This window comes from Oculina patagonica, chromosome 9 (genome assembly GCF_052425735.1).
Source record: "Oculina patagonica isolate OP01 chromosome 9, crgOcupat, whole genome shotgun sequence".
Classification (NCBI taxonomy): Eukaryota; Metazoa; Cnidaria; class Anthozoa; order Scleractinia; family Oculinidae; genus Oculina; species Oculina patagonica.
This window is the reverse complement of record NC_135766.1, coordinates 1,198,512-1,301,131: the sequence shown is the minus strand read 5'-3', so window position 1 is coordinate 1,301,131 and position 102,620 is coordinate 1,198,512. Positions and strand designations below refer to the sequence as shown.

The window sequence follows — 102,620 nt, the reverse complement described above, 5'->3', positions numbered from 1 at the left end:
TGAAGGGAACTAGGCTGTTCCTAAAGTTGTTTATAAAATTCAAACTAAATGTAATAAGATTTGAAGCTAGCGATATCAGATAAACACTAGCTTGCTTTTTTTATGCCCGAGAAAAAATTTCCTTGTACGCAAATTCATATGTTAAAAGCAATATTGGCGATGTAAAGACTTTCGCCAAAATTTCTTGCAAATTTTAAGCAATTATTCCACGAGGTCGAAAAACAATATCCTTATTTTCTTGATGCGACCAAATAATTATTTGTCGATTGCAAAAAGGCTGCAACTCTTATGTGGGTAGTCCTGTGAACTCATTACATTGTGCGATAGCCGAGTTCGATAATTTGTTTGTTATCAGTGGGAATGTTTTTGTTTCACAGGTTTTTCTAAACTCATGGCGAAGTGGAAAACGCGCATCATATTATTACAATCGAACTCGCTGCCAAAAGAAGCACAGAGTTCCTGTCTAAATCATCTTAACTTTAAATCCTAGCTCGAGTAATTTAACGCCTATCTCGGTAACCGCTTCGTGCAACTAACAGAGAAAACCCTTGAACTGATTTTGCAGCCATCAATACAGCAACCCATGCAATAAAGTCCTTAGAAAAAAACAACAACAACAAAACAGAATTCAGATCCATGTTTGGTGTATTTATCGGCAGGTTTCTCTGAAGGCATCTTCCCTCTTAATAGTTGTTATTAACAAACGGAGACGAAAACTACAAGACAAAAAAAATAATTTTCGAATGAAGGAATCAATGATTCATGCATCAGTTATTCAATTTTCGTCACTAATGTATTTTTAGTCTTTTTTACTACAGGCTAAGAAATTTTTGAAATGTGATTGCCTAAGACCAGCAGTTTTTCAGCCAAATTTGAAATTCTTACATTTAAACAATACAGTTTCCTTGGCAACCTAAAAGAACCAAACAAGATGCCGGAAATATTTCCGAAATGCAATAAGAAAAAACTACAAGAACTAAAGGAAACAACAAAAAAATACGAACAGCAAAGAACATACTAAGACCTTGGTGACTGCTTGTTCGATTTAAAGCAGAAAGCAATGGATACAGACCTGATATTTTGAGCTGCAACGCCAAACAGCAGCGAACAACCCAATTGATGAAATTTTGCGCCGAGCGCTCTTTAAGCACACACTTGGACATAATCTTTACAGTCATTCAAGAACTGTTTCATCGCAGTTGAAATCACTTGTGTGACCTTTGCGCGATCACATGTTGATCACGTGTTGTAGTGAAGCCAATCACGGCGTGACTGATCGAATAAAATGCGTTACAAAAATGTTAAATTCCTTTGTCTTGTAGTATAAACAAGACATAGCAATGTCTCTACGGGGATATTTGGGATAAATACTGGCTCGTGATATTTCAAAACTCACCAAACATCACTCAACGCTTAATGGCTCGTAAAATTTTGGTGAATTTTGAAATATCACAAACCCGTATTTATCCCAAAAACCCCTAGAAACCATGATATTTCCTATACAAACCACAATAAAGCATTTCAACTTCCAATAAAAGATTTTATTTTTTAATAATTTTAAATTTTGAAAAAAAAAACAGAATTCAGATTCATGTTTGTTGTATTATCATCGGCAGATTTTTCTGCAGGCATATTCTTAATACTTGCTATATATCATCACACGAAGTTTAAAACTACAAGACAAGAAATATTTGCCGAATTAAGGAATTCGAATCAGTGATTCATGCATCAGTTGTTTAATTTTCGTCACTAAAGTATTTTTAGTCTTTTAACCGGAATACAATTAAAGATTTTAATATTTAATTGTTTTGAATTTTTAATTACACTGAATTGCTTTTTCTTTTGTTTAAAGGAGCTACGTCCCGGCGATTTCGCAGATATTTGTTTTTAATTGTTTTGAAATTACTGATAGGCAACTTAATCCCTGGAAAACCTTTGAACATCTTAAGGAAGGCATAACCTTAATTTGCTTAGAGAAATCAAACCACGGCTTAACATATCGATATCTTTAAAGTTTAGCGATAGTTATTGAAATTGCAATCCATTTCCATTCTAGCCATCCACAGCTAAAGACACCTGTTAATAGTTCCAGTGCTCTAATATAGCAATTGTTAATGACGCGCTACTATTTTTAGGTTGCGTACGACAGAAATATCAATTTTGGCTGTTCAAAAATATGTTAAAATTCGTGAAAAAAGCTCCTTTATTAACATACACCAATTGACTTTTAATTAAAATATTGTATACTGCAGAATTGTTATTCAAATAATTGACAAGTACATCTTCATGTTACGCTGAAACTCTCTCTTCCATTGATAACTGTGTATGTTTTGTAGCAAGCGATCTAGGGGGCGGGTAACAACATATTCATTTCTAGAAAAATTCGCAGCATAAGGGAAAATTCTACTTTTTGTAACTCAATTTTAGCGCTGACTGTGTTTGCTATATATTTCGAATTATTTAAGTTCTTGCAGGAAAGTTTTTTTCAAGAATTAGCTTTTCAGATGAAAGAAAGTCTGGCTTGCACTCTTCTATTTGTGCGTGAACTAGTACAAAAGTATAAGCAGAGAATTTTCAAAGAAAAATTAACCATCATTTTGTGCAGCGAGCTGTACGGTCATGATTGTGATTGAATTTGCCGACAAAAAACTTGAAAGCTCTAAAGCTTATTTCACAAAGGTAGGAAAAACTGTTATCAAATTTCAAAATTATTGGCATCACTAACATGGTTACTCGCACAAAAGCAAACAGCTATAATGTGCCACCAAAAAGCGCTACTCAGCTGAAGAAATAGCTTTCGGCTACCTTTTTAAGCTTGCGTTATCCCGTCAAGTTTTTCAAAGTACTCTAAGAGCTTCAGAAAGAAAAAATCTTTGTGATTTTTAACTTATCTTATATTGTTTTACGCGCTATACTGCAAAATTAATGACGTGGTATTTCTTACCTTGAAGTAATAGTGCAGATGTTTGTAGAAGCACCACGAAAGTGGTAGTGGACATAAGCAAGAACGTCGTTCGACCCATTTTGAAAGCCAGAGGTGAAGTATAAAGAAAGAAAATAATGTTCAATCCTGAATAAACTTATGCTTCCTCTTTTTAACGTACATTTAACTTGCGTTTACCCCTCGCTCGATATATAATTCATGATGAAATTCATGACAAATTTGGTTGTCATAGTTAATAATTTAAAGCTCGGCGATTCTATGCCATTCAAACGAAATGTTGTGTTGTTGATTCCAGTCATCAAATAATTATTTTGTAAGAACTGATGTTTTTAACTTTGTTTAAATCAAGAATATATACTACCATTGTTTAGAGCGGGTCGGCGAAAATGAAAACATGCAGGGATAACACATGCGGGAATCACATGGTTCTAAAAAGTAACACTTGTTCAAATCCGTGTAAATATTTTCATTTTGCCTCAGTTTTTCTCTTTGTTTAAAGTTTAAACAAACTGGATGAAACATCTCTAATTTTCTGAAGGATATGACTGGTCACGTGACCATTCTTAAAAATAAAATAAAAAATTCCCATACGGGGAAAAGTAACTGAGGATAAAAGTTAGCCCGGTGAGTAACAACTTTGTCATGATAGTGATATTCATCATATTTATTTTCTATTATCTGAAATTGTCGGCTTGTCCTGGAAAAGGAAATGTTAATGAAGATTTCCTATTTGAGAGTTAATAGAAACTGGGATAAATGCTAAAATTGCAGTCAAGGATCGACATGAATATTAAAAATAAAAAAAATTCCTTGCTTGTCACTGACTTCTGTAAAACGTTAGTAACAACGTTTATGAAACTTGCAAAGACGTTTCGGCCAAGCAACTTCGGCCTTCGTCAGTTTTTAGAAAGCGAACTCAACGACAACATATTAACGGTTCACAATTCTGCGCGTACTAGACCGGGAAAAGATAACGTACGACCGCTGCGCGAGATTACGCGAGGACTGATCATGAGGAAAAGCCTCCGCGTGAAAATTAAGAGCTTTGTCTACAATTGTCACGTGACCGCAGTCTATGCTATGGACAAACTGGTTTGCGTGATGTGCAATGTTGGAGTTGTTGTCTCCAACTCGAACTGCCCTTCTATGTTCTTTTAACCTTGTTTCCAAGGCTCTATCTGTCCGTCTATGGTACACGAAATTGCAATCAAGGCAACTGATTTTGTAATCAACACCTCTCGACTGTAACTGAAGGCAGAACGTTAGTCATTTGGCCTCGGAAGTGCGCTCAAAATACATTTAAGGGTTTATAACCCACTTAGACGCAAACATCACGGATGACACGCTGAGCAGTAGGCAGGGATGGCGAAGTGGTGAGAGCGCCCGCCCCCCAATGTGGCCCGGGTTAGTTAGTGTTTTAAGCAATCAACAGTTGGGTGATCGGTAGACAATGTTTTCATACTAATGGGGTCATTTTATATTGATTCAAATTATGCTTTCTCTGCCAATGTTGACACTGACAGACCATCTGTGTTGCTTTTTCAAGAAATATAAATTCAGTTATGACAAGTCGAATGGACAAAATTTCTTAGTATTCGATTTAAATGGATGAACAATGGACGACTCATTTTAATCACTTCATAGCTCATAAGATATCAAATTTTTAAGCACTGTCGACCTAAATTACAACACCAAAATGATATACCTCACGTATTTTACATAATTATTGTACATTGTATAAGGAAGAAACTACACACCTACATTGAATAAAACTACTGAACAGTGGACTCCCAATTTCTCAAACTCTCAAAGGAAAAGAAAGTTCGTTCAAGAAATAACAGGCTCGAGAAACCGGGATAAAATTGCAGTGTTAGACTGAGTGAAGCAAATTAAAAAGAAAAACAACTTTTGGTTCGAGTTAAATATAGGGAGATTCGAGAAATCGGGACACCACTGTATTATAATAAGCCTTATAAATTCTAATAAGTCTGGTATATTAGTAAGTCTAATAAAGAATCTGGATCTTGTCTTGTTATTAGTAATGTACAGTAGAAAATACAAATATGAAAGAAGATCTCTTTGGAAACGTTTTAGAAAAATCGTTGGGATTTCCCGACAGTAATTTCGACATAAGAGTAGGAAATGTGGCGAACAATAAATTGATACCTGCCAATAAAACACACTCCCTCCAATCGGAACATCCTATTTCATAAAACCAAACGCACATATTGTGAGATCTCTCAAGTCCCCTGCCTCTTAGTCCCTTTTTATAAGCCCAAAAAATATAAGCCCAAACCCCTTCTAGAGTCTTATGATCGGTTTTCAATAAGAAACTCTCTCAATGAAGCCCATCCCTTCCCAAGACGTCAAACAAAGACAATTTATGAAATCGAGAAAAACGTTAAATATATGCAACTATTTTTTTTTCATTTTTTCGCCCACAAAAAAATTTCACTTAGTTCTTAATGTTATTAATTTTGGATATGTACAGAAATAAACAGAATATATTGAACATTAAACAGTATCCCCTATGTTTTCTTACGTGCTTTACCTGATTTATGATTTAAAACAAGGTTTCCCCTGTACTGTCGTGAATTGTAATAACGTCGTAAATTGTAATAGCTGTCGTAAATTGTAATAACAGTTGTCGTGAATTGTAATAGCTGTCGTAAATTGTAATAACAGTCGTCGTGAATTGTAATAACACACCTATCGCAAATTGTAATAACATGCTGCCGTGATTTGTAATACTCCGAGCTGTCGTAAATTGTAATAGCACATTGCCGTGTTTTGTAATAACTAGTATTATCATATTCTATTCTGTCATTTAACTCTGGAAATCTGTTAAACATGTCTCATTAATCGGAGGCATCGTACAGCGAAGGGAATAAGTGATAGTTTCCGGCAAATCAAGGTATTTTTATACCTTGATAAAAGAAAGAAAAAAGTTTGATAAAAGAAAGAAAAAACAACACAAAATGCAGGCTCACACTTGGTTGTTTTTCTACATAAAAGGGTATATATGTACTTAATTACTTAATTGCATTGCCCAGCCTCTCACTCTTAGAAAGGTTGGCACGGAATGTGATAGGTTAAGTTCGCTGTTTCTAATTTGTGCCTTTTTAACATTTACTTAAAAGTTATCTAGCTTCAACCTTTCTCCGCCGATAATAATATTACAAAAGGAGATGTTCACCGGACAATTATTCCAGCCAAACTAGTAAGATAAAAAAAATAATTAATAAATAAAATAAAATAAAAAAGCCATTCAAACAAAATTATTTAATTGAACATCACTGTGGAAATAGGAGGGGTTTGGAATGACAATTGGTGCCCGATACCCCAGCATCATTACGCGAAGCCTGGAAAAAACAAGAACTCGTTACTGAATCAATATGACGCCAATGGATATTGAGAAAGACAAGGTCGATGTGGTTGTAAAAATCAAACGAAAACATAGAGAAAAAATACTAGTTAGCGTTAAGAAATGCCGTTAATGGAATGACTTCTGTTGAATTCGTCACTTTACCTTCCTCACAATTCGTTTTACTTGTTTGACGCGAAAATTTAAAACGACACCGAAGACAGATAAAAGGGGAGTGGCTTTACACTTTATAGACGAGCTAAAAATCATGGAAATATGTTCATACCGAAAAAAGGAGATGAAATTTGAAATTGGACCGTTTTACCCTTACAAAAATAAAGACCAATGACTTATTAAGGACCGACTAGAGGAATCACAGTGTATCCTCACGTTTCCTTTTAACGTGCTTTGCTGAAAATTTGGGCTGTTCCGAAAACGCGGAGTGCGGAGTGCGGAGTGCGGAGTGCGGAGTGCGGAGTGCGGAGTGCGGAGTGCGGAGTGCGGAGTCCGAAAATGCGGAGTCTGTAAAAAAATAAAAATAAAAAATAAAAATAAAAATAAAATAAAAAAAGTGTGATAAAAAAATTAAAATAAAATGAAAAATATATAAATATTAAACTAAATATTAAAAAAATAATACACATTTTTGCACAGCTTCGCCCGAAGCAGTGAAGCGGATCGTTCAGACCGCGGCCATTTCTTTCTTCAAAAATGACTGCAGTTCACGTTTCACGAAATATTAACAAACAGTATTTCCAATTTTTTGGAATCACTACTCGTAAACTTCAAATAACTTTAGTTTCTTTTTTACCAAAGAGCCTAAAGCCATGTTGCTTCGCCTGGCTTTCCACGAATACACAGTAAACTCTCTAAAAGAACAATCAGCAACGTGGCACTTTTCAACTCCGCCTTTTATGCTAGACGAAGTTCAAATTAAAGAAAAATGTACAACAACGATACGCTACTCCGCAGCACTTAATAAAAAAGCAAAAACTAAATTAATAAAAATTTCCCCAAAAGTCATTTAACCGCCTTTGTGCCGTGGATATCTACATCCATCTGTGGACATGTCATTTTTGGTTGAAATCATGTTTTCAGTGCAAGAATACTAATTCTTTTGATTGTAAGTTCTTTTCGCTGGGAACTCGGAACCTGGGAACCGTTTATTTCAGGTGTCATGGAAACACGTCTGTGTCAAGGACAATCGTGATAACTGGTAATGGTTATGTGAAGCTTGCAATAGCTTTTGCTTTTCACTACAAATGACACATCTGTTGCTGAAAAGTAACATTGTATATTTTGATACAGGTTTTTCCTTAAAAAGACTATAAGAAAAATAAAACAGTACACTAAACTCAATGGCTGCTGGTGCTAGGCCTCTACCATCATTTTTATGTTGATTCAAAGAAATTGAAGTTTGTTGGTTTGTAATCATGATTAATTTTAGATGTGCCCAGTAGCTCCGTTTTTGGTTTTGCTGGTCTAGGAATACAGGGCGTAAGAAAGCGCGCGAAGACGCGAGTAACGGGTGCGACACGCGAGAACTCACGCATGGCCCACAAGAATTTTTTCAATCACAGGCTCTCGCCAACGCGTGGCTCACATTCAGTTCTTCACGTTCGTTCTCACTCTTGTTGTTGCCGATTGCTTTATTACTTGTTTTTTGCTGTTCTTTGATGTTTAGGTCATTAGCTCAATTTCTGGTTTTGCAAGACTACAAACACAGGTACTAAGAAAGCCCGAAAAAATTCAAGTAACGGGCGCGACACGCGAGCTTCAAGCATGGCCCCAATAATTTTGCATTCGCAAACGCGTCAGGGGCAGCCAACGAGAAAATTTTACTATAGGTGTCGGAACACCGTTTTTACGTTATGTGCGTTTTACGTTTGTGCGTTTTAAAGCCTTATTTTTAAACGCTAAGAAAAGTGTATCTTTTCGGATACGCAAGCTGAACTTTCAAACTTCAGAAAGTTTTAGGTAACGAAATATTATTACCCGAATTTACGAGCCGCTGTTGCCTTCTCGAAAAACGTGGCTGGTCCTTTTTCGTGCCCAAAACGACATTTTTCTCTGTCCGAAAACAGCAGGCATTACTTTCCCCATGTCACGAAAGTTTGAGCTGTAGAAACCTCAAGTTTTTCATCACACTTTAACCCGAAAATCGTAGGCGATTATAGGTCTTCCGAACAGATATTCACCGAAACGGACTGTTGGATGCCCATGACGCGTGATTCGCACTCAGTTCGTTTCATTTTGTCGTTGCGGATTCCTTGTTTTATACTGTTCTTTGATGTTTAGCCTCTATTTATTAAACGTCTTGATATCATATAAATTGTTCGCTTGTTCTTAAAACATGGAACTCTGAGAACTCAATGGTACCTTTCATTCGCTGATAATTCTATACTGCTTCTGTCTTTATACCACGAGGAGAAATCACCAAATCAACATCTAACTCCTTGGAACTAGATCGGGAAGAAAAAAACAAACGGAATTACCAAGAGTATAAAGTACTGTTTGTCATATTTAAGTGATTTAATTCTCGTGTACAACGTCAAGTTAGAAAAAGTACCCAACTTCATTCAACTGAATATACAAACTTACGATTTCTCGTTGGCTTTGTCGCTGTCAGAGCTCTCATTGTCGCTACTAATCACCAGTGGATGTTCCTTATCTGAGAAGAAGTTCAAAACTGAACGTAAGCATAACATCTTTGAAAATTTCAACCAAACCAATCAAAAAAATACACATTTCTTGCAAAGAAATCGATTTACTAACCTTGTCCTCTGACCGACATGGCTACACGACGCGCAAGGCGTGCATCTCTCTGTGACAGATCGATCCAAGACGGGCGAGATGAATGGAAGTTTTGACAAGCAGAGCAGTGCGGTTGAATGGCTTTTTTGGCACTCTTTGAAAAGTTTTATTTTTTGCTTTTTTATTGGCCAATCTCTTTTTTTTTACTTCACTATAACTATAAGTCTGCGTAACGTATCGTTGTCACACATTTTTTTTTTTAAAAAAAATGAACTTCGTCAATTAGAATGCGAAAAGTTTAGAAGGCGGAGTTGACAAGTGCCACGTAGCTGATGGATCTTCAGTTTAGAGGGTTTCCTGTGTATCATGATCTTGGAAAGCCAGGCGTATTTTATTTTTTACGAGGCAACATGGCTTTAGGCTCTTTGGTAAAAAAGAAACTAAAGTTATTTGAAGTTTACGAGTAGTGATTCCAAAAAATTGGAAATACTGTTTGTTAATATTTCGTGAAACGTGAACTGCAGTCATTTTTGAAGAAAGAAATGGCCGCGGTCTGAACGATCCGCTTCACTGCTTCGGGCGAAGCTGTGCAAAAATGTGTATTATTTTTTTAATATTTAGTTTAATATTTATATATTTTTCATTTTATTTTAATTTTTTTATTACACTTTTTTATTTTATTTTTATTTTTATTTTATTTTTATTTTTTTACAGACTCCGCATTTTCGGACTCCGCACTCCGCACTCCGCACTCCGCACTCCGCGTTTTCGGAACAGCCGAAAATTTGTCGCAGTTCCAGTGAAAAGGTTGTTTAATAATGCTGAATAACCCTCATGACGATACCAAGCAGTAAAATAAATTTACGCTACGAGATCTTTAACTGTTTTTCTAATATTAAACAAAAACGAGATTTCTGTATGATTGCTAATTCTCATTTTTTAGGATTATTACAAAACACGGCAATGTGTTATTACAATTTACGACAGCTCGGAGTATTACAAATCACGGCAGCATGTTATTACAATTTGCGATGGGTGCGTTATTACAAATCACGACAACTGTTATTACAATTTACAACAGCTATTACAATTCACGACAACTGTTATTACAATTTACGACAGGTATTACAATTCACGTCATTTATTACAATTCACGACAGTACATTCCCCTGCTATATTAAGCTCCCCTGGAACATGAAGAGCCGGTTTACAATAACAACTACGACAGCAGCGGCGAAATACGTCGCCTTCGATTTCACAAATTTACATTACTTGTGCAAAGAAGTTTAAACTTAGAGAATGTGTGACCGTTTGAGTGTCAAACAACTAAGGTATTCAGTTGACATGTTAATTTGTGTTAACGAAGTTACAAAGTGCAAATTCTAAAACAACTGTTGTGTTATTCTCGGGAGGCAAGTGAAATATTTAATTAATATCAATTAGAAATTGATAAAATGTGAATTGAACGCCGTAGCGAATTTCGTTGTCTATTTACAGACCCTCGATTTTCTCTAAGTTCGTCGAGAGCATTAATTCTAAGCCGCGAATGATTTGAACGACGGGAACGTATGGGCTCTGGCACACTCGCTCCCATTCCCTCGCTATCACTGACTTAGAAAAAAAACGTATAGGCTAGATAGACTACGTATAGCCTACGAGTTTGGAAAAGTCAGTAAACAGTTTGTGTAACAACTGTGTAAGCGGTTTGTACGGGTGAAGCAAATTGCAATCAAATAAATTAGACGTGCTGCCTTCTAGTCTTAGTCTTAGTGACCAAAGTTAAAAATGCCTACAGCAAAATTTCCCAGCCACCTTATAAGTAACAAGCCGTGCTCAAAAATGACTTACTTGATTATTCAACAAATTCTCCGTACATAATGAAAAACCTTGTGATATGGGTTGGTTACCAACATTCGTCCGAAGTGTATAAGCCGTAAAATATTTTCGTTGACAATTTGTTAAATAATAACGTAATTATCCTGCTCAATCTTGCGAAAAAGGTCTGATTTTAGCGAACCCGGCCTACGGCTTCGTCGGCTAAGTATCAGGTGATATTCCGTGATATTTCGCAAAATAATTGCTAAGAAGAATTCTGATTGCAAGGTTGCGGTTCACGAGAAGCAATGTAACTAATAGCACATTTGCACGATGTCGTCATTTGACTACAACTACCAGAATTCATTTCGCTTTTCTTTTGTTATTTAAATTTTTAATCCGCCGTGGGGTTTAAAAAACAATTGCTCTAACTAGAATGATAAAAAGAAAAAGCGAAGGATTCTGGTAGTTGTAGGCAAATGATGTCATCATGCAAATCGCCTATTCACTTATCGTACGAAAATCTGCCATATGTCACCAATGGACATGGCAAGGTCATCCGTATTGTCGTCACAGGAGAGGTTGTCACCACTAAATGAAAAGTAGCGTTTGTATGCCCACAAAATTGGTCTTGTATAGAGGCGTTTATCATTAAGGTTACTCGGGTGTCCCCATCGGTTTGTAGGCTGCCAACCCCAGTCACAACATTTGTTGGCCAGAGCTGAGTTGTCATCTGGGAGGCGTGTAAAAGAGTCACAAGCTTGAGGCATCGTGTCCGAAGTTGTGAAAAACTTCACCGCGTTTGTTCCTTTGGCATCCTTGTTGGTCATGATGTGAAACACTTTGCCTCTCTTCTTTTTAAAACAGTAAAATCGGATCTGAGTGAAGCCCATGTCACTTTTTAACTGATTGAAGCCATTTCGCAACAAGAACTGATAATTGGAATTGTAGTTAGGAAGAATCTCTCTATAAGATTCCGAATTGACAGTCGCATCTTGTATAGAATTTGCATCCCTCATCAGAAAACGACCGATCAGTGTCCATCCACCTGAAAGAGAAATTTAGCAAGTTTAAGATCAAGTCTGCTTCACCAGGCCAAAGGGACCCCTAGGCGCCACTGTTTACCCGGTTAAAGTTTCTAAGAGTATTTTCACTTCTTCCTGGATGGAATTCTAGTCCATCGTAGGGTAACCTCGTGTATTAAATTCGTCGGCCCCCACTTACACGCTTAGGTTTAGCAAGGCAACGTACGAATACAGTGTGTTGCCTAAGAATAACACTTAGTGACCCCGGTAAGGGCTTGAACCCGAACCGCTCGATCCGGAGTCCAGCGCGTTAACTGCTTATCATTGGGTCACTGCGACTCACACGAAATGGTAATGTAGGAGGAGTTAACATGAATCCTAGAGCAGTTAACTTGCATTATCTGTTCACATATGTACTCTTTTTGTTTGATTATGACACCTTCACCGGGCCTACATCAATAGGCCATTTTACAGTTGTCTGCTCAGTGACCTGGCCTTTGAATGGAAGTGAGGCTGAAGGTGACCTTGTTTTGATACAGACCTCACTGCTTTTGTTTTGTTAATCATGTTGTTATGATGCTTATAAGTTTGTATTTACATAAAAATGCAGAGAGGTTTGTATCAATGCAAGGTCACCTCCAGCCTCACTACCATTCAAAGGCCAGGTCACTTGGCAGCCAACTGTAAAATGGACTATTGAAAATAAAACATACATTAACGTAAGCGAGCCGGAAAGGAAATAGTTTCATTCTTTCTGCAGAGTGAATTTAGAGTGATTGAACTAAATGACTCTTTATATTATTTAAACGCACCTTTATCAGTACTCATGTCACAAAACACCGTAAAGAGGTTCCCAGAGTCGGTAGGGTTGATCCAGTACTCGCCATCTCCCTCAGATGCACCGCTTATCAAAATATCTTCGCACGAAGAGCCTGGGACGGAGGATTTTGATCCTTTCTTTGCTGCAAAGAAGTAACGAAATAATTATTTATACATCAGGAATGTTGAGGTGTCTTTGGTTTCTTTAATCCATTATTTACTTACTGTATTAAGAGCAACTCACGTGATTCGTTCCGGCAAAAGGTTAAGGTAGTTGGCATCCCAAAAGCTTAGTGGTTAACCAGTAATTACACTACGCGCTCTATTGATCTATTGATCCGCGTGGCACTTGCCAAAAAAAAAAAAATGAAGGCTGCGGCTCTTCTGTGCAAAGTTCTCAGACGAGCGTATTGGACGCGGGAAGGGAGAGATTTTTGCTAATGTACGGTCTCGTCTCAATCTCAGCTTTTCTATTTCTTCTTAACGCTTTCTGTTTCTTCTCAGGTGATTAACACAAAGTAAAAGTAATACACAGGCAGCAACCGCCTACGCCGGTGCCATTGCACTACGGCGGCCATGTTGGATAATGGCGTGTGTTTTGATTGGGTGCGAGTTTGACTTGTGTAGGCATGAGTTTGCCTACGTTTTGGAGTTTGCCAACACGAGTTGCCAATGTTAGTTTATCCATAGAAGGCCGCTTAACAATTCACCAGTACCAGTCGTGTTTCAGCGTCGATATATTGCCGTTGAAACAAAATAGGCTCACCTGTGTCACAATACGTTCCATTGAAACCAGGCGCGCAGCTGCAGTTGAATCCATTTACGCGATTGACGCAGGTTCCATTGTTCAGACAAGGATTGCTGGTGCACTCGTCGACATCTATTTAAAGCAAGCGTTCAGTTAGTGTGAATGCTTTATTTTGCTCCTGGTTAAAAGTTAACTATCAACGGACCAGACTTATAACATCATCGACTGACAGCAACTTTTCACTTGACTCTGAAGATGACTTCCGCTTTGGTTGTCGAAACATCAGTCACCAACAACAGTTCTTCTCAGAACTACTCTCACCCGGATGATCACACTATACGACCTAGTATGTCATGTCACGAAAATACCAGGCCTTGTAAAATATGGTTGTATATCTCCTTCGCTGAGACGTCAACTGCATTTCGGGGATTGGTGAGATTATTATTAACAATTTTTCGATCTCGGTGGAATTTCTGGGCATTCGAAAGTTTTATAGCGAAAGGTTAAGTACACTGCATTCTAGGATTTTCATGGCTATACGGTTACCATTTCTTTTTAATCTTCCGGATATCTGATTTCGTGGAGGTGGACAATTGCAACTTACGTCAGTCTATAAATTCTTATTGTTGCACAATAATTACTGTCACTCTGCATTATTTAAAGCATTTTACCGATCTCGCAGTGACTGCCATTGAATCCTGGTTGGCAACTGCAGTTGAATCCGTTGACTTTGTCAATGCAGCATCCTCCATTCTGACAGCGAACACTGGCACAGTCATCAACATCTGCAAATAACGAATGTTTGCAGTTGTCTCCATAGATGCAAAAAAAACTACACTCATTAAAAGCAAACTTATTTGCCTATCTCACACTGAGTTCCACTGAATCCTGGTTGGCAACTACAGTTGAATCCGTTCACTTTATCACTGCACGATGCTCCATTCTGACAAGGGCCACTGGCACAGTCATCAATATCTGTGAATACATGGGGTTTATTTGTCTCTATAGATATTTAACAAATACACAAAAATATACTTACAGATCACAAAATGGCATTGATTGAATATTAGTTAGCAACTGCTTTGGTTAAATGCGATACGTAACGGGCTCTTGGACTTCTTTTTATAGGAGCCATATTGAGAATTAAACTTTTTTCGTTGAATTTTATATGCAGGGAACTTTGTTTTTCTACTCTCTGGTTTACCACTTTTCCATTGTTGCCTAACCTGTAGGCAAGTTAGTAAATAATCAAAGTCTCTTCGAGATATCGACGTTTTTGCATGAAGTATGAGTCGAAGGTTTATCCTGTGCATTGTTCTTCGAACTTATCATTACAGTTTCTTTGTAGTTTAGTTTAACAATTTCCTATCTTCGCGGAGGAAATGCAGCCATATAATTTTGTCAAAAATGGCTCGTCCGCGCTGGGTATTTATACACATATTCCTTAACATTACACAAATAAACAGTGCAAATTTTACCGAGATCTGACAATTCTATACTTTACAATTGCAAGGACCTTTCGAGGCAGTCGATTACGGCAGCGAAATTAGCAAATGAAACAGCAAAATATGCGCTCGACGCTTTGTTTTTGCGACGCCATATTTGAATTGTTATAGGTAGACCGCTGTTCAATGTGTTCAAGGCCGTATCGTTATGTACAATTGCTCCACGAAAAAGCACGAAAAAAATACGGATATTTCCGACTACTGTCAGAGAAAACATTGCGCATATAATTGCGGCGTAAACAAATTGTTTCACTCAAGCTGCGCTTTGTCTAGGCTCTGCGAGGGTCGGATATCAAGACTCAGGATTAAACAAAAGCCATATATACAGTAAATGCTTTCGAATTATATTTGAAGATGAAATACGAAAGCATTTTGCTGTCTTTGACTGAAATTCCACTTGAATTGCGTAGATACGATCGCATGTTGTAAAGCCGATTCATGCACATTTCTGTCAACGCGAGGTCTCGTCCCTAACGACCTAGGCTGATGTAGCGACCAAATTTGGCCTAATTTTTAACCGCTCCTAAGCTAAAAGAAGCCCCCATCTCTTGCATTTGTTTTAACTTCAATAATATCTTTGAAAAGAGCGAGTTTTTTGGTATGATTTATTTTTGACTTTTGTAATTTTTAAACGATGTAAGTGCTAGTGATTATTTATTCGTGTTTTAGTTACGCAATCCATTGTTTGTGCGACGCTTTTTATAGATCGCCTTTCAGACACACGTGCGTTGAGATAAGAAAGCTGACATGTCACTTTTAAAATTGTTATATAACGTTTGTAAATGTGACAAGTCACGTTTTTTCCATGAGATCGCAAGTGATCACCCACAGCGGAAAGTAATCCCTTGAGAAATTAAAACAGTCCCTTGAGAAATTAAAAAAGTCCCTTGAGAGTTTACAAATATGTGGTTCCAAATTTTGTTCACATAACCCCTATTCTACGTTTTTAGCTTGTAAACAAGCAAAAACGTCGAAAAAAGGAAATTGTCCTTCTATATATGCTTTTTCTATATAAATCTGATTTATGGACCACAAGCAATCTGAAACGAGCAAAATGTTGCTTGAGAAGCGATCTTGGATACTTTTGCTTAAACTAGTATTTTGAACGTATCCTTCCATTTCAAGGCAATGCCTTGCATCGCAAAAAAATTACGATTCATAGCGTCATAGTTGTAAGGAACCAGCAGTATGTTTAAGTCACCTTTTTCACACAATTCTCCTTCAAAGCCATCTGAACACAAGCAACGGTACGTCTTGTCTGTGAATCCATACTGACACTTGCCATTGTTTAAACAAGGAGTTGATTTACAAGCGTTCTAAAAACAAAAAGCGAGAACACCAATGAATAAAAACACAAAAGAGTGACCACATATTACAACTACTACAAAAGTCACACCACGACTGTCGCGACTGCAATTACATTGACTACTGCAGACTTTAAGTCGTACCTACTTTGTTTCGCATTGACTTGTACGTGTTGCGTACTTATAGTGTATAATTGTTGACAAAAATAAGTTTTTGCAGACCTTTTGGTTTGGTTTGGCCGCCATGTTGAAATTAAGTTTTGTGTTTATGCGAATTCAGACCCTATCCGCGTTGAGATTATTGTGGTGATCGCTTTACTGCCGCTGACAGCTTACCTCTGTCTCTACGTATGTGTACATCGCTTTAGGTTTCAGTCTGTTGCGGTCCGTGGAGTTGTTGAGTTGGCATATATTACTATTATCATTCGTGTCACTTGGTCCAAAGTTGTAGGAAACACAATCATGGTTAAGGAAGCACTGCACGTCACAAACGTCGATTCTTGTCGCTCTCATGGATTCAATCACATGGCCATCCAAGGCGCTTCCATCAATTGTATTTACAAATTTGATGACTCGACAATTTTCTAAGAAATATGGGGATGAAAACTGGTTAATACGGCAAAGGAGATGCGACAGTATACAAAAAATGCTCGCTGGCACAAACAATAAATTGACTAACTTAGTCAAGGGGGCATAATAGGGTAAAATTGAAACTGGGATTCATTTTTTTCACTGCGAAAATTGGATTTGGGTAACTGAGACTAGGAATAAAAAATGGGACTGCGATTAAAAAAAAACAAACAGAAAAACATAAGCTGTAAACTGGGAATTAGGAAAAATTTGGGCTGGGAAAAAGGATTCAACGGCAGGGTTTTCTGCAGGCATGTTCTTAATAATTGTTATCTACGCACAAATATGACAAATGCAAGGCAAGGAATATTTGCCGAATATAATTAAAGAATTCGAATCGATGATTCATGCTTCAGTTATTTAATTTTCGCGAATGACGAGTTTTTAGTCTTTAAGCCGGAATAGTGCATTTCACTCCGCTATTCAAGAAGGGTGATCGAACTGATCCAAGCAACATCCGTCCTATCTCGATTCTCCCAGTCTTGTCCAAGGTCATTGAGCGGCACATGCACGATTCTTTGTATACTTATCTGAATGACAACAACCTTCTCTACTCCAGGCAATCTGGCTTCCGGAAACATCATAGTACTGAAATAGCTCTGATCAAGATAGTGGATGAACTACTATTCAATCTCGACAATGATAAGGTGTCGGGTATGGTACTTGTGGACTATACCAAGGCATTTGACATGGTGGACCATGAACTGCTACTACGGAAGTTAGAGGTGTATGGGGTTATTAACAAAGAGCTAGTGTGGTGCCATTCATATCTCTCAAATAGGCAACAGGTGGTACAAGTGGGCGGTGAAGTTTCTTCGGAAATGCATATGGCTTACGGGGTTCCACAAGGATCTATACTAGGACCGCTATTCTTCCTATTGTTCATAAACGATTTGCCACTACACGTTTCAACTCAAGTAGACCTATATGCTGATGACACCACTGTCTGTGCCGCAGCTGACGTCGCCAATCTGCATCTTCTCAATGACTCTCTCAATACGTCGGTAGGGGAGATTGAGTCCTGGGCGAACGCGAACAAGCTTTTGTTAAACGAGAAGAAGACGAAGGTCTTGATGATCACTGGCAATCGCCTTGCTCCTAAGACAGGTGTTGAACTGTGCGTTAAGGCGGGAAACGGCGCCACAGCATTAGATAATGTATCAAGTGCAACATTACTTGGACTTGACATAGATAGCAAACTTTCGTTTAACGAATATGTAGAAAAGACGTGTAAAAAAGTGGCCTCCCGTATTGCAATTCTTAGAAAAATAAGATCGTTTTTGCCGTTAGCACAACGCAAACAATACTATAACGCCTTAATACAACCTATTATAAATTATGGTAGCATAGTATGGTCGGTGTGCAACAAAGAATGTCTAAACAGAATTCTTAAACTACAGAAGCGCGCAGCCAGAGTCATTCTCTTTGCAGAACCGCGTGCATCATCTGTGGAACTTTTTAATAGACTGGGATGGATCCCAGTACACGAACAATGTAATATAAACAAATGCGCGCTAGTCCACAAACGGATCTATGGAAACGTCCCTACCTTTTTAAGCGACCAACTTGTGTTAAATAGCCAAGCAAACAAAAGAAGCACTCGCTACGCTTATTTTAACTTGCGCTGCCCGAAATTCAGAAGGGAGACAGAAGGCGGGCGCACTTTTTTTGTTTCTGCCACCCGCCTTTGGAATGCTCTCCCTATCTCAAAAAGGCGAATCGAACAGCCGAAGCCCTTTAAAGAATCTCTCAGACATCGGGTGTTTTCGGAGCAGCAGCTTTTACATCATTTTATTGTATAGTTTTAGCTTTTTAGCTTCATATATCGTTTACTATTATGCATATTCGTATTCAATTTTCAATGTATATAGTGTTTTTATAATATTCTAGTGTAATTTTTAGGGAGGGCCACAGGTTTGTTAGCTTTGCTATTTAGTGTTACCCTCATTTTAAATAAAGTCTTTATTATTATTATTATCAACTTCAAATTAAAGACTTTAATAAAAATGGTTTTGAATTTAAAATTACACTTGTGTTTCTTTGTTTAAAGAAGCTACGTCACTGCGAATTCGCCGATATTTGATTTAAATTAGTGATAGGAAACTTAACCCATGGAAAACCTCTATCTTTGAACATCTTGAGAGAAATCAAAACAAGGCTATAAATATTCTTGGTTTTCACCTGACGTCATCAAAATTCTAAAACCCAGAACCACAAAACCCCTGAGTTTTTCTCCTTTACTGGCTATTCGACGTCTTAAATGTATATCTTGTTGAAGTTTTTTAGCTTGATAACATTCGCCGTCTTTAAGATAGAGCATTTTGAATTTCGGAGTTTCACGCCACACGAGATCAAAGATGGGTTTTTGAAATACCGTATTTATTCAAATAAACGCCGCGGCGTTTATTAAATTTTTCGCTATTCCTGTGCGGCGTTTATTCGAGGGCGGCGTTTATTTAAAATTCGATTTACTTCTTGCAAACAACTGAACATTTGAACATTTGAACTTTGAACATTTGAACATTTGAACTTTGAAAACAGGAACATGTTGTAGTACTTGTCTAAAAACTCATTTTCAATATCTTAAAACATTGTTACCATCAAGGAAAATAATTATTTTACGCTTGCTCAAACTTGATAGTTACTGTATACTGTATTTGCTTTTGAGTCTATAATACGAATAAACGCCGCATCATGATGCGGCGTTTATTCGAGGGCGGCGTTTATTAATATTTCTGCTCTAAAATGCGGCGTTTATTCAAGGGCGGCGTTTAATCGAATAAATAAGGTATTGTTGAGCTGAACAGTGTTCAAAGTTAGTCACGTTTGCTTGTAACTTTACATTATGGCGCTCGGGGGACACATTTGGTTGCCATGCAGCTATGGTTTTGTCATTTGGATACATAGGAGTAATTTCTTTGCAAACATTAACTTTCATAGGAAGTATTTGGCAAAACTTAAAACAATTAAAAATTAACTCAGCCGTGACACAGTCCCTTTACGTAAGATGATTAAGTAATTTCCCGGACGAGTGTCCATAAATTGTGGGATAATAGTACTGAATAAAGTTAGTTGTTGTTTTGGTGATGTTGAGAAAAGTGCGAACTCCTTAATATAAACGATCCCTAAATGCTGGTGTGCATCCCGTCAAGCATACTTTTGTTTAAAATACTGTATACTACAGAATCGTTTATTTCAAATAATTGACAAGTACACCTTCATGTTACGCTAAAATTCTTTTTTAACTCTACATGTTTTGTACCTACGCGTAGCGAGCATCTAGAAGGCGCGAAATAACTACCAAAGAGTGTGCCATAATCGGTACCTGACCGTTCTTGTTTATTGCGAATATCTTTTATCAGGCATCGTCACACCTTACCTTTTACTGCACGATGTTGACAACTTGATATAAAAATTACGCCGCTACACCTATATCTTAGGTGGCCTGATCCTATTTATTTGCACGCTGGTAACATTTTTGAGTCGCGCTTTTAAGCAGGAAAGTTATGACAATTTCTCTGTGTTTTGATTTCCTTAATGACTAATGTGTGGATTTTTAAGAAACAATATTTCCATATTTTTAACAAGGAACATGTTTACTAAAATAGGCATGGTTTTGAAATCCGACGCTGGGTTTTTTAACCTCACTGATAAGCTTTAGAGGTCTGTATCTGCAAGTTTTATGACAATCATGACCATGCAACTCGCTGCACAAAAATAAGGCTAAGTTAAGACTGCAAATGCTCTGCAAATGCATTTGCTAGTCGCTTTTCAACTTCATTTTGGTAAAGTGGCAAATTGCCCGTTTGGAAGGTGACACACCAAAGCCAGAGATCTTAAATATTTTATCAAGCAAAAAGTTTCATTCCAGTTGTAGAAGAGGTGGTGATTAGAAATGCTCGACTCGGCGGCTCTTTTCCTGGTATTTGTAAAGCGAGTTGTACGGCCATGATTGTAATTAAACCTGCAGACAAATATCTTGAGAGCTCTAAGGCTTATTTCACAAATTTAGGAAAAAATGTTATCAAATATCAAAATTATAGGCACATTGTTAGAAAGAGCAGTGTTTAAGTATGCCGATAACATGTTTACTCCTACAGAATCAATCAAGTAATATGTGCCAACCAAAAATCGCTACTCGACTGAATAAATAGTTTTGGGCTAGCTTGCATTATCCCAACACCTTCTTCTGAGAACTCTAAGAGCTTCAGAAAGAAAACAATATTTGTGATTTCTAACTTATGTAACTTATCTCCAACCCTGATGATGGCAAACAGCCAAAAACGTTTGGTTTTATCATTTTAATTTTAACATTTTTAACTCTTTTTAGCCTTGTATATAGTATATATTTTATCTTATAGCGTTTTACTTCTTTTCATTTTTCACAGCTATACTGCAAAATTAATCACGCGGTATTACTTACCTTGAAGTGATTGTGCAGATGTTTGTAGAAGCACCACGAAAGTGGTAGTGCACATAAGTAAGAACACCGTTCGATCCATTTTGAAAGCCAGAGGAGATGAATGGAAATAATGTTCCATTCTGAATAAACTTATGTCGCCTCTCTTTATATTGATATCTAACTAGCGTTTACCACTCGCTCGATATATAATTAATGACAAATTTGGTTTGTCATAGTAAATAATTTAGAGCTTCGCGGTTCCATGCCATTCAAACAAAAGATTGTGTTGTTGACTCCAGTCAACAAATAATTATTTTGTTTGGCTTGATGCTTTCACTTTGTTTAAATGGAGATTATATACTACCATTGTTCAAAGCGGATCGACGACAAGGAAAACATGCAGGAATGAAACAGCGTTTTGTTCTTTTGCCATGTGAGTTGGCACCTGTTAATGATTTCAAAAAGTAACACTTGTCTAAATCCGTGTAAATATTTTCATTTTGGTTCAGTTTTTCTCTTTGTTGAAAGTTTCTACAAACTGGATAAAATATAATTTTTTGAAGGACATGCCAGGTCAGGTTACTATGTTGTAAAAAGGAGAAATTCCCGTACGGGGAAAAGTAACTGAGGATAAAAGTAAACTCGAAAATTGACAACTTTGTCATAGTGATATTCATCATACTTATCCTCTGCTTTCTGAAATTTTCGGCTTGCCCTGGGAATGGGAAATTAATGTTCATAAAGATTTCCTATTTGAGAGTTAATAGTAACTGGAACATAAGGTGTTTGCTGCAAAACTGGAAAGTGAAGCACAGCCGACGACAGAAAGAAATGTACCGACTAAAGGGCTTTACGACGACATAGAAGAACTCTTCCCTATGAGAACGTGTCTTTAACCAGTGAGTCGCTAATACCGAGTCATTGTATTTGTTCGATTTCTTTTTTAGAGATCGTGTCGAACAGTGTAGAATAATTCTAGACAGGATACTCTTTCTGTAAGATTAACTCTAGCCACATCAGGCCCAAACGCTGGGAACAATAACGTCACAATACCAGAAGCCAACAAATGCATCGGGCGAGCATAATATATTCACAGAGTAACGTTTCTTTGGTCACGCGCACGGACCTCGCGATACGTTTTTTTTTTTAAAGTAGCGTGTAACACCGATCTCGCCAAAGCGTCTAACAAGCAATAAACATAAGTCTGTGATAAACCATTTTAATGTCAATATTTCAACAATATGTCAACGGTGCATGTACAGGTGTTTGGTCACGCTGTTAATTATGTTACATACAAACTGGTTTAAAGTGGCTTGGCCACGGTATTTGAGGTGATTATGTGACATACAAACTGGATTAAAGGTGCTGGGTCACACAACGCTATTTGATGTGATTGTGTTACATACAAACTGGCCTAAAGCGGTTGGGTCACGCTTTTAAAGGTGATTGTGTTGTACAAACAAACTGGTTTTAAAAGGCTTAGTCATGCCTCTGAGGTGATTACGCTACATACAAACTGGCCTAAAGCGACTGGGCTACGCTGTTTGAGGTGATTATGTTACACACAAACTGTTTTAAAGGGGCTTCGTCACTCTATATGACGTGATTTTGTGACATACAAACTATACTAAATTAAAATTGAAAATTGAAATTCATTTATATAGCGCCGTACTCCACAAGCTGTCCATGGCGCTTTACAATAATGATTAAAATTTACAAGGGAATAGAATGTAAAAAGTACAAGTCAAATACATCCTTAAACAGTCTTCAGCTTAATTTTAGCGGCTTAATCAGCTAGTTTAGGTGGTTATTTTACATACAAACTCGTTTAAAGGGATAGGTAACGAGTTTTTTGGTGATTATGTGACATACAAACTGGTTTAAAGACACGTTAGATGAATTGATTATGTTACACACAGACTTGTTTAAAGAGGCTTGGTCACCCTATTTGAGGTGAGCGCATGATTATTTGCCGTATAAACAGGATGAAAGGCACTGAGTCACGATATTTTGGGTGATTATGTGACATTCAAACTGGATTAAAGGTGTTGAGTTTCGCTATTTGACCTGACTGTGTTACACACAAACCAGGCCTCGATATTTAAGGCGATACTCTGTTATATAAAAACCGTTCTTTAGTTGTATGGTCGCGCAGTTTTAGGTGATTCTGTAACTTATTTGATTAATAGGGTTTAAAAATTGAGTAATTATAGTCATAATCTAACTGAAGTGCTTATTTACAATGGTCTAAATATGATAGGTAACGCTATTTTAGGCGATTTAAGTACATGTAAACTGATCTAAAAAGGGCGAGGTTCCGTCACATACACACGGTTCGTAGAGCGATTGCCATGCAAAAGTCTAATTGACGTTATGTAACTCGTATTTCCTTGGCAATTAAAATGTTATGGTTTCTTGTAGCTTAATATGTTAAAGAAGACGAGCAAGAATTGTGCTCTAAGATCTACGGTAGTTTGGCAACTTATGTTACTTCCTTTGCTAAATCAGCCAACAGTAATAAAACGCTACAGATTATTCACCAAATTGTCACGATGCCCATATACGGTCAGGAAGTCCGTATTATCCCTACATATCAGATATCCTGCGATATACGTAGGCTGCCAATATTTGTGCGAAGTGTTGCAAAGCTGTGCATATATTTTTAGCAGTATTTTCAGCACTTAAATAGCTCTCGTTGACAATTTGTTGAATAAGAAAAAAATTACCCTGCTCAATCTTGCGAAAAAAACGTCTGATTTTGGCCAACTCAGACTACGGCTAAGTATCAGGCGATATACCGAGCGATTTCGCAGGATAAATGTTCAGTACATGTAAAGGATGTCATATGATCTCCGTTTTAAGACGTCGTTTCGTAAAACACTTCAATATCTGTCGGTGTGAAATAATTGCCTCCAGCAAAAAATGGACATAGACCAGCTGAATATCCCGGGGAAGAGAGTAGGTTGAGCCACAGTAGGTGAATGCATCTTGATTGTTGGCTGCATTGTCCGGTATGTATATGTCGTGATGACCAACTAAGTCGCTTCCAAAGACGGGTCCGTAACTGGAGCAGCTAAACATAGCTCTGTCTGGGTACTGGTACTGCGACAGTTTGACAGGATCGTATCCGTTGATGTTGTACAAGGAGAAAATGAATGCCTTGGCTGCCGAGGAGTAGCTGCAAGAGCCTGACAAAAAGAGAGAGATGCAAAGTGAGACAAAGAAGCTTAAAATACAACTGCAAACAGTTGGATGACACGTTCGTTTTTCAAAGTCCCTCCTCCTCCCCTTGTCCTGTCCACTTTGTTTCCTGTGGTATTGTTAGTTTGGTTTTCTCGGCGTTTTTGTGCCCTCACCTTTACTGGGCTCAACACAATTTATAGAACCAATTGTTTTTGTAATTTATTCAAGAATGTTTTAATCATTAAATCGGCTTTGGGTCTTTGCCCTTAGCCATTTTACTCCATGTGAAATTGTCTGTCTTTAGTCGAGTGTCCAGTAAACGAGCGCGGGTATGCAGCCCATTAGTTTGTGAATCCCTAGCCCGGGGAGGGGTAAAAAAGGTAAAGTCTGTGTCCGAGCCATGAGGCTCATACAGCCGGAGCTTATCCCGGTTTCCGTAGCATTAAGCGGCTAGGAGTATTGCTACTCCCCCCTGGATGGGATGCTAGTCCATCGCAGGGTTACCCCCCAGCAGTAAATTCGCCGGTACCCATTTGTACACCTGGGTGGAGAGAGGCACTGTGAGAGTAAAGTGTCTTGCCCAAGAACACAACGCAGCGCCCCGGCCAGGCCTCGAACCCGGGCCGTTCGACTCGGAAGCGAACGCGCTAACCATTAGGCCACCGCGCCTCCTTCCTCCGCGCCCGGGGAGGGGAGAAAGGCATAAATGCACTTTTCAGAATTGAGAAGGGAAGAATTATTGATGACAATAAAGGTGAAGAGAAGGAAGAGAATGTGATGATGAATGTGGCGGTAATGGTGGTGATGGTAATGATAATTTCGATGATTATCAAGAGGCTTATGACTGAGGCCCTTAATTGACGAAATACTGTGTCAATGAAGTTCAATGGTTGATTATTTGTAATTACTTACTATGCCAAGACACGTCGGTGTATCCACCGAATACGTAGTCCTCGGCTTTAATAATAGTGACTGTTGGACCCTTTCCATCACACTTGGAGTGAAACGTTGTGGTGTCCCAACCATCAGTCTTTCCATGATAACACTTCACGAACTTGCTAGAGTTCGTCAGGACAGGGTCTAAATAAAGTATCAACGTCTCCAAATATTTGTCGTGCTCGAGCGGACTGCCAAGAATAATGGACGTACCAAGGCCACCTAGTCAAACGAAGCAAAAGGTGCAGGGAAATTATGCTTAAAAACACATACCCATAGTTGTGTCCTCAGTCTAAAGGATCGAGTGACATGGCAGATACCTATTCCCTAAATCAACTTACAAGAAAATACGAGTATTTTTTTGCTGAGTCGTCCGTCTTATGCTCTAACTCAAAGGGATTTTAAAAGTTGAACAACCTGATACTTCCCAGAATGTTAGACTGCAAAACAGTCGTTTTCTGTCAAAAGTCGTTGGAAAACGCGCTCTAAAGCCGTTGGAAAAAGCGCTTATAGAAGGCGTTAAGCGCCGACCGTCTCGCGAGCCTCGCACGCTCTCCAGTCTTTCTCTCGCCCTCGTTCGAAGACCGAGCGCGTTCGCAAAAGATACGACTGTTTTGCAGTCTACAGAATGTCGTCAGCAAAGGTGCACAAATCCGTTTTAGGGTTTTCCGTTTTAAAGTTATGTAGTAACGAGAGAAAAGTAGTGGGAATTACTAGTATTGAAATGAAAATACTGGAAATTATACAATCTGAGACTCACGGTGACTTTTGCAAGTGTAAGATCCCACATTATTGGTGCAGTAGCTACTGTCGTCACAAGCATGCAAGTCTTCGACGCATTCGTCTACATCTGCAATTGAAACATGCATAACGTCAGAACTCAACGTCAATGCACTTATCACACAGGTTCGCAAAGCGCTCATTTATTAAGTGTTACAACCATTGATAAATTGACAAAATAATTTTTCGCCCTATAATTCCAGAAATTGTTACGAAGCTCATCCATGGGCACAACGTCATCAAATATCTGTCATCCGTACATAACAGACCTTCTGCGATATATACGTTGCTTGTCAAGATTCGCTGCAAAGCGCTGTATAATTACAATCGTGGTTTTAGCTGTAAACTATTTTTCGTTGACAATTTGTTCAATACTGAAACAATACTGAAAAAATTGTTCTGCCCAATCTTGCGGAATATCGCCGTGTTAGGTACCTTCTGTTTGCCCCATTTAGTTTAGTTAAAGGCAATAGGTTAAAAAAATGAAAAATATAGATACCTTTTTCGCATCGATCCCCGGAGAATCCCGGTGGGCAACTGCAGTTGAATCCATTGATCAGGTCAGTACAGGTTCCGTTGTTAACACAAGGACTGCTCTCACACTCGTTGATATCTGTCACAGTAATAAACACACACTGTTAAAAACTGAGCTCTCCCTCGCTCATACATCTTTTTGTTTTTGACGGAACCACATGATATAATATTATAGCTGCAAGCATATGCAGCTGTACGGAAGGGAGAAGGGGCTATAAATAGGTAAAAAAATGAAAAATATAGACCTTTTTCGCATCGATTCCCGGAGAATCCCGGTGGGCAACTGCAGTTGAAACCATTGATCAGATCAGTACAGGTTCCGTTGTTAACACAAGGACTGCTCTCACACTCGTTGATATCTGTCACTGTAATAAACACACACTGTTAAAAACTGAGCTCTCCCTCGCTCATACATCTTTTTGTTTTTGACGGAACCACATGATATATAGTTGCAAGCGTACTCAACTGCACGGAAGGGGGGAAGAGGCTATGAATCCAATTCACCAGTCCAAATTTTATCCAAATCCCATTTGCCTACCTATTATTCTCCCAAATGCTCCCAAATGCCAGTCCCAGTTACATTAATGTTTGTTTGTGATTCCCAGTTCCAGTGACCCAAATTCTATTTTTCCAGTGAAGATTTGCCTAAATCCCATGCAGTTTCAATTTTACCCCTTCAGGCGCCTTATGTAGTACGGAACAGGCATATAACGTGATCAATATTCCTCGAGGTCTTTTCTGCAATTAAATTGTACTTTGCAATGGTAAGGCGTGTCAAGCTGCACTAAACAGTACATAACTATGAATTCGGTCCGACCTCTTTGGAAAGTTTTGCATGGCATTTTTCTTATTTTGTTTTATCGCCTATTAGAAAAGACATCTTATTTGGTTCAGAAGTTTTTTTTTTCGACCGACCTATCTCGATGGGCACGATTCCGTTGTTTTAAACTTTTACCATGGCATTAAGTTTCCTTCGATACTCATTTCTGCATAATATTAACTATAACAGCAGAAAACTTCATTACCTGTTTGGCAATGTTTCCCTGTGAATCCCTTCACACAATGGCACGCATAGCTTTTCTTCTCGTACTGTGATATGCACGATCCATTGTTCTTGCAAGGCCAACTGCTACATGGGGACTGAAAGACAAAACGAGAAGTTAGGACGGAGCAGCAAAATTGGACACTCGAACCTTCAGGGAATAGTGCCGCTGCGCTCTAGAACTGAATTTGGAATACAAAGGCGATCACCCTCCAATATGAAACTAGGTTCTGAAGTTCAGTGCTACACTGGCAGTCTCAACAAAATCAATATCGTCAAAGGGAAAAATGTACACACACGCACATCCAAATTTATAAACAAATTCCTATCTCAAAAACGTGTTCAGAGGATATCGTCTTCTCGGCGTTTACGTCTTCTTTGCCCAGCATGTTTATATATTTTCTCCCAAGTGCCCTTAACAACGGCCGGTAATAAACTATATATATATATATATATATATATACAAATGTATACAATGTGCCCTCCCGGTTATTACCATAATGGCTTTATGGCAACTCCTGAACTTGGGCACAGGATGTACGGTTACACATTGTTGGATTGCATTGTGGAGTCACGAGAGTGCTCAAACTGCAAGCAGTGAGCGAAGCAAAATGCCAATAGTGAACACAACCTACATTAAGCAGGCTGGTGGTGATATATATATATATATATATATATATATATATATATATATATATATATATATATATATATATATAATATCACCACCAGCCTGCTTAATGTAGGTTGTTACTTGTTGTATATATAATGCACATTTAGAAAGTCGCGTTACATTATTCTTACTAATTTTCGCGAGTACTAATTTTCGAGATTTTCGCGATTTCAAAATAATCGCCAAATTTAGTAGGCGCGAAGAAAACATTGCGCAAAATTTAAACACGCGAAAACTATTACCATAATTATTATACCCAACAAAAGGGAAAAATGTTTAGAACTGCAACTAGTCACTCTTGAAAATATTTTTCCGTCTTGATTTTGACTAGCACCCTTCCTCTGATTACTGTTTCGCTCTTGTAAATTGGCCAAAACCTCTTAAGTACAGTCACCAAAGTTTTCGTTTGCAGGCTCCTTGTAGTGACATTGAACCAGACCTTTGTACACTTCCAGTAGTTCCTCAGTCTTTGCTCCATAAAAAAACTGACAAAATCGCCAAATTTTATACACTTTTTGCTCTTGTTATTCTTGCAATCGCAAAAAAATAATACTCGCGAAATTCGGCTCTTGAACTTTCGCGAAATTAAGTAGGCGCGAATATTCGTAAGAATAAGGTACTTACCGGGATACTGTAGTGATGAAACAGTGGGCTGACGACAAACTTGTCCGAGTTGTTGTACTTGTCAGATTGAAGCAGTTCACACAGCAGTTTTTCGCTGATATCAGCAAATGCAGCCAGGTTGTAAGAGAAACACGTTGGGATTTCTAGACAGGCAAACCCACATTCGATGCTGTCCGTGATAAGATCTGAACCAATGCTGGTGATGTTCAGATATGAAAACTCGTCTTTCTTGAAGTTGATAAAAGATGCTCCCTCGAAAGAACCCTCACTGCGACCTTAGTTAAAAGAAGATAATTGAAGGTGTTTTTAGTAGCTATTCAAAACGACGCCTTTCCAGCTGCCTTGATAAATTTTTTAATTTCGCCCAAAGTTGTCTAGAAAAACGAAGATGAGCCTAAGAAGGGAAAACTAAAGCACGCTTACCTTTCGCAGAATGAAAGAAAGAGGCAACGATCGTCATGATAAGCAGAAAGTTGCTTAATTTTTGCAGACCGAGTTTCATTTTTGCCGAGGTGTTAACTCCTTAGACTTGGGCATAAAGTCTGATTGAAGTTTGTCCTTAGCACGTCTATAATGTGAAATAAGAAGGCTTTTAAAAATTACACCTGTTATGGTCATCTGAGTGGGAGGAAAAGAAAACAAATAAAATTATGATAATACAAAGCTGGTAAATCATTCCTCTATGTTTTCGTTGAATAAGAGGATAGCATAAATAACGAGTACGGGAAGTCTTCTAAAACAAAATAAAGCTCACCTAAATAAGGTAACGGTCGCACTAGGTTGAAAAAAATTGTTTGACTCTACTAGAAGTCCCGACAAATTTTGTTTGTACCAAAGTTTGAATTTGGTAATCGTGGACGTATTAAGCCCGGTCTGAATATGGTTAAAGTCTTTCTGAATAGCATAATTTGAATAAATTGTGTATTTTAACGTTATGATTTACATAGTAAATTAAAGCAACGAAGGTAAACAAAACTAGTAAAACTTCTACCTAAATAAATAATAAGAACCCGCCTTGGGTGGATTGCAAAATGTGTCCGTAAAGAAGGCATCTCGGTCGAAATTGAGAGCTTTATCTTTCTATAATCATTTCCAGATTTGACACAGAGGGAAAGACACATTTGTAAATAACAAAGAAGTTGTCTATACAACCCCTACGCTTTCCAGTTTAAAATGTATATCCAAATAGTATCCACGTACTATGAAAATATTAGAATATTTCACGGGATGAAATTGAAAAAAATCGCACTTAAAGTCACACAAGCACTTAAGGACGTAACTGTTTGGGTTAAACCTATTATTTTAACAGAGATGGTCGTGTAACACTATGTTATCGCTGCTTATTATACTTGATAGGTTGATCGCACAACGAGTTAAAAAAGGATTCGAAGAGAAGATTTCAAACTATAACACTAGCGCGCACCACATCAAATGAGATTACCCTCAGGAGCCACCTTAAATAGGAGTGTACAGTGAATGTCTCGCTTTCTTAAATGCTCGATGGCAAACTGATGCAGTCACAAATCCCCTGCATAATTAGCTTGCAGAGCAATTTTAAGCTATAAAGTCGAAAAGTGGATAAATGCAGTCAGTCAAAAACTTTCCTGCTTTGTCCTACATACATGAATTTTTCTACAAAGAGTACAATAAAAACGATCCTCACTCGTTATCGCTGTGGCTCATTAAGACGTTATAACTTCAATAAAAGCATAGTTAGCAGAAACAACTTACATAATGAGGGTTTGCTTTAAATATATATTCTATTTATCCCAGCAAGGGCGGTAAGACATATAAGGCTAGAATGTCATTCCAGCCGAGTGAGATGAAAACCCACCTTTGATAAATGACGATGAATGCTTGAAACATCGGGCGACAGCCAAAAAACAATGACTCGATTATGTGGAAAATTCGGTGGAGAAATATTTTTAGCGATCGAGAACTTTTGGTCGGTTGAGAACTTATTTTGTCAGTTGAGAAATTTCCGTCAGTTGGGAATTAAAAAGTTAAAAAAATAGTTAAAAAATTAGTCACGTCGTTTTTTTTTTTGATCTATCAAAAAGTTAATTAATTTTAATGGCTCTTTTAAAATTTACGAGAAACTTCTGCTCTATGTACCTGGTTCAGAATCATGCCGTTTTTAATTGGTCAAACAATTAAAAACACTGAAAAATTTACTGCCATATTTAAGTGCCCAAGAAACTCCTGCTCTGTGAACCTAATTTACTTGGCGTCGTTTATAATTGATAGGCCTAATCCGGGACCTTAAGTGGATAAATGCAGTCAGTCAAAAACTTTCCTGCTTTGTCCTACATACTGGTATTTCGCTACAAAGGGTACGATGTGAAAGATCCTCACTGGTTATCGCTGTGGCTCATCAAGACGTTATAACTTCAATAAAAGTATAGTTAAAAAAAAACCGCTTACATAATGAGGGTTTGCATTAAATGCATATTCTATTCATCCCTTCAAGGGCGGTAGTATTGCTGCTCTAATCTACAAACCAACTAACGTACTACTTTCAGATTAAGCACAGCAAGGTATAAGAAAATAAGAGAAATAAGGCTAGAATGTCGTTCCAGCCGAGCGAAATAAAAACCCTCCTTTGATAAAATGACGATGAATGCTTGAAACAGCAGGCAGCAGCCAAAAAATAATGACTGGATTAAGTCGAGAATGCGGTGGAGAAATATTTTAAGCGATCGAGAACTTTTGGTCGGTTGAGAACTTATTTTGTCAGTCGTCAAATTTCCGTCAGTTAGGAATTAAAACAGTTGTGACTCCTTTATGAAATATTCGAAAAAAATCCTGCTCTAGTATACCAAAGTTAGTCACGGTCGTTTTTTTTTTGATCTGTCAAAAAGTTAATTAATTTTAATTGCTCTTTTAAAATTCACGAGAAACTTCTGCTCTATGTACCTGGTTTATAATCATGGCGTTTTTAATTGGTCAAACAATTAAAAACACTGCCAAATTTACTGCCACACTTAAGTGCCCGGGAAACTCCTACTCTGAAAGAACACATCTTAACAGGTGTATTCTGATGAAGATTTAAATTCACATTATGCCATGCGAGGCGACTGGTCATTGTTATTTATACGATACTTTACCAACTCGTGCGTAAATACCATACGCGCATACTTAAATATATACGTAAATTTGAATCCTCTGGTTTTATATATACACATATCAGTTTTCGTAATTCTCGTTGAATGGTATTAACGGTTGTTACTCCTTCAAAGCCAAGCGTATCCGTGCTTAAATGTCACTTCAATAAACCTAGTTTGAGCGAAACGAAGAAAAGTTTAAAAATATGTATTTTAAAATTCCATGCGAAAATTTATCTCATTTTAAAAACACTTTTTTCGCTTGCAAACAACATGAGAAAGGGTCCATATAAAACAAAAAGCTTTCATCAGATAGTTGAACAGGTAAAAGGAGTCGTAAGGCACTAAGAGTCAGGATTTAGTGTTATGAAACTTGCAGACAAATAATTGATATATTTCAAATAATTGACAAGTAAACTTTCATGCTAAGCCGAAAGTCTCTTTTCTCTTCTTAATCGTGCATATTTTGTGCCTACTTGTAGCAAGCGATTTAGAAGGCTTTTTACATGAAGCTAGCTATTTCTAAGTGACTGTGCTCTGTTTTTTATTGTCATAATTTCAAATTGCTTGTATTTATTTTTATTGTAAAAATTCTTTGGGCACGAAATAAAGATTGTTGTTGTTGTGTTGTACAAGTAGGTGATACGTCGGTCGCAGAATAATGAAAAATTCTGCTTCTTGTAGCTCAGTTGTAGCGCTGACTGTGTTTGCCAGGTGGAAAATAGTGTGGCTTGCACTCTTCTTGTGCGTAAGCTAATACAGAAATAGTATGAACGTAGCAGTTACAAATAAAATTAAGAAGCAATTTGTAAAGTCAGGATTCAGTGTTATGAAACTTGCAGACAAAAATCTTGAAAGCTCAAAAGCTTATTTGATAAAGTAAAGAAGAATTGCTATCGATTTTCAAAAAAGTGCGCACTTTTCTGTAGAAGAAGAGGTTTTGAAAGCTAGAGGAGGATTATAATGAAAAGAAGCAATCGTACTTACTGCAGAAGCGTTATTCCTCCTGTTTTTCTACGTACGCTCAAATTATATAATTAATGCCGGAGATAATGATGAAACCTGTTTAAAAAAGATCGGTTTGTCATAGTTAATTATTCAAAACTAGGCGGTTCCATACTTTTCAAATGAAAGGTTACGTTGTTGATCATAGCGTGAATTAAGCCATTAAATAATAAATATTTTGTAAGGCCTTACGGCTGATGTTTTAACTTTGAAATGTAGAATTTATATTTTCTACCCTTGTTTAGAGTGACTCTAGGAATTTGAAAATATGCAGGAATCAAAAACCTTGTTGCTGCTTTTCCGTGTGAATTCCTCAGTGTCGTGGACTAATAAATTGTGTTCATGTCTTACAGCAAATAGCAGGTGTTTAAAGTTAGAAAAAATGTAGTTTTCGTAAACCCAATTGTTGAAGATCGCAGTAGTCGAAAGTAAACTTTTTTTTAAATTTCCAATATATATATTCTACAGATGTCTATATCAGGTCGAGGTATCTGAAAATATGCAAAAATCAAATAGCTTGTTTCTTCTCCATGTGAATTCATCAGTGTTGTGGACTTATAGCAAATAGTCAGAACAGATAACCTCAAAAAAAAAATGTAAATTTAAGGACCAGATTCATTTAAAAAAAAAATACAAAAACTTTACTCTGACAAGTAATTACCTCGTAAAAAATGTGTTAGTTTAAGAACTGCCTTCATTTAAAAATCGCATAGGAGGTTCTGTAAAAACGACAGAAATCAGCGTTGAAAAAGCTAACATACCTTTTTTTCTACTCGCATCGAGGAAACATCTTCCGATTGCGCGCCTTAAATGTTGGCAACTATATTAAGCTATATTATGAAAACATTTTTTTATGACGACCACGTCCTAATTAACGTATTTTTTTAAAGAGCATAAAGAAGCTTACCCCGTGTCAGCATAATTTGAATAAATTGTGTATTTTAACATTATGATTTACATAGTAAATTAAAGCGACGAAGGTAAACAAAACTGGTAAAATGTCGACACAAAATAAATTATAAGAACCGGCCTTGGGTGGATTTCAATTTTTGTCGGTAAAGAAAGCATCTCGATCGAAATTGAGAGCTGTATATTTGCATAATCATTTCCAGATTTGACAGAGAGGGAAAACTGACACAAGTTTGTAAATAACAAAGACGTTTTCTTTAAAACCCCTACGTTTTCCAGTTTAAATTTATATCCAGGTAGTATCCACGTACTATAAAAATATTGAAAGATTTCACTAAAGGAAATTAAAAAAAACGCACTTAAAGTCACAAAGGCACTTAAGGACGTACCTATTATTTTAATAGAGATGGTTGTGCAACAATATTTTATCGCTGCTTATTATACTTGATAGGTCTCAGCGTACAACGAGTGAAAAAGAATTCGAAGAGAAGATTTCAAACTACAACACTAGCGCGCGCCACATCGTATGAGATTACCCTAAGGCGCCACCTTAAATAGGATAGTACAGTGTATCTCTCGGTTTCTTAAATGTTCGACGGCAAACTGATGTAGTAGCAAATCCCCTGTATAATTAGCATGCGAAGCCTGATTTTAAGTCCCGCAGATTTAAGCTATATATAAGCTATAAAGTCGAAAAGTGGATAAATGCAGTCAGTCAAAAACTTTCGTGCTTTGTCCTAAATACTGGTATACTGCTATAAAGGGTGCAATATGAAAGATCCTCACTTGTTATAGAAGTGGCTCATCAAGACGTTATAACTTCAATATAAGCATAGTTAGAAGAAAACAGCTTACATAATGAGGGTCTGCTTTCAAATATAGCAAAGTATAAGCAAATGAGACAAAAAAGGCTAGAATTTCACTCCAGCCAAGCGAGATGAAAACCCACCTCTGATAAAATGACGATGAATGCTTGAAACAGCGAGCAGCAGCCAAAAAATAATAACTCAGTTAGGTCGAACTGTACACTGTACTATCCTGTTCCCTGTGTGTGTGTGTGTGTGAATGGAAATCGTGCCCCGTTTTTTTTTTATACTGTGTAAACTTAATTGCAATATTTTTTTCCGCTTGACCCAGCCACTTAGCTCGATTAGCCTTAGCTATTTCTAAGTGGCTGTGCTCTTTTTTTATTGTAAATTTTCCCTCTTGCTTGTATTTATTTATTGTAACTTTTCTGGGCACAAATAAAGATTGTTGTTGTTGTTGTTGTTGTTGTTGTCGAAAAATCGGTGGAAAAATATTTTTTAGCGATCGAAAACTTTTGGTCAGTTGAGAACTTATTTTGTTAGTGGAGAAATTTCCGTCAGTCAAGAATTAAATCAGTTTTGACTTCCTTTATGAAATGTCCGAGAAACTCCTGCTCTAGCTTATTAAAGTTAGTCACGTCATTTTTTTATCCGTCAAAAAATTAACTAATTTTAATGGCTCTTTTAAAATTCTCGAGAAACTTCTGCTCTATGTACCTAGTTCAGAGTCATATCGTTTTTTAATTGGTCGAACAATTTTAAACACTGCCAAATTTACTGCCACATTTAAGTGGCTCCTGCTTTGTGAACCTAAGCTACTTGGCGTCGTTTATAATTGATAGGCTTAATCCTTGACCTTAAGTGGATAAATGCAGTCAGTCAAAAACTTTCCTACTTTGTTCTACATACTGGTATTTTGCAAGACGTTATAACTTCAATAAAAGCATAGTAAGAACAAAACCGCTTACATAATGAGGGTTTGCTGTAAATATATATTCTATTTATCCCAGCAAGGGCGGTTGTATTACTGCTCTAATCTGGAAACCAACTAACGTACTACATTCAGATTTAGCATAACAAGGTATAAGTAAATAAGACAAAATATGCTACAAGGTTATTACAGCCGAGCGAGATGAAAACCCACATTTGATAAAATGACAATGAATGCTTGAAACAGCGGGCGGCAGCCAAAAAAATAATGATTCGCTTAGGTCGAAAAATTGGTGGACAAATATTTTTAGCCAATGTCCGAGAAACTCCTGCTCTAGTGTACTAAAGTTAGTCACGACGTTTTTTTATCCGTCAAAAAATAATGTATTGGCTCTTTAAAATTCACGAGTAACGTCTGCTCTATGTACCTAGTTCAGAGTTATGTCATTTTTAATTGGTCGAACAATTTAAAACACTGCAAAATTTACGGCCACATTTAAGTGCCCGAGAAACTCCTGCTTTGTGAGCCTAAGCTACTTGGCGTCGTTTATAATTGATAGGCCTAATCCGGGACCTTAAGTGTATAAATGCAGTCAGTCAAAAACTTTCCTGCTTTGTCCTACATACTGGTAATTTGCTACAAAGGGTACGATGTGAAAGATCCTCACTCGTTACCGCTGTGGCTCATCAAGACGTTATAACTTCAATAAAAGTATAATTAGAAGAAAACCGCTTACATAATGAAGGTTTGCATTAAATGCATATTCTATTTATCCCAGCAAGGGCGGTAGTATTCCTGCTGGTATCTGCAAAACATCTAACGTACTACTTTCAGATTAAGCACAGCAAGCTATAAGCAAATAAGAGAAATAAGGCTAGAATGTCGTTCCAGCCGAGCGAAATAAAAACCCTCCTTTGATAAAATGACGATGAATGCTTGAAACAGTTGGCAGCAGCCAAAAAATAATGACTCGATTAAGTCGAGAATGCGGTGGAGAAATATTTTAAGCGATCGAGAACTTTTGGTCGGTTGTGAACTTATTTTGTCAGTCGTCAAATTTCCGTCAGTTAGGAATTAAAACAGTTGTGATTCCTTTATGAAATATTGGAAAAAAATTCTGCTCCAGTAGACCAAAGTTAGTCTCGTTGTTTTTTTTTTTGGATCTGTCAAAAAAATTAATTAATTTTAATTGCTCTTTTAAAATTCACGAGAAACTTCTGCTCTATGTACCCGGTTTAGAATCATGTCGTTTTTAATTGGTCGAACAATTAAAAACACTGCCAAATTTACTGCCACACTTAAGTGCCTGGGAAACTCCTACTCTGAAAGAGCACATCTTAACAGGTGTATTCTGATGAAGATTTAAATTCACATTATGCCATGCGAGGCGACTGGTCATTGTTATTCATACGATACTTTACCAACTCGTGCGTAAATACCGTACGCGCGTACTTTCCATGAAGTATTCTATATTTTCTCAGCGAGAGAAATCCTAAAAAAGTAATATTTAGAGCTATTTCTTTGACGATGAAGTTGGATTTCTGGTAAAATTTAAAGCTAGATAATTGTTATGGCTAAAACAACAACAACACAAAACAAGAAAATATACACTTCTTGCTTTCTTTTAGGTATTTTTTATTGCTAGTTTTCTGTAAATATCGATTGATATTTATTTACACATTTATCACTTTCAACCTTAACTGAAACATAACACATTTACAGAGCTGTACCATCACGTTCAAGGGGTACCTTTACTTTGGGCAAATGATGATTTTTGTTTTTGTAGTCCCCGCTGTTGGAAGGAGGGAACATGGGTAAATGAACATGCAGCTAAGAGGAATAAGGTTGTCCCACATCGTCGATTTCATTTAAGGACCACTCAGCTTTATCATTCTATTGTTAATTGACCACGGATAGCAAGTAATAAATAAAATAAATCACTTTATTTAAGTATCAATGTATTTAGCACGGCTGTGCTAATTGAGGACACTGTAAATAGTGGAAGAAATATAAATCGAACCGAAACTCTTTTGAAAACCCCAACTAGCAGGCTATATACAAAGCGTGGATTCGGGACTACCGAAAACAAATCCATCTAGTGACACATAGGAGGATTTAACCAGAGACATCCGGATTACAAGTCCAGCGCCCTAGCCATTAGGCCACGTTGCCTCCGCAGCGTGTAGCACATTCAGGGACTCTCAAAGATTTTTAATAAACATACAGTTTAGCCGGACTTCTCCTTTTTAAGGCGCAAAGTATATTCTTAGAATACCTTGAATGAAGCTAGGTTTTTTTTGGAAGTCGTGCTTTTTCCACAATTTTTATAACATACACAAAATTATTGAAAATTTGTATTCCTCGCAATGTATTGCGATATCAGCAAATTTAAGCTGACGTTATGTTAATTGTACTTATCATTAGATGTAACGTGAAATGACCACTTGCTCGGCTAAGAAAGCCCGAAAAACTGTATGTATAACTCTAATGACAGGTGCAGTGTCTTAATTGTTGGTTAATTATTGCGTTGTTCTTTGGATCCTAATATATCCGGGTTCGAACCCTAACAGGGAACTCGTTCAGAATCGTGTTCCTGCAAAAGGCACTTGTGCCCCTATCTACCAGTACTAAGCTCGACCGAGACAATTCTTAGTGAGTACTAAATTTAGCGATTTTCGCCCTACTTGCTAAAATTGCTAAAAATTATTAGCCGCTATCAATAGTAACCTAAAGGTATATAAAAAAGGAAATATTAAGAAAGTGTAAAATGACCATTACAATATCAATCAGCAATTCTTAAACGCTGATGGAATTTTTAACTACTCCCGAAGCACAAACAGTAGTTCTTTGCAAATTCGTCAGGTTTCTTTTACTGCACAAATACCTCGACCCTCATGCAAGGGAAGTTAGACTTGGTGACAGGGTAGAATCGAACATATCTTGCTTGGGCAGCATTTTGCAATGTATGCTGTACAATGGTGTTCAAATCTGTATTTGCCTGAAAAATCTGTAAAATGAATCAATGCAATTAGTTATGGTGCAAATTATTAAACGTAAATTATCCCTCATATAATAACGCAGCAGAAAAACTCTCGAATACTCTGTCTGTCAAGTCTGTTGTCGGTATCCATCCCTGTTGTTTATATCAAAACAAAACAAATTTATACAAGAATTTCAGATTGACAGAGTGTTCTGGTTATAGATGAAAAGCCTTTACTGTTTGCATTCCAAGGCAGATTTGTTCAAAATAATGCACGATTGTGTGATCTTTTCACTCAGACAACGTCAAAAAACAAGAATTAAAAAAATATAGGAATTGTGCCAGTGGAGTCGAAACCCCGCGCCAAAGCGGACGCCCTTGGGATCAGAAGACTTGTTCGTGAAGAAGTGGTGTCCGCCTCTGGAAGTTTAAAACTGTAGGATTTTAATCATGGGGATGGGGTGCTAGCCTACGTAAGGTGTCTGTTGGCTAGATGTCGGAGCTTTAACTGTACGTGGCTTAATGCATTATACGTAACTTCATTCATGAGTGGAGACAAACTCAATTCATTTGAAGAACAAAATAAAATTGTTTTATAATCAAAACGGCGATGTGGATATAAGAACTGCTTATTGTTGTCAACTGTTTTATTAAAACATGACCATTGCAAAGAAAAATGCATAAATAAAACTCGGCAACCCTCATGTTTTAATACCTTGTCCGCGTTTCCTTCTCGGTATGTATTCCAGCTGACACCATCGGTAGAAAGGGACAGCTTGTAGCTTGTGACGTATGATCCGTTCTTCTTTCCTTGCGTTGCGACTGCGCACACCGTACGAACGGCTCCCATATCAACCTGAATGTAATCATTTGAGATTGTTGAAGTCCCTTGGCACCAACCGGTTTCTCCATTGAGCCGACCTTTGTATGCGTAATAACTACTGTAAACTGAGCTTGCAGTCATTTTGGCGTCAGATATTTGGTTTGAGTCTTCTACCCCCACAGCTGCGCAGACAGCTAAACAAAACACAACAATTAAAACGTTAGGGTGCGTTCTTTTGTGATGATCAGAAGCAGGATCAGTGATCCAGGATCACTCGGGTTTCGTTGAAGAAACCGACGAATCCTTGATATAATAATAATAATATAATAAAATAATATTTTAAGAGGAGGCCTCCAATCACCTAGGGGGGGGGGGGGTTTTCAGGAGGGTCCTTTGAGAAAATAAATGTTAAACATTAAAATACATTAAAATCTAAAATACAATAAAAAGACAAAACTCATGTTGTATGCTAACTAAGATTAAAAACTAGGACAAGAATTAAGATACTACTAACTAAGGTTAAAAATGGGAAATAAAAAAGTATTAAAATCTAAAAGGAAGTACAAATGTCACAGATCTAAAATATAAAATAACTACCTACTGTCCTTCTACCCCATATGCGTGGATTTATCGGTTTCTTTGATACACCATTAGTTATTTATAAGTGATGCTGGGTCATTGACCAGATTTGGAATCATCCCAAAGAAATGCTGCCTTACATTTGTTTCGTTATTAAAAAAAAAACCTACGACCCGTGTTCCCGCAGTAGTCTGTGTTGTCACGAACTTCCAATTTGTTTCTTTAGGTCAATACAAACACATAAACTGTATCCTGCTATTCAATTGGGAGATCATTTAAACCGGATTCACAGGCCTGCCTAAGTTGCCAATTTGCAAGTCCCAGTGTTTTGCTTAATACGTGTCCCTTAATTCGGTGCCATACATTTGTATATACCGGGTTCCACTGTAATGCTAGTGATAAAGGGAGGGACAGAACAATATGTAGGATGAATAAAAGGTTGCCACTACCGTCATTAGCAGAACAACTGGTGTTATACCATAACCGAGAGAATTCTCGCGCGCTGATTCGTCCAAAGTTATGGTCGATGAGAATTTATAAAATAACTCAGATATTACGCGCGTTCTGACTGGTCAAATTGTTAAAAAAACCTATGTACTATTGTACCGGTGAACTCCCGCTTCCGTCCCGACTTGGTAGCACTGCGCTCGATATTACGCATAAGGACCAATAATTAACGTTAGTTTAATTTCTTCTTTTGGTCTATCTGATTGTTAAAACGGAGAATATGGTTCTCAATGTGAAAATTTACTGAGGGTGGATCACAAAAACAAATTTTCCCACTCACCACAGTTGAAGCGAAGTAACTAGAGAATAAAACGAAAATGCAGAGAAAAACATATGAGAAGGAACACAATAAACAGGTCGGCATTCATCGGACTGGAAAAATATTAAAAACATGGATATCGTTCCATTCAACATTTACTCGGAAATGTTATTTGAAAGGAATTAAAACTGCATCAAATTGGTCGCAATGAAAGTTTATACTTGAATTATTTTGATGGCAGAAACTTACGCTGAGTCCTAGCGCTTGAATTATAATTTTAGTTTTATATGCTTTCAGTGCTTTCTGCTAAGTCTGTTATTCGGCGAAAACGAAAGAATACGGTATAAATAATATCATAACAAATTTCTAAAGCAGAGTTTGTGGAACTAACCTTTATTCTCAATACCTTCGTCAGTCTACGAAGTTTGTAAACTTGCAAAGTTTTCGTGCAGTCTCTCGCTTTCGCGATGAATGACTCCGGCCACGATTTGCTAGTTTTCCACGTCAAAGAACTTTAAACTCGTTGAATACATTTCGTACTATGTCAGTTTGTATTTTTCCTTTCTTTTCTTAAGACTTTTATAGCTTTAAGACAACTTTTGAACGTTTTTGCTCGTCGATCCGTGAATTTTGTGTGCGGAGCTGAACCTGTGTTTTATTCTTTCAGCCGCTGTGATTGGTTTACGGCGCCATCCGATGAACTTGTTGAGAATAAGACATTTGATCACAAAAAATAAAATAGATTCCTATGTCTTTGACGAAAGTGTTCTATAGTAATTTCATAAAAGCAATAAACCGCACTTTCTAGGGCTTTACTGGCGTAATAAAACCACTTGGGATGTTGGGAGAACACTCGAAAAGCTTGTAAATCACTCGCCTGCGGCTCGAGATTTACAAGCTTTTCTCGTGTTCTCCCAACATCCCGCATGGTTTTATTACGCCAGTAAAGCCCTAGCAAGCGCGGTCTATTGCTTAAATAGACTATGAATGTGACGTCAGATCACGCCACGCACACGCGCGGGCTAGAAATGTGTAAGGTTTGGTTTCCGGCATGAATGAAAGCGAATTTCATCTTGTTTTGTTTGAACCAAGACGCATTTGTTGTTGGTTCTCGTTCCTGCTCCGAGGGTTTTTCTCCGGGTTTTCCGGTTTTCCTCCCTCCACAAAAACCAACACTCCAAATTCCAATTCGATCTCGGATGCACGTACACGTCTTTACGAGCTCCTGAGCTCTTCCGTGTCACGTGGGTAAATAAATTACATTACATTACATTTGTTTACGGAATTCAGGATTGGACTTCTACTCAGGTGATATGTCGTAAGAAAATTTACCAGGCTTTTGAGTTGTTTGTCTAACTGAGAAGAACGGTTGTGCTAGCGAAGCGGCAGCGGACTCGGCGAACTGTCGACGTTCAGCAATTCAGTGAACGAGCGCTAACAAGATCTTCGGAAAGAAAAATCATCTTGCTCGCTTCTAGCGATTGGCACACACTCAACGAGAGAATAAAAAGTTAATTAAAATTGTTATTATTTGAATTCTTGTTCATCTTCTTTTGTATCATTGTCGTTTTGAAGTGCCGGGAATCTTTTCGTCCCCCGGCAAAGTTTCTTCACGGTCAGGCAACGCTTTTGATAAATACTTGTTTGAGTTTGTTATGGTATAAAACAAATTGACCAAACAAATTTGTCCATGGTCTACACTCTTATAGACCATAGAAATGACGCCATAAAAAGTCCAAAACTTTGCAGTGAAACCACTCGCCTACGGCTCTTGGTTCCACTTGAGTTTTGAAAATTTTCTGACGTCATTGCAATGTTCTATAAGAGTGTATAACATGGAAAAATGTGGTCGATTTGTTAAACGATATGATTATTGAACACGTATGGAATAGAGAAGACAAACCTGCTTGGCGGGTAAAGCACCAAATAGTGTTGCTAATGCTGTCATCAAAGCAGCAGCCATTCGATTCACATTCTTCTCTGGTGATTCCTCCATAAGCAGCTGGACATCTAACGCGATCAACAGGCTCTACAGAGCAGGCGGTATCTGTCGACAGAACCATAAGGATAATAAAGAATAAGGCTTGAAAAGTTTAGACGGTTGGAAAATACACAAGGACAGTTTCGTAGCAAACGAGCTTCCGGTTATTGATTATGTGCAGACCTGGAAGTATTAAGGCTTCATAGCTTAGTTGGTAGAGCAATACACCGGTATCATAGAAGTCACGGGCTCGAATCCCGTTGTAATCTTGGATTTTTTTTTCAGGCTAAAAAAGTAATTAGTTAAATCGATCGCACACTGCTAAGATCAACTAAGTTTATTTCACGTTTTCTACCATAATTACATAATTACTCACCACATAAGCTCACTACATTGTACTTCAAAACAAAGTTGACACGCAAGGTCCTTGAGCACCAAAACTATCACAATCTATGTTAACTATTTAAAACAAATAGCTGATTGTAACAGTAATCATCCTAAGTATTTACAATAGTCGAGCAACAAAAGTTTTAGCCAGAAGCTATCACATTACCGGTACATGCTTTTCCATCTCCAGCAAATCCAGGTTTGCAGGAACAACTATAAGATCTTTCGGTATTCTGACAGTCGGCATTGGCGTCACAGACCCCGTCAGCAGCACCACACTCGTCCAAATCTATTAAGAAATTCACTTTGCCTTTTGATAACGCTCGAAATCTGAAGTTGCGATAGGTTACTCACAGCCGGTTGCTTTTTTTGCAGTGCCGTCAATTACCTTAGCGAACGTTACGGGAAACACAGAAGTTTACTTCAACGGATTTAGAAGTTCGGTTTCCTGGGTGAAGTTGGTGGATTTCGATTCATTTCGTTTGTAGCAGTTTTGGTGACGACAGTGTTAAAATGAGATCGTTATATGGTGAGTGCGTGAAAAGAACAAAAAGTAGAATCAGACATGAGTTGCTTTATTTTAGGGTGGACCATTAAAAATCATTGGAAGAAGGGCAACGTGGTATTTTTTGTACCTTAGTTCTCTGAAGTACTGTTTAAAGATGTAGAAACTCTGCAAAATTTTCATTGTTAAAGAAAAATTAAAAAGCATGACTGTTGCTGCAGAATTTTTGCTCAACAACTGCTTGTAGGAGTTCTTTGTGAGTATTTTGTACAACGTGTCACCTGCCCCATCTCTTGCTGCAAGAGATAAGTTTTGTTCCTTTAAAAAAGCCACAGGATTAACCAAAGACTACTCGTGGTCAGTCTTTTCTATCAGGGACGGCGAGCGATTTTTATATTTTCAGTCCTACCGGTGCATGTTTTCCCATCTCCAGTAAATCCAGGTTTGCAGGAACAACCATAAGATCCATCGGTATTCTGACAGTTAGCATTGGCATCACAGACCCCAGCTGCAGCACTGCACTCGTCAACATCTATCAACGAAACCAAAATCTTCTTACTGTGCATTTCAATGACACCCGAACTCTGAAATTGCAATAGGTTACTAACGGTTGCTCTTTACGTTGCCGTCAAGTAACAGGGAAAACAGAACCTTACTTCAAGAGATTAGTTTATTTCCATCATTAATATATTGTTTCTCTCTTCGTCCTATGTCCTAAGTATGAGGAAGGCAGAATGTCTTTTCTACATTTTTTTAACCGTGACAGTTTGCATCCAGAAAGCCAAACGAAAATCACTGAATTAATCAAAGCGTTTTTCAACTTCCCTCGGCTCGCCGAGTCTCTGGTCTGCTCTAAAACTGTTTAGCGTTCAAACTGCTCAGAAATAGAAACCATCAATAGGTTTTATATCTTTCTCGACAAGCTTGAATTTTTTGGCCGTGTTAACTTTGTATGTTTAATATTCGAGGGTTGATTGGTCAAAACTACAATTTTACTGCCATTCAGGGTATTATAGCACATTGCAAGTGGCCAAGGATTTATTATTTTTATTTTTAATGATTTTAGATTCAAGTATCTGCACGAAAATTAAAAACGGTTCGCATCGACCATAAAGCAGGAAAGAGGGTCTGAAAGGGGGGGGGTGCTGGAAACTCAGTTTTCAGTAAAGTTCCAGGCGTTTCTCGCCAATCAGTTAAAATTTCAGCCTAAGGAACGCGTCATTTTTTCAGCTGACAGTTAAAATTGTTAACACCTTTTAGCTAGTTTCCCTCAAGGTAAAGGTCTGAAAAAAGCATGGTCACAACTTTGTATTATCCCATGCACAAAACAGAACGTCGTGACACCAACCAGGGCTCGAACCCAGACCACTCGATCCAGAGTGCAGCGCACTAACCATCGTCTCCCAAACATCCAACATTTATCTCATTTTAGTAGAAACGCAGCTGTGTTTTATTGAAAATCCGTGAATCTGATTAGTTTTCCCACTGTTTACTATTCGCCGATAGAAAACAGTCGCGCGTGCGTAGCACTTTAAGCGGTAAATTTTCTTGATTTTTGCCTTCAAAGTGCACAATATTGTAGTAGGTTTTGGACTGCAATCCTTAGAGGTTCTACTAAAACAATTAGACTACTCGACCTCGTTTTCTATGAGCGATAGGCACATCGGCTGCGCCTCGTTGACTATTCGCTCATAGAAAACTCGGGCTCGTAGTCTAATTGTTAATTATATTACGTCCATCTTACCGTTGCACGTTTTCCCGTCCCCAGTAAATCCAACTTTGCAGGAACAAACATATGACCTGTAAGTATTCTGACAGTTTGCATTTACGTCACACACCGGGTTAACGGCATTACATTCATCGAAATCTGTGTGAAAAAGAAACAGCAAAAATTAGTAAATAACATATTCACTTTACGTCTATTCTGAGCGAGTACATTACTTATAGTGTGTCCCTTCTCATGTTTGATTGCTAATCTTATGGCTTGGAATCCCGTGACAACATTTTTTTGCTGTGTATACACACCTTTACTAGTTTTCTTTTTTTATTATACGTATGATTACAGACGCAAAAAAAAACAAACATAACTGATATAAATCTCTCGTTCAAACTAATTTGTGACTTCTTTTTTCCGATGTAACATGCCTATTATGTATTTTGAATTAAAAGCTTTTTTTTTTCTTTTAGAATGTTTGAATCAGGCAGGGTTAATTGCATTCGTCTTTTGTTTCAAATCATAGACTACAAAAGGAGGGGAAATAAAAGTCGATTTAATTGAAAAGACTATATCCGATACGAATATTTTTTTTGAACCACAACATAAGATTGCACAACACTCTTACCATAACACGTTTTTCCATTTCCAGTAAGTCCGGATTCACAAATACAAAGATAAGACCTGAGAGTATTCTGACAGGTGGCATTGACGTCACAGACAGGAAGAGAAGCACTGCACTCGTCGGCATCTTGAAAATAACCATATTTGGACCACAATTTAATAATTTACACTTAGCTGAAGTCACGGATTTTAAAGAGATAGTTTCAAGTCTCTGTGCATGTGTACGCAATTATGTGGTTCCCTCAATCCCGTTGTCTATAAACCAATCGAATACGAGTACAAAACTCGGGTATGTGCCCAGAAAATTCCTACGGGTCGATAATAGTTCGATGCTTTACACTAAGTTCGGCCTTTTTTTGTCTAAATCTGTTGGCAATCATTCCTTCTGGTTGTACACAAAAGAACGTAAACATTGGGTTGATAATAACGTGAAAAGAGTTGTTAAAGTGTCGGAGTTGTGAACTCTTATCAGAACTAACCCCTCTATTGCCGCGTTTTTCGCGAATGACCGCGAATTTTAAAAGGCAAATTTCCTGCAAGAGCCATATATACGCTTTCGGCTGTTTTTTAAACAATGGAATCGATTGGGCTAACGTCATACCTTGCACATGCACCTATACAAACAAAGATAGACGCCTTGATTCCTATACAGTAGAACCCCAGTAACTCGAATTCGGATAACTTGAATACCCCGCTTACTCGAACTAACTTCCATTTCTCTGGGATTTGACTCCACTTTTCAGTCATTTTTTCTCGGTTAACTCGAACTCGATGAACTCAAAAACACTGCTAACTCGAACTAAATTTCGTTTCCCTTGATCTAAATTTGGGTCAAATTTACCTCGATAACTCTAATTCCAATTTTTGCAACTCGCCACGTGCGCCCATTGATTAGAGCAACAAAAAACAGATCACGTATTTGACAGCTACTTTCCACTCTTATGATACGAATGCATGGTGGTGTAAGAGTTTCTGACGAGATACGGTCAATTTGCACTGTACTGTATACTGAACTGCTGAAAAATCAGTCAATTATCAATTATTAACTTGGCAAATGAAATATTTAATCGACCCCGATAACTCGAAACCCCCGCTAACTCGAACTGTTCTTCGTTTCTCTTCAGAGTTCGAGTTACCGGGATTCTATTGTGTAAATGTTTTTTTTTACACATTTCACCTTCTGTTTCCATGTTGCAGGGAACGAGAATTGTCTTTCCAGGTATTATAGAATCAAACCAGTATTTGCCGCTGACCGCTTGTCCTTCTTCACTCGCCTTGATTTCTCTGCACGTTTCAGCGGGAAACTCGGGAATGGAACCAATAGGAACTGTGGAGGCAAAGTAGCTTTTCTCAGCAAGGAATTGTTCCTGGTGATCAAAAGTTTCCCGGATCGGAAGTGATAAATAATAGTAAGGAATAAGTTTGAAAGTTGACGAAGATGATAGGTTTTAGCTTGTATCGCCTAACTGCAGAAAAGGTAGATTATTATGAACCTATTTTCAGCTCTTTAAAGCATGCTTTTGACACTTCTTTTTCTTGATCGGATTTAATTTTAATTATAGAATTAATAATATTTATTTAAATACAACGTTGACTATAATATCTAAACATTATAAAATGCTTATTGCAATCTATAGCCAAAACACTTTCTTTGCTTTTTGACAAATTAATATTTAGTTCACCATTTACTTCTTCATCGTGTTATGTCAAAGTAGCTAACAGAGGTAGCTTCCTTAGCATCCGGCGCGATTATAAGAAGATTTCAAGCAGAGACAAACTTACGACATCTGATGTTGTAACAGTATATTTTTCCCGTTTGGGGAAAGGGGGTGGTGGTGGGGGGGGGGGGGGGTGGGTGGTGGCTTAAACATGACTCCCAATGTGACGACAAAATTCCCAGGTTGTGGGTGGATGGAAATATTTTCCTATACATCATTATTTCCGCCAACAGAATTGGTCAGATTTTGAATATTTGAGCGAAGGTTAACAATCACTTGCGCCTTTTAGATGGAATTTAAATTTTAATAAGTTTTATCGAAACTTACCTGTTTTCTTGTTTGGTCTAAAATAATATCTCTCAGAGTTAGGAATGAAATTCTCAGGTCTAGCTTCCTTGGTGCGGTTGTTTAACTCACAAACACGTCGAGAAATGACGTAATGGAAGCTGTGGCATCTGAAATCGTCGTTGCATGCCTGAAGACACTCAAAAGAGATCGATGTATTCAACTTCTTGAAGGTGTGACCCTGCAGCATCATGCCCAAGATGGAATAGTCACTTTGTTTGCATTCTTCACTAATGACCTCACAGAACATCTTACACAATGTAAAAAAAGCTATGATGCTGAAGCGCATTGTTGAGATCATTAGTCACTTTGGTTCTGAAAAAGAAAATAAAAGAAAATAAAAAATAAATAAAATAAAACAATGTCATAAGTTTTCTGCCGCAATCGAGGTATTTCATCATGATGAGTTTACATGTGACCTAGAGTGGAAGTTAGTTTTCACATCTTATCAATGATTCACGAATAAAAAAATCAAAAAAATCACACTCTTTAAATGAATGTTTTAATACCTCGTAACAGTTCTGACTGACAAAAACATTGCTACTTCAGTTCGAGTTTACTGATTAATTGCTGCAAATTGCTTTATTTATAAGCTAAAAATACCATGCAATTGAAGCGTATTTATCCATGTGTTTTAAACACCAAATTATAATGTTCCCCGCTAAAAGGTTGTAGCTACGGTAACAACAATTTTCAGCATAATATCTGGCTTTTTTGTTTCTTTTAAGGGACTTTTATACAGTTTAGGGTCGCTCGCAATAGCTAAGACCATTCCGTCGTTTCCATGCATCATATTATAGCTAGTCCGATGGTGTGACTAAAAAAGCCGTTTACTGTAAACCAGTAAAGCTTTTTTTTACAGTGTAAGGAGAGGAAAATTGATTATTTGGTTTAATTTTATTTATTCGAATAAATAAAATTTAACCAAATAATCAATTTTCCTCTCCTTACAACAGAGTTTATCGAAATAACCTTAATTTGTTGCCATTGTAACGTAAAGATAGGTAAAATTGCAAATTTGGACCGTTGGAGGCTAATAACTTAAGAAACGTAATCGTTAAAAGTTCTGTTGTTGATATATTTTTGTTTAATCGGCAAAATACACATTTTATTAACATCTCTCAGTTTGTGTCTTAGCCACATTAAATTCATGCAAAAATAACAATGCTGTGACTTCTCACGCGAAAACGTTCCTTTGGACTTGCCGTTTTGACACGGATAGCCGCGCGTTTGCCGTTCAGTAGCCGTGTGCACGGAAAGGGATGCCGTTTAAACCGTGTAAGCTATCCGTGTAACATAAATAAAGGGCCGTTTGAGCCGCGTGGTCGTTCCGTGTAAAAAAATTTGTCAGCCGTTCGAGCTGTGTGACCGTTCCGTGTGAAGAAATTGACTAGCCGTTCAAGCCGTGCAGCTGTTCCGTGTGAAGAAATTTACTAGCTTCAAAAACACTTCAACTGTTCCATACAAAGAAAACTTTTAGCCGCTCGAGCAGCAAAAGCTATCCGTTTAAAGTTTCGTCAGCCCTTGAAGCGGCTCAAGCTACACGCTACACATACAAGAAAGTTGACAGACGTTCAAATGGCATGAGCTAAAAACTGCACCTTAGTAAATGTGATGTTTACAAACACCTCGTTTTAAACGGACACGGTTTTTTTCTTTTTTCTGCTCTTGAAATATCTCCGCTTTTATAACATTAACTGACATTCGATAATCGATAAAAGTTTCATTTAAGACTAAAAACTAAGTTCAATTCAACTAGTTACGAGAAAATGTTTCGTTGCTTGACGGAATGCAAATTTCGAGCGCTTCTGATTTGAGATCTAAGATAAATATTACCTTGTGTTAAGTTGGAATACACTGTCGACCCGTTGCCGCGAACACGCTCTCTCGCTCAAAAATGCGAACAGCTTGGCTTTTTCAGTTTGTCAACCCCCGTCACCATCCGACCTTTTTCTTATTCGAATGAAAACTTTTAATTTACAGGTTTGAAAAGAATGCTTTGACTTTGCGTAGAAGCATAAAAACGAAAAAATAAGAGAAAAAAATCTGCTTGGATGCTTTGACTTTGAAATGATTTCGCAGCGTAGGACAGTTAAACAATGGCGGCCTTCATTTACTTAATTTTCTGACGCGCGTAGAACCGTAAAAACGAAAAACTAAGAGAAAAAAACTGCTTGGATGCTTTGACTTTGAAATGATTTTGCAGCGCAGGACAGTTAAACAATGGCGGTCTTCTTTCACTTAATTTTCTGACGCGCGTAGAAGCATAAAAACGAAAAACTAAGAGACAAAAACGGCTTGAATGCTTTGATTTTGAAATGATTTCGCAGCGCAGGACAGTTAAACAATGGCGGCGTTCTTTTACTTAATTTTCTGACGCGCGTAGAAGCATAAAAACGAAAAACTTTGAAATAAAAATATGCTTCAATGCTTTGACTTTGAAATGATTTTGCAGCGTGGGACAGTTAAACAATGGCGGCCTTCTTTTACTTAATTTTGTGACGTGCGTAGAAGCATAAAAACGAAAAAATAAGAGAAAAAATCTGCTTGGATGCTTTGACTTTGAAATGATTTCGCAGCGTAGGACAGTTAAACAATGGCGGCCTTCTTTTACTTAATTTTCTGACGCGCGTAGAACCGTAAAAACGAAAAACTAAGAGAAAAAAACTGCTTGGATGCTTTGACTTTGAAATGATTTCGCAGCGCGGGACATTTAAACAATGGCGGCCTTCTTTTACTAAATTTTGTGACGCGCGTAGAAGCATAAAACGAAAAACTAAGAGAAAAAAAATCTGCTTGGATGCTTTGACTTTGAAAAAATTTCACAGCGTGGGAAAATTTATCAATGGCGGCCTTCTTTTGCTAAAGTTTGAAAGATTAATTTATCTAGATCATAACAATCAACAAGGCCGACATTCTGGTGCCCGCTTCCTGTTTACTGTGTAATGAAAGAGACTCATCACATCGAAATTTTCAGCGCAACAAATAAATATTGTGCAATTAATTTTTATAGTTCCGAAGAAACTTGTACAGCTATGGACGGCAAAGAGGAAGTGTGGCACTGTTGCGTCGAGCGAGATGTTTATCTAGTCATTGCGTTACGCATTTGCCGAAAGGTTGTTATGTAATTATGGGTTAGAGACTGTAGTGAGTGTTTTGTTGACAAATACACGCACGCGCTGGCCGCACAATGAACGAGAAATGTTCAATACTGCACGAGGCGTAGCCGAGTGCAGTATTAAAAATTTCGAGTTCATTGTGAGGCCTGCAAGTGCGTGTATTTGTCAACAAAACACGAACGAACAGACTCTAACCCTTTTAATATACAATCTGAGTACACTGCATCGAACTGCAAGCGATCATCGACTTTATAACGAACTTCAAACAACAAACTTAATGTTTAAAAATAAGAAGTGTAGAAGTACATAATTACACGGGATGTACATCAATAATAAAAAAATCACAAATTAGCCGTACAGAAATAAAGCTTAAAATGGTTCATAAAATCGTTCATCAGCTGTGGTTGCCATAAATACAGTCAGCGAAAAGCTTGTTCAATGCAAGTCGATGGCTTTCACAATCAAGCAACTACAAGCAAGTCAATCGCACACAAAAATATATTTATTGAGCTGCAGTTTACCTTTTAACATGAAAGCGCTTCAAGTTGTTATCCTCTTCGGTTTTGTTTGGTATTGGATCGTTGATAATTTGAGGAATATATTTTTTTCCACTTCTACAAGCCTTGAAGCTGAAGACACCTTCAATAATGCACGATTTCTGTGCATTATTGTCAATACTGCACTGTCTGAGTTTGCTGACGACAGGTAAAGCAAAATCACGTGATCTATTTTAACCAATTGCGCGCGTGGATTTTGGACAGTGAACGAAGATTGTATATTAATCAGTGTTATAGTATAACGATTGTTTTGCGATAATATTATTCGGAGCCGTTCGAAAGAGGAGTTATGTTATTTTGTTATGGATGAAGCCGTTTAAACTTTTTTTCATCCTCGCGGCCGTTCGACATCATCCGTGTGAAGAATATTTAAATCCGTTTAGGCGTTTGACTTCATCCGTGTGAAGAATATTTAAATCCGTGTAGCCGTTCGACTTCATCCGTGCGAAAAAAAAATTACATCCGTGTAGCCGTTCAACTTTATTCGTGTAACAAAAAATTACATCCGTGTAGCTGTTCTCGGTATCCGTATAGAACACCTCATCGAGCCGTTTTTCATCCGTTCGCTTGCTGCGCGTTTCGCCGACCACACGAATTCCGTAAGGAACGTTTTCGCGTGAGAGGGCACAGCTCTGAACCCTATCGACAGATGTTTTTTTTTTTTGAAAATTTACCAAAATGTTTCTTATGCTGATTACACAAACTATTAAAATAAAATAAAAACTTGAGTTATTAGCTGAAAAATGTTCAATATAAGGGTTTAAATCTTTGAAATCTTTTAAAGCTGCCATTTAAAGTTGCCATGGGAACATTTTTTTAATGTACCTGCAATCTCAATTTGTTCATTGGTAAACTATGTAAAATTATGTGCCAAAACGTCTTTTTAAACATTTTTGGTGAGACAGCGATCGAATGCCAATAAGGGGAATGTTTTAACCACCATTTCAAGCCACCTTGATTTCCTTATGCCATTCACCTTAATTCCGTTCCGTTACTCAAAAACTAGTTACCAATCCTTCAGCATCAATGAATTACATACATTGCCAAAAATCAGTTCCAGGTGAAAATAAAATAATAATAAAGTAAAAATAAAAATAAAGTAAGTAAAGGACAGATTATATATAAGGAATGTTTGTATTTTGAGCTCGGGGCTAAACGTTTTTAACGTAGTTCAGTCGTGAAGAACCTTAAAATTGAAAGTTTTCTTTTTTGGCCATGGAAGTCGAGAGCTAACATGATGAGGTTTGCAACTTGGCTAAACACCATGTCTTTCTTTGTTTATGATTAAGGTATTGTTGACCCATGAAAGGCATAAACAATGAAAGATGCGACCCAAATAGTTTACTAAAAATCGGAGAAAGTACTCTTTCTTCTGTGACTGACTAAACGAAATAATAAGACAAGTTGCATAAATCATTCTCTTAAGGCTCTGAAAGAAAGACATAATCTTGATTATCATAACTAAACGTAGCAACGTTGTTTAGCAACGTTGTTTACCCATAATCTTATTTGGTCGTTTTGTCCATGGTTTATACTTTTCACAGGGTAAACGTTTGTCCAATTAGCTGAATTTCATGTCTCCTAGCTAAGAACATCAAATAATGAATCTCGGATTCGCGTATATTGTTGAAACGCGTACACATTTATTGCGATTTCCTGTTAGTTTAAATTTAGATAAACATTATTTGCTGCAAGTCGTTTGGCAAAACAAAAAAGTATCTTTTACTTAAAATTGTTACAAAGAATATCATGGTAGTTGCATATAATTGGCGATTCGTAAACCGAACCAAACGTTGACGAGTACAGCCACATTTTTCTTGTGATATAGACTTTGCCATTATTTATGATACCGAACGTGATAAGCAACGACAACATTCCAACAAATTGTTTCTGAAAAACAGGGATAGTCAATCAATTCCCTAACACCTAATAGTCCTTACCTTAATTTTTTGGAAGCTGTCTTCAATTGCCAGAGTAAGGCTCTGTTTCTACCAAGACTGTTTCACTATTATAAACCAAGCGAAAAGATGTTTATATTTTGAACTGTTGTTTGCAACTTAGTGCAATAAGCTTGAGGAGAATATAAGGTAATCGGGCAACATTTGTTCATAATTCAGTTCTTTGTGTACTCGAAGCAGGTGCTTAAATAAAAGTGCATGATTTGTTTAAACTGCTCAAAGCAAAGGATGTTAGAAGAAAAAAAAATACATTTCTCATCAAAGCACGTACTTCTTGCATTTTCTTTTGTAAAAAATGAAACTCAGTATTCCCAACAAAATCAAAAAAATAGGTCACCAAGGGTGACATGAGTCTAATGCCGTATGGCATAGTGATACAGATTGCGCGGTTTTCGTAAGCCGGTTAAAATTGGTTAGAGGTTTGTGTTCGGGAGTTTAATTTAAAATGCTTATAGCAAGCTAGGGGCATCGTGGATGATTATGGATGAAAACGAAACAGTCATAAATGTTATATGCTTCACAAAATTTAAAGTATGAACAGGAGTTGATGTTACTTCTTCCGTATTGTCCGTAAAAGCAGAAACGATTAAACATTTGGACAAGATTGCGTGACGATTTACAAAAAGCATGTTCATTACAACAAGGGTTGAAGAACTTCACATCGTTTTCTTTCACATTTTTCACCATTTTGATGATGACTCTTGAAACAGATTTTGCAATAAAAGCACTTGAAATAGTGACTGTTACTCCATTGTACTGTAAGCACTTAGTGACAGATTTTCCTAAAAACGGGTGTAAATGCTCACGTCAATATAATGATGACCTTTTGAACGCTGGAAACTAGGCAATTATTATCGAGCTACCATACACAGGAGCGAAGACTGTTTATCATGATGTACAAATTTCGCGAATCATCACTTCCATATCAATGTAACCATGATTTTTCTAGCTGTAAGAAGAACTTAAGATCTCTGAGAGTCGTAAAAGCATGAAATTCGATTTCAGTGTATGGCAAAGGCCGGGACAGTGTAATACTGCAAAGCGGCCAAACAAACGCATTTTGATTTAGTCGCGTAACTTGATTTACATTTATCCATGTACATCTTTTATTTTTGAAGGTTTTTGTTTGCACTGTAAAGAAAAAATTGGTCAAAATTTGAATGACTTAAATACAAAATACGAGGTAAAGTTTTCTATTTTTTAAAACAAAATAAACATTTGGTCGCATTGTGTAAATAAACGCGAGTCGCCGTCGAAATATTTTTTCTCAAAGACGTCTTGCTTTTTAAGCAAGACGAAAACACAAGTGCTTAACTGAACTGAAAACGAAGATTTATTTTCACAAAAAGCTTACAAATGTCTTAACTGGAAAATTATTTCGTCCTGTTCAAGTGTTGAATAATCGTGACTTGAGAAAGAACTTTTAATTATGCGTGGGAACACGTGTCGCTGATTGGCTGTTTTTAATTGAAACTAATCGTGCGTGTCCGTACGGAGTCCGTTCTTGCAGCTGATCATTGTTTTCTACATTACAGCGAACGATTATCGATCCCGAACCATTCCCTTGGGATTGCTAACAGCTTTTTTCATATAACAAGGAGTCTAATGCGCATGCGCAAAGCGCACGCAAGCATTAGACTCAAAAATAACATTCCGTAGGTCAGTTAACTAATGGAATAATTACATTTTGCCGCGATAATTTAATATTCTCAGAAGAATTATTGATGGACACAAACCTATTCACGCATAATTGCTCTAGTAAGGTTCAACGGCTTATCCCATGGGGATACAAAGACTACAATGAAGTTCTACTCTGTGCTATTTGGCTAAAAAAAAAATCAACTAAGCTTAATCATGCAAAATACATCAAAGGCAAAAGTATTTAACTTATTTTTATGTTCGCGTTTGTGAGCTGTAAATACGGTAATAGGACAGAATTGAATCCAGTTTGGTCTTAACAAACTTGAACAACTGCGATGCGGGAGTCGACCGATTTGGTAATCACTAGTAACACCACCTGCCGTGATGTATTGTTAGTGTTTATGACTCGGTTATCATAGCCAATACCTTTTGAAGTAAAAATGGTAACAGCAAGAGCGTTAAGCTTTTCGATGAACTGAAATTTGCAATTTCACTGCGAGAATCACTTTACTTCTCTCAGCACTTCAAATATGGATTTTTTTATTCTATCTTTATAATGATGGCAGTGAGTTTAAACGCAAACTTTCGCTCGTCTAACTTCGAACACAACAAAGCGAATGCCATCACGATAAGGGTATTTCTTCCAGCGATTGTTACGCTACATTATAATGTTTATCCATTGCAAATATGTATGTCACGGTAGTCAACCGGTACTTTCTTATATGTATGTGCAACGACAAAGGCTATTGTTGTTAAATTGATTTCGTTCCAAACTCCACTTTCGTTCCATGACTCCTGATTATCTGAGATCAAGATTCGTATATCGTGACGATGTTAGTGCTTATCGTTAAAGGAATACCGAAAACAAATTAGTTCTTCCACAACCTCGAACTGATTATCCAGGCCCGTAGGGAGGGAGGGTGCGATGGGTGCGTCCGCACCCCCCCCCCCCCCCACGAGCCTCGGAAGTCCGCTCATTGTAAAAAAAAAATAATATTAAAAATTAATTAATAAATAAAGGGAAATGATATTTCTGTACTTCGACTATTTACATTCAATATGGTCCTTTGGGTTGAAGGTCCACCATTTGTAGATTCGTGTGGTATATTTTGGACCAATCTGTGTGATTCTAGGTTACTTTCAACGATACATTCTACCTAATGTCTTTCATAGTCGAACCGTTCGAAGTTTCATTAATATTCCCAGGCGCTACCAAAAAGTGAGGAGACGGGGTACTTGTTGGGCTCGGAAGCACCCAAGAAGGTTGGAACTTGCCACAGTGCGAAAAAATCAACAAACCGACTCTGGCTGATTTATGTAATTACCATTTGACACTGAAATGAAGAAAGCTATCTTTTTCCTGTCTTCCTTCTATGTACTGCCGTCATTGTTAGCTAATTAAATCGTAGATTACGTTTTTAAGGTTCTGTTTCGAAAAATATGATTTGAATTTAAAAATGAACCAGAATTATTGTCGTTGTTACCTTTACTTTTACCTGCCTTTTTCCTTAACCGACTGTCTTCAAAACGCACGAAATGCTGTCTTTTTTTATTTTTTCAAAATTTCCTGTGGGAGGATATCCTCAGACCCCCCTACGTTATCGCGCCTGCGGCGCTAAAGATTTTGCGCAAGAGGCGCTCATACGCGCCTCCCCATGCAAAATACTGGTTACGGGCCTGTTATCTCAAGAAAAGTTTTTCGTACAGTGGAGCTCAGTTGTGGAACAACTTACCTATAGACCTAAGACAAGCATCTTCACTGGCCGATTTCAAATCTAAATTACGTCGGCACAGTTTAAAGTAATATCTAAATTTTAGTAAATTTTAGACACGGCCTCCATGAAAAGCAGACTTTTCTTTCTTTTTTTGTTATTTGAATTTGTTGTTATTAAATTTTGTAGCTAGTTAGATAGGTAGATAGTCCAGTAACTTAATTGACTGATGGAAAAACCGTGTACAAATAAAGTTATCTTATCTTATCTTATTTTACTTACAAACAATAACAAAAGTGAGCCCGTTGTGTGTGTGTGTGTGTGTGTGGGGGGGGGGGGGGTGAGAGGAGGTCTATATACGTTTCTAGATCACGTTTCACGAATGTCACTTAATCTATACAGTGATAGATATAGTGAAAACAGCGAGGAGGGTTTGTATTGTAAGGCCGTAGTTGAGCGTTATTAGGTAAGATCAAATCTTTGAGATCTTTAAAATTTAAAGCTGCATTTTTTTTTTCATGAAAGTCGAAAGCCAGCTTGAAACGTCCTGCAGCTTGGCCAGAAAACCTGTCGTTCTTGGTTCGTCTTGGATAGATGAATAACAACCAGAAAGAAAAAAAATCAGATTCGCGGAAATCGTTTACTGTTTCTGTTACTCCCACATATTTGCGCTTTCTTGCTGGTTTGCATGCCGTTTAACACTCCAGGAGAATGTCCACTTTTGGAAATGTGGAAAACAATAGCGTGACGTAACAACATGGCGGTTGTCAATTCTTCCCGAGTGGACTCCACTAGAATTTTATATTTGCCTTTTTTCAAGTTTTCCCGTGGTACGTTCCCTGCCAGATGGTAACACAACACAAAGAAAGCATCGAAGAAGCGTTATGCGTGACAATTGTGTAAAATCACGGCGGATTGTGCGCGTAGGTTAGAATTTACTTTCGATGCGTATGTTTGTTTTGGTTGTCTTTTGGGTCGTTTCTTCAGCTTTAATCCAGTGTATCTCTTGTGAAAAATTTTTCTGAGCCTTGAAAAAATTCAGGGATGTTCTACAGTTATTCTAGTTGCTCTGTGCGAAATCTGAGCGATGGGCCGCAATTTGGGTGGATGGGCCGCGATTTTTGCTGGAAGCCATCGTCTACGCAAAGTGAGACTGCTTACAACTAATCTGTTTGGGCTTCTTTTCGTTCGCTTCAGTCGATGACTTGATGGATAATTGACGTCAAAGAACATCTTAAATATATCCAGGATCGCCACAGATTATCTACTGGACGTGTTTAAAGACCCCGGGTTAAAGACACAACAAGGTCAACAAGGACAACAGGATGCGAGCTTTGTTTTCTTTCTGGTTCTTTGGACCGAAGGTCGACGCGCGGCTGAAAAGCGCGAAAGCACATTGAAATGTATTAAAAGGAAGGGTATCTGGCAAAAGAAATCAAGCATGGACTCGCCTGAAGCGAAGGAAATTATTTTCTCGATTAGATTCAATTTCTTGATAACCTGGAGTTAGAAAAACATGGAAGGAATGAGAACCCTGGCGAGCTGCGTGATTGCGCCATGCCAGGGAAGGCGAAGGAGACTTCAGTCAATGTATGTTCGTTCATTTCAGTGTAGTCAACGTAATTCTAACCAGCTAGGAGTTCTGACGGTCTTGTTGTTATGTTTATTAGGAGCTCCAAAAGCCATGATGTTTTCAATTGATTGAGCTAGCCTTCGAGTTGAACTCATCGGTCTAATTGATTTCCTGGCCAGCTATTTTGCGAAGCAGAGTTTGACACCTTTTGACGCCTATTTGTTGATGAAATATATGTTAGAAAGGTTTGTTGTGACTCATTTTTATTGCAAGATAAAACTCAGTACAGCTCACTTTATGTTTTCACTACAAGACCAGTAGATTATGAGCTGCCGCGAAGGATTTTTCTTTTCTAATATTTTTATTGTGTTGCCAAGCCAGGCTGTTTGATTTGCAGCAATGTAATGCCACTGTAATGTGTCGCTTCCTTCGACGCGTGTTCTATTTTCTTGACTCAGTTGCGCCAAATATTCATGTGGCTTCTAGGAAGCTATTTACTTTTCGTTTAATTCGTAGAAAACAAGTAATAAGTTTAACGGCTTATGCAAACCTTCGACTATCAATTTGTTAGACCGGTCAGTTCTGGCACGATACCAGGCAAATGTAAATGTTTTCATGTCAGTTTGCGACATCGCATTTAATTTTTGATTTCGAGACGCCGCCAAGCTAATGCCCGGGATAATTGTGAGAGTATCTTATCTGAAAATCGGAGTTCATAGCTCCTGTTAATTTACCAAACCAAGTGCTTAGTGTGTCACTGATATGTACATAGCGCGCGACGGAAAACGTTCGTTTCCGCTTTACTCACTCTCGGCCAAGAGAGATCAACGGCATATTTTTTTTCTTTCTGCAAGCCGTGAATAAAGTTAGACCCAGGATGCTTAAATCCTTGCATGATGAGGCGTTAACTGCGAGAGTATCTTATTTTAAAAGCGGAGTTCATAGCTCAGTTCTTTTAATTTACCAATTCAAAAGCAAGTGCTTAGTGTTATGGGCATAGCGCGCGACAGAAAAGCATTTAAAATGCAAGCGCTCGTCTCCGCTTTACTTACTCCTGTCCAAGAGAGGTCAATGGCATATTTTTTTCTTTCTGTAAGCTGTGAATTTCCGCTTAGTTAATAGAACGAAGCTTGTTTCATTCGAATTCGAGTTCTGTACACTTCGCTGTTCTAGATTTCGATCGACAAAGCCAGCAGGAATATTTTATGTCAACAGGCCTCACATCATGTGACTCCAAATTCGAGCAATGATTGGATAACTGTTTGTTTTAATCTGCGGATCAAAACATTTCCAAAAGTGGACATTTGTCTGAACTGTTTAATTTGGCGAAAAAAGAAATCCCTTTTTGTCAATTTTGTTACAATGATTATCGTGGGAGCTATGAGTGGCGATTTTATAAGCTAATAAACCAGTTGGCAAGTGCAGCTAAAGTTTGCTTGTGATGTTTTTATCATTACTTATAATACGGAATGTGATATTCGACTGCAATATTCCAACAAAGTGTTTCTGAAAAACCGGAATTGTAAATCAATAAAAAGATGCTCGGTACTGTATTATTAAACCAGTCGCGACTGGGACCATTGCCTCCTGTTTCTGAGCCTTGAGGAACATTTTATTCATTTTTTTCATTTTAATACTTTCACGTTCAATTTGATTTCTTGCTGTAAATTTTTCTATTTTGCTGTCAACTTTCTGCTGTAAAAATAAGTGGCGTACGGTAGCTTGTTATTTCGGAGAGCATCTCTGCAAATGTTGATGTTTACCTCGCTGCATTGCTTGGGTTGTCCTTTGGCTGGCTCAAAGCATGCTAGCGCAACACAAACGATTACGTAAAGGCTCATTTACACAGGCGATTTTTTTTATGCGAACAGACGCGCTTCTAGAACAACTTTCGTCGCACTCTGCGAGCTCGCCAGTGAAATCGCAAGTGTAAACTAGCGGCGAATTTATCGATGCGATATAGCAGAGAGGTTTCGAACATATTTGAAACCTCTGCGATATCGCGGCGACAAAATCGCCGCTAGTTTACACTCGCAATTTTACTGCGCGAGCTCACGGAGTACGACGAAAGTTGTTCTGGAACTGTTCGCATAAAAAAATCGCCTGTGTAAACGAGCCTTGAAACTACTTTTTCTAGTTTTTCTGTCAAAAATCGTTGTTTCTGATTTAATAAATTTTTCACTGGCCATACAAGCAGGTTATTATCTTTGTTCTGGAGTGAAGTTCTGAACGTGAGTGCGTGTGAGAATTACGTTTATAACTCAGTGGAATATCGTTTCAAAGAACTTTTAGATCCTTCTGTCCGAACAGCCGCAAAGTGAAATCTTTTACTCAAATGTTGTCGCGTCGTATAATTTAACCTACGTGAATCAACGTGTTATCACACAGTCATGCTTCCGACAGCCTGTGCGCGCGTGTATTAAAAGGGTCCAAATCGAAGTCATTACGTCGTATGACAATTAGTTATTGAAACCTTTGACGTACCAATTTTTTTTACTCTTCAAAGTTAAAAAAAATATTCAGCACTTCATTGATCAGCACAAATCAAACGTGGATAATATATTACACCTTGCTAATCTGTTACGGAAGTTCCGAAGCTACAGAAAGTTTAAGCAATTCTCTCACGTCTTTTGCTTCTGTAGAAAAGAAATGTAATTAATATACAATCTTCGTTCACTGTCTAAAATGCACGCGCGCAATTGGTTAAAATCGAGCGCGTGATTTTACTTTACCTGTCGTCAGCAAACTCCCGACAGTGCGTTATTGACAATAACACACAAAAATCGTGCATTATTGACAATGGCTTCAGCTGACAGATTTGCAGAAATAGTGGAAGACCAAATCCCTGAAATTATCAACGAAGCGATAACCATAAGTATAAAGAGGCAAACAAACTGGAGCGTTGCTATTTTCAAAAGTAAGGTGAAACTCAATGATTCAATTTTTCAGTGCGTTATTCTACAATCTGCTATTTGAACAAAAACAGTTTCGGGCTTTGTTGCAGCTTTGTAGAACGTAAAATATGATTATTTTGAATTGAATTTAAAAGAAACTCTACTGAAACTCATATTTTCTTTTTCAATCCAGATTGGTTGAAATTAAGATATCCTTCTGGAGAACTTAAGTCAAGAATTAATCCAGGTGAAGAAGCACTCTTTCAGAGGCCGAAAAGAAAATTCTGTGCTAGCGACGAAATCAGGTTTGATAGAGCGCCGCTCGGTGTAAACACGGTAGGAAATATGATGAAAGAAATATCAACTGAAGCTAAACTGAGTCAAGTTTACACAAATCACTACATTAGTGCGACCTCAGTAACATTACTAGATAGAGCAGGAATTCCTGTCCACCGCATAATGCAGGTGTCGGCTCACAGGAATGATGGGAGCGTAAAAGTGTTTTGTGAGAGACAAACTTTACCACAGGAAAAGCAATGCTCTAAAATTCTGGCGGCACCAGTTGCTACAAGTACTACAACGTCTTTGGCTACACAACAAGTGCAGCAAATTGAGCAAAGAAATACAAACGAAATTACGTATCAAAACACGTTCGCAACTACAGGTTCTCCTAAATTTGTTGACTTTGGAAATTCAAGATTTGAAAATTGCAATTTTGCGTTCTCTTATAACGTGTCAAAGAAAAGCGATTGACTTGCTTTAGACAATCTTTTTCGAAATCTCGCTGACTTTTTTTATTAACGTTTTCAGCTTTATATCATGTTATGAACGATTTTGTGAATGGTTTTAAGGCTAATTTACATTTAAAAGTCTTATGTTTTGGCCTATGTACCTTCCCTTAACAAATCCGGTTTGATCTGAATTAATTGATTTTGGTAGATATTTTTCTATTCTTTTTGCCAAAGCTTTTTGTCAGAATTTTATAATCGATATTTTAAAAATTGACGATATTGGACGCCAGTTGGAAAGTTCAGACAGATCGCCATCACCTTTTGGTATTAACGTTATTATACCCCTCCTTTGAGAGATAGATAGGGACCCACTTTGAAAAGCTGCAATGTAGGAATTCAAGAGATCTTTGCAAATGAGATCATAGAAAGACTCATAAAGTTTTCTTAGGGAATCCCCTCACCAGGAGTTTTGTTGTCCGAGACAGAGCTCAGCGCCTCTTTTAATTCCTCAAATGTAAAAATCATATTCTAGTGAATCTCGTTACTCAGCATTCAAGTGAGGGATTTCTTTACCCTCCGCAAAAGACTCGAAACTCTTGTTTTCACCTAGAGGTTCACTATTATGATTGTTTTTGGATGTGTACATATTTCTATAAAATTTTCCAGTTCTTTCTCAATTTGTTCTGGTTCTGTTGCTTTATCCCCATCCTCTAATTTCACCTCGCGCGTAAGCTTTTTTTTTTTTTTCATAATTCGTCTTCTCCATGTTAAAAAAGTATTTTGTGAGTTTTTCTCCCAGTTCCAACCATTGCACTTTAGATCTAAAGAGAGCCTCTTTTCATTTGTGTTCATATGTCTTTTTCAATTCTTCTTTGGCGGCTTCATACTTTACAAAAATATTTCGATCTAAAGTTTCAAAAAACGTATTACAAATTTTATAGTCGAAGTCTGGTAATTCTCTTTGAAGTGTTGATTCCCTTTTTCTAATTTCTGATCTTTTTTACTTTGGAATATTTAATCCTTTTCATTCGTAATCACATTTTGATTGATTCCCACAATAATTGCTTATCTTGCTTATCTTGCTTATCGTGTATTTGGGGATAAAAAAAAATGCAATACGTTCTTAAAATCGTCATCTTCTAGAAAAGAATTGTTAAATTTTCACGTGCCCAGACCTCTGTTGAGCTCGTTTCCAATGTTAATCTTTAAAAAGGTAGCTTTGTAATCTGGTGCAACTGACATTCGAATCTCAGCAGTTTGGGCCCAAAGATCGGGGGGAGACAAGGATAAAACCTATTCTCGATTTTAAGTTATTAGTTTTGAATTCGTAGGTAAAGGATCCTGGGTCTCCAATGATGGGAATTACTACAAATAATTATAATAATTAAGGTTGTATCGTACTTTAAGTTTTTGTCAAAGACAGAAAGAAAACAAATAATAAAACTGACATTCGTGTTCGGTATAAGCACATACCTTCTTTTCATTCCTTTCATTTCATCACATCTCATCACGTAAATAATAACCTAAAAATACCTTTACAGCAACTTCTGAAATATTTTCAGTGTTAACGAAATTCAATTCCTAACCGTATCTACAGTAGCAAGCTAAGAAGGTTTCGTTAAAAGTTATAAGGCGTTTAATCGAATTTTTATAGACCACACTCAGCGGTTTTGCTAGGCGCTGGCTGCTGATTCGCGTACACCGACCAAAGGCTAATAAATACTGGGCTATGATCAAACAGAAATGATAAAGTTCCAGACATCTATGCAAGATCTCTTAAGAATTATTGGAATTTTATACACCATTTTAAAAATAGTTAGCTTAAAATTGATATTTATCTTCAAGACATGAAAAAAAGTATAAATGGAAGAAATTATGCCTTGAAGATATAGATAAATAAGAATATTGCTTCTGGAGTCTAAAATGAATAGTATTTCTATTCATGAGAACCATTCTCGTAAGCGACCAGCCCCAGTTACGGACACTTTTTTCGCGTCCTGAGGGTGTCCGCTTACGAGAGCTTCGACTGTGTTAAACTTTTTTTTTCTCTTCTTATTTTCTGCTTAGAAACTCAAATAACTCTTCTTAAAATATTATGCCATCTATTGAGTCTATTGAATATAGTGATCTCCATACACAAAAAAATGAATCGAAGAACGAAAAACGATAGAGAAAGCGGTCCTGTTGTCATGATCATAGTTATATCACAGCTACAACAGTTTAAGTGTCGTACGAGGGGAGGGGGATTTTTTTTTTTTCTTTTTATTTTTTGGTAAACTTTGGGAGTTTTACTGAGTATATATATCTTGTAACTTTATGTTGCTTTTAGTCAGTGCCGCAGAAGCGGTGGATGCAGTCACGATTAGGGTCACTACTCTTGAAGTAGTAAACGTAGAAAGAGCCGCAGTTTCTCACTTGAATGTTAATAGACCCGTAACAACATTGTGAAACGCCCCAGTGAAAGCAGACCTTCCTGGTTACTTTACCGTCGGCGATTGTAGGGTGCCCACCGGTTAACCAAGCGGTTGCTAAAGTTCTACATCGGGTCGGAGGTTGGCATGAAGTAGGCATTCTAGTGCCTGCAGCTCCCTATAAAGGGAACCAGCCGCTACGACCAAGAGGTGCGTCACAGTAGATGGTGTGTTCGATGCTGACGTAGTCATAGTTTACGTTTCTATCAGCACTGGTCAGATTTCTGTAGTTTTGACATTCTGAGAAACGGATGGCAAACGAAAGTCAATGAGATTTAGGCAGTCTAGTGTGCCAAATAAACTATAAAATGTAAGCATGTTGTGGTGTGTCAAAGTGCACACTAGGCGTGTTAGCGATCCCCGCGTGGTGTGCTTTACGCACGCCAAGCGTGCTGACAGTTCGAAGATAAGTATACTTGGACTGGTGCTAGGCCAATTGGTGAACATATGCAGGAGGGGAGCTATACAAGAGATGATTATCACGTGGGAAATCATTTAAGGCCGACACCTCTTAAGGCTTTTTTTTTTTTTTTTTTAACCCTCGGACGTACAAGCCACCCCTCATCGTACAAGGGGGGAGGGGGTGGATGGAACCCCTCCCCGGAGTTTTCGTTATATTAAGGCGTAGCGAAATTATTTTGCTCTGAGAGAAGCCCTTAGCTTACTCTACAAGATGACATAATTTTAATTGGCTGTGACGTCATATGACGTCACGTGACGTCATAATAGCCGCATCTTTTATCCGCCTCTTGGATTTCACATTTTCTTAGAAAGTCAAAAAGGAAATTGATGCAAAATCAACAAGAATGCTTATGTAATGTAAAAATGAAAAAATTTTGCATTTCTGTTTTAAAACTGGAAAAAACAAGAAATGTAAATGACGATTTTGGCAAGACTGCTTTATTTATGACGTTGCCATGGCAACGTCATATACATGGACACATGGTTGACATATCAAAATTTTCGCAAAGGATGAAGACAGCTACCGAAAGTTTGAGCATTGTAGGGTTAATGCTTTTTTCAAAATTTGGAAAAACCTTACGGGGGCGGGGCATCCACCCCCCCCCCCCCCTTGTACGTCCGAGGGTTAGTTCTTTGACATATAATTTTTAAGAGGCTGTCTTTCTGAAAATTACCCACTCAAATTCGTGTCAAAAAATAATTTTGCCTGAAACTCTGACAACTGAAAGACTTTACCGCAGGCTAGAACTAAAACATATTTTGTTTTGATTCAAAATGATTTTCTGGCAGCGTTATATTTCTGGCTCCTAACAAGGCCAGAAAATCATTTTGAATCAAACCAAATCTGTTTTAGTTCTAGCCTCGGTAAAGTCTTTCAGTTGCCAGAGTTTCAGGCAAAATTACTTTTTGACGCGAATTTAAGTGGGTGTCTTTCAGAAAGACGGCCCCTTAATGTGTTAATCTTTGTTGTCATACATGTTTTGTACTGTGTAGCTATATCCTCGTAGGATATGATTCCTACCCAGATTTCCTGGGTTTTTTTTTCCACCGGGTTTTCCTTTTTTTCCTTTCTTTTTCTGGCCTCCGTCTGAAAGTAGTATCTTTGTAAACTGTCGCTCAGCTCTGTATCATGTTACGCATTGCTTACTTGGATGTATTAGAAGTTGAAGTATAAGTATGACCTGGTATAACGTTTTGCTATAGTCCAGCTGTTTGGCCGAAACTGTCAAAATAAACCTAATGATTTTGTCCATGTTGTCTACTGCGAAGTGGAGCTAAAATGTGAAATATTTACCTGCTGCCAAGCTGCAAGTTTTTCCATCTCCTGTGTAAGGCTGGTTACACGAACAACTGTAGGACCCTACAGTATTCGTACATGAAGCTGAACTATGGCAGTCGTTTACACCGCTCACACACTCATCGATATCTGTTGGGTAGAAAGAAATGCGAACAAAAAGTAGTCAGCTCTACTGCTCATAATTATATATATATAAAAAAAAAAAACAACAACAACAAAAAATCAAAAACGTGCGTATCGTTTAAAAGGGTACTGTCATTTGAATTGCTATTAGTACTTCTTTAGGTCAAAAGTTCGCCATGTATACTCATAAAATTCGTATTAGGAAGTTAGCCGTGGTAGTAAAGCATTTTATTTTATTACTGCTTTTCATGTTCTCAAAAATGTGCCCCCACAAAAAAAAAAAAATTAAAAAAAAAAAAAAAATAGTTTTTTTAAGAGTGAAAAGACCGCCTTGACCACATATCACACACCACAACATGTCATGTTAGGTTAATATAAAGAACTAGTTCGGTATGAAGGACTGAGGGTCTTTCATATTATTCATCTTTATAGTCTGTTAGGTAATTACACTCGTACATAAACTTATTATCAATCGATTGTTAGATTTTAAGCTTAAGCCTTTACTCTGTGTTTTGGTTTTATTTTAAAATGTCCTTCAATCTTATTCAGTCGGTCTTTTTTTTTTAATTGAGCCCAATTCTGTAACCGAACAGACACCTCTCCTTAGGCAAAGGTACACGAGACAGTTTTCATTTTAACTTTAACTTGGGCTAAAAAAACTTCACGTGTAACATCCATTTTTGAACTTGAAATGCAACAAAATGTCTTGCAGAATTGTCCTCTACTTTTCAAGACGTCAACTTGTAACGCATTTATGCTTTGTTAATTTTCGAAAACCAGCTTACAACGATGTTTCTCCGTGAATAGAGCTAAATGGAGAGAGACCAAAAAAGCAAACCATGTTAACTTTAAAACGTTTATTTGCCACGCGACTGGCCTGAATTATAAGCGACGTTATTTCGTAGTGTGAAGTTTTCTCGTCCATCGGACTGTACATTTCAGCCGAGAATGACTCAAGAACCTGTGTTATTTCTTTAAAACAAAACAAAACAAAAAATAAAACTTGCCAGTGCAATCATTGCCATTGCCTGTAAATCCAGCTTTACACGCGCAAGTGTAAGATCCATAAGTGTTTTTACAGACAGCATTGACGTCACAGGCATGAGAACTATGAGAGCATTCGTCAATATCTAAACGAAAGCAGGAACATACGCACGCAATTCGTGCAAAAAAGTTATTGGATTTTAAGGGGTGGGGGGAATAAAAGCACGCTTAAGAATGTTAAATGGTGTTTTTTTAGGTGAATGAAAGTTCATAGGTAACCGAGTTTGGTTGGTTACAGTCGCTATGCTACACTGAACAAGTATAAAATGTCTGAACAAACTACAGCAATCAGACACATCGAGCGCTTTCATTTTACATAGAATTATAGTTGCATTTTCTACAAATGGAACAGGACAGTCTATTTCATCACGTAAAGGGAACGGAAAGAATATGTTCCTTTTGAAAATTCTCGTTTTGATAGCACTGCGAAGAGACTGTGTACAAAAAAACTTTATATTTAATCTTGAAAACTTGAAGAAAGTTCAAGGGGAAAACCATTCGTTCTTAGGTAAAGAAACATCATCTATCTACATTCGAAAGAAATTTTGAATAAATAGGAATCATTTCAACGGGTATATTTTAGTGTTCTTGATTCAATTGCTGACCTTGCTCTGCGAACGAACGGTCAAGTTGCAGTAAATGAAACAGTACATTTACGGTCATTACCGGAGAAACGGGAGAAAAGGAATAAATCTGAAGGTATTTTAAACCAATCAATCAGTTTTTTATTCGCTCAACCAGTATGAATTAAAGTCACATCTGTTTTTAGTTGCATCTGAGATAGTTTATCTATTTAAAAGTGTTTTAAACTCTTTTTGGATGGGGCTCTTTGAACCTACTTGATCTGTTCCAAACAATACTTTCAATGCCCCTTTTTATAAATTTAATTTAAAATAAGAATTTCAGTACTAACCATATTAAAATAAGCTGATGAAGACAGTGATCGAACTACTGGCATTAACGTGGTAATGACATGTTGACCTAATATGTGATCATAAGTCATTATTTTGTTTATTATTGTGTGACGTTAAAAGTATTTAATAAACCCTTGGACGTACATGTAAATTCTTACCCCCACTGCAGTGGATGGGGACACTCAAACCCCCCCCCCCCTTCCCCCCCAACCCCAAACGCTGTCGTTCTCTCCGTTTGCTTTTGGGTTACTCCTCAAGACGACATAATTACTGTTGGCTTTGACGTCGACATCTTTAGACGCGTCATCTTTGATCTTCTATCTTGGATTTAACTATTCCTCAGAAAGTTAAAAAAGGCGGGAATTGAAACATTTAGTAAGATTGGCCAATACAATTGTTTTTGTTTTTTTCAATTTTGGTTTTAATAAATACCGTTAAAGACATTTTATTTGCAAGGAAAAGTCTCGCCTTGGTTAATTTTTATTTTTTAACTTTGTTATTTCATTTTAGAAGAAAAATTAGCGATAGGAAAATGGAACGACGTTTCGATGACGCCATATCTTCATCATCAAGTTAAACTTAGAATAAAAAGTTAAAGCTTATACAGTGATTAGAGAATGGAGTGAAAATATTCAGGGTGTGATAATCTATTATAATCTATTATCATCCCCTTAATATTTCACCCCATTCATTTATCACTATATAAGTTTCAACTTTTTATTCTAATCTTAAGTTGATAATGATGACATGGCGTCATCGAAACGTCGTTCCATTTTCCTATCGCTAGTTTTTCTTCTCAAAAGTTTTACAAAACATTTTGTTATTTCATTTTACAATGTTTTTGTGATCGATGTTGTTATTTTAATCGTCTTATTTTATCATAAGTTTTAGCATTTTCATAGTTTTCAATTCTATTGTAAATATTATAAATAATAATATTTAAATATTGTTATAATTCTAGATAGTTTTTAGACTATTGGAAGACGAAGAGCTACCCTGTGAAAGTTCTTTCAATAAAGGCCGTTATTATCATTGTTATAATTATATTTATTCATAGTTATTATTATTATTATTATTATTATTATTATTATTTTAATATTAAAAATAAAGAAATAAGTCTCGCCTAAAATTTTATGCATGACCACGCTCATGACCGCTCACTGGCCAATCACAGAGCCACTTATATTTACATACCTTTGCATCTTTGACCATCCCCTTTGTATCCAGATTTGCAAGAACAGGTGTATGAGCCCACGGTATTCTTACAATCTGCATTGACGTCACAGTTATCTGTGTGAGTTTTACACTCGTCCAAGTCTGTGGCAATCAAATACAACGGTGATTGGGGCATGAGTGTTTTTGTTGATATAACCGTGAACAGTTGTAAATCGATAACAATAGATGCTTATTTGCTATGCAATATCCCAAGAAAGGTTTATTATTCAGGCAATCAATTAATCGCACGGTCCGACTTAATTAGTCGACTTTTTTAGACAAAACACTCGATGGCATACTGAAACGACCAAAACTAACAGAAAACACATATTTTAATATAGTGACTAGCACCAAGGGAACGTTAGAGATTTTATTGCGCGAATACTACAACCACACAATACCAGTTAGCTAACATACCTATAACTACCTTACGATATTTACAAACCAACGATAAAGTCAGGGGCGGACGTAACTTAAGAAAAGGAGCGATTTATAAGGGAGTGACTGTTAAGCCACCTACATCTGAGGGACTTGTTAAAAGTCTTTAAATAGCGGCGCTGGAGTCTATCAAGACAAACTTGCATCGTAACCTCTTGCCAATCCATTCAGAGGAGAATGTCATTTTGTACTCTAAGTAGAGCTGACAAAGAAAAGTCGAATCGAAACAGAACAATTACTGTTGAAAAATACTATACGAGACTTAACACCAATAGCATCAGGGCGAAGCTTAACAATCAATCTTAAAGGACCAGACGTATGACATCATCGAAAGACAGCAACTTTCGTTTGACTCTGAATATGACTTCCGCCCAGGTTGTCAAAACGTCAGTCATAAACAACAACAGTTTTGTCTTTTTTTTCTACCTTTGCAAACTTCCCCGTTTTCTTTGTACCCAGCTTTACATGTACAGACGTATGAGCCCACGGTATTCCTACAAACTGCGTTGGCGTCACAGTTATCGGTGCGAGTGTTGCACTCGTCCACGTCTGAAAGAATCAAATGCACCTGTGAGTGTATTTATTGATGTAATAAAAATAAGAAAAAATATTAATATAAATATGTTCCATCTATGACTACAGTATCCCTAGCATGTAATAACAATCATTCATTCATTCGTTTACTCCTTAAACCAATCAATCAATCAATCAATTAATCGATCGATCAATTAATCAATTAATCAATCAACCATTTAAAAGTACATACGCTCAGTACGGACGGGGCCCTTTGATCCTTCATTTCCGAAAATAAAGCTTCCAATGCCACTCTTTATCACTTTAAAATAACTCTTTTTTATGTTTACCAAATTAACACAAGATAATAAAGACAGTTATCTAAATACTGGCACTGACGTGCTGGTGGCATTTTGACCTAATATGGGATCATTCATGTCATTCGTTTAGCTTTGTGATTTTAATGGTATTTAATTAACCCTCGAACGTACATGTAAATTCTCACCCCCTCCCCCCTCCACTGTAGTGAGCGGACACACTCAACCACCCTCCCCCACCCCCAAAAGCTTTCGTTCCCTTCGTTTGCTTATGGGTTACTCCTTAAGATGACATAAGGGTTGTTGGCTTTGACGTCATAAGACGCGTCATCTTCGATCTGCTATCTTGGATTTGACTTTTTTCTCGGAAAGTATTATAAAAAATGGCGATAATTGATACAAGCCAGAATGACCATACTGACAATAGATTCGCGTCTGAAATGTTATGCATGACCACGTTCATGACAGCTCACTCACAAATCACAGACTCATTTATATTTACAAACCCATTAGGATATCAAATGCATTAGGTTCGGTGCATGGAAAGTTCCATGTTTGAATCGGGGTATGGGGGGCGGGTCGCTCCACCGTCGATTTTACCAACAGGCCATGTCGAGCGTAATTCTTGGGTGGACCCAAACTACATCTGTTGAACCTAATTGATTCAAACGTCGATCTCCTCATTTATTTCTTTAGGCTCGGCGCATGACATTTTCGATGTTTGCACCGGGCTCAAGTTATCTTTCAAAAATTGATTATTCATCAAAATGTGTACTTTTTAATCTGCTCTTCTTTCCTTTACCTACCTTTGCAAGTTTGTCCATCCCCTTTGTACCCAGCTTTACAAGAACATCGGTATGAGCCCACGGTATTCTCACAATCTGCATTGACGTCACAGTAATCGGTGTGAGTTTTACACTCGTCCAAGTCTGTAGCAATAAAAAAACAGCAGTGAGTGCTTTAATTGATATAATCGTGAACAGTTTTAAACCGATAACAATAGATACCAATTTGCTATGCGATATCCGAAGAAAGGTGTATAAATCGGGAAATAAATTAATTACTCGGTCCGACTTAATTAGACGACTTCATTAGACAAAACACTCAACGACATACTGAAACGACCAAAACTAACAGAAACCACATAAGGGCACGTTTGAGACTATTTTGCGCGGATTCTACAACCCTGCAATATCAGTGAGCAAACAAAACCTATAACTACGTTACGACAATTATTAACCGACGATTAAGTCAGGGGCAAACGTAATGGAAGACAAGGAGCGATATTTAAAAAGTGACTGTCAAGCCTCCAACATTTCCTACCTTTGCAAACTGCTCCTTTTCCTTTGTACCCAGCTTTACATGTACAGACGTATCAGCCCACGGTATTCTTACAAACTGCATTGACGTCACAGTTATCGGTTTGAGTGCTGCACTCGTCCAAGTCTGAAACAACAAAACGCAGCTGTAAGTATATTTGCTGATCTAATAATAAAAAATCAGAAAAAATGAATACAAATATGTTCAATCAATAACTACAATATCACAAGCGCGTTATATCTTTCATTCATTCATTCATTCATTCATTTATTCATTCTTAGATTCATCTGCGCTCCCTAATGTAACATTTTTTCAAAGTTAGCCCTAGGGCTTAAGAAAAAAATTAAAACAAATTCAATGGTATCACATGAAAGGTCTTTGAGTCCTCTTTTATCCACTGTCATTTCATAGAATTTGCTTTCTTATTGCATCCGTAGGAATGAAAATGGTCCCAAAATGTTACAAAAGGGAACATAGTCGTGGTTTCTTTTAGGTTTTAGCCCTGAAATTCGAAATTACGTGGTACGAGCGGGATAGAACATCATCTAAAGAATGTATACCTGCCCTGGAACTTCCACTCAAGTTTTTATTTTGGTTGGAAAAAAGCGAAAAATTTCCGAGTGTTTTGATATATATTCTATGGTCGACTAAGGTTTCGAAAAAGTCCGAAAAGCTGAAAAGTTTATTTTCATACAGGAAACGGTCATTACTCAACTTCGTTTAAAGCAATTGCTCTGAAATTTTCAGAGTTAAGGAACATCTATATTACCTTGATGCAAAAAAAATTTCAAGGCAATCAGCAAAATCCTTTTTGCAAAATTAAGATTTTCGCTACGGCCGCTCAAATGTACAGAAAATGCGTTCTTGCAAGTTCTATCAGATTTCACGCGGGCATGAATAATATCTGCTGGTAAGCGCGGTTTATCACCAAATTTTGACAATGCAAAGATTTTTTGTTCCTTCACAATATGTCAAAGGAAGAATCGTTGATTACAACTTTAAAAGGAGAGAGGTAATTTTTTTTTCGCAGAGGGTAATGCTTCGAGGTCAGGTTACAAAAGGGAACATTTCGCATCTAATGAAAAAAGATTATTTTCTCTGTTACAGAGATCGCTATTTTTAAAGGCATATGTATTTCCTTCTCGTAAATCATAAAAATGCAAGAATCGGTGAATTCCATTTCAAGAGGAGCTGTTTTTTTGTTGTTTTTTTTTCAGTGGGGTACAACTTAGAGGGGCACAGTATCGAAGTTGCTACAGAAGAGATCATTTATTACTGTAGTAAAAATACAACTAATGTAGATTTCATTTCTCTCATTATGGCACTGAAGAATTTCATTTTCTTTTTGTTATAGAATGTAGCCTTCATTGCAATTAAACATGCAGTGGTTTGTTGTTGTCTGTGCATGCCAACACCTACAAGGCATAACATTACCTCATACATTCATCCCCCGTATACGTAGTTATTTGTCAAGTCAAGCATTTCGGCAGAAGTAGTTGTTAAAAAATGAACAAAAATTTTACTTCCAGAAAGGTTTGAAAAGACATATTTTGCAAGACGAGTTTCTGCGCGAGTTGTCAATTTCAATCTATATTCGATTACTTAAACGCGCGGAACACACGAAGTCCAGCCAACAAGTCCGGCTGAATTTTATGCATGATCCATTATACGAATTAGTTGAAAATGTTCTCAGGCTATATTCGTGCTACTCATTCTCGTCATGATGCAGCTACTTTAAACAGACTTTTTGCTGCGTTCTCAAAACAGTGCACCCATAACACACCTGCCATAGAAAAAATGCGCGTGCGTCAGCTAAAAACCTCCCTGCGCAGGATTTGCGGGACATGTTCGTTGCGCTTACTTAGAGGTTGGGGGGGGGGGGGGGCACTTTTGCGGAAACATATTTTTGAACAAAACATCAGAAATACTTCTGCTTTCCGGAAGCAAATTTCGCTTCCGCAGCAATATTGCACATGAGCGTAAACTAGGCTAACGGCAAAACACTTTATGGAAACAATGTTTCCGCGACAATGTTATGCTAGTCATCACGTAATTGTATCGTTTAAATATTAATCGATTTTGTGTGCATTGTAATTAATAACATCATGCGTTACTATACGTCACTAATCCTAATTGATTTAATTACTCGCTACTGCATGGTGAAGACTATCGGACGGACCAATTGATTTACTCATCAGTCATGGCAATAAAAGGTTGGAAGCTTACAGTAATCATAGGCCCCCTTTTCTTTCCTTTCGAAAACTCCACGATCTGAGTGGACTTCTTGTAGGTGTCGGTTGTTTACTTCGGGTTTCGAGTCTAGAGTGATTATCGATAACTATTACCAGAGAAGAATACCGAAAACTTCGTGTACGCTGACACGTTGGAAATCAGTGAACTTGGTTGGAATGACGTCATAATTTGCCGTATATGAAGCACTTACCAAATTTTTAGCGTTATAGCATTTTCTGCGCTCGCACTAGACAAAATACCCTAAAACGAAAAGGGCATATCGATCTGAAAATAAAATCATTCAAAAAAAAAATGTCCGATAATTATATAAGTTATAGCGTTATAAACACCCGTATTTTCAACTTTTCAGTAGCGTCTATCCTTATACGTAAAATAATTTATAAAGAAGGCTATGATATTTTTATTTCTTAAAAAAGTCGGAACTCTCTACCTTCCTTCAAGTTTAAGGGATTTTAAATTCTAGCGCGCGTTCTGGGACTGGCACTAGTTACGCGCTGGCAATATCAAAGTTTTCAATGCAGTTGTACTCTTCACCAAAAGTCCATCATCAAGCGTTAAGTAACGCTCTAAAATGGCTTGTCATCAAAAACCATCTTTAGCAATTCCTTAGCAACTGCTCTAGATCTGTAGTTAAGAAGGACATCCGTCAAGGCCTGTTACACATTTCAATTTTACTGCAAGTTACGCCATATTTGTTGCCTCTCGAGTTGCAGGAAAAAATTGCCTCGTGTAATTTGGGTCATCTATTTTCTTAAGTGGCTGATTAAAGTGCTAGCTAGTCGCTACCATCCACCGTTTAGTTTATCTGTGAGTACACCAATGCCTGCCTCCACAAAGCGGATAGCGCCAACTGGGAAATGGAAATTTTAACGCAGCATATTTAAAATGGTCTTATTTGCTATCAAATACAGCTATCGTAAAAAAGGGATCAATTTAGGACATTAAAGCTAACGAAATAAAGGCCTTTAAATTAAAATTAAATAAGCGTTTTAAATAAAATAAATAAATAAATAAATAAATAAATAAATAGCTAGTTCTTTAAACCACTTATATTCTTAGTATTAATTCATTTTTATTTGTGAGGTGCATTTGGTCATATTTATATGTTATTTTGCGCCACAAAAATCTTAAATATTAATATAATTAAAATTACTAAATAACTTAAAACTACTCATCGAAAAAATAAGAAAAAAATAATTTTATCGGTACTCTTCATCATAAATCATAAAAAAAATTCAAATTAATCTTACCCCTAAACAAAAAATAAAAGAGAAAAAAATAAACTGCAACTAAAAAAAAGATTACAAAGTGCGTAACACAACAGCCAGGTTTAAAATGGAATTTGAGAAAAAGCTGACGAAAAGAAACAGTACACAAAGGGGAACAAGTTTTGTTCCCTTTTGTAACCTTGTTCTCCAATGCAACATAAAAATGTTAAGGGAACAAATTCCCTTTTGTAACATAAAAATGTTAAAGGGAACAAATTCCCTTTTGTAACATTTTGGACGTTACATTAGGGAACAAAGTTACAATAGGGAACAGAAAATTTCCCTTTTGTAACATGAATCTAATCATTCATTCATTCATTCATTCATTCATTCATTCATTCATTCATTCATTCATTCAGTCATTCATTCCTTCATTCAATCATTCATTCATTCATTCATTCATTCATTCATCCATCCATCCATCTATTCATTCATTCATTCATTCATTCATTTCTCTATTTCTTAAGTTAAACTCTATTTTAGTATTTTGTTTTTAGTCATTTTAATTATCATTTTTTATGTATAATATAATGAGGACCACTAGTTTCTCAGTTTTTAACTGTAAAGTGTTTTTACCCTCGTTAAATAAAGTTTTTTTTATTATTATTATTATTATTATTATTATTATTCATTCATTCATTTAATCAATGAAGGGATGAACGAATGAATGAATGAATGAATAAATCAATCAGTTATTCAATTTATGAATCAATCAATCAAGTGTACTATTATTTCCATGTCATTGTTGGATTTGAGACAGTCATTTGTACTAAAAAAAATAATAAACGTTTAATCAATAGCACGTTAAAAAAATTCTCACCAGTAAAACAAGTAAAGTTTAAGCAGTTATTGCATGGTACAACACTCCAGGTGTAACCATTCTTCGCGCCAAGAGTGTGCACACATTTTCCATCGTTCCTGTCATTTGGTTGATTGGGGGACCAGAATCTAAAGGTGCTATTTTCCTTGTTTGCCCACGCAAATGAACCTTCCACACTGCGATCATTCAAGCCTATCCAGGAATTAACACCGCCATGAAGGTGCTGGATGTATAAGTTTTCTTCCTTAGTATGTACAGTCACCATATCGGAGTTAATTGAAGAGCAGATTGAATTGGCGGTCAGCCATGAGGCGCATTTGGGGCTTGAGTAGTAGCAGTAACCGTTAAAGTAATTCCAACCAGGGCGGCATATGTCTGTATACGTAACAACATCCAAGAAAAGTAAAATAAATAATTAAGTTATAATCCAACAGGATATCGAATAATGTTAATTTTATTTGGCATGCTTAGTTTATTGAGCAGTTCATTATTGGACGAGGTTGAGTATGATATGAAGAAATGTGCAAATCTAGAAGGATCTTTGTCCAATAACTATGAAATGTCTGTCAGGTTCCGTGTTACATTTGTTTCACTTTTTCTTTATTGTGGTCATATTTCTAACTATCACTGTGTTTGTTATGAATTATAGCTACTTATCGTTTTTTGTTTAAAACGGAGAGTCAGAATCTTACTTCGTAAGCTGGCTGTGTAAAGTAATCTGATTGATAGTTCGTACCTGGAAGTACAGTATATGATATAGACAGGGGATCATACTTTGTTTCATACAATTCCTTTAAACAAACTCGGGCACCAGTCGTATTGATGTACTGCAATACAGTAATAATTACAAATAGTAAACTAGACGGTGATATTTTAGAGCTAGAATTGAACTGGATTCATCTAAATTATTACCAATTTTGATGGCAGAAGTGCTCGATATGAATAAACAACATCACGACACTTGAAAATAATGTCAATATTTTAAAAAAAAGATAGTTAGCCTTAACTATTTATAGTGTGTCACGTTACATCCTTGCAAGTAAATACTTATCTATATCTAGTTCTGGACACTACATGTATCAAAACATCTATTTAAATTACCGATTATATATTTTATATCTAATTTAGGAATATATTTCCCTAAGAAAAAAAGAAAACGGAAGCTCTTGTTGGCCAAGTTGAAAACTATTACAAAAAAAAGCTGACCAGTTATTAAAAAGCATATCGTACCTCAACCCAAGCGGTTATACCATTGTGAACTGATTGTTGATTTCCGCCACTTGATGAGTGGTTTGCTGAGACAAACACGCTTGGAGCGCTGCTGTAAGTCTTTGTAAATTGGACATCCTGAAGTGACAATGTCAGGTAAGTTTCATTTTATAAAACAACACGTATGCACCATAACCCTACCAATAATAGGGAAGGGGTTGGGGAGGGGGTCAGGTACAGTACCAAGGCAAAAATATTAATGAATTATGAAAAAAAAACGAAAAGATACTGAAAACAATTCATTTCCGGGCGCCGTATAATCGTTTCAGTTGGTAAAGGACGAAAGTAACAGCAATTACTTTTACCAAAATAGACTCGTCTTTAACTTAGATACATAAAGAACAAGTAAATGCAAACAATTGTTTTGAAAATTTTCAGTTATAATCGAAAATTGCTAGGCTACTTCCCTTAACTAAACACTGGCTTTTTAAGGGCGAGCAGAGTTCTCTTGGAAAAGGCATGTTTCATCTTGTCAGTTTCGATCTGAACAAATAGTTACAAATGGGTTTAAACAATACAAAGTTTTTTTAGTTAAGTTGCTAAAGGTAATTCATTTTGTAAGAATTAAAGAAAAATTGTCTTTTCCGGTTTTACTCGTTCTGGTACATCTCAGTTACCAGTACTCCAACATACTGAGAAAATTCGTCTATATATAAGGTTTAAAGGGCCAGTGAGTAGTTCTACCGAAAGTTTTGTGGAGCAACGTTGCTTAGCTGCAATACGTAGTCGTTTTAAGCAATACCTTTACAACAAATTTTGAGCGCTGGACGTTTAAATTTTTAATTTCATGTTGAAATCCAACTTTTCCTCCCCCACTCAAATTCTTGCTGCGCGGTCCCTGAGGGTTATGACCTGATAGCAAAATTATAACAGGTATTAAAACACACTTTATGGCAAAAATGGCTAGAGACCTCACCTTACAGTAGGCATTGTTGTAATCTGCAGGAGGAGGATGTAAGTTGGTAAAATAGAGAGATTTGCGTTCTAAGAAGAGAGGCTTGTGCAGAGACGAAAACGCCAGCCATTTCTAAGAAAAAAATGGTAAAAATTGGTGAAATAAAATCTAGACTAATGACAGACATAATTATTTCAAAAAATGAATCTTCTGTTAAAATAAAGAGTTACTATTTTATATATCTAAGTTACTTCTCGACTAGCCTTAGGTATTCTAGTCTAAGGTAATCGAGTAGCTCACTTCTAAATGAGTCCTATAAACTGGGAATGCCCATACTTACGACGTAAACGCCGTCATGTGATCCTGCGTAGTTCTGCAATTCTCTCAAACAAACTTGAAATTCAGATGACTTGACGTCTTCAATCCACACACTAGCAGCGTCACGCTTGAGCCCAGCGTGATTGTGTACGGCAGTCACAAATACTGACGGTATAACTGAGAACTTTCCCTGCATGGAAAGAAAAACAACACGTTTACGACTACTTTGCTCAGACCTATTGATTGTCTCTTGGTATTGGTGGTTACTCGAAGTTGCTGTTGTTGCTGCTTCTTTCTGTAGTTTTATTTTTTTGTTGATGTCGTCATAGCCAGAAATTCCGAACCATAGTAGGCGTGACATACGTCATTATATCCAATGCGCTGATTGGCTCACGGCTGTCAAGAAAACAAGTCACGCCAGCGCCGGCGCTGACAAGCCAACTTTCAGCCGAGAAAATAAAGATTATCTGGCAAATATTATCACTTGTCTAAGAAGATTTCCCTGAAATAAGCTCTGTAGAAACTCTACTGATACGTTTCTGTTATCTCCGGTCCGATTTCGTACAATGAGAAGCCTTTCCAAGCGGTTTTGAGCCGCCGTAAATCAGATCGAAAATCATTTTCGATCCGTGACCGATATGTCACGCAGCACGAAAACCCTCAGGGGAATTCAAGTCCCAGGCTCTAACTCTTCCCTAAAAACGCCGAAAAGAGCCTGGAGAACAGCTTGAACTATTTTTCAAAATGGTGGCTAGATTTTGTGATGAAAACGGTGAAGAAAACAGCTCGCGTTCGTCAAGAGTTTCATCCGAGCGATTTTGAAAGTGTGCAGTCAAGACGGACAATTTTTGCGAGATTTCGGGAGTTTTAAAAAGAAAAAAACCGCAATGAATTCAACTCGAAGAGAACCAAAAATTATCGAAAACTAGAGTATTGGATGTGGTCTTCAAGTTCTGCATTGGAATGGAGATTCTAATCTTAAGCAAGAGAGAGCAACCCAAAGCAAAGATCAGTGGTTTGCATAAACAAGACATAATATACAAAGGTTAGTATGGCGGATCCTTGTTAGCATTCGTAAAATTTTCAAGTGGAAAAAGCCGAAGAATTTTACTTCGCTAAGCTACAAAACTCTTTCCAATTCAAAACTATCATCACAACTGAAGAAATTTTTATCGGAACAGTGAAATTCAAGCACCTCGGTCTTTGCAGCGATCGACTGAAATACGATATCTGTATATTTTTCTTTTAGAAACCTGAGAGCACATGCAAACACAATTGTCACGCTTCGTGGGGGGTCGCGGTTCGGTCGTGGTTCGGAATTTCTGGCTATGTTGTTGCAAATGTGTTTATTGTTGTTATAATTAATTATTGCTTTTGCTCATTGTTTTCGATGCAGTTATTGCTGAAATGTGTGAATTTTAAGGTTGATCAGTGCAAAATTTACAAATAAATAAACTAAAATAAATAAATAAAAGAATAAATAAATGGATAAATTAAATCAATAAAACGATTGGGTGGCAGGCGATATTTTGCTGTTTTAGTGGATCAAGACTAATTATACTCACAAACTCACAAACTTGTTGGCAATCTGGTGTGTTGGCTCTTATGTGACAAATTTAAGTTGTCACATACGAAAAATTGCTGGTCTAGACGACTCGTCACCTAAAATGTGGTAAATATTTCTTCGGGATATGTTGTTCCCATCACTGTTGCCCAAGGTCATTTAAACCTTGTTTATAACGAAGCACTAAACGTTTTATTGTTGGCAAATATTCGTCGTGTAATTTACACGATCGAATATATTTGACACATAATAAGTGCTCGTGTAAACGCCTCTTTAAAGAACCCTACAAAAATTACAACTTAAAAAAAAGTGCTAACCGATAGAAATTTGACAGCTTTACAAGTCGTTCCAGTCCACCATTGCGGTATTCGAATTTCGCCAGCCACACCACCCACCGGAGCCCCCTGGAACGCCATCCAATCAACTGTCACTTTACTATGCGACATTCGTTCGTTAAAGCCTGCCGCCATCACGCATGCAGTAAATTGATCGAAGTTGACATTTTCAACCCACGAGGCAGCTGCATCGTGCACAAATGACCTGTTACTAGTGTCAATATAATTGACGGTTATTTGAACTTCGACTGGTTTGTCAGGATAGAACACATAAGTTTTAAAGTGAATAACTTCACAGTGATAATAACTAGGAGAAGAAATTTGTATCATGCGATGGCGTCCTCGTTGGAAAGGAAATCCTACAAAAAATAAATTCAGACAACATTAAGTAGCAGTAAATATATTTAACAATTCATAAAACCGTCATCATCATCATCATCATCACCATCATCATCATCATCATCATCATCATCATCATCATCCCATCATCATCACCTTGATCATCATAAACATGACTATCGACATTGTTTTTGCCATCGTCAATGATAAAAGAGCAATTAATTATTTTTTAACCTTCACAGCTACCAGGGTGTTGCACGGAGAAGTTTAGACGCAGAATACACATATCCCTTCGAAACAAACACTCATTTTCGTATGTTGTGCCATTTGACGAACAAACCGGATCCTCGTAGGACGGACAGCTCTCCACAGGAACGCAGCGAGCGTCATGAGGCTCGAAGGCTTTACACATACAGTGATAACCACATGTCACATTGATGCAAGGATCCAAATCTGGCAACAAACATGCAACCGACCGTCAAATAAGATGTCAGTACCGCTTCCCTTTCGGACTTAGCAAGAGAAATGACCAATTTTTAACAGCACTTCGCTTGCAAGTTAAGAGTGCGTCCATGACAGAACAGGGCACAAACAGGCAATAGGCGATACAGCTCAAATCACCGATTTCGCCCAAACTTAGCATAAATGTTGGGTATGGTGAGCTATTCACTGTGGCATTAGCTCGAAATATTTTATTCCCTTGGAGTTATGGCACCTTTTTCAAAATTGGCCATTTTTCAGTAACTTATGCATATTTAATTAGCTGACTTTGAATGACCAGTTCCACAAGAAAAAAAGACTTCTGAAAATAAAATTCACTGCATTATATTCTGTGGTTATTAGGCTTTAAGTACAATAATTTACTTCAACCGTCCGATTTGATTTCTTCTCCTCAAACAGACTTTTGGAAGGTACACATTTCGTACTGCTGGAAATAGCCTTCAATTAGTGCCAAATATCTCCCGTGAGAAACAGCTTATATACATAATTCTTACATGGGTAATGAAATCCATCATTTAACTTCACAAAAATGGCACAAAATGTTTGGGGACCAATATATTTTATTCGTACTGAGGAACTAAACACACGTGACTTAACGATTTCTTGCTATTTCATCAAAATTCACCGAAACACAGAAGCCATTTATTTACTCAATTTGGCACAAAAGTGGTACAAAATAGCTAATCAAGCATACATCTATCGATAACAATCAAAATATTGGCGAAGCAAAGGCACCTAGGGCATTTTTCGGAGCATTTTCAGAGCCATATAAGCTTCTTAATTCGGCAATGTTGTGGTAGCAAATGTAAATACAACAGCGAGAGATTTTCTTCACAAGCTCGCTCAATCCAACATCTAGGCACATCAAAGTTAGGAAACAAGAAAGGAATGCTACATACATGCCACTTATCGACACTTAGATGCATCTTCTGAAGATTTTGTTCTTCTTGCTGCACTTCGATCTCAGTTGACATGTGTACTGTTGCTTTGAGGCGCGCTGTACTCAGCCAATCCATCGTGGTTCATACTTCGTGAAAGGTATAAACAGGTTGTCAATAAAGTCATTCAAAGAGCTGTTCAAAGTTCACGTAGGGACAGTTTTCTCAGCCAGCTTACATGATATAAATTTAACTGGAAATAAACAGCCGCTATCCCCCGCCATCTTGGATTTATAGCTTTGAGCCTGCCATTTCAGTCAGCGGTACGGCCCGTTCACGTGTCATCACGCGCGACCACACGCGTGTTCATAGATATATTTGCTTTTCCTCCACGAATGTTCGTTTTTGTCATGGTAAGTAAATTGCGTTTGTTATTTACATGACAATATTTTCAATTTGTCTTAGCAAAAAAATTTTCCTCCGCTGCAGCTTGATGTGTGTACTGCAATGCCCATTTGTAGTTCAGTTTCCTGTTATTTCATTTCGCTGGTGGGAGACCTGATGCAAAAGAGACTAGAACGCTAGAACTGGGAAACCCGTGCAATCCGAACGGAGTTTTCGGAAAAAAATTACTGTTCAGTAATAGAGTTCCAGAATTTTTCTGCTCAACGATCGTCATGCAGGGCAACGGTGAACCTAGAACACGTATATGTAACGATGAAATCAAAATGTCAACGTCTTACAGTCACTTCCCAGACATTTGTTTTTTTTTTTTTTTTTTTTTCTCTTTTTTTCTTCCCCCCTTATTTTTTATTTATTGGTTGTTCAAATTCCCTTCCCCTGGGGAAAAAAATTATTAATACCGCACATAACGATTACATGCTTTAATCAAATTCCTCTACCTAATGAAGAACTTTGTGGGATCTAAAAAAGGAGAGAGGGTACAGATTCAGTCTCCAAACTGCCAAAAATTAATATAACAGGAAGACTATTTAACCCTTTCAGTGCTAAGTTTCTCTAAAAAACCGCGTTTTTGTATCGTTAAACTAAATTTTTGGTGCTACGATCCTGAATTCCCCTTAACTTTGCTTAAAAAGCACTTTTCCACAATGCAGCAAGATTTTGATGAAGATTGCATGGAAAAATGTACAAAATGTACTGTTTGCGAAATCGTTTCCATTGTTTTTTATTGCTCCTTTTCCTCTCGTTCTTCCCCAAACAGTTTGTGCCATTTTTGTGAAGTTAAATGATGGATTTCATTACCCATGTAAGAATTATGTATATAAGCTGTTTCTCACGGGAGATATTTGGCACTAGTTAAAGGCTATTTCCAGCGGTACGAAATGTGTACCTTCCAAAAGTCTGTTTGAGGAGAAGAAATCAAATCGGACGGTTGAAGTAAATTATTGTACTTAAAGCCTAATAACCACAGAATATAATGAGTGAATTTTATTTTCAGAAGTCTTTTTTTCTTGTGGAACTGGTCATTCAAAGTCAGCTAATTAAATATGCATAAGTTACTGAAAAATGGCCAATTTTGAAAAAGGTGCCATAACTCCAAGGGAATAAAATATTTCGAGCTAATGCCACAGTGAATAGCTCACCATACCCAACATTTATGCTAAGTTTGGGCGAAATCGGTGATTTGAGCTGTATCGCCTATTGCCTGTTTGTGCCCTGTATCATTTGAGCTGTATCATTTGCTGCCTGGTCCTCTCATGGATGCACACTTAAATTCCTGCAGTTTATGTCCCTTTACTAGTTAGTCGCAAAAAAATAAAATAAAATTATAACAAGCTCGAATCCATGACATTACACGTATGGCCATGCTGAAGGAGCTTATCCCGGTTTCTGTAGCATTGAGCGGCTAGGAAATTTTTTAATCCCCCCTCAATGGAAAGCCAGTCAATTGTAGGGTACCCGCTAATCAAAATACCTCTGGCTGGAAAGAGGCACGATAAGAGTAAATTGTGTTTCCCAAGAGCACAGAACAGTGACCCAGTTCAGGCTCTAAAGGGGACTGCTAGATCCGGATTCTGGCGTGCTAACCCTTTTGTCATCTCGCCTCCCACAGAAAAAAATGAATAGAATAAAATGAATAAATCTGAATTAAATAAAACGTAGAAATCTGCTTACCTCCAGTAATCAGGTAGTCGACTGTGATGATCTCATCATTTTGAGCGTCAGTGCTGTATTTTTCCACACAAACTCGTGTCTCTGCTGTAGATACATGCTAAAAAAAAAAAACAAAATCAAAAGAGTCGTTCGTCTCTGCCTTTTATAACAGAAATTTTACATTCGCTTTTTTAATTAACATTTCAAAATAAAGTTACCTATTCCTAAAGCAGTAGATGAGACATATACTTAAAAGAAAACAACAGCAACTTGGCGGTGTAAACCATTCTCCTGTTACCTAAGTGTGTATAAAATCTCACCTTAAGTATAATCCTTACCTCAACCCAAGCAGTAACAGCATTACAACTTGACCAAGAAAGAGGAGCATCGTTATTATTGTCACTGTGCTTTGGCGTCACTAGGACAACAGGGGTAGCATAAAATGGCTTTGTGAAGTTTATTGTCTGTAATTTTAAAGAAATAACAACAATTTACATAAAACCAATTATTTTTTTCAAAGTAGATTACATATATTTTTTTAAATAGAAATGATAGAGATCTTTTTTATTTCTGGACCCACGACTGATTGAATTGTTTTGGACGTATGACTGCATTTAACAATCTGTAAATCAGGAGGTTATTTCGTTTAAAGGTGATATGTAATCTAAAAATAATTTAGGAAATAGGTTTTGACACTTTGATTCTTACTTTACAGAAAACGTTATCAGTATCCTGGAGAGATGGCGAGTCTGTGTTGGAAAACACCAGGCTGCCGATCGAGGTAAAATTTTCAACTCCTAGACTTGTAAACGCCATCCAATTCTGCAGAAGAAATAACACTGATATAAGGACATTCTTTTCTTTGTACCTACAAGATTTAAAATTCTTCACATCAGTTTCTACTCCTGGGTTGTTAGGTGTAAGTTAAAATTTAAAAAAAAGTGGAATAAACGGTTATTTTGTGCATTAGAAAATTTTTGTGCTTACATTTTTGAAACTAATCGTCATTATTTTTGCGCGCGCACGTAAGCATTTTCATTCAGAAAAGGGTTGTCACGTCATGTTTTTAAACTATATTATCAACTCCAATCTTAACTTGTCACAGTTCAAGACAAAGATCAGAAATCTGGTTATGTCGAAACATGTCATCAATTGTATTGCTTGCTTATGACACCCCTCCCACCCCCACCCCCCCCCCCACCCCCAAGAAAAAAAAAATTGAGGACTTTATTTCATGTATCCTTATAGTGGGGAAAAATTAAACTAACTATTTTGACTAAATTGAACTTAAAGTGCCTATGAAGTAAAAAATAAGTGCTGTTTATTTTAAAGGTTTTTCAAACTAAAGAAGAATGGTGTTTTCCTTTTACGTTTTTATATTATGCAAATAAGGAAAGTGATGACGCCATTAATTGTTCCACAAAAAGATGATGTACTGAATCAAGAATATCCCTTGGAATATTTGAGCTGTGTTCTTCAAACTTGGCACGATTAATGTACACCACAAAAGACACAAAATGACACCTGTCGTGCCGTTGCCATGGCAACAGTTTTGCTGCAAATACCTATTTTAATTAATACTGATATCCCCAGTTTTTGCTTAATCAAAGATGATCCACTCCCAACAAGCTAATGAGGAGAGTTAGGGCAATACGGCATGTGTGTTCCAAGCTGGATCCTCTGTCCCACTTTAAAGGGTTGCAAATTGAGATATTTGGTTTATGACAGAAAGAGCCTGGAACCAAGAGTGTTGCCATGTTTACATCATAGTATGAGCCATCTTGCACCTGTGAGGAAGGTCACTACTGATGCCAAGTTTCAAAAAATATCACCTTTACATTTTCAGAGATATCCTTGATTTTGTGATCTATCTTTTAGTGGAACAATTTATGACGTCATCACTTTCCTCATTTGCATAACACAAAAACGTGAATATCTGCTAAACGAAAGAAGATCTTTCAAAACGGTAAACGCCGTTCTTCTTTATTTGTAAAAGTCTTTCAAATAAGCGTTAATCAATTTTTACTTCATAGGCACTTTAAAGTGGTTTTTGCCCATAATCGTATTTTCTTACTATCTTGATATCTTTATGTGGCCCATCAAAGATCTTGGCTTCTCGGAGGCAAACTTTGAAACTGTCTCCTGAAAACTCTTCCACCCACACGGCCATGGCATCCTGAGGTCTCCTGGGAAGTCGGTGACAAGCAGTCACAAATATGGTTGGTGGAGTCGAGAAACGCTACATCAATAATGAAGAAAGTATCAAGAAATGTAATGAGACAGTGGATAATTCCGAACAAAATATACATGTCAAAAATTAAATTGCTTTAAGGAAATTAGAGGGTAAGTAAGGAGAAACCAGTAAACCGAGGGTTAACCAACCGCGATAGTAGTTGTCAGTGCAGCAGTAGCTAATTAAATTGAAAGAAACTTATCTTGCAGTACAAATCTCAGGTAAATATGGGCGACTTGATTGGTTCTTTCTAGGACTTGTTCGGGTTTTTTGTATACGGATAGTTTTCTCGAAAAACATTAAAGCAGTGATTTGGTTTTGGAAGCAGGTAAACTGAAATAAAGTTACAGAAATTGTAAAAAAATTAAATAAACGACCTGCTCTAAAACAAATTTTATATTTCTTTTCTGTTTAATTAAAGAGCAGTCCTTGCACTTAAACGGTATCATGATAAAACTTTCATTACAATAAAAAATAGGTGTGTTGATTGACTTGTATTTAATGAACGCTTCTTTGATAAAAAAAAAAAAACTTATTTTGAAAGAAACACTTAAACAAAAACTTTGTTTTGAAAGAACCTTTTTTGCAATACCAATGTCCGGTAAATATGGGCGACCTGATTGGGTCTTTTAAGAACTTGTTCGGGTTCTTTGCGATACGGATTGTGTTCTCGGAAACTTTTCAAGCAGTATTTTTTTTTCTTGAAGCAGGTAAACTGAAATATAGATACAGAAAATGAAAAATTTAAATAAACGACCTGCTCCAAAACAAATTTGTATTTATTTTCAGTTTAATTAAAGAGCAGTCGTTGCACTTTAACGGTATTATGATAACACTTATATGATTTTTATTATATAAAAAATAAATTTGTTGATTACATATGAACGCTTCTTTCATAAAATCGTTTTTTTTTTTCATTTTTGTTATTAAAATAAAGCTGTTGAGAATTTTACGTTTTTGTTCCTTTCAATACGATATCCTATTTTGTTTGGTATCCACCAATGTTGACTAAGTGCATTTTTACAATCATCAAAAGCTATAGTCCTTCTACATGTCTATATTTCGAACCAAAAAATGATCTTCTTCTTTTTTGATACTTCTTATAACAGGGTTATTTTTTTCCTGAAATGGCTAACTATAACATTTGTTACAATAGCATCAAACCTGCTGAAAATCGATCCTCTCGCACTTCGTTTCAGTTGTCCATGTATTTAAGGAAGCTGTACCAATCTGAGATCCATGCGGCGTTGGCTGAAACGCTATCCAATTAACATTTGCAGCAGTTTTTGACTCGTTACCAAACTCGAAAACGCAAACTGTAAACTCACTGGTTTTTACATCTTCAACCCACACTGCAGCACCATTCCGCGGCGTTTTACTCTTCACAGTATGTCCGACGGAGGCAAAAACCTTAACTTGCCCCCCTCCCTGGAAAGGAATCGGGAAAAAGATTTTCTTACATGCAAATATCCCTAGTGTGTCGGTAGTTAGGTTATCTTTTCCGGCCTTGAAATCGAGAGCTGTTGAAAAAAAAAAAAGACAATAATAAATAAAACTGTCATTTTCGAAATGATCGCCACTATGTTGTTTTAACTCAAAGGCAGTCAATAAAATAAAGAGGATAATTTCGAAAGCAATGTTGTGCTTTTAAAAATAACACAATTTTTTTTAAAAAATGAATACCTCGTGGTAATACACAGACTGACGTTCATGCGATGTATCACAGTACTTTCAAATCTATTCATGTTTCAGTGAATTCTTTACAATTCCAATGTCAGGAATAGTTATTTTGGAAATGTATTTTATTAAAGTTCCCTTGCTCTGTGTGTTCCGCTCCCTTAATTTCTAAACTACCTTATGTCCTATCATATAAAACAAATTCTTAAAAGACTAAACCTCAGGTGTGTAAGAATGTAGCAGTACAAGTGGAAAAATGTGATATACCTTCACTGGCTGGGAGAACAACACAAACTGCAAATAAAATAAGGAAGAACTGCATCGAGTGTTCGTGCACGGACAACATCTTAATTTGAATAAAATGTTACTTTACACTGACGGTAAATCGTGAAAGAATACAAAAATAAATATGTAAAAAAATATATATACATAATAAATTTTTAGCTTGATTGCGTTTCATTCAGCAAAGTGTTGCATGAAGTTGCTGTTATCACCAAGGATCACAATTTAATTTCCTTAATGTCACATCGTTAAACCATATCAAATACGACATTCTAAAATAAAAAAAACAAAGTTTTGACTTATTTACTTACGTTTTCATTAAATATTTAAAGTAATTTCTGTAATTCATTAAAAGCGGGGATGAACTTAAGAAAAACGTAATTTTGTTATTTAAATGTTTACATTATATCTCTAAAGGTCATTTGCCTAGAAGCGATTGACTTAGGAAAACTTAGGAAAAGTTTCAAAATATATCGTCGCAGCAAGATGATACCATAAATTATTTTTTTTTTTCTCTCCCCCTTTTATAATTTTTAAAATAAATTCTCAAAAATGAAAAACCTTTCAATAATACTCCTTTTATTAAGACAAAAACACTTTAGATTTAACTAACGAAGCAAGTGTTTTGTGATAGTTATCACTGCCATTTGTTTATATGGAAGTGGCATTCAAGAATATAGCGTCAAATTTACATAAATGAAATTACCTTTTTAAGTATGAAATTCTATTTCATTTTAAAATTTATTTTAGGAAGTTACTTTTAAGGTCTACTTAACAAAAAGGTCGGTATAGATGTAAAAACAAATGCAGTCCGACGCTTTTGTGATACTACCTTTATTTTCAAATAGAAACGTCTGTTGTTTTCGGCACAGAGCAGATGTTTTTTTTTTAATGTTAGTTAACACAATTGGTTAACTAGGCAACTGGCCTTTACCAATACGACGTATTATTTACTTTGACAAATTATCTTTTTCGTATTGTTTTGTAAAACTTACTTTAAGGGTTTTCTGTTTTTTTTTTTTTCTTCTAGAATGTCGTATTTTTTACTGTTTAACGACGTGACACTAGTAATATTTCATTGAGAACTTTGGCGATAACAGCAACTCCGTGCAACACCTTGTTGAATGAAACGCAATCAAACTGGGAATTTGATATGTATCCCTTTTTGGTTCTAGAATGTCGTATATTTTAGGGCTAAACGATATGACACTGGTAAAATTCTATTAAGATCTTTTTCGATAACAGCATTTCCGTACAACACCTTGTTGAATAAATGCAATCAAGCTGGGAATTTGATATTTATCAAAAGTATCGTTTTATTTTAAGTAAGATGTGGGCCGTGCACGAACACCCGATGCAGTTGTGTCTTCTTCTTTTTTTTTGTAATTTGCGAAGTTCCTCCAGTCAGTGAAGGTATATCACTTGCTTCAGCTGTTTTATTTTTTGTCCACCAAACATTTTAATTACATGTTTACTTGCATGGATATAATTTATGTTTTAATAAATGGCGCACAATTAAAAAAACAACATTTTTTTAGGGGGGGGGGGGGGGGGGCTTAAATATCCTTCTCGCTTCAGCTGCAATATAGTACTAATTTACAATTAGACTACGAGCCCGAGTTTTCTATGAGCGAATTGTCAACGAGGCCCAGCCGAGTTGACTATCGCTCATAGAAAACAAGGGCGAGTAGCCTAATTGTTTTAGTAGAAACTCTTAAAGGGCTGCAGTCTAAAAACCGGCCTTTTTACGTAATTATAAGCCAAAAACTGAAGAAAAATTAATCTTTAAATGAGCATCGAACCCGCGATAGTTTTCTAATGGCGAATAGAAAACGGTAGGAGAACCAATCACATTCGCGGATTTTCAATAGAACACGACTGAGTTTCTACTAAATTGCATTATTTGATTTATGATATGATCTTCCTGCCAAGAAATATTTTGAAATATTGTTCTAATTTGTTGATTCAATTATTAAAGTCAACTTGCTTCTAAGCAACTGGTCTCCACAAATAAAATGTAAATTTAAATTAGGAAATTATGTTTTACTTCATTTCGTTCCCACTTTTAATAAATTTTCAGAAATTACTTTAAAGTGGACAGGTTAAAACTAATGGTGTCTGGAGTTTTAATGAAAACTGCCATTATTGGTAAGGGAAAAAGACTCTCGAAGACGGTGAAACTTTTTTTTTTTTTTTTAATTATTCATTCACAAAAACAATAACACTTATTACACGAAAAGAAACTACGTAAAAAATTACTTACATTAACAACATACAAAAAAAGAAAAATTAAATAAATAAATAAAAGGGCGACTCCTCTGCCTAAAAATGTTTCCTTTTGCCTATTATTACATCAGTTCAATATTATTATTTTTTTAACAAATATTATACGCGATAGCTACTTCATATAGTTCAGTTTGATTAACAGCAGTTACTAATAATTAATATTTAATCCTAAATGTTATTTATAGTTAATAGTTGATAATAATTGATGATAATTGGTGCAGAAGACGGTGAAACTTAACGAAGCAAGTGCTTTGTGATATTAATAACTGCATTTTGTTTACATCAAACTGGCGTTCAAAAATTATAGTGTAGAATTTAGTATAATGAAAATACTTTTTCTCATATATGAAATATAATACTCGCTATATTATTAAGTCAACATTTTTTTTTTGTTTGCCGTACAAAGTAGATTCTTTGTGTTGTTTATTAATAAAATTTTGTTTTTTGCACTTTCATTATAAAAGAGGGGATTTACGTTTTTGGAAGTGTGACTATAAATCAGCAAACCAGTATAGCAAACACATTGTTTCTGCATTAGAAGCAGTAATTTAAAGGTATCAGAATTCTCTCCAAACACAGACGCTTCGGGTGTATAACCCTGCTACAATGTGAATAAAAACCTAAAACAAAATACGTCATATTTGTAAATATGTTAAATGAATGCAAGTGCGCTTATAAAAAAAAGTAGCGCACGTAGAGTCAAAAGTAGTTACAACCATTGTTGAGTCCACCCGGCTGAGTAATTATAGAACTGAAATAGATACATAACAAATCCCTTACTTAAATGAATTTCAGCTGTCAAGATTTTGAATCGATTTTTTTTGGTTTACTCTAAGTGTATTAATAAGTGACACACGATTAATAAAAAAACTATTTTTAGGATATTAGATGTCGTGTTATTCTCGCTTCAGTTGAAATTACTACCAAACGTTATGATCTGTTTTATAATATGATCTCGAAGCGAATAGATATTTTGTAATATTTCCTATGTCAACATGCTTCTAGGCAACTGGTCTTCAGAAATATAATGAAAATTACAATTTTGAAATTTTTTTCTTTATTTCGTTCTCCTTTTAAAAAATCAGAGATCACTTTAAAGTTTTATTGAAAACTTAAGGGGCAGGGTTAAAACTAATTTTGTCCGACGTTTCAATCATACTACCCTTTTTTAAGTATCCTTTTTGTTCTAAAATGTCCTATTTTTATGGTATTACAATGTGACAATAGGAATATTTAATTGTGATCTTTGGCGATAACAGCAACTCCATGCAACACCTAGTTCAATGAAACGCAATCAAGATGGAAAATCGATATGTATCTTTTTTTAATACATACAGCTATTTCAATTAACGTTGTCCGGATCAAAGCTTAAAGACAAGACTGAAAGGTAGTATGGGTAGAAGAAGAGGGCAACTGCACGAGCTGAATACTAAAATATATAATGACATGCCTCGTTTTCTATTTCTTCACATGTGAAACAAAGTGGTTTTAGCCACACTGAATTTAAGAAGAAATTTCAAAACTCAGAACCAAGCGACAGTGAAGGTAAAGCTACAGAAAGTCCTTCTGAGGGGAAAAAACAAACTCGTCAATTCTCCACGTGCGATGATGCTTAATGAAGCTTATATGCAAATTTGTAGTGAATACCCAGAACGCCATACGGTCTTGCCTTTTAGCTTTAAGCTTTGACCCGACAACGTTTATTGAAATAGCTGTATTCAAAATATCGTATTTGTATAATATACCGTCAGTGTAAAGTACCATTTTATTCAAAGTAAGATGTCGTTCGTGCATGGACACCCCGTACACTTCTTCCTTATTTTATTTGCAGTTTGTGCAGTTTTCCCAGCTAGTAAAGGTATATCATTTGCTTCCACCGTAACAATCTTACATACCTAAGATTTAGCTTTTTTGCAATTTGTGTATGTTTGCGCGTTTTGTTGATACGACATAAAGCAGTTTAGAAATCAAGGGAGAGTTAAAAACAGAGAAAGGGGACTATGTTTAAATACATTTCCAACGAACTCACCTCCTCTTTAGAAAGTACAGAATTACCTGAAATATAGATATATTTGATGGTACTGTTATGTAACACGTCGGTTTGTGTATGGAGTTATCTATTTTATAATACTTTTGTATTTTTTAAAAGCAAGACATTGCGCTCGAAATTATCCCCTTTATTTCTCCCTTAATGACTGCCGTTTGAGTCATAGTGTCATAGTGACGATCATTTTGACAATGAAAGTTTTATTTATTAGTGTTACTTTTTTCAACAGCTTTCGCTTTCAAGGCCGGAAAAGATAACCTAACTACTGACACACCCGGGCTATTTGTCTGTAAGAAAATCTTCTTCCCGATTCCTTTCCAGGGAGGGGAGCAAGTTAAGGTTTTCGTCTCCGTCGGACATACTGTGAAGAGTAAAACGCCGCGGAATGGTGCTGCAGTGTGGGTTGAAGAAGTTAAAACAAGCGAGTTCACAGTTTGTGTTCTCGAGTTTGGCGACGAATCGAATAATACTACAGAGGTTAATTGGATAGCCTTTCAGTCAATACCACATGGCTCTCAGATTGGTACAGCTTACTTAAATGCATGGACAACTGAAACGAAGTGCGAGAGGATCGATTTTCAGCAGGTTTGTTGCTATTGTAACAAACGTTATAGTTAGGTTATTTCAAGGTAAAAATAACCTTGTTATAACAAATATCAAAAAGTAGACGATCAGTTTTTTTTTGGTTTGAAATAAGGAAAACAATTAATGTAGACGGAGTATAGCTATAGTTGATTGTAAAAATGCATGCAATCAACATCGGTGAATACCAAACAAAATAAGATAACGTATTAAAAGGAACAAAAAAGTAAAATTCTAAACAGCTTTATTGTAATAACAAAAATGAAAAAAAAAAAAACGATTTAATGAAAGAAGCGCTCATTAGATACAAGTCAATCAACACATTTTGTTTTGTAAAGAAAATGTTATCATGATACCGTTAAAGTGCAAGGACTGCTCTTTAATTAAACAGACAAAAAGTACAAAATCTGTCTTAGAGCAGGTCGTTTATTTAAATTTTTACATTTTCTGTAACTTTCTTTCAAGTTACCTGCTTTAAAAACACAAATCACTGCTTAAAAAATTCCGAGAGAGAAAACAATCTGCATCGCAAAATCCCGAACAATTCCTAAAAAGAAATAATCAAGTCGCTCATATTTACCTGAGGTTGCTAAAGCAAAATAAGTTTCTTTCAAAATAAAATTTTTGTTGAATGTTTGTTAGAGTGTTTCTTTCACAAGAAAGGTTTTTTTTATGAAAGAAGCTTTCATTAGATACAACTCAATCAACAAATCTATTTTTCCAATAATAATCTTTACTTGAGATTGTTATTGCAAAATAAGTTTTTTCAAAATAAAGTTTTTGTTGAAGTGTTTGTTAAAGTGTTTCTCTTAAAATAGGTTTTTTTTTAAATGAAAGAAGCGTTCATTAAATACAACTCAATCAACGCATCTATTTTTAATATTGAAAAGAAAGTGTTATCATGATACCGTTAAATTGCAAGGACTTCTCTTTAATTAAACAGAAAAGAAATACAAAAATTGGTTTTAGAGCAGGTCGTTCATTTAATTTTTTACATTTTCTGTAACTTTATTTCAATTTACCTTTTTTCAAAACCAAATCATTGCTTGAAAATTTTCAGAAAACATTCCATATCGCAATAACCCGAACACGTCCTAGAAAGAACCAATCAAGTCGCTCATATTTACCTGAGAATGGTATTGCAAAAAAAAGTTTCTTTCACAACAAAGTTTTTTTTTTTATAAAAGAAGCGCTTATTAAATACAACACAATCAACACGTCTTTTTTATTGTAAAGAAAGTGTTATCTTGATATTGTTAAAGTGCAAGGACTGCCAAATAAAACTGAAAGGAAATAGTCCATCAGCTGAAAATTTGGGTTTTATGGCTCACTTGTGGGGAACAAACAAACCATGTCTTATCTTAATCTTTGACTATTGAGAAACATAAAAATGTATGATAGCAAGGTTGGAACGGTAGCTTTCACTTAGTAAATCGAATTTTAAATTTGCCCCCATACGCTCCTTTTGGCCGCCATCTTGGATTTTTGGGGAAGGCTACAAAGCTGCTTGTATTCTATTAACGTGAACGAATCGCATTTCAATTGCAAATTTAGAACGTATTGGAACTAAAAACATGATTTCGTCCATTCTAGTGTTTCAATTATAACCATGTGACGTCATATGTGACGTCACGACGCCTGATTATTGGTCACAATATGACTGTTTGTACCAATACATATCGCAAAAAAGTGCGGATTTCAAACTTATTTCTAGAAGAAAAGAGAGCAAGTAGATAAAAAAGCTGTATACATTGCAAGTGTTCTGAATAAAGCCCCCTTAAAAACAATTGCCACTTTCCTACCCAACCCTATATTTCAAACACATGGTCCCACGAACATTCAATGGGTTTTCTTTCTTCGCGTGGTTTCAAAAGTGTTTCCTCTGCACTGTGATCAATAGCGGACGAATGCATTATATGCGGTGGCCCGGATTCAAAGCTAGCCCAGTGCAGAGATATTTCTTCATGGACAATCTTTCATCGTGCTTCCGTGATCCGGAATCACAAACCAATTTTGGAAGCCTCAACGGAAAACGAATTCCCCGAAAATGGAAGCTTCTTCAGGAGCATCTGTCTATTACGTCATCCCAGACCTACATCCATAAAGAGTGGGCTCCAGCACGCATTAAAGAAGACATCAAAGCTGTAGGAAAGCTGGTGGATCTGCTTGAGGTTGTATTCCCCAATCCATTGAAACAAGACGTGGCGTTCACGAGCTTGTCCACGGGTATTGAAGCGACAACAGAAGTATGTGATAACTTACTGCAGGAGGCCTACTGCAGGCCAAGAGCAAAGGAAAGCAGGCAGCTAATGACTTTGTAGTAAATCGTTGCTCATCCAATCCTTTTTTATATTCTTGATCCATTGAAAAAAGCCAAGCTGAAGTCTTTTAAGAATCTGAAGCTGTGCGCCAAGTTCGCAACAAGGATGTAGTAATTCTTTTTCGTATGGCTCGTGATGTATTTGCTCGGATGACCCTGGACAGTTTCGTCAGATTGACGTGAAAGTTGTTTTCACCGAGTCCTTGTGGTCCTCTTTCTTGGTCCCTTGCCGATTCTTATGGACTTCTGCAAAAGAAAACCAAAGCCAAACTCGTCCAACAGCTAGAGCGATACGTCACGGTCACCAAGGATTAGCCAGAGAAAGTAACCAGCATTTTTGATGGAATGGCAGTCTTACAGAAGTTGAAGATACCATCACCGCCTTTTCTGGTAAACGCTGGGAAGTAGACAGAATTTCTAACGTTGTTGAATTTGTGTAGCTTGGATCTAAGCCGGCTCCAGAAGATCTGACAGAAGTGACAGCGGTGAAGGAGGACTTTATACGATTGTGGCGCTTCTGTACTCAACAATCTCTAGACTGAGCCTTAGTCAAACCTTATGTGTGGACGTAGCTATCTTATCTGGTTTGGGGTACACTGATTCATGGTTTACTTGACTAAACGTAGAAAAAGACGTTAGAAATAGTTTTAAGAGCATATTTTGTATTTAGCATTTTGATGTAGAACGCCTTTATGGTAAGTTTGTTATTTCAGATGATTAAAGAGCAAAAGGAAAAACAAGCTGGAAAACAAAATGGCGGACATTGTGACGTAGTTTAAACTTTAAGAACCGTTAACAATGCTTAAATAATGTCCCGAATACGTATTACTTTCAAATGTTTGCCTAAGCAAAAAATCGATTGTATTTAAGAACGAATAAAAAAATGTAAGGATTTTTTTAATATCCAAGATGGCGGCTAAAAGAAGGATATGAGAGGAAATTTAAAATTCGATTTACACATTGAAAGCTACCGTTCTATCCTTGCTATCACACATTTTTATGATTCTTAATAGTCAAAGATTAATATTAGACAAGTTTCGTTTGTTCCCCTTAAGTGAGTCATACAACCCCTCTAGCTGATGGACTAAAATACAAAATTTGTTTTAGAGCAGGTCCTTTATTTAAATTTTTACATTTTTATATCTATAATTCAGTTTACCTGCTTCTACAAAAACAAATCACTGCTTGAAAAGTTTTCGAGAAAACAATCGGTACCGCAAAAACCCGAACAAGTCCTAGAAAGAACCAATCAAGTCGCCCATATTCACCTGAGATTGGTATTGCAAAATACATTTCTTTCAATTTAATTAGCTGCTGCGGCACTGAAAACTACCAACGCGGTTGCTTAACCCTTTTGCAATGGTTTCTCGTTACTCATTCTCTAATTTCCTTACAGTAATTTAATTTTTGACAAGTATATTTTGTTCGGTGTTATTCACTGTCTCTCTATCAGATTCAGAGTGACCCCAATACATTTTTTGATACTTTCTTCATTATTAATTTAGCAATTCTCGACTCCACCAACCATATTTGTGACTGCTAGTCACCAACTTCCCAGGAGACCTCAAGATGCTATGGCCGTGTGGGTGGAAGAGTTTTCAAAGGACAGTTTCAAAGTTTGCCTCCGAGAAGCCAAGATCTTTGATGGGCCACATGAAGACATTAAGATAGTAAGAAAAAACGATTATTTCCATTATAATAATACATGGAATAAATCCTCCATTTTTTCCCCTTTTTTTCGGGGGTGAGGGGCACAACCAAGCGGTACATTTTATGACAGGTTTCGACAGAACCATATTTCTGATCTTCGTCTTGTTCTGCTACAAGTTAAGTTCAAATTTGATAATATAGTTTTAAAATATGACAGCTCTTTTCGGCATGAAAGGGCTTTCGTGCGCGCGTAAAATATAATTGTTTCAGAAAGTTGTTTTGTTATGCACAAAACAACTGTTTATTCCACTTTTTAAATTTTAACTTACAAATAACAACCAAAAAGTAAAAACTAATGTGAAGCATTTTAAATCTTCTTGGTACAAAAGAAATACTTTGCTTATATCAGTGTTATTTCTTCTGTCTGCAGAACTGGATGGCGTTTACGAGTCTAGGAGTTGAAAATTTTACCTTGATCGACAGCCTGGTGTTGTCCAACACAGACGCGCCATCTCTCCAGGATACTGATAACGTTTTCTGTAAAGTATGAATCAAAGTTAAAAAACACATTCCCTACAATCATTTTAGATTTCATCTCACCTTTAAACAAATTCCTGCTGATTTAGAGATTGTGTAATGCATTCATACGGCCTAAACAATTGATTCGTGGTTCCAGAAAGAAAATGATAAAATGATCATTCATTTTATGCGAATTGTTGTTATTTTTTGACATTGCAGACAATAAACTTCACAGAGCCATTTTATGCTTCTCCTGTTGTCATAGCGACGCCAAAGCACAGTGACAATAATAACGATGCTCCTCTTTCTCGGTCAATTTGTAACGCTGTTACTGCTTGGGTTGAGGTAAGGATTATACTTAAGGTGAGATTTGGTGCACAGCTAGATAACAGGAGAAGGGTTTACACCGCCAAGTTGTTGATTTTTTTTTAGTATGTGTCTCACCTCCTGCTCTACGAATACCTTACTGTAATTTTAACTGTAAGTTAAAATAACGAATATAGAATTGTTGTATAATAAAAGAAAAGAACGATTCTTCTTTGTTGGTTTCCAATTAGCATATATCCACAACAGAGACACGAGTCTGTGTGGAAAAATACAACACTGACGCCCAAAATGATGATATCATCACAGTCGACTATCTGATCACTGGAGGTAGGCAGATAAGTTCTACTTTTTATTTAATTCATTTTAATTTCATTACATCCCATTACTTTACCTTTTTTCTGTGGGACACGAGATGACCTAATCGTTAGCATGCCAGATTCCGGTTTAAGCGGTTCCCGTTAGGGCCTGAACGGGGTTACTGTGTTGTGTTTCAAACAACAAACTTCTCTCTCATCGTCCTCCTCCCTAGCCAGGGGTATTACGGGTAGCGGCGAAATGATACGAGTGGCGGGTACCCTACGATGCACTAGTTTTCCATTTAATGGGGATAATAAATAATCCTAGCCGTTTAATGCCACAGAAGCCGAGACGAGCTCCGGGTCTTTTTGCAATGCCATGCATTCAAGTTCGTTTTATGTTTATTTTTTGTTGCGGCTTACAGTATAAGGGAGATAAACGTAAGGAATTTATTTTGCTAGCACGTGTAATGAGTTTGTCTGTTGAGTAGCTTTCCGTTGCCACCATGCTATATAACAAATATCTCTAAATGCTTGTTAAAATTAGTCATTATTCCTGCTTAGTGCGTAAGGCCTGACTGACTCAAATTTGACATCTTGTTTGACGGTCTGTTGCATGTTTGTTGCCAGATTTGGATCCTTGCATCAATGTGACTTGTGGTTATCACTGCATGTGTAAAGCCTTCGGGCCTCATGATGGTCGCTGCGTTCCTGTTGACAGCTGTCCTTCCTACGAGGATCCAGTTTGTTCTTCCAATGGCACAACATACGACAACGAGTGTTTGTTTCGTCAGGATATGTGTATTCTGCGTTTAAACTACTCCGTGCAACATCCTGGTAGCTGTGAAGGTTAAAAAATAATAAATTGTTTTGTATCAATGACGATGGTGATAACTATGGCTATGATTAAGGTGTTGGTGATGATGATGATGATGATGATGATGATGATGATGATGATGATGACATTAATTCAAGATGTTAATCGTTACTTAATGATGTGCCTGAACTTATTTTTGTAGGATTTCCTTTTCAACGAGGACGCCATCACATGACTCAAGTTTCTTCACCTAGTTATTATCACTGTGAAGTAATTCACTTTAAAACTTATGTGTTCTATCCTGACAAACCAGTCGAAGTTCAAATAACCATCAATCATATTGATACCAGTGACAGGTCATATGTGCATGATGCAGCTGTTTCGTGGGTTGAAAATGTGAACTTCGACAAATTTACTGCATGTGTGATGGCGGCAGGCTTTAACGAACGAACGTCACACGGTAAAGTGACAGTTGATTGGATGGCGTTCCAGGGAGCACCGGTGGGTGGCGTGGCTGGTGAAGTACGAATACCGCAATGGTGGACTGGAACGACTTGTAAAGCTGTCAAATTTCCATCGGTTAGGAATTTTGTTACGATTGTAACTGTTGTAAATTACACAACAACTATTTGCCAACAATCAAAACTTTAAGCCTGGTTTTCACAAGCGACGCAAGCACAAGCGCAAGCACAAGCACAATCGTACTTGTGCTTGCGCTTGTGTCGCTAGTGAAAAGCAGGCTTTAGTGCTTCAATGTAAACTTGGTATAAATGACCGTAGATAGCAGAGATAGCAGAGATGGGGACAACATATCCTGACGAAATATTTGCCGCATTGTTATGGGATAGATTAAAAAAGCTCGTCATTTTTTTTTTCATCAAAACAAAAAAAATATTGTCAAATTCGCACATTTCAGCAATAACTGTTTAAAAAAACATTGAACAAAAGCAATAATCAATTATAATACAAAAGAAACACATTACTAACATGGACATCAGTAAAAAGCATAACTACAGAAAAAAAAAACAGCAACAAGGGCAACTTCAAATAAAACTCACTAACAACAGCAATTGCATGCTAGAGTCAAATAATAAGTTCGAGCCACAGTAAGCGTAAACGTGTTTTTTTTTCTTCATGCAGGGAAAGTTCTCAGTTATACCGTCAGTATTTGTGACTGCCGAACACAATCGCGCCGGACTCAAGCGTGACGCTGCCAGTGTGTGGATTGAAGACGTCAAGTCATCTGAATTTCAAGTTTGTTTAAGGGAGCTGCAGAACTACGCAGGATCACATGACGACGTTTACGTCGTAAGTATGGATATTTCGAGTTTTCCGGACTCAATTGGAAGTGAGCTACCTGATTGCTTTACAGTGATATGTAGTGGTTGTTTTCCATAAGCAAGTCGATATGCAGGGCCCCACTGAAAACCAATTTCTTGCGACGTGGGCTTCCTGTTTAAATATGTTTCATTATGATTAAATATAAAAGTATACTTCTGAATATCTTCTCTTTTAAAAGAATATGTCTGTTAACCTTATTCAGACTGGGGGGGGGGGGGGGGTGGCTTTTGGGCCAGCGCTGACTTTGAACTTTTTAACTTTTTTAAGATTTAACCAGACGCTGCCAAACTTTCTGAGTTTTCCTAAAATTTATCTGGCAACAATTTGGTAGGGTTGGATGATGTGTCAGGAACTTGACATCACCATGGCAACGGCATTTTGACAGGCATGTTTTTCCAAATTTGTAATTTTTCGTGTTTCTGTTAATAAAAATCAACTTAAATGGAATTAGTTTTACATTTTTACGGGTTTAAAGCACATTTTTTTTTATTTTGAGTACTTTGCGGTGATTTTGGGTGGTTTTCTGGCATTTTGGAAAAATTTTGAAATCCAAGATGGCGGATCCAAGATGGCGGCTGTTTTGACATCATGATGTAATTGTCACGTGATGTGGCGTCACCATCCCACGTGACGTATACCAAAAGAAAGAGTTTCGGCCATACCATACATCTTATAAGTTTCATGGTGATTGCTTAAATATTCTGGAAGTTACAGAGGGGGGGGGGGGGGGGGGAGCTTCTGAAGCCGAAGGTCTAAAAAAGCCCTGTCTGAATAGGGTTAAGAAGGCGTTAAGGAGGCTCGGTGAAATTCCTTTAGCCCTATGGTGGTCGTTTTAAATGAATATTATCTAGAAAAAAAATTTTCGCTTTTTGCCAAAATACACCATAATGTTCAAATATGACCGAAGTTTAATTTTAATTGGTCATATAATTTTGTCTATAGGTTGTCAATCCACTATATTTTAACATATCAAAAAATTAATACTCAGAGTCAATCTAGATTTCGAGAAATAAGGCTTGTTTGAAAACAGAAGAAAACGACAATCGTTGTTGCTTTGGTAACCTTTGTGACAAAGCGACCAGACAAAAATTTTGCTTTGGTCATGTTTCGTCATTATGGTGTATTTTGGC

The 102,620-nt window shown here is 36.9% G+C and overlaps 1 protein-coding gene and 1 pseudogene across 2 annotated transcripts; both read right to left on the bottom strand.

Annotated features, from left to right (window-relative positions):
* Nucleotides 1–24,087: 24,087 nt before the first annotated feature.
* LOC144665273 (uncharacterized) lies at nucleotides 24,088–29,644 on the bottom strand (annotated as a pseudogene). The gene is made up of 8 exons (XR_013572908.1): nucleotides 29,506–29,644; nucleotides 29,083–29,357; nucleotides 27,769–27,883; nucleotides 26,989–27,102; nucleotides 26,709–26,822; nucleotides 26,190–26,279; nucleotides 25,406–25,651; nucleotides 24,088–24,498 (listed from the first exon to the last, which is right to left on the bottom strand). The product of XR_013572908.1 is annotated as an uncharacterized LOC144665273 (transcript).
* An 8,383-nt stretch (nucleotides 29,645–38,027) lies between these two features.
* On the bottom strand, nucleotides 38,028–87,310 carry LOC144665206 (uncharacterized). The gene is made up of 20 exons (XM_078526392.1): nucleotides 87,188–87,310; nucleotides 85,822–85,935; nucleotides 85,452–85,577; nucleotides 85,135–85,231; nucleotides 81,854–82,072; nucleotides 81,263–81,639; nucleotides 79,404–79,571; nucleotides 79,085–79,195; nucleotides 78,130–78,246; nucleotides 77,636–77,726; nucleotides 76,900–77,274; nucleotides 72,045–72,167; nucleotides 70,835–70,957; nucleotides 69,950–70,072; nucleotides 67,805–67,927; nucleotides 44,268–44,390; nucleotides 43,520–43,642; nucleotides 42,889–43,032; nucleotides 39,533–39,834; nucleotides 38,028–38,844 (listed from the first exon to the last, which is right to left on the bottom strand). Exons 1-20 carry the CDS (start codon nucleotides 87,281–87,283, stop codon nucleotides 38,707–38,709), a joined length of 3,213 nt encoding a protein of 1,070 aa, XP_078382518.1. The 5' UTR covers nucleotides 87,284–87,310; the 3' UTR covers nucleotides 38,028–38,706.
* Nucleotides 87,311–102,620: the final 15,310 nt, after the last annotated feature.

Excerpts from the sequence above, each read along its gene's own strand:
- LOC144665206 (XM_078526392.1), bottom strand. The coding sequence starts at position 87,283 with ATGGCCGTGTGGGTGGAAGAGTTTTCAGGAGACAGTTTCAAAGTTTGC. Across the intron at positions 81,640-81,853 it reads ACACCCTGGTAGCTGTGAAG|GATTTCCTTTCCAACGAGGA; the intron begins GTTAAAAAATAA and ends TATTTTTTGTAG. Across the intron at positions 77,275-77,635 it reads ATCATATACTGTACTTCCAG|ACATATGCCGCCCTGGTTGG; the intron begins GTACGAACTATC and ends TTACGTATACAG.